The sequence below is a fragment of the Mus caroli genome, unplaced genomic scaffold (assembly GCF_978045245.1).
Source record: "Mus caroli unplaced genomic scaffold, Mus_caroli_1 scaffold_1, whole genome shotgun sequence".
Taxonomy (NCBI): Eukaryota; Metazoa; Chordata; class Mammalia; order Rodentia; family Muridae; genus Mus; species Mus caroli.
In genome coordinates this window covers 128,711,108-128,854,368 of record NW_028227256.1, presented here as the reverse complement: position 1 = coordinate 128,854,368, position 143,261 = coordinate 128,711,108, and the positions used below count along the sequence as shown (strand labels likewise).

The window sequence follows — 143,261 nt, the reverse complement described above, 5'->3', positions numbered from 1 at the left end:
GCAGGGCCCAGAGGACTTGGCTGGGTGCCTCCCAAATGATGGTATCACCATTGCTCTGTAGTCACATGTAACTGATACCAGCTTGATCTGTTTCTCCCAATACACTGCAGATTGAGAATCTGTTCATCTATGAAACCAGCACAAACAGCCGGCATTAAACATCTTCCAGCCTAACCGTTGATCCCATTTGGCTTTATGGAGCACAGGCATGGTCATTACTGACTATCTATTTAACCTTAGAGAATTAACCTTCCTGGGCTTCATGCTGCTGCTTCTAAAATAAGAATGGAAGCAGCACTTGTCTCATTGGACATATTGAACGTCCAAAGGGATAAAGCACCAAATGGGAAACCTTAATTCTTTTTTTTTAAAGGATTTATTTATTTATTTATTTATTTATTTATTTATTTATTATATGTAAGTACACTGTAGCTGTCCTCAGACACTCCAGAAGAGGGAGTCAGATCTCGTTACAGATGGTTGTGAGCCACCATGTGGTTGCTGGGATTTGAACTCCAGACCTTCGGAAGAGCAGTCGGGTGCTCTTACCCACTGAGCCATCTTACCAGCCCCGGAAGCCTTAATTCTTAACTTACAGCATCATTTATTGAAGCTAGAGATGGGGTGTGGTCTATACTCATTATTCTCAGTGTCCCCAGAGGTGTCTAGGCCTTACTTTTTTTTTTCTTAAAAAATAAATAAATAAATAAGGTCTCACTATGTTGGGTCTTACTATGTAGCTTGATCTCATACGCCTTCTGCTCTAGCAGAGGCAAGTTTTTGTTTTTGTTTTGCTTTGTTTTTTTCAAGGCAGAGTTTCTCTGCGTAGTCTTGGCTATCCTAGAACTTTGTAGTCCAGGCTAGCCTCTGAGATTCGCCTGCTTCTGCCTCCCACGTACTGGAATGAAAGGTATGCACCACTAAACTCTACTGCCAGGGAAGTCTTGGATTTGCCCCTCTCTGCCTCGGCCTCCAGAGTAGTTAGGATTGCAAGCCTTCAGCACCAGGCCTGGCTTTTCACCCTCTTGACAGGCCGGTCACGGAAACCCTACTGTCTACCCTGCCTGAGGGGGTTCTGGGCCCCAGCTTCTCCACAATCATGCTCAGAGCCCAAATTTTCTACCCTTTTCCTTCCTCCCCAGGGTCTAAGACTGTTCCAGGGGCAAACCAGATGCTTAAGGAAAGCTGTTTTCTGATCTGGCTGTGTGTTAGCCAGTCAGCAGCGGTATAATAGTAAGAGAGACAGGGACGGATGGGAAAGCGAAAGCTCACCCCACCAAGCCTACGGTGTGGAGGCAACTGTATATGAACTTGGGGTCTCTTAACTCCCATTCTCAGAAAACTTTGTGTGTTTAGCAAAACTGCAATGGGACCCCCTCGACATCACAGATTGTATTAGGCCCAAGAAGAGCGAAATGAAGGCTGTGAGAAAGCGAGAATTTTAAAACCACATGCAAGCAAGAGAACCTGGATAATAATGCAACATGAAACAACCTTTTGGAACATTCTGACCTCCACTCAGTAAGTCTGAAACTTAAGTCAGAAGTAAAGGAAGATCCTGGGATCGGGTCTCAAAGCCTCCTTGGGGGGCCTGGTAATGGTAGAAGGATGGGGTGAGCATCCTCAGGAACCTACATAGGTAGGTTTGGGGGAGGGGGCAGGCAGCCAAGGGCAAATGTGGTCATTCGGCTGAATGCCAGGGTCTGTAGAGTCATTGCAGATAACCCCGTGGCTCACACCTTGGCTCTCCCTCTGCAGTGGCCTGCCCAGCCTGCTGGAGCTGACTCCTGGCATCAGATGGAATTCCTAGACATTTCACCTGCTCAGTGTCCCTTTCCAATCTTTAATGTAAGGGCACTGGGTCTCTAGTTTTAGTTCTTAATGTAAGGCTCGAATGTTATGGGGAATGTGTATTGGCCACCCAAATCATGTTGCCTTACACCCGTGTCCCCCGAGACCCTTTACTTTCTTCCCTAATGCCCACCCTCAACCCTGGCCCCACTTGCCTTTGGCTGTGACAGAAATGCCCATGGCAGCCTCGCGCAGGACGCTTCTCTTCTTCCACTTGCCCTCATCGATGTTGTACATTTCCACGACCTTCACAGGCAGTTGATTGGTGCCCACACCCCCGATCACCATAATCCGCTTTCCTAGGGCAGTGATCGCTACCCCGGCCCGGGCTGTGGGCAAGGAGGGCAGGGAGGTCCACTGGTCGGCCTCGGGGGAGTAGACCTCGAAGCAGTCCATAGGGACGCCATTGTCATCACATCCCCCGATGGCATAGACCTGCCCCCCAGTCTCCAGCAGTGAGCAATAGACCCGGCGGCTAGGCAGTGGAGCAAGGCGCTTCCACTGAAAGTCCTTGACATTGGGCACTTCCATGGCAGCCCGGGGGAGGGCCCTGCTCGCGCGCCCCCACAGCGTCCGGGCAAGGTCCAGCCCCGGGGCCCGCGGGCTACACGGTGCCGGCCGGCGCGTCCCCTCTCTCAGCCTCCATCTCGCGCTGCACGGGCTCCCCGCCGACGCCCGCTGGCTTCTCCGGGTCCCCTGGGTGTCAGCGGGGCAGCGACGTCCACGCCTGGCTCCGCGGGAAGAACCGGGCGAATCTAGGGCAGCAGGGTGCCGGCGGTAGCTCACCCTGGGTCAACTTTGCAGGATGCGCCCCGCCCCGCCCGGTCCCCCGGAGCCCACCCCAACGCGCGTGGGCGCCGCGCTCGCCCAGCACTAGCTCCCGGGCGGCGCCCACAGCCGCGCGAGGCTTTCACGGTCCGCCTGGCAGCCGCGGAGCGGAGGACAGCGCTCCCTGCCCTTCCCAGCCCGCACGCCGCCGTCACCGGCGCAGGAGAGCGGTCGCCAGAAGCCGAGCTCCGGCCGGAGGACCCCGGCTCCCCGCACCGCCTCCCTGCAGCTTCCACACCTGGGCAGGAGCCCACGCGCCCCGAGGCGGAGGCTGTGGCCTGTGCGTCAGCCCGGGCGCCCAGGGCGAGCGAGAGCAGGGCCTGCGGTGTCTACAGGGTCGGAGACAGCCGGAGCAGGAGCCGGGTGCCCAGATGACAGGCAGATCCTGCCAGCGTGGGGGCGGGCGTTTGCGAGTGTTTGTTTTGGGTGAGGAGGCGGAGAGGCCAATTACCCGGTTTGTCTACAGTACACAGACCCAGTTCGTGACAGGCTGGCTTTGTTTGGGGGGGAGGTATGCTCACATGGTCTAACCTCAGAAGCCAGTTAGGAGGCATAGATGTGGCAGGGATCTGCCGATCTAACAATTCTCACTCGTGTGCATGTAATTCACACAGAATCTTCTTTCCCTCCTAAGTGGAGACGTCTACAAAGCTTCAAATAAAGTCATAGACAGGGAAACCACAACTGAACACACCAATAGACAAGCTGGGAGGACCTCACCTTCCAAACCCTTGTGCATCTATAGTGTGCAAACCTGATTAACAAATCCCGGCCCTTAGCAGCAACTGCAGGACTAGGTGGATGGTCTCTCAAACCACCCAGCAACAGACCCTTCAGAACTGTAGTATCCAGTAATTCAAGTGCCCATGATATACCGGACCACCTAGTGGTGTCTCCCCAAGCCCACGGGGTCCTCCTCTCTGGCTTCCTTCCATTCAGAAAGGCTCAAGCTCGGGAACCTGACAGACTGCTGTTCAAATGTTCGCTCTGGAAAACTTAGCTTCAGTTTCTACTCTGAGTCTGTGAGTGTGTGTGTGTGTGTGTGTGTGTGTGTGTGTGTGTGTTCGTGCGTGTGCTCACATGCACGTGCTTATATGTTGGTATGTATTTCCTCTCACTGTTGGGGATGGATCTCAGAGATGTGCACACGCTAGGCACTAAACTTTTATTTGTGATAAACTATAGATTCACATGTGGTTGTAAGAAAGGAGTATTTTTTATCCGGTTTCTCCCAGTATTAAAATCCTACCAAGCTATAGTACAATGTCATAAACAGAGTACATGTTCATTACAGGGCTCCCACGTCACCTTTTGATATCTGGTAGGAGGACTCTATAATTCCTCCTTGCTCTTCCCTTCCCAGCCCCTGACAGCCCATGTCTGAAGCCTTGTCATTTCAGCCGCGTTGTACAAGGGGCTAGGAATGGAGCTCACTCCTGGAGTATCATTGTTGAAAGAATCAATAGTTCTCTCTCTCTCTCTCTCCCTCCCTCCCTCCCTCTTCCTCTCTTCCTTCACCCCCTCTTTGTTTTTCTCAGTATGCCTGGAACTCACAACCTCCCTGCTATAGCTTCCAATTCTCCTCCCCACCCCCACCCCCCAGCTTCCCATTTATTGAGAAAGGGTCTTTCACAGAAATCCACCTGCCTTTGCCTCCTAAACGCTGGGATTAAAAGTGTATGACTCTTCATCAGATTTTTTTCCCTTTATTTCTTTGTAGTGTTCCGTGGTTTGGCCGTATCTTTGTAAGGTTTGTGAAGGTTGAGTGAGGTAATGTAGGGACTGTTTATCAAGTGTGATGCTTATCACCTTACCTTCTAACACAGAACCAGGGCCTGGGACAGTCTTCCCAACACTCACACGGAGACTGTGAATTCTGGGAGAAATAGAAGCCCTAGCTTAAAACAGACCGATCTTAATATCTTGAGCTCTTGACCTAACAATTCTCCTTATTTTTAAAGCTTAGATTCTTGTATTTGCAAAATCAGCACCTAGATCATCCACAGAAGGCTGTGTTCTCTTCTCCCTGTTCAATAAGAACTCACACATTCTCTTAGAATGTGTAGTCTAAACTAATGAAGTTTCACAGACAATACCTACCATTCCTGTTCTTGTAATAGGCCCCAGACCTTAGCACAACTGAGGCCATGATAGAAGTTCCATTGAGGCCTTGGAACCCAGCAGGAAGACAGCACCCTGCCAAAACAAGAACAAAGACCTAATCCATCAAAGTCCACAGTTCTGGGGAAGTCTCTAAATGTACTAACCTTGGATTTTACCTTCTGTACTTCTGCTTCCAGCTCTTGCTATATGAGGCACGACAACTCAGGATATGTTTTTTGTGCTTATAAGTTCACCCTGACAAAGGCTCAGGCCTATGCTCAGGTCCTGAACACCCAATGTACTTGCCCGCTGGCTAGTGACGACTTTCTATGAGCTCAAAGCCATGTCTAAGTAGTCTTCTTAGGGAGCTATCTTTCCCGAAGAAATATGGGATGGACCCTGACCTGGGGCTGACTCAGTTTCTCAGCTCCAGCTTGTGGTGACCAGGATGAATGGAAGCCACAGTCTTCTCAAATGGGTTTGTTGGGATCTATGTCTTCAGCCTCACTTGCTAGGAGCCAAGTGAGTAACATCCCCCACCCTCCCAGCGGGTGGGCAGAGTTCCCAGAGCCCAGCCCTTGCAACTCCAGTCTCTCATAATCTTCCACTGTGGGGACACTGCCAGGCATCTGTGAGCATCTGTGTCTCACGGAGGAGTCTGACACTCGGAGAGTGCTTCACTTAGAGCTGGCAACTCATTCCAAGGACTCGGGGTTGAAGATTCCCAATGACAAATGAACAAATTATGTACTAGTAAGGAGGCTAAGATGTTTCTGTTCTCCTGAGGCCTCTGGTCTTTTTGTCCAACTACAGCAAGGGAAGGCACCCAGAGCCCAAAGGGATCCCAGTAATTGCTGAGTGTCTCACCTAGGGAGATGCCAGCGTTCAGCCTTGGACAGGCCCTGTTCCAGCTCAGGGCTTGCATCCATAGGCTTTACTCTGTGCAGACCACAGGGGTGGAGAGACTCAGCCTTGGAAAAGTAGAAAAAAGTCAGTTTGCTTCCGGGCTATGCCCAGTCGCTAATTCTGGAAGTTTGGCTTATTTTTTTTCCTCTCTCCTTCCCCCACCGCTCTCTCCTCGAAGCCAGGTAACTTCCTTTAGTCTTTACATTGAGGCGCATTAAAGCAGCTTGTAACCTAGCAACCACCACTTAAGATTCCCTGAGTCACCTGCAGTTCTCATGCCTGGGCTGACTGCATCAGGTCTGGGCCTTGAGCAGTGCCAGGCCCGGAAGGGAGTCCGGTGTGTCCTTTGATTCCTCTTTGCCCTGTTCTAGTGTGGAGTCACTCTCCCATTCAGAAGTTCTTCCTCATGTCAGACCCAAGTCATTATTGCTCTAAGATCTTCCATAGCACCCGGCATGGTTTCCTGTTCTCTCTTTAAGAGTATTTATGGGGGCTGGGATATGAGATGGCTCAGTGAGTAAAGGCACTTACTTACCTGATAACTTGAGTTCAACCTCAGAAACCCACACAATGGAAGGAGAGAACCAACTCTCACAGGTTTTCTACATGCATACTATGCCATACACACACACACACCATACACACCACACATACAGCATACAAACACACACAAGCACATCACACACACACACACACACACACACACACACACACACACACACCACATACACCATACACATGTGGGGCAATGGGCTATGCACAGACAGCCTGATTACCAGTCGAGCTTAGGTCTTGAACCCTGTGGGACCGAACCCAGTGGGTAGTAATTTCCACCTACATGGGACCCCTGGCTCCTGTCGAAGTTACTGCCCCCCACAACCCCCACAGGAGAGGTCTGTGGCTATCAGTCACACACAGACAATGTCCCAAGCTTCTGGCATTCTGGTTAGACTCCACCCCCACAGTTACCTGACTATAGCCAGGTATGCTCCGCCCCACAGTTACCTGGCAACAGCAAGATAGCCGAGCCTACTATAAGAGGGGCTGCTTGGCTCCACCTCTCTCTGTCTTTAGGCTTTTACCTTTCTTACTCTCTAATGCTCCATCTCTCTCTCTCTCTCTCTCTCTCTCTCTCTCTCTCTCTCTCTCTCTCTCTCTTCCCCGATCTCTCCATGTGGCCATGGCCGGCCTCTCCCTCTCTCTTTCTACCTTCTCTCCTTTCTCCCTGCCTTTCTACAATAAAGCTCTAAACCCATAGACTGTCTCTGACCATCAAGGTCCGCCGTGCTTGAACAATGGTATAGGCTTTCTCCTAACGAGCCGTGCCTAACCTCCTGCCAGAAGGCCTTCCTATGCTGCAGCCACAAACTGGACTAAGGACTCTTGATTGCATGGGAACCATCCAGCTCCCCCTTTCCCCCTGCCCTCTTCTCCTTTCATCACAGGGGCTGAGTGCCACTCCAGGGCCCCTATTCTGTTCTCAACTCCTCTGCTGTATCCAGCATGGGATGCTGGAGGCTGAGAACCTGGTACCTGGGGCTGCCCCTTGTCCACCACCCGCCATGTGGGGTCAGTGGCTTAACACAACCAGATGCCCACCCAGGGCCAAGTGGAAATCGTGCACAGTCCTCCTATGTCTGCCTGCCCAGAGCACCGTAACTCTGGCGGGATGCAGGTTCTCTCATACTCCCCTCTTTTCCCCACACTCACAGCCCTGCATATACACACACAAACACATCACACACACACATTACACACACACCACACATATACCATACACACACACCACATATACACCATACATATACATACCACATATACACCATACATATACACAAACACATCACACATACACCACACACACAATACACATACACCATATATACACACACAATTATATCACACACATACCACACAAACACTCAAAAACCACAGAAACACATCACACCACATAAAAACACATACCATACCACACATAATCACATACTACATGCACACACACATCACACACTACACCCACAGACGTGCACATACCACATACACACACAAACACCACACAATACACAGACACACTGCACACACCACATACACATATACCACACACCTTACATACACCATACATACATTGCACACATCACATACACACATATACACATATATACCACACCATACCACACACACACACACCACACCACACACCACACACATTGCACACACCACATAAGTAGTGTGGTTTATCGGGATACTGAAGTCTTAGTCAAGCTCGGTGCTCAGCCCCAGATAGTCAGGCGGTCGGTCACCTTGTGAGAAAGTTCTACCTTGTGTTTGTCATGGTCAGCCAGGATACAATAAGCAGCAGGTGCAGCTGGCTGAGCACCTACCAATCGCCTGCTCAGTGTCCTGTGGAGCCCAGCCTTCCTGAACCCAGGTCTGTTCAGAGGAAGCTGCAGATGGAGAGACGGTTTAGAATATCAAGCAGTTTTTCAGAGCAGTGGCCCACTTGATATGCGTTTTGTGGTGAGACTGATGGATTCCAAGAGTAGGTTACATTTTGAAGAGACACCCTAACCTCCTTCTCCAGCAATACACATTACCATCCTGCTGGGGCGAAGTTGCTGGGCACGTTGCAGGCACTGCGCAGAGAAGAAAGAAATGTTCCTTTTATCTCTGGCTTCCTATGTTCGGACCAGTAGACCCAGTTCCTGGGCTCAGCTCCACAGGGTTGGGTGCCTCTCCAGCCTCAAGCCCTGTCAGTCTTGCCCAATGTAGGATCAGGGTCAATTCCTGGATTCCCACTTTCCTGCATCCCATCATGTTGGGGTTAGTTTACAGGAGATGGCCTTTTCAGCTAACTGAGGTTGCCCCAGTGAGGCTAAAGCTACAGCCAGTCTGGAGGAGAGGTCTCGCCGGGTGATCGCCAGGTGGCGTTCTGGGTCAGAAACGGTGACTGTGACTCTCTAATCACCAGCAAGACAAGCTCTGTGAGCCCCCAGGCCCCACCCTGTCCTGTCGGTCTGGAAGCCAGCCCAATGAAGGATTAGGGCTCAGTCAAACTGGATGGGAGTCTGCAGGGCAGAGGCGGCAATCTGAGCCATGACCTGTATCTTGTGGCCCCACCACCTGAGGGAGAATGTTGGAGTGCTCCAATTTCTTCTCTGCCCCCTGCCTCAGTGCATTAGAATGATTCCGGAACCTAGGGATTTGATGAGTTACCAGTTAAGGAATGTCTTTGCCCACAGGGTGGGGACAGGAACATCTTGGTTTTCAGACTCCTTGAAATTGAGACGCAGGGGTGGGAGTCTCGCATTCCTCTCTAGTTGAGTGGAAGCAATGAGAGTGACAGCTCAAAGGCTCTAAAAGACCTGAGCTAGTTTCCTGTGTTGATTGCGGGCATTGAAGAGGAAATGGGCCTTGTAATAAAGCCTGAGCGTTAGTTATAAACACGGGAGGAATTTCCTGAGAACAGCAGCTTGGAGTGGGGTGAGAGGCCGTGTCGCTGCAGCTTCCACGGCTGCCTCTGGGAGACACGAGGAGCAGGAAGGACACAGGACACACATCTGTCACACCTACCTAGGCTGTACTGTGCAAACATGGGCATAGCGCGCCCTCTCTGTGGCAGCTGTCCTTCTAGAAGGACAACGGCGCTGAGAGCAGCTGGAGGGGTCTCCCAGCTTTAGCGTTCTTCATTTCTAGGGACATTGCCTACGGCTCTAGAAAAATAATAATCATGTGGTCATGGTGAGAATGAGGCAGATTCTCGAGTGGCCATTTCATGTTCTTCTGGTAGCTACATACACATAGAGCTCTAGTCCCCTTGATTCATCTTCATGGTGTCAGTTCTCCGAAGGGAGCCTCGCTCTGGCCTGTCTGTGGCTGCTTCTGCCCATCTGGTTAATGATAGTCTGCTCTTTGTGGTGTTTGAGCACCTGTCTGGAAGTCTAATCATGCTTCCCGCTGTGCTCTGACCTTTCCGGGTGCCTTTTGTGTCCCACAGCTAACTGGCAGGACCCAAGGGTTCAACTCACACTGCAATCTGGCCCTTTCTTCAGAGAGGAAACTGTACCAGTTACTTCCAGCTCACTAGATTGGGCTGCATTAGCTCTGGAGCTAAGAAGGGTTCTCTCCTGTCCACCTCCAATGCAGAGCTCCTCTCCCCCACCCCAGACCCCACCCAGCTTTCCCTAGGTTCTAGTCTGCTCTACAGAGCATCGGAGGCTGTGCAGGAGCAGATAGCACAGGCTACTCAGACACATTAAAGACTCATTAGTAAGTTAATGCCACTTCCAGAGCCAGCAGCAGCCTCCGTTCTTCTTAATTAAAAAGAGCTCCATGTCCTGGCAGAGCCGAGAGGGTCTCTGAGTGATTTACACACCAGCTCCACTGCTGCCAGCCAGGAAATCAGCAAGGAAGATTGATTGACAGATGGACCCCCCACCACCACCCGCCTGTCTAGCTAGTGAGTGCTCACGTGTGAAAGTGTGCGTATGTGCTCATGCCACAGATCCATCCCACAGCCCCAGAGAGCTCAGCTTGGGAAGGCCAGAGGAGAAGCTGCCGGAAGTTGGGCCTCAGGCAAAGCCGGCCCAGTTCCCACTAGGGCTTCCTCATTCTAGCAGAACCATCTTATCCAAACGACAAAGGTTGAGGCCTGAAGGCTGTTGTCTCCAGGCAGAAGAGAAAGGCCTCTATCTGGAGGTCCTGCCCATCCCCAGGATGCCATTCCCACAGACATTTTTTTTTTAAACTGTAAGAGGAGGTTCCTGGGACTGTGCCTCAGCTCATACAGTGCTTGTCTAATTTGCATGAAGCCTTGAGTTCCATCCCCAGCAACTGCTTAAAACCAGTGTGATTTCACTGTGCTGTCATTCCAGCACTGAGCAGGTGGAGGCAGGAGAATCAGAAGTTCAAAGGTATTCTCAGCTACTGGGTGAGTTTGAGGCTGCTCTGAGCTCAAGAGAGCCTGTCTCAAAAAGAGAAAGGAATGGAAGAGAGAGGGAGAGAGGGAGGGAGGGAGAGGGGGAAGGAAAGAGAGGAGGGGGCGCTTCCTGACTTAATTACCTTTTACCCACTTTGATAGGCTAGGAATCGAATGACAAAGACCACAGTTTGAACTCATGTCAGATGACATTAGGCCCCCAGGCCCAGGCCACTAAAGAGCCAGAATGAAAGTGGTCACTCTCTGAGGTACCCATACCTCTCCATGCCAGGGGCCTTGAGGGGACTTATTCCCTACTGTGTGCCTCTGCTGCCCTCCAAGAGCCTGCCATCCTTCATGTTACCAGCAAGACAGGAGCAGCAAGCAAGGACTATTCAGGGTGGGCCTGTGCAGAGGGCCTTTTGCTTTACTCTTACCTCCACCCTTCATAAGATACACACACATGCACACATACATGCATGCACACATAGTCCCAAACATGTACATGCATATATGCATGCATACTCATGCATGCACACACACATGAATGCACACACATTCATATACACATAGTCACATACTTTCACGCACATACACACATGCACATGCACACAGGCATGCACACACACGTGCACACACACACATTCTTCATGCTCCTTCCCGTTCCCAGAAGGGGAAAAAAAAAGACAGCAAAGAAGCACAGCTGGAGGGGTGGGGGTGACGCTGGGCTGAGAGCAGGAGGGGTGGGGCTGGAGAGCAGGCCTCATCCAACACCCCGCTTTAACCCAAGCCCATGGGAAACAGACAATCTGCTGCCACGGCAAGGCTGCCATCTGGTACACTGACCCATGTCTCCTTCATGCAACACACAGAGGAGGGGGAGGAGGGCAATGCATCCTGGGCAGGCTGTCCGTGGGCTGTGTGGGCCTAAAAATAGATGGGCATCCAGAAAGGTGAGCAGCAGGCTGGGGTGTGGGTGGATCAAAAGGTCTGCCTCTCTTCATTAGCGGGCACTCCCATGCCAGGCAGGTATGCACCTCGGGGACTTGAGGAACCCCAAGGGAACTGCATTGCTTCTCAGATGAAGAAAAAAACAAGGCCCAGAGCCTGTCACTAGAAGAATGGGGTTTCCTGATCAGAGTCTGAGAACCCTCAGTCCTTATCCTGGGTGTCATTAAGTAAGGGTCTGAGTGACCCCTATCCGTGGCTGTGGCTGGTGTTCTAGAAGCTACCATCACAGGTCCTGTGTGCCCTCTGTTCCTCTAAAGTTCTGGTTCCCACCATTTCTTTCCTTGGGTGACATTCCTCCCCCATGGTCCAACCTCAGCCGAGAGCCCAACATCCTTGGAGGCTCCTTAGTACAATTTTCCATGACCATGGGGGCCACGGTGCCTTGGTAGTCAGAGAACAAGGGCTTGGTGTGTGCTGGCCTGTGGCCTCACAGCAGACTTTATAGTTTTTAATTACTAAGGAGAAAGAAAGAAAAGAAACTGTGATCCAGGATATGTGAGGATGAGATGACATTCACATTTCTCATGTTGTCTGGCACAGTCTTCTGGCTACAACAGTGTGACGTAGTCTAGGTGGCATGAGGGCCCACAGGCATAAAACAATCCCCCTTCTGGCCCTTTATAAACCACCTCACTCTCGGCTATCTTAGGGGGACAAGAAAGACACTACCTTTTTCTGACAGCCCTGATGACAGGATTCCTGTCCCTAGGACCCACACTGTGGACATAGAGAACTGGACAACTCCTGAAAGTTACCTTATGATCTCCATATATATGTAAAGATTAGTGTGTGTGTGTGTGTGTGTGTGTGTGTGTGTGCGTGTGTGTGCATGCCACACGTGAGTGCGTATTGAAGCGGGAGACAGAGAATCCTAAATTCCAAGCCGGGCAGACTTGACTCTATTGCCTATGTCTTCTCTAGGCCACTAATCTAAGATGGCCTCCTACAGGTAGGTCATCCTGAACAGATAAGGGAATAGGAGTTTGGGTGTTGGGGACAAGGACTTAGGTCTTGCCTCAAATTCCCTCAGCCTCAGAGCCTGGTTTTGAGGTGAGAGAAGTGTGGGTGTCAGGCAGCAAAGTCAGTAGCAGGGACAAAAGTGACAGCTCTGATCAGCACCCCTGGCCTCCTGCCTGCTTCTCTACCCTTTGAGGTTTCCTTCACTTATCAACTTTCCTCGGGGAAGATTAATTTGCATTTAAATAGGTAAGGTCAGGAAGGGCCAGGCTCCAGTGTTTGGGTGCTAATTAGAAAATTCATTCCTCTTTAAATATTAAGGCACTTCCGTTCATCTTGTGGGGTCAGGGAAGGTTCCAGGGATGCTTGGGATGTCTGAGCGAAGCCTTTGGATGGAGCTGCTGATGGCAGAGCCCGTCAGCAGAGGGCAGAGGGGTGGGTGTTTGCGTATGCTGGGATGAGGTCTTGGTAGCCTGGCTCAATTCAGAATGAATCGTAACAATCCTGGAGAAAAACTGGAAGGTGGCCAGTGGAGCAGAAGCCTTCAGGTTGCCAATTTTTCAAATTGCTTAAAGATAACTCAGCGCAGGGTCTCCATCCATCTCTTTCACCACTTGCCCAATATGGAGCCCCAAGCCTGGCATTTAGAGGGCACAGAAGGAATATTTGCTGCATGAATGAATAGAGTGAATTAATAAGTTATGAGGGCGGTTACTGGCCCACTTCTGCTAGGAGTCAGGCGCTCTTCCCAGGGCTTTATCCGAGTCTTCCTTTCAAATGCCCTTTGCCTCTGTGTTTCCCCCAGAGCTTTTTGAGAGGCCACACTAACCCTTCTTGGTCTTGAAGAACAGTACTTTGCATTTTAGTCCGTGTGCTGCGTTTGATAATTACAGCACAGGTGGGAGGTGAGTGGGCTCTTATTACTCCCCATTCGAAAGGAAGAACGGGAAGACAGAGGGGGGGGGAGATGAACCTTGTGACACCTAGTTCTATGTAACACTCAGCCAGGAGCCAACTCTGGTCTTGGGCTCCCATTCTGGCTCTCTCTTGATTGTCACACTCCCCCTTGTCCCTGGGGGCTGAAACTGGCTGGCCCTGACCTTCAAGAGCAGGGCTCCCAAATGACATAGGGAGCCCAAAGGCAGCTGAGCTCCCTGCCAGCCTTACTGCTGATAGCTAAGACCTTTCCATTTCATAGCTGTGCGCTGGGCCTTACATGCACATCCCTGCTTGTTAAAACCTCTTGGACCCTTTAGTGCTCAGCCTGAATACCACCGGCTCCAGGCTGGTGTGACCCCTACAGGCAAGAGTAATCTTTCCCGTGCTTCCATGGGATGTGCCCTGTGACTGGTAAACATGTATGATAACAGCCTCTCACGGTAATAACTACCACCAACATTCAGGGCACCAAGAGAAAATTTTAAATATAATTTCCATATAATTTCACACTCGTAAGAACCCTAGATTATGGTGATAGTTAATAAGTATATACTACTTATCGTATGGAAAGAACTGACTCCCAGTCCTGTGAGTAATTTAGCCTGTAACATCCTCACTGTAGTTACTACCATTCTACAGATGGAAAAACTGAGGCTTCCAGAGGGCAAACAACTTGCTCCAGGGTCACAGCTAGAATGGTGTGTGAAATCCAGTTTGTCTGGCCCCAGAGTCAGTGTACTCGTCTATCTGGATGACCAGCTGTGACACGCTTGTGGCAGGAACCATGTGGCATGTCTGTCATTCTTATTAAGCACCCTCCTTTCAAGCTTAGGCTGGCTCTCATACAGGGTAAGTTATTCAAAAGCCAAGCTGAATTGGACCAGAAGCCAGACTGAATGTTGGCTGTATGGTGGTGAGTCAGAACAGCGATCTTTGTATACAGTTAGCTGGGTTAAAGCCAGACTGGGGGGAACAGTCCACTTCAAAGCTAGAGGGGACACACAGTGGAGCAGAAATGACAATTGTACAGGATCCCAAAAGGTTCTTACTCCTCCTGCCCCGTGCCAGGTGCCTGGCCTGGGTTCTCCTCCGCTCACGAACACCATCACCCATCTTTGCCAGCAGCAGGCTTTCAGCATGCCAGGGTATGCCTGTGCACAAATGGACGAAGAGGAAACAACCTGACCAAGGGACAAAGGACATCCAGAGACCACTGTAGAAGACAAAGGAGTGGGGGCTACAGAAGGTCTCCTGTGTGGGCTGGCTGAGTCTTGTTCCTACTGTAGTGAAGGCAGGGTCTCCAGGGTTTTCTCCACCAACAAATAATCTATTACCTCAGCTTCCATTTGCTGACCTGAGAAGGAGCCATGTATGCCCCACACCTGCACCTCAGGACAAGAGGGAAGTCCTCTGGCTCAGCCCTATTCCTTTCCTAGGCCAAAAGGGAGACTTTGTCAACCTTCTTCCCATTCCCCTACTCCCCCCACCCCACCCCCACCCCGTAACTACCTGCCTAGTTGTGCATGGAAGGCCAGCTGATTCTGTTTTGTTTTGTTTTGTTTTCCTTTTTAATTTGAATCTTGTTAACAATTCACTTTATCATCAGTAGAAAACAAAACAAACAAAACAAAGCAGCCATTTTAGACAATAACGTGCTAAATGCCCAATACCAGGGAAAACAGGTCCCCTCACTGGACTCTACTGGCAAACCCAGGTATGTCCTGAACTCTACAGTCACCATCTTGGATGGATGATGAAGCATTCAAGTAAACGGTGAGGAGTTCCAGGTGTGAGTTTCTGAGAGATACTGCCTCAGAGGAGACTCCGGAGCAGCCACGGCCCTCCAGTTCATCCAGTATCGCGTGGCCTTGGGCTTAACCAGCCATTTTCTTCTGAGAAGCTCTGATGATGTGTCAGCCTCAGGACTTAGTGGTTATAAAACATCTTCCATATTAACAAACACTTGAGCCACATGAACAAGATTCTCATCACTTCTCCAACTTCTTGTACTTGGCTTCCAGTTCTTTTGACTAAGCATCTTGCTTATAGGCTGCCTGCTCGAGAGCTGCCACCTGCTCCTCAATCACGTTGATCTGGTCAAGATACGGCTGTAGTTCAGCATATTTCTGGTTTAAGTCCTTCAGGTTTCTGCTGATGCTGATAGCAATATCTTTCATTTCAAGGTACTTCAAGCTTGTTAACTTATTCATATTTTCCAGGAGTTTGTAGTCTTCACTGGTGGCTGTCAGTTCCCCAGTCAAGTATGTGGCCATTTTGGAGAACATGTCCCGGCAGAGCTCATTGATGTCAGCTTCGGCAGGCTCCTTTGCTTCCTCGGCTGTCTCCACCGCAGCATTATCTGAAAGGCCAACTCCGTTCCCATGCTCAGGATCTAGGCTTTCGTTCCAGTGCCCTGACTGCGGCAGACAGGTCCACCAGCTCCTGCATTCAGACTTAGCCTCCCCACCACCAGCCACCGCATCTCCATCCTCGAGGCCAGGCCAGCTGATTCTTACAAGGCCCCCTCTGTGGGGGCTCCCAAGTGAAAGCCTGAGCTGTCCGGTCTCCTGTTCCCTTGTCTGTTTTTCCTTCTTGCTGACCTTTCTATGAGGACTCTTAGTTCTGTGTCAGGAGAGTTTTCTCTCTGGGGTGAATCTCTGAGAAAGAAAACAGGGTTAGGGGGAGAAAAAGCCTGCACACCAGAAGTCCCCCTCCAACTGAGTGCTGGGACAGTGGGAAGTCTTCCTCTATGGGAGGGGCTGGTAGGCGTGGCCGAGGAGTAAATGAAGCGTTATTACAGGTTTCCAGCCTTTGCCCTCTCTATGGTTGTCTCTTAACCCTCCGGTCCCTCAATTTCAGTAGCTATAAACTGAGCAGATTTCCCAAGGTGACTGAATTCTAGGCTTCATTAAGCAATTATACTTGATGAAGTAGTGGTCCCAGAGTATATATGCTTGTCAAAACCATCTAATATTTATTTGTGCATTTATTATATGGCCCAGTATATTTTTACAGGGCTGCAGATGGAACGCAGAACCCCGCGAATGCTAGGCAAGCACTCCACCACCAAAAGCGACCCAGCCTCTACATCCTGATTTTTAAAAATGTGAGTTTATGTAACCAAGTAAATCAGCCTTGCCACGTAGGGAGCACTCTTCGTCCCTGGTTTTCTGCCCAGGAAAAGAGAGAAGAGAATGGAATTCTAGAAGCAGAGAGGACTGCACGGGGAGGACATGCTGTCACAAGCTGTGTTGATTTCACAAGCAATGGACCTCCTACGTAGACTCAGTTATCCTCAGTGTTTCTTGGGGCTTGAACACTGGCCTGTCAGCTGCAGGGGAAATGGCTCTGTAATTGAATTGCCTGTATTAGCTTAGCTCTAACATCATAAGAACGGAGTACAAGACCGTGACCTGCAGGCTAGTTGCCCCTTGTCCCACAAGACTCTCCATCACCCCTGTATCCACAACCACTATCCCTTTGTCTTCCAGCCTTCCTGCTGAGCTATGCTCTGGTCCCTGAGCGGAGTGGCATGGTGACTATTGGATGCAGGCTGTCACTCTTAATGAAGCGTTGGTCCACAGAGGCAATCGTCTATCACAGCAGTCCCAGGATGATCCGTGAGCTGCATGTTAGAAATGCCTGACAAAGATGGGCTACAGCTCAATTAAAGAGAAACGTGTGTGTGCATGTGTGAGGGATGTACATGCGCACTCACACACCGGAGGCTAGAGAGTAGAGAGTACGAATCAAGTAAATCAAGTAAAAATGCTCCCAGAGGACGGGCCAGGAGCTAACAGCTTGCCTGAAAGACCATTGAGGTTAGACTATTTCTACCAAGTGGCTCCCAAACCTGGGGAAGCTTATAGGTTACTGTTTTCTCATTCTATGGAGTGATGGATGTAAATTTAATAAGCCATGTATGAGGATAATTTTAAACTCAATTTGGGACTATCCAGTCTAAGAAAATAGTTCAGGGTGCCAGCTCTTTTGCTTTACTTGGAGTTATAAGATTTCATGAGAGGGGTGGGGGATGGAGGTCAGGGGCAGAGCCCTCAATTGTCACACACAAGGCCCTACGCTGGGCCTTTAGGAAACCCAGAGGAAAAAAGGAGGGCAATAAGAAGGTGATGGTGTTTCCAGTGTGGCATTCCCTTCAAGACTCCAACAGGGAAGAGAAGGAGATGAGCCGAAGTTGTGACATCCAACCCCTAAGACAACTGTCGCTTGGCACTGAAGAGATGGTGGGCAGGTAAACTCCAGCTCCAAGGGATCTGGGACTCCCTTGTGTCCTCTTCAAGCATCTGCACAGATCTGGCACACACACAGTATACACATGTCACAAAAGAGATGCGTGTGCACATAGACACACACACATACATATGGTACACACACATAACACACACAGCACTCACACACCACATACATAGGGTGCACACACACACACACTCCACAGTGGGCCAACACTGACTAGTTCAGTGCAGGGTTCCATGTACTCAGGTCCTCTCTCCCCACCCAAATCACAAGAGGCCTGAGCAGACATAAAGGCAAGGGCTGGAGCTGACATCTCCCCTAATTTAAACTCTACTCACAAAGAGGCCAGAGAACAGAGGGAGGAGGGGTAGAAATCAAGTAAGTAAACGCCAGCCCTTCCAGTTGGTCAGAAGCCATTAGTCTGGCAGAGGATCCAATTAGAAACCGTTGAATTAGCATCGTAAAAGAGGAATGGAACAGGACGGGGCACAGCAGGGGAGGGACAGAAAAAGTGAGACAGGAGGCAGAGATCAATAGAGGATTACCATAAGATGTGCAAATGACAGGAGATCAGCAGAGAGATGCCTTCCACACAACAGGGCACCCAAGCCAGACACCCGTCATAAAATGTCCACACAGTTCCATGGTCTTCTCAGATCCCGTCTCAGGGCTGGACTATTTTGGAAGAGATTTCTCCCTTTTTGCTTGAAACTATAGACAAATGGGCAGCTTTCAGGCATTCGGGGGAGGGGGAGTGTTGGAAATTAATTGAAAAACACAAAAGGAGTGACCCTCTGCAGACAGTGCTGGGAGGTGCATTCTGTTTCCCGTGTGAAGCTACTTGAACAGATTGGAAATGCATTGGATTGCCACGTTGAGTCACACAGGCAGTAATAATTATTTAATGATGTGTACAGTGCTTGCCAATGCTAAGCCTTTCTTTCACTTTCTCATTTTAACAAACTTTCTCACTTTTTAAAGAAATTTAAAAATTTCTTATTTTCTTGTCCAGAGAGAGATTATGGTTCCCTCCCTTTCTCCTAAACTAGAAGATTTCAGGTCAATACTCTTAAAAGCCGAATCATTTGCCTGTGATTGCCACGAGCTTCTGACCCCCAGGGGTGGGGGGATAATATAGTGAAGAAGAAAATGGAAGTTGCCCTAAGTCAGGACAGCCAGGGCTCAGGGGCACACAAGGCACGAGACATCCATCTTCAGAGAGTAGAGGCTACTTGAGGCAGAGACAGTAGGCTCCCATTTATAGACCGGTGTGCAACGAGGATTGCCAGGTAAAATACAGGAAACCCAGGTAAGTTGGAATAGTTAGGGTCAACTAAAAATGATTTCTTGACTAGCCAGGCGTGGTGGCGGACTGAAATTCAGATTGAAGTGGGTGCTTCATATTGCTCTTTACTAACTGGTTGGAGATATGTACATATATATGTATATATAAAGAAATAACTAATCCATCAAGTCTCAGCCTCAGCACTCTATCAAGGGCTTGAACGTGGCTTGACATAAGTAATGTCTGCAAACATCTCCGTCAAGTGAGCAGAGGCAAACCTGCTTCACAGTTGAGGAAGCTGGGGGTTTAAGGGTTTAAGTAAATGACTCAGAGTCAAACTTGGAAGAAAGCCACGGGATGAGATCTACCCTAGGTCCAATCAACTTCCAGATGCCTACTTGTAGCCTCCTACAAGCCTGAAGCAGGCTGAGCCAAACCTTGACTTTGCTATACCACTAAGATCACCTAGGGTGGAGCCTGCCTCCCTGGATCACTCTATTGTTCAGCCATTGCCGCTGCTGCTCCCTGCTGGGAGTCTGCCTAGCTGTTCCAGAGTCTACATCTGATCCTACACGTGGTCACCTACAGCTTGGCGGGAATGGGCCTCCCCTCTCCCTTATAAAGTGTGTCCCCCATTAAAAATTTGAACCTTGAGCAGACTAGTTGTCTTGGTTCCATTATTTCTCTATCCGCCTAGATTCCCTCTTCTCTTCCAGTTCCAAGATGCCTCCCAGGCTTGAACCCGGACATGAGAGCCACAGGCCAGCCCCAACACCTATTGAAAAGCCAGGTGAAGGAGACTGAGAGCTGAAGTCCTTGCTTGAATGTCAGGTTAGGACAGACTCAGGTCTCAAGTCAAAAAGATGTCTCACTGAGGTAAGTTTTTCTTGTTCTTCCAAAGGACCCTGTTCAGTTCCCAGAAACCATGTTCTGTTGCTCACAACTATCAGGAATAATTAAAAATAATTAAAGCACCGGGCAGTGGTGGCGCACGGTTTTAATCCCAGCACTTGGGAGGCAGAGGCAGGCAGATCTCTGTGTGTTCAAGGCCAGCCTAGTCTATATAGCAAGCTCAAGACCAGCCAATGCTATACAATGAGACCCTGACTCAGCATAAATAAGTAAATAAATAAAGTTTTTGTTTTGTTTTTTAAAGAATGAAAAATTTAGCATTAGCTAGATGGAGGTCCACATCCTCACTTGATCACAAACCAACCTTCTGAGTCTAACTTCCTTCCATATAAAATCAGCATTATATAATGCCTACTTCACAAAATTACTGAGAGAAGTGAATGAAATAATTCATGCACGGTACTTAGCATAACTCAGGTATACTGCAGGCTCTTAATCAAGGTTGCTTATGCTACTGAGGTTGGACAAGCTCCGGCTTTTGCATATAATCACAGATCATCCTTACTTCCTGTACCTTCAGTTACACAGGATAGCCTCTGGAGATGTATGTGCACAGGTACGTAGCGTTTCTAAGAAATACATCTGTCAGATGGACAAACACACACTTCAAAGTCACAAGCCCCAGCCAGGAGGTAGCCAGACTTTAACATGGGTCGAGCTTTGTGGCACACTCAGGTGGGGAATATGTACAAAGAGTCTATCTATATTTCTGATAAAGTTCTGTGAAGCTGCTTAGGAGTGTGTAGTCTAGACCAGAGCTGCCAGGAGATACCAGGGTTTCCATAGCTTCTACCTTGATAATTTTTCTATTTAAATGTGACCACGGAAGCTCAATATTTAATATTAACATTTACAGGTCAGGATGAGAAAGCACAGCTCCTTCTGAACCTGTGAAAAGACTTGCTAACTTGCTTGGATTGGATATTAATGTGAAAAGCTAACAGCAGAAGAGGGAACTGTAAGTAACAGCTTTCACGGTTTCCATTTTTCTGCTAGCTCCATCTTTTATTGACTGATTGACGTGGCCTCAGGAGAGTCCACAAGCCACTCACATCATCATGTCCCACCTCTCAAGGCAGGAAAGCCTGAGGACATACATCATCACCAAGGCATCAGACAGCAGCATAGACCTCATAGGTCCACATGGATCTCAGGTTTTATCAGGGCCTGGGGCAGCAGCATGGACCACAGACACCAACATGGCCTCTGGTGGCATCACAGACCACAATGGTCCTTCGAGGAGGTCCAATCCAGAAAGTGAACCCTTCTTCATCTCAAGTCTCTGTGGTTGCCCAGAACCAGGACAGTCCTGCAGCTGGGCAGCATAGTCAGGGTCTGAGTCAGCGTCTACATAAGCTCCAGGCTAGTGCACACCATCTTGCTGACCCTCCTGGGCAATGACAGCATCTCCACCTCAGCTCTCTCTCACACTCGGCACTGCCATCCTGTCTCCAGTTCTACCTCTTTCCATAGTGCATGAACCCCTCCATTTTTTCTCTTTCCCTCTCCTCCATCACACATTTGTTCACCACACCACTGCCCATCACCCGGAACCGACTGGTGGGGTGTCTTCTGCCTCTCAGCCAGCTTTTATTTTTTTTTTGAGATGGGGTGTTACTATGTCCTCAACTTGTGATTTTGTTGCCTCAGTCATTCAAGTGCTAGGGTGATGGGCACATGCCTACACAACCAGCCCTCTGGATCCATTTACCAGTTTAAATGAGGAAAGACACATACAGAGAAGACAAACACACAAAGGTGTCTGTGACAGTTCGTATATGCTTGGCCCAGGGAGTGGCACTATTAGAAAGTGTGGCCTTGTTGGAGTGGGTGTGTCGCTGTGGGCGTGGGTTAAGACCCTCATCCTAGCTGCCTGGAAGTCAGTCTTCCCCTAGTTGCCTTAAGGTGAAGATGGAGAACTCTCAGCTCCTCCTGCATCATGCCTGCCTGGATGCTGCCCTGCTCCCACCTAGATGATGATGGACTGAACCTCTGAACCCGTAAGCCAGCCCCGATTAAATGTCATCCTTTATAAGACTTGCCTTAGTCGCAGGGCAGTGGTGGCGCATGCCTTTAATCCCAGCACTTGGAAGGCAGAGGCAGGTGGATTTCTGAGTTCGAGGCCAGCCTGGTCTACAAAGTGAGTTCCAGGACAGCCAGGACTATACAGAGGAACCCTGTCTCGAAACCCCCCCCCCAAAAAAAAAAGACTTGCCTTAGTCATGGTAGCTGGTATAGCAGTAAAACCCTAACTACGAGTCTGAATCTCAAAGAAAGGGAGGTACCTGTGTTCAGAGGAATTGCAGGGAACTGGGAGGCAGAGGCAGGCATAGCTTGCAAGTTGCATTCCAGGATAGCCAGAGCTACATAGCAGGGCTGGAGAGGTGGAGAGCTGTTTATAGTCCTGGCTGCTCTTCCAGAGGACATGTGTTCAATTCCCCCCAGCACCCATAATATGGTAGCTCACAGCTATCTGTAACTCCAGTCCTGGGGTATTTGACACCCTTTTCTGGCCTCTGTGGGCACTGCATTAATGTAGTACACAGACTTGCATTCAGACAAACACCCATACATATAATAATAATAATAATAATAATAATAATAATAATAATAATAAATTTTAAAATTTAAAGCATAGTTTAATATTATGAATAATGTCAGCATTTGAATACCCACTGTAGACATATCTTCTGTGAGCAAAACCCAGGGCAGGGAGATGCTTTAATCCCTACTGTATAGATGAGAAAGTGGAAGCCCACAGCAACTTTCCCAAAATCACGGAGGTAAAAAATGACAGCACCAGTCTGGAGCTGAAATCAGATAGAAGGCTTCCTCATCTCAGGGCCACGGTTATTTTTGGACTGGTCTGCTAAGGAAAAGAACCTTGAGGTCACGGTCTCTCCTGTCATTTGAAATCCGCTAATCCTCACTAAAGTGGAATTCATTGCCGACCTTGGCGGCACGCTGAGGTCTGTGTCCTTCCCCTATGCTGATGCAATCAGTCTGGGGTCCAGCCTAGGCATCAGAGAGCACATCAAAGGACTGCAAATGACCCTGGAAGGCAGCAAGGCTGTGATGCACTGGAATAAGGACAGTGTGGCAGTGCACTGGTGACATCCGCTCAAAGGAGCGCCAGGAAAGACTGTTAGGAGAGACTACCCCCGGTGGTCAGATGAGATTTTCTCAGGAGCTGGACCTTGAGATCATAGCAGGGAAGACTCCCATAGAAGGCCCGGGGTAGCCCAACCGAGCTCTGACATGCTAGGCTCTGCGCTAGGAGAAGGTGGACAAACCTGGATTCCAAGCCATATAGCCCAGGGCCACACAGCTGTTTGGCCAGTTTGTTTGTGACCAAAATGTACCAGTGTATCAGTTTCTAGAATTTAAACTCAGAGGGATTAAAGCCCATCCTCTCACCCCTGCCTGGTGGCCTGAACACTGGGCTGCTGATTAAGCATTGTAGCGCCCTCATCAGGCTTCTGTTTGGCCTTCAAGATCAAAGGGCAACTGAGACCTTAGAGCAAAAGAGAAAAATATCACAGGGCAGTGACAGATAAGAACTACAAAGACAGCCGGGCGTGGTGGCGCACGCCTTTAATCCCAGCACTCGGGAGGCAGAGGCAGGCGGATTTCTGAGTTCGAGGCCAGCCTGGTCTACAGAGTGAGTTCCAGGACAGCCAGGACTACACAGAGAAACCCTGTCTCGAAAAACAAAAAAACAAAAAAACAAACAAACAAAAAAGAACTACAAAGACAAACATCGATGTGGCTTTTCCTTGAGGTGTTCTGTTTCTTTTGTCCTTAAACATCATATTATTAAACTACCTTTACAATTAGATTATGTAGAAAGAAAGCAGAATTTTAAAAGTATTATTTTATGTGTATGTGTGATTTGCCTGCATGTATGTCTGTGTACTAGGTGTGTAGCTGGTGCTCATCAAAGGCCAAAGGCCAAAAGAGGGTAATTGGATCTCCTAGAACTGGTTACAGTTTGAGCCACATATGGGTGCTGGAAATCTAACCCAGATCCTCTAGAAGAACAGCCACTGAGCCATCTCCACAGATATAAGAGAGCAGAATTTTAATATTCTGTTTTAGTCCCCATATTAATAAAATTCAAAATTAAACTCTAATTTCCTCTCAACTTTGACAGTATGTTTTGCTTTGAGACAGGGTTTTACGGTATGCCCAAGGTTGGAGTGAAACTTTCTGTAAGCATAGACTGCACACAAACACTCAATCCTCCTGCCTCTATTTCCTAAATGCTAGGATTACGAGAATGAACCACCATGCCTAGCAATGATCATATATAGGAATTTGGTTTTTTTTTTTTTTTAGATAGTGTTTCACTCTGTAGCCCAGCCTGGCCATGCCCCCACAGTAGACTGGACCCGTTGCATGCTGGGATTACAAACGCTAAGCATTCAAGGAAAGTGAGGAAGACATTTGTACTGGCTATTTTTGTGTCAACTTGACACAGCTGGAGTTATCACAGAGAAAGGAGCTTCAGTTGAGGAAATGCCTCCATGAGATCCAACTGTAATTGGATTCTCAATTAGTGATCAAGGGGGAAAGGCCCCTTGTGGGTGAGATCATCCCTGGGCTGGTAGTCTTGGGTTCTATAAGAGAGTAGGCTGAGCAAGCCAAGGGAGGCAAGCCAGTAAAGAACATCCCTCCATGGCCTCTGCATCGGCTCCTGCTTTCTGACCTGCTTGAGTTCCAGTCCTGACTTCCTTTGGTGATGAACAGCAGTATGGAAGTGTAAGCCGAATAAACCCTTTCCTCCCCAACTTGCTTCTTGGTCATGATGTTTGTGCAGGAATAGAAACCCTGACTAAGACAACACTCTTTACCTGCCACTCAGCTGACAGCTCCACACCTCCAATCTACCATGTGCTAAGTCTGGCTAGATAAAAAAAAGAATGAATAACTCAGTCACAATAATGCTACATGACTAGGTTTTCTGAGAGGGCTTCTCAGGCTGGAGAGATGGCTCAGTGGTTAAGAGTACCAATTGCTCTTCCAGAGGTCCTGAGTTCAATTCCCAGCAACCACATGGTGGCTCACAACCATCTGTGATGGAATCCAATGCCTTCTTCTGGTGTGTCTGAAGACAGCTACATTGTGCTCATGTACATAAAGTAAATAAATAATTCTTAAATAACAATGACAAAGACAACGGTCCTACTAACCCTGGTTGCCTCAGATCTACATCTAGATGATGGAAAACACTGCTCAGCCCAGAAAGAAAGGAATCGAGTAAGGCCATTGACTCAGAAGGCACAGTGGTTCTGGAGTCCACTGCAAGAGTCCACTGCGGGAGTCCACTTCTGTCTTAGGTCTCTGCAGCCTGTGACAGGCATCCTTATTCTAATATGATAAGAAAACAAGCATTCATAACAGTGGGGACTCTGGAGAGCTTTGGGGGCAGCTTGTAGGAATTTGGCAAGAAATTGACACTGGCTGGGACAAGGAGGTAGGCTCCAGATGAATACAACTGGGGAGTGTGTTCTTTGTATTTTGATGGGTCTGGTTAAGACCCCAATACAGTAATCACGGGACCTTTATTTATGCTTTGTTTGTTCCTTAACTACTCTGTTTATGCCTTAGGACTGATCCTATTCTTTGAATGTACCTAGAATGGTATAAAATCAGACTGGAAAAAATAAACCCACTTCAGCTTCAGCCCTGGCTGTTATGCTATGTGTCCTGTTATAATGTTGTCTGATTGTCTTTTCTTTCTTTAGTCCTCACTCCCTCCCTGAGACCCTGTTGACTGACTGAGCTGGCTTGGTCAGGGGATACAGGCCCCCAAGAGGTGCTTTGCTCAACACATTGAATCCTTACTTGGTTCCACACGGTAAGTCAAAACAGGATGAAGCCCTGGCATCTGTGACGTTGTCTGGCATCTGGCTCCTTTACTTTGGGTCAGACTCTTGCTTGGTTCAGCAAAGGCAAAATCACTCAGAGTGCCTGTCTACCCAGCCAATCACATTCCCCTCTGCATCCTAGGAACAAGTCCTGGAGGCTAAGATAGACCACCTCTACATGGAAATGATTATCTCTGACAAAGAGGATGCAGCCAGAAGCAGATCCCCTCCTGTGATGGCACCGGCAGGTAAATAATTTATTGGACCACCGTATGGGACCAGAGCGGAGACTGTGTTGTGTGGGTCCACACCTTGACCAAGACTGGTTGCTTGTGCATGCCCTTGCCTTTTGCTCCAGATTTTTGCATTTAAGCGTCTAGCACCTATCGTTTCCCCCAGGGAGTCCCGGGATTCCTTTATTTGTTCTGCTTCTCACCCATGGATTAGACCTCCTTTCTCCACTTTTCACCTTTCCTCATCTCTAGTTTGTGTGTTGGGACATTGGCAGAGCTGAAACTGTTGGGCTGTCAGAACCAGGATTTTTGTCCTAAAACTCTAACTATCGTAGCAACTACTACAATGGTGGGTACTTCATGTGATGTACCAGGCTGGGTACTCTATGTGCTGCTCCATCCAGGCTGGGTACTTTATGTGATACTCCAGGCTGGACATTTTACATGATGTTCCAGACAAGCAGTCTTCCTGTACAGTCCCAGCACAAGCATTCAGACACAGTCAGGGGCTGCTTTTACTGTATAGCATCAACTCTTTAGTTCCACAAAGGAACTAAAGGCGGGGGAAAGCCTGCCATCTTTACCTTTATATAAGTTTTTCTCCTTTACTCTGTGTGTGTGTGTGTGTTAATCTGTTTGTATGTGAATAGTGTCTGTGTTTGTGTGTATGTGAATGTGTGTGTATGTGAATGTGTTTGTGGGTGTGTTTGTATATGAATGTATGAATGTGTTTATGTGTATGTATGAATGTGTTTGTATGTGTATATGAAAGTATGTATATAAATGTGTGTGCATGAGTGTGTGTGCATGAGTGTGTGTATGTGTGTTTGTGTGTGTGTGTTGATGCTAGATTATGGATATCAGAGGACAAATTCTAGAAATTGGTTCTTTTCTTCCACCACAGAGGTTCCAGGGTTTGAATTCAGGTCAAAATGTGTGGTACCCTTTACTCACCAAGACATCTTGCTGGCCCATAGCTTACTGTTTTAATGTTCTTGTTAGAGAGTCTTTAGGAAGACGAATGCTGCCTCTGGAGACAGTTCTGATTTTATCCACCTCCCAGCCAGGTTTCTATACTTTCTGTGTCTTCTCAATTTCTCTCCTCTTTTAACTAAAAATTGTATTTGAGATTCTTTTTTTTTCTGCTTAAAGAGACAAAGAAGAGGGTTGGAGAGGTGGCTCTCACTGTGGAGTATGCATGAGCATGCATGTGCACACACACACACACACACACACACAATGAAAATAAGAAGGCAAAGAAATGGTAAAACTGTAAGATGAGTTTGACCCAATATTGCCCTGTAACATTGCCATAGGGTGAGTTGCCTCAACTGGGCTGAGCATGCTCTTCAGAAAGGCTTTCAGGGTCTACAACAGGGCAAGAAAGGAGCCTGGGAGAGCTGTGACTTCAGGTGCACTCTAGGCCTGGTCTCATGGCAGTGTGGGTACACTGGCTTCTCTAATGCAGAATGGCCCACCTTTCATCTTGATGCTGGCCTGGTGGGCTGTTGTTGTTGTTGTTGGTTTGGTTTCGTTTGGTTGTTGGTTTGGTTTGGTTTTTTCCAGTGTCAAATTGTGAGCTGGGCAGGGGTGAGTACAACCAAAGAGAAGCAGCAGCTCCAGCAACTGATGATCACCACAGGGGAGGAATGTCCCCACAGCAGGGACAGGGATATTGGCTCTGGATAGGGATCCAGGCAGATCACCAAAAGCACACATTCAGACACTCTAGTAATCAACATTTGTTATGCTTTGGATGCAAAATGTACTCCCCCCCACCCCCATTCCCCCCACACACACACATTCGTGCACGCGCACAGACACCTGTGTTCGTCCTCAGCTGGTGGTGTTCATCTGGGAAGTTATAACAGCTCTAGGAACTGGAGCCTCTTCAGAGGAAGTTATCCGTAGGCAGAGTGGACCTTCAAGCTTATAGCTTAGACTCACTCCTGTGCTTTGTCCCACTCCGCTTCCTGCTTCCCTGAGATGTGACAAGGAGAGGAGCCCTGCCACATGTTCCTGCTACCCTGTTGGACCGTATCTCCCCAACCAGGCATGAATCAAAGCAGATCCTGCCTCTTGTAAACTAGTTCGTCATGTATTTGGTCACAATGGCCAATACAAATGTGTACATCTGTTCACCCCACCACGTCCTGAGCCCCTGGATGAAGCAATGGCTGGTCATTGTACCCCACCTCCTAGGAGTGAGCCTGGTACAGCAAGTCCTCCATTAGGATGGAATACAGTTGAGGAAAATTGCAACCGCATCTGAAGCAACAAACTGTAGCTCCGGAAAAAGACATTGCTCACTGTATGAGGTACCAACGGGTAAATGGTTAGAATGAGTGAAAGCAGACCACAAACTTTGCATCACTGCAGAGGTGTGGTGGTTTAAATGAAAGTGGCCCCCATAGACTCATAGGGAGTGGCACTATTAGGAGGCGTGGCCTTGTCAGAGTAGATGTGGTCTTGTCAGAAGTGTGTCACATTCTCTTCCTGCTGCTTGTGGATCAAGATGTAGAACTCTAGGCTCCTTCTCCAGCACCATGCCTGCCTGTACACTGCCACACTTCCTGCCGTGCTGATAATGGACTGAACCTCTGAATTGTAAACCAGCCCCAATTAAGTGTTTTCCTTTATAAGTGTTGCTGTGGGTCATGGTGTCTCTTCACAGCAATAGAACACTAAGACAAGGGGTTACCAAAAAGGCAGATCTGTTCACCTGAGTAACTCATCGCCCCTTTGGGAGTGCATGAGGTATTTAAAAGGAACCTTCTGATGGCTTCTTATGTGCAGGAATCACTGATGTCATACTGATGTCACTGGTGGTTAAGCCATAGGAGGCCTCGGCTGGGGAGGGAACAGGTTTCTTCTTTCTGATCTCAGGTTTGGGAAAGCCTGCTGCTGACTGATAGATGACATGCTCCCGACACGGTCCCACGTGGCCTGCTTTCTCGAGTAATGTCCCTTTTCAAGGAAGCTGCTGCAGAGTGCTGCCCGTGGCCTTTTGCCCAGAAGCAGTGTCAGGCCTATGAGAGAAATGCAGCACAGGCAACCCCTGGAACCCGCACAGCTGCCACCACTCAAATAAAGGGAAATCTCGGCCCCTGGGAGCCCACCCACTGAGATGTATTCATCACACTCCTCAAAAATCAAGAAAGGGGAGCCGGGCGTGGTGGTGCACATCTTTAATCCCAGCACTCAGGAGGCAGAGACAGGAGGATCTCTCTGAGTTCAAGGCCTGAAAGAACCTAGTGGGGAAACCCCCACTCAACTCCCGATTCGGCGTGCACCCAAGAATCACGAACAGAACAGAACGCCTTGATGTAAAAACACGAGGTAGTTTAATGGCGGAGCTCCAGGTCGAAACTTATCTCACGCAGGAGACAGTAGATTCAACCACAAGGCTTGGAAGCTAGGGGGTTTTATAGAAAAGGAGTGGGGCTGGGGGAGGAATTGGTGCGGTTTCACCTGATTGGTTCATTTAAACATCAGCAGGGAAGAATTGGCGCATTGGCACGTTTCACGTGATTGGTCCATTTAAACATCAGCAGACTGTATATGCAGATAACATTTAACTTAGGTCAGAAGGGCGGGACATAGGGAGGCACCAGGCCAGTTCGGCATGTCATTCTCTTTATCTCTCTTTATCTTTATGGCCAAGCAGCCTCAGGAATGTCTTAATGACGGGCCTACCGGGGCATGTCCTGGCCTGTTCTGCTATGTTCTCAGCCCCAGGTTTCAAAGCTCACAAACAACTCTTTGGGCTATTTGACATAAATTACATGAATCACTGGTCTCAAGTTCTATTTTCTTTCAGGCCAGGCTTATCTACAGAAAGAGTTCTAGAACAGCCAGGGCTACACAGAGAGACCCTGTCCCTCCCCCTCCCCCCAAAAAATATCAAGAAAGGGATCCTGTCTGATTTCTGAATTTGGTAGTGAAGACAAGCAGGGGATACAGTGAAGAAAGCCAGCAATTGAGGCATCGACAAGCAGCCAAAGGATTTCAATGGGTCTCCATGAAAATCCCAGAAAAGAATACTGTCAGTAGAATTCTTAATGAGTTTGGGGCTAGAAAATGCACAGAAGCAACCCAGGGCTCTGATGGGTTCTACTAGAACAAGAAGTGCTCAGGTCCCAGTGCCAGGTAAGTCACTGACCACTCTGGGACATTCTGGTTAGATGCTATAGAAAATGGAGCGAGGGATTTATCTAGGTGCAGTTTGGCTTGGCTACATGTTTTTAAGGAGAAGTATGTAGTGATGTACTGGCGTAGAAGGGGGAAATCTGGTTTGCTAACTATTCAGAGATAGAAAACTAGGTCCTACAAATACACTCTAAGCTGCAAACATATCTTGTTTACCAGTTTTATTTATTCATTTGGTTGGTCGGTCAGTTAGTTAGGTGCTACATCCACTCCAGTAGTGACAAGCGCGACAGACCCCGAAAACCTGGGCGCTGTCCCGAGGCAAAAAGTTCATGGAAACTTAGTCTCCTGGAACCGTGGCATCCTGTATAAAGAATGCTCCAATGTCCTTGCTTTAGTTGGTAAAGGATCTGTGTGCTTTCCCTTAATATTGCTTTATTACAAGTGCTCCTAAGGATTGATATTTTGACTTATAGCTAAGTTAGATTCTAGGCAGTCCTTGATCCGACCTTGGGCATGGATAGCTAAGTCACTGCCCTACACAGAAATTTACCATTATCTAGGAAGAAGGAAGTTTGTGACCTAGAGAGGAACCAGAGTAGATACTTAGGAACTATAGGTAGCTGAGTTACACCCATACACAAACAAGTATTTACAATGGCCTAGGGGGAAGGTGGACTATACAATAGACTAGAGTAGGAACTATGGCAAGGGCACAAAGCCCTTGCCCCTGGCTTCTAAGATTAAGTGGACCTTAGGTGGAGCTGGGTTTTTTTTTTTTTTTTTTTTGGTTTTTCGAGACAGGGTTTCTCTGTATAGCCCTGGCTGTCCTGGAACTTTGTAGACCAGGCTGGCCTCGAACTCAGAAATCCGCCTGCCTCTGACTCCTAAATGCTGGGATTAAAGGCCTGCGCCACCACGCCCAGCAGGTGGAGCTGTTTTTGATCCCAGTTGTTAACATTGAGTTTTACCACAGTTGGTTCCTGCCAGTTCTTCCGTGTTTGCATTCCTCTGTTTTGTGTAAGAATCCAGTAACCTCTTTGTACCTTTCTGGTGTGTCACCCAACTTCCCTATTTTCTTCTGTATAAAAAGTTTGATGCTCGATTTGACAAATGACATTCAGATCCACACTCCCTTGTGTCGAGTCTGTCAATTCCCACTGACGCCTTGCCCACCTGCTCCAGAGACTCATTCCACGCAGATAAGGGACGCAGAGGGTCTGCGGTAGTTAGGGCTGCCCTCATGCTTGCTATGTAGCTGGAGTCCCCTCAAAAAAATTTTTTTAAGATTTATTTATTTTATGTATATGAGTACCTTGTCGCTGTCTTCAGACACACCAGAAGAGGGCATCAGATCCCATTACAGATGGTTGTGAACCACCATGTGGTTACTGGGAATTGAACTCAGGATCTATAGAAGAGCAGTCAGCACTCTCAACTGTGAGCCACCTCTCCAGCCCCTCTCACCCCTGTCAAACTTTGACCCTTCTGCTTCTACCTCGAAGGTAAAGAGATCACAGGTATACAACTACGTGTTTTTGTTTTTTAAATTATTTTAGGGGTTTCGAGAGATGGCTCAGGAGAGATGCCCAACAGTAATTCTCTAACCCAGGACACCACACACACCCACACCCACCTTTTCTATGAATTTGACTCAGGTTAGGTCTCATGCTGATGGACTCACGCAGTGTGGATCCTTTTGTGACTGGCACATTTCAATCATCATGACATCTCCTCAGTTCATCACGAGCTCAGTGTCACCTCAGAGAACATGGTGCTTGTCCTACACATGAAGAAGCCCTTCATCCCCACAAGGATTGGGTGCAGTAAAGATTTTAATCTGGATGCATTGATTCCCTGTCCATTGCAGGCTGCCCGCCGTGCCCTCCTCCTACCCTTAGCTCTTTGCCTTTCAGCACTGAGGGTAGAAGCAGTGTGCTCCTCCCAGCAACACGACCACCCTAGCTCACAAATGTACCCCATGTTCTTCTCTCTGTGTCCTCATTTGAAGGGGCTGCCCAACATCCCTCTTGTGAAAGGGAAAAGAGCTACTCTTTAGTCAGAACAGTAACGGTTGGTTATGAATAAGCCGTTCCAAAACCACATTCGTCCTGTCCCCTCCCTGCAGCACTAGGTAACCCTTAACTCCATAGAGAATTTTAAGAGCCGCTCTCTAGGAACTGAAGCTGTCACACTAACCCTGTTGCCAGGCAATGGAGAGCAATGTCCTCAATCTATGCCTGCAGAGTGCCTAAAATACTTCCCCGTGGCTCTCCAGACATTAATGTATTAGCCTGGGCTGCACGTAGATGACCGGTGCACAGGAACAATCTTGGGAGCTGTCTTTGTGTCTTTCTCTGAGGGGGAGCAGCCCTGCCCCAGCCTCTCCACTTCCTACTCATGCCCAGAGGACCAAGAAGGAAATAACCCTGTGCTGTACCCAGCAGCAAGGAAGCCCCACATGACCCTCCTCACAGGTGCTTCTCTTACTTGGGCAGTGTTGCTTCACACAAACTGATGGGTTTTCTTTCATCTGGGTATCTGTGGGGATCCTCCCAGCTAATCACCAAGTCAGCTAGGGGCTTTCTTGGTGTGTGTGGAATACACACTTCTGTGTAAGTGCACATGTGTGTGGTACACAGAGTGTGTGGGGTATACACTCCTGAGTGCGTACATGTGTGTGTATATTCTTGTGTATGTGTGCAAATATGCAAGAAGATGCCAGAGGTTGGCCTTGGATATATTTCTGTATCATGTCTCAATTTTATGTTTTTGAGGCAGGCTCTCTCACTGAACCTGGAGTTGTTTGGCCCAATTAGCTAAACAGTGAGCCATTGGGATCCTCCTGTATCCTCATGTCCCCAGTCCTGGAGTTACAGGTGTGCCTGGCCCCACCCAGCTTTCTGTGTGGATGCTGGGAGTTGGAATTCGGGCCCCCCAGGCTTGCACAAGAAGCACTTTACCCCACCCCAGCACTTGCCTATTTTAGTCTTGGGGAAAGTTCTGGCTTCAGAAAAGGATAAAGTTTAATTTTACTTCAGTTCCTCGAATCAACAAGGCTTTCCTTTTTTAGTTGTATTTTCTTTTCTTATAGTTGCAGGGATGGAAGCTGGGGCCTTGCACATGCTCTGCAACACTCTGTTGCCACCGAACCTCATCCCCAGCCGCTCCACAAGAATTCCCCTCAGGGGGCTGTGGGGGTGGCAGGGTTGGAAGAAGAGGAAGATTAAAATAAAACAGCACTGCAAACACAAATAACCCTTCTTGATTTCGAGGCTCACCAGCAACCTCTATAGATCTGGACAATGTGGTCTGGCACCTCTCTATTTATGACTGGCAACAAAAATAACGCGGTCCTTAACCAATTATTTTAAAAAGTTGGTAGCACAGCATTTCTGTGAATGTCAAAAGAAAACAACAAAAATAGAGCCTTTAAGAATTTCTTCCATCTGGCATCCTGCATGCACACTGGCTGAATAAAGATGTAAACAGTACAGCCCGCTGTAGAACAGGCCTCCTGCTCTATATAGAGAACACAGCCCAGGGTTCCCGTGTGACGTGCAATGAACTGGATTCTGCCACTTCAGCCAGTATACCCTGCACCTGTTACCAATCCTGGAAATCACTGAGTGGCAGTTATGGCCCTGAGGTAGGCAGAAGCAGTGACCTTTACAGCCATGAACACAACCAAGGCCCTGGGGATGACAGCCTGTCCCAAGCTAAGGCTGCAGGATGGAGGCCACCAGAAAGTCTTGCAAGCCTTTTGTTCATTTTAGGGACTTCTCTTCAAAGGAACAAATAAGAGGCAAGATCTGGGTCATAATCTTGAGGCTTCAAATGTCTGTTTGTGTTGGGACGTGCTCAGAAGGAAACAGGTGCTTTCCAGAGTGAATGCAGAGCCAGGCTTGAAAAGAGATGAGTAACTATTGAGAGTTTTCCACCCAAGGAGCCAGGTTTGCAAGGACACAGTGGGGCAAAAGCCGGGCGTGGTGGCGCACCCCTTTAATCCCAGCACTCAGGAGGCAGAGGCAGGAGGATTTCTGAGTTCGAGGCCAGCCTGGTCTACAGAGTAGCCCAGGACGGCCAGGGCTACACAGAGAAACCCTGTCTCGAAAAAACAAAAAACAAAAAAAACAAAAAAAAAAATCAAAACTGGAAAAATAAAAATAAAAGCCCTTCATACTTAGGAGTTTGCTGAGTAAGGAGAGAAGAAACCAGCGTGCTAATTTCTCCCTATTACTGAGAACATTGTAGCTGTCTTTTGCTACTTGGTAGGTTCTTGTTTCTTCCACCCTTCACCACTTTCCACCTTTCAGTCCCTTGACACTGGATAGGAGAGAAACAAGGACAGAGGAGAAAGGGGGCAATGTTACCGTATGACTACTTCCTGCTATCGGGATATCTAATTTCTTCTTGTTGTTTCTTCCTGCTATCGGGATATCTAATTTCTTCTTGTTGTTTCTTCCTGCTATCTCGATATCTAATTTCTTCTTGGTGTTTCTTCCTGCTATCGGGATATCTAATTTCTTTTGTTGTTTCTTCTTTTTGCATGACTACTTAACAAAACAGGACCAACCAGCAACCACTGACCAAAAACCACCAATCACCAACCCCACCCCCGGAGGGCAGAGGGTGGGGGCGGGGGAGGGCTAGCACTTATATACCCTCTGAAAAGTTCCCAGAATTCCAAACATCACACAATTGCAGAAACTATCTGCAGCTGGCAAAAATCACAAGGCAAGTCTTAGTCAGCTGCTCTGAGCAGTCCCCGCACCTGGGATTAAAATGAAAGCACATTCCGTTTGTTTGTTTGTTTTTTGCTTTGTTTTGTTTTTTAAGAAAACAGACTTCTCCATACGGAACAGCCAGGGAGAAGCCTTGCCTTGGTATTTTATTTGGCCAAAGTTCAAGATCTCAATGACGAGGCTTCTTCAGGGTCATTGCGTAGCTGAAAGGTGAGAAGGCAGGGTTGGTGGCTCTCTGGAATCGAGAGGCACTGAAGTCCTGTTTGTTGTGCAACTGGACTCCAGGCGTGCAGCGGGCTGGGGAACATAGTTAGAAACACACACTGCCCAGCTGAGAAGCAGGAGGAAGCTCTGTGTGCTGTGTTGTTTGAGATGAGGCAAATGCCTCTTTCTTATAGGGCTGCACCAGGAGTCTGAGACACTGTCTCAGAAGGGCGTGACTTTAAAGAGTCACTCAGAAAGAAGTGTCCTCCAGAAGATCCCCCATGACAGGAAAGTGAGGCTGGTGGCAGCTATGCATCTGGGAGGGGACCCTTTTGACCGAGGTTAGACATTTCCTCTCTCTGCCTAGAATTCTGGGCATGACCTATTTAGCATCTAGTGTATGGTTCTCCCCCACCCCACCTCCCTATTTGAACTTTCTCTTCCTTTCAAAAGATCAAACAAGTGAATAACTTCCACAAGTGTAGCTGGTATTGTTATAGCATGGAGACAGGACAGCAGTGGAGAAAGTGGCCTTCTCTACATTAGCAGAGCTGGGTGGCAGCTGGGATGAAGAACTAGATTCTAGGGTATCAGGATGCTCTATACCTGCATATTTTGTCCAATCAATAGGGAAAACAGAGTGTCTTAGGGTTTGACTGTTGTGAACTGACAACATGACCAAGGCAACTCTTATAAAGGAAATATTTAATTGGGGCTGGCTTACAGGTTCGGAAGTTCAGTCCATTATCATGGACTGATAGGTGGGAACATGGCAGTGTCCAGGCAGACATGGGGCTGGACAAGCTGAGAGTTCCACCTCTTGTTCTAAAGGCAGCTAGGAGAAGACTTGCTTCCAAGGAGCTAGGACAAGGGTCTTTTTTTTTTTTTTTTTTTTTTTTTTTTGGTTTTTCGAGACAGGGTTTCTCTGTGTAGCCCTGGCTGTCCTGGAACTCACTTTGTAGACCAGGCTGGCCTCGAACTCAGAAATCCGCCTGCCTCTGCCTCCCGAGTGCTGGGATTAAAGGCGTGCGCCACCACGCCCGGCTAGGACAAGGGTCTTAAAGCCCATGTCCAATGTGACACACCTACTCCAACAAGGTCACACCTACTCCAACAAGGCCACACCTACTCCACAAGGCCACACCTCCTAATAGTGTTGCTCCCTGGGCCAAGCATATGCAAACCATCACACAGAGCCTGAAAAGGAGGGCTGTAAAAGACATGGGCACCTTGTAAATATCCAAGACAGAGCCATTCTTAGCATTCCCTCTGCTGAGGAGTTACAGGGATGCACTCTCCACCTCCCTGTACATACTACTCAGTTGCCACAGTGCTGCTGCTGGCTCTGGGATCCCCCGGATCTGACTACTGCCTGTTCAGCAGGTGTCACAGCCACTGGGTAGGATCCCTTGCGGCCTCTCTGCATACAGCAGCCAGAAGTGATGCCTCTCACACGAAGTGCTGCCTCTCACACACGCTGAATGAGCAGCTCCTGGATCCTGGCAACTGTCAGAGCCCCACACTCTGAGAACTGACTCGTGCTCCCCAAATCTCTCAGACTTTCAGCTACAGCTCCTGGGGTTGCCCCTTTTTAGAAGCCTCCTCTCTCAAGCTATCTCATAGGTGGCAGTAGAAACTAACAGGAAGACAACCAGAGAGAGACAGGCACCGTAACCCCAGGTGTCCTTGGGTTCACTGCAATCCTCCTGCCTCTGCTCTTGGGTTCTCAGAGCCTAGCTGAGTGTTACCTGGTGCAGTTGATTCTAGAAAGTTTTTTTTAATGCCTTGGCAAGTTCCAATTTACCCTGATGTAGACCACAATGACCTTTAAGACTCCTAGAGCAGAATCTTTCCTGGTAGCCATATTGCTTAGGACTCTGTCACTCTACCCTCTGATCCTTCAGTCGCCATTGTGTCACTGGTAGGGCTATAGCAATGCTGCACCAGGCTGAGTTCTCTTATAACCTCACCCACGGTCTCCCCATTCTTACTCATCCTTTGCCTTAACCATGACGTCATTTTCAAGAAGTTCCCACGCCCAGTCTCTGTGGTAACTATCTCCAGGTCAGACAGCCTGTGCCATCTTCAAAGGACATGACTCAGCATCTGTAACTGACTCTTGACCTCTCCATCCCAGCACCCGGCTGTGGGCTGTGTTCCTTAAGAGCAGGAGCTGTAAACCGAGCGTGGTGGCGCATGCCTTTAATCCCAGCACTCGGGAGGCAGAGGCAGGCGGATTTCTGAGTTCGAGGCCAGCCTGGTCTACAGAGTGAGTTCCAGGACAGCCAGGGCTATACAGAGAAACCCTGTCTAGGAAAAAAAAAAGGGGGGGGGGAGGAAAGAGCAGGAGCTGTGTCTGCTGTTGGTATTGCTTGCCACTTTATCACAAGAGCACAGGATTGCAAATTAGTTGTTGAATTTGTATCTCTTAGGTGTCCTGCACAGACAGGTTCTCTCCCTGGGAAGCAGTCTCACCATACTCCCGCTCCTGAGAAACTTATCCCCCACCTCCCTCTAGCCCGAGTCCTCTCAGCATCTATTGAAGATGGGAAAACCCAAGGTGTCTTTTTCTACTGTCACAAACCGTGCCTCTTCTGACCCCTGATAAATGAGTTTCCTCCTCACATACCGAGCAATTCTGATGCCACACTCCCCAGCAGACACCAGCTGATTGTCCCCTAGTTCAGTTCTGACACTGCCTCCTGAAGAGAGGGAAAGACCCCGCAGGTGAGGGCTCCATCCAAGTATGACCTCTCCTGAGCTCTGGAGATACATCCTGTGCTCTGACCAATCTGGCTCAGAAGCAGGGATTTGCAGGCCGTTTTCGCCGACTCCTCGCTTGGGCCTGCTGTTGACCTATTGGAAAGGAACGGTATCCCTGTCGCCATTTTGCAGCTGTCTTCTTTGCTCTGGGTATTTCTGTTCTGCAGTCACCTCCAGGAACAACAGGGCTGAGAAACATCTGTGACTGGAATGGAATCTACCACTTTCTTCTTTCACCAAGGCCCACTTGACTAACTCTGATAATAAATAATCAGCTAGACCCCACTCTGAGGCCTTTTGTCCTGGGTCTGTCTCATCCCTCAATGTGATTCAAATCCCTTCACCAATTCTTCTCATTTGTCTTTTTATTATTATTATTATTATTATTATTATCATTATTATTATTCAAATAAGGGTCTCCCTCTGGAGCCATGACTGGCTTGCAACTTGCTATTGAGATGCCAAAGCTTTTAAATTCAGACTCCATTTTAGAGAACCTGACCTAAGTTTGAACTCAGGTAGACTAACAGGCTGGTATCTAGCACTAGTTTCCAAGTTGCTCCCCAACAAAACCTGAGCCTAGCTCTCTAGGCTAATCCCCAACAAGACCAGTGTCTCTTGGTTATCCCCTCAACAAACCTGCACCCCAGGTTACAAGCCCACCCCTTGCCTAATGACCACCAATGCAGAGGGGAGCAGAAGTTAAGTTTATGTTAGGACTCCCAGCACCAGCCAATCATGTTAAAGGCCACAGGAGCTTTCCAATGAGATGCATGCACAAGTATTCCCTGCTTGCTGCTTACTATAAAGCCTTGCCCCATAGACATTCTGGGCTCTCCCACCACCAAAACCATCCTGTGTGATGGTGGTGCATTGGGGGTTGGGGGAGCAAGGTAGCTCGAATAGAATAAAGACCCTGCTGTGAGTTGCATCAGATTGGCTTACTAATATTTCCCTGGCACAATACTATGTGTACTAATTATTTTGCATTTAGGCAAATGACTGAACCTGATTTTTTTTTTTGAACCCTCAGGATAGCTGGCCATCAGTGTGTGGTATTGTAGGACCCCCGAAGGGAGACCCTCACTTAAGTCTCAGGGATAGAGAGCCCAAAAAGGCACAACAGTCAAGCTTGCTGCAAACACACGAGGTTTTAATGGCACACAAACCAGCATGCTGAGGTCGAGACCCATACACCACGCAGGGGTAGAGGAGTCTGACCCCAACCCTATTTTCCAGCAGGCTTATAAAGGCAAAACCCAGAACCTAGGGGGAGGATCGGAGAGGAAATAGGGGAAGTCTAGGGGCGGATATTTACTTCAAGGTACCTGGGACATTGAAACATTTTGTGGTTGTTTTTCCCAAAAGTTCCGGGGAATTAGGCCATCTGGCCGGGGGCCGGGGCCCATGTTCTCAGGGCAGTCATTATTTTATTTTTTTACTCTTCAGTATTATCTCAAAACAACAGTGAGCAGGTTGAGCTGAGCTAAGCTGAGCTGAGCTGGTGCTGGTCATCGACACAGCCCATTGACACAGTGACAGGTCATGAAACTAAGTTGGGTGCACTTCCCTTCAACTGATTTCAGGATTCTGACCTTTAAGTACCAGTTGTGCACACACACATGCACACACACACACACACACACACACACAGCTTTTTAGGGGTGTTTCCTTCACTGAGTATGCATAGGTGTTATGTGGATTCTTTTTATTTCTTGTCCAGTGTTCTTCTCCCTTGTTGGTGTAATATAGAGGCTGTTAAAGCCAAAAGCTCTTTCCCCAATCTCCCTTGATGCTCAAGATTAAATATACAACACAGAGCCAGGGGCAGCAGGGAACCCTTGTTGTCCTGCCTTAATTACATGCTGGTCTCGTAGCCTGAGCAGAACTTGTTGCAGCAGTAGTAAGGTATCAGGACAATGTGAGTCAGCCTTTCTCCTCTTCTTCTTCCACCTCTCTTCTTCCTCCTCCTCCTCCTGTCCCTCCTTTTCCTCCTCCTTCTCTTCTTCTTCTTTGTCCAAGACAGGGTCTCTCTGTAACCCTGGCTGTCGTGGAACTCACTCTGTAGACCAAACTGGCTTCAAACTTAGAGATCCTCCTACCTCTGACTTTCTAGTGCTGGGATTAAAGGTGTGCTCCACCATGCCTGGCTTACTCTTCTTTTTAAATGTTTTTTATTGGGTATAGTGTTTTGCCTGCATGTATATTTGTGTACCATATGCATGTGGTGCCCACGGAGACCAGAGAAACTCGTCCTATCTGAAACTGGAGTTGCAGCCAATTGTGAGCCACCGTGTGGGTGCTGGAAGTCAACTCCGAGTCCTCTGGAAGAGTAGCTGGTTTGCTCTTGACACTGAGGCTTCTTTCAGAGTCTCCCTTCATGGTCAACAATAGTGGCTGCAGCTCAGTGAGATCCAACGTCTCTCAAAATTTCCAATAATGTAGGTATTTTCAAGTGATTCTTTTGAGATTTACTCACGTGTGCTGTTTGCATGAATGTCTATATTCCATGTATGTGCAGTACCCACAGGGCAATAAGATGATATTGGATCTCCTTAGGACTGGAGTTACATAGCCACCATGTTGGGTGTGGGGGATTGAACCCTGAATCTCTGGAAGAGCCGTTAAGTTCTCTTAACCACTGAGCTATCTCTCCAGACCCTCAGATTTTCTTAGTCACAAAGAGATATGTCTCTAGGGCACTGGATGGGTATAAAGGATTGCTGGAAATTTGTTAAAATTACTGTTCTCATTAATGATAAGTTCTATAGCTTTATATTATGTTTATTTTCATGTTGGGGGTGTAACCATTGGACTTACTAATTAGCAGCTGAACTTTCTCTTAGTGCCAAGCTGCCTTGAGCAATAGATCTGTCCATCTGACAGCTACCCACATGAACACTCCATAGATGTCTCAAGACAATTCTGCAAAGGACAGCAGCTGAGAGGGGGCACCTCAGTCACAGTTTGGATGGTTGTGTCAGGTGTGTGCAATCACAAGCCTGCAAGGGCCATTCCTAACTTGGCCACAGGGAGGCATATTTATCCAGCAGAGGGACTGATATGACTCATGATTGGTTCCAAAACAAAGCTGTAAAGACTGGTTGGTGCTGCAGGACTAGCTATGTACGAAGGCTGCCATGACTGGTCTAAGCAAGCCATCTCTGGATATGTAAGCAGGTTACATAAGCTCACCTAGCACACTGACTGGGAGACATTTTCCTATGTTGCCTCTCCTTGTATAGCAGTTTCCTAGAAATAAAACATCGTCCTGGAGGGAGGCTCCTTAAGATTCAGGAAGTCCTAAGTTGAAAGCTCCCTTTGGGAAGGAGCCAGGAGATTCATATGAGACTCAGGAGTATATAAACTTCATTGTCTGAGAAAACTATAACTCACAAGGTTCAAGACATAGAAGCAGTAAGATGAGTCAGGCAGTGGTTACACATGCCTTTAATCCCAGCACTCAGGAGGCAGAGGAAGGAGGATTTCTGAGTTCAAGGCCAGCCTGATCTGTAGAGTGAGTGTCAGGACAGCCAAGGCTATACAGAGAAACCCTGCCTTGAAAAAACCAAAGAGGAGGAGGGGGCAGAACAAGAGGAGGAGGAGGGAGGAGGAGCAGCAAGAAGAGGAGGACCATCATAGGTAGAAAGAGGAGGAGGAGGAGCTGGCTGGAAGATCATGACCTATCAAGCTGTGATGTCCTTTAGATGCCGGAGTTGTTCAGGAGCTGTCTCTCATAGTGGGGTGAGCTTGTCAATGGTGCAGCTGTCTTTGAGTCACCCTGTTCCTGTAGATAACCCCAACAAACATAATGTTTAACCAAGTTGGGTTTTGTCATCGCTAACAACGGTCTGTCATCAGTCCCCCGAGTAAGTCTTACATCACACCTGGTGTTGCAGTAGAGATGAAACAGAGACTAATCCCAAGTAAGGCCTTTCCCTGCCTCCTTTCAGAAGTGCAGGCCACACTGGACGTGACGCAGCAGCAGGGCACAGTAGCAGTGAGGATCCAATGTGACACTAAGAAGCACCAGCCACTCCCACCCTGGGACAGTGGCTTGATCCCAAAGCATTCGCCAGCCTGATCTCCTGGACATCATAAACACCATTCAGTGGCTTAGAAGTGGAAGGTCCAGCAGGGGTCTGGTGCTGTGTGAGTCGATGTCACCTAGCACTGCCCTGAGTTCCAGACTTCCAGGTACAGCTGCTGGACAGCTTGACAAAGTCTGGCTGCCTTAAAGCAGCCATGGTAGCTAGCAGCTGTTTCTGATACTGACCAGTAGGCTTGGAAACAACCTGCTTACTATGAGATCCTGGTTCTGGAGCTCTGGGCACTGGCTTCAGAGCCAGAAATGTCCACTTAACTGTGGAAGAAGGGAAGGCCTTGACAGGACCACTTGACAGCTAAAAAGGTGCTTGCCTGCAGAAGCCTAGGATCCATCTGGCAGTGCTAGCATGGCCATGTGACCCATGATGTCCTGCTGATCCATTCAGAGAGCCCATCATCTCAAAGTCATCCTACCTCTGGGAGGACCCGATGTCTATGTCTGAGTGATCCTAGCTACACCCGAAGCCCAGTTGCTAAGGACCACCCTCTAGGTATCTGGTTCCCAAATGCTGTCCTGACAAAGGCAAGTACCCTCAGTTTTCCATCCTGCTGGCAGCCATGGGCAACTAAAGAAGCAGCCGAAGGCTCAACAGTGGCCAAGAAAAGAAAGGAGGGAGTGGAAGAGAGGTGGCAAAAAATGTAGAAGAGATAACACTAGCTGTGGCCCAGAACCAAGGGACCTGATACTTGAGGCTGGCACACCAGTTGCTGCTGGAGAAGACACAGCTTCTAGGGGCCAACATGTGAGCAGCTTTCTTCCCGTCTACCCAAGATCTCTCTCTCTAAGCAGAGCAAAGGGGAAGAGAACAACAGTATTTTCTACAGTTGGTTCACCTGAATACAATTCTGTTTTACTTGTTTTAGATAATATAACACATTTTTGTGGGAAGCCACATGTGCAGTTGCAGAGTGGCAGTTGGCTACTGCTGGCCACCACGCATACATAGGTGTAAAGTTCTTTTGCCAAGATGAGGTTTTTAGAATTAACCAAAATTAACCTATCAGATGAGAGACAAGTTAACCAATCAGATGACAGACAAGTTAACCAATCAGATGAGAGACAAGTTAACCAATCAGATGAGAGACAAGTTAACCAATCAGATGTAGGCATGCAAATGAGGTCATAAGCATAACCCAAGCACAACCAATCTGGGTGTGAGACACGCCTCTCCTAGGCCTATATAAGCAGCACCAGTTCTGGGCTTGGGGTCTCTTCGCCTCTGCAATCAAGCTCTCCCAATAAATGTGTGCAGAAGGATCCTGTTGCAGTGTCGTTCTTGCTGGTGAGCCAGGGTGCACGCAAGACATTTTAAGCTCTCGACTTTTCATGATTAAGAACAAAACTATTTGTGTAGGAAAGCCTTAGTAGAAGTGTGTGTCCCTTGAAATATACACAGTATGTAAAATGATAATTTTTTTTGTGGGGTGTGTGCTGGTTAGTTTTTTGTCAACTTGACACAAACTAGAATCCCCTGTGAAGCAGGGAACCTCTGTTGAGGAACTGCCTCCATCAGATTGGCCTATGGGACATTTTCTTGGTTAATGACTGATGTGGAAGGGCTCAGAACAGTGTGGGCAGAGCCACCCCTACATAGATGGCCCTAGGTTAAATAAAGCAGACTGGGCAAGCCACGGCAAGCAAGCCAACAAGCAGCACTCCTCCATGGTCTGTTTCAGTTCCTGCCCTGACTTCCCTCAGTAATGGATCTTGATAGGAAATGTGTGTGCCAAATTAACCCTTTCTTCCCTGAGATAATTTTGTTTAGTGTTTCATCACAGCAAGTAGAAAGTAAACTAAGACAGGGGTAGCATTTCACTATGTAGTCCAAGCTAGCCTAGAACTCCTGAGCTCCTGAGATCTCCTGCTTCAGTTTCCCAAGTACCATCCCCTACACACACACACACACACACACACACACACACACACACACAGAGTATAGCTTTTAAGTTATATTTTTCTCATTAGCAAATTAATACATAGTGTTTGTAGAAATCTTTAAAATCATGCTGTGTTTTTCCTCTCCTATAGTGACATTATGATAATATAGCACACGTCTGCCCTTTTTGATTACCATTAAAAAAAAAAAAAAGTATGTTGGGGCTGGAGAGATGGCTTAGGAGTTAAGAGTGCTTGTTGCTCTTGTAAAGGACCCAGGCTTGGTTCCCAGGAGACACATGGTGGCTCACAATCATCTGTGACACCAGTGTAGGAAATCTGATGCCCTCTTCTGACTCCCACTGGCACCTAGGCATCACACGGTACACATGTATGCATTCAAGCAGACACTGTTATGTATAAAGTAAGTTTAAAGAAAACTCCAGCTAAGTGCTTTCTATGATAATCTGGGTGTTAATGTTTTAGTTACGCCTTCATCTCTAAGAGGCAATGTTCCTGTTTAGACTAGCCCCCAGTATTGTACCTTTGTATAGGGCTTGTTTTATCTGCCATAAAAATTGCTATAGGACCTCTTCCTCTTCTGAGCCTGACTGGAATCCAGACCTCACACTTGCTTGGTAGGGCTCAAGCCATTAACCAGCCTCTAATGGTTAAGCCTTTCCCATGGTGACTCCATGGTGGCTCCACCCCAACAGTGCCTAAGTGTGATCTCTGTCTGGTCCTCATTCTCCAGCATCACGTGACTCACCTCTGTCCTTTGCAGTGTTCTTGTAAATTTTGAGGGTCAAATGATTCCTGGTCAAGAAAACATGGTATAGCTACCTCTGTCTCCAGATTGAAACATTCCCTCCTTTAGAGATGGGAGGAAGGCTCATAAAACCCATAAGACATTCTCAATAAGTCACAGGAGTCATACAAGGCCCGTGAGGCCCCTCTCTGAGCTCATAGAACTGTAAACGACTTCCAGAGAGAAGAGACTCTCTGGAGGAGCTGCCGGCACGCTCTTGGGGAACTCTGAAAGCCAGTTTTCACCACGAGTTCTTACCCGAGCTGGGGGAAAGGACTCCTAACTTGGGCTCCTGTAAATAATCACAACGAGCCAGATTCACTAACCTGGACTGGATTCTTAGTTTTTGTTTTCAAGGTCTGTCCCCTGTGTCCTGTCTGGGGGAGACATTTGTGTACATGTTCTCAGGAAAAGTCACCAGCTGCCACCAGGAAACAGAAAGCTCAGAGGCAGAGATAAAGTTAGGTTCAATGACTGGAGAAGGACCCATCTGAGTCTGAGGGATTGCTGCCGCGGAGGCAGATTTACGCTGGATCAAAGCCACTGTTGTCAGTGTGCCAAACTGCAAATGTCACCACTACCTGGACACTTAGACATATTTTATTAAGAACATAATTTTCTCCTTGTTTCTATGCTCTGTAGTATGCAAGTAGTCTCAGTCGTAAGAATGTGAAGCCTTTTTGGCTGGGGGAGAAAGCGGACAGGAGGAAACCGGAGGGCGGAGGGTGGGAGGCTCAGGCAGTTTCCCTTACAGAAGAGTGTGCTGATGTATTTGCATCTTTAATGATGGCTTACTTGGCTTACAGACCACCATGCACCACCATGCTGCCTGGTTCTGCCCTTGCTCCTCCACCTGGCTGAACCCAGAAGCAGCCAGGAGAGCCAGTATAGGGCGGGGAGAGGTTGCCTGGTTGTAGCCACGGACCTTCTGCACAGCTCTATGGTTCCTGTTAAAGGTCGGGATACTGCAGACGCTGCTTTGCTCCTGAAGGGTTTAACCCAAGAGTGGCTTCTTTTCCACAATTATGTAGACAAACAACACAATGAAGAAAATCCCAAGGACGGCCAGCTTCAAGCTCCATGGGACGTTGTTCTCAGAGCTCTCCCATAGAAAGCTGTCCTCTGGGTTCTGGCATGGGAGGTAGTTCCTGGGGTTCTGGTATGGGGAGCTGCTCTTGGATCTCTTGTTGCATGGAGAGTAGTCTTCTTCAGAGACACATCTCCGCTTAATCCTTGGACTTGGTCTTGCAGCAAATCTGTGGAAACATGCCAGAGGCTCTTAGAATTGTAGTCAGCTGTTTCCTGATCATCTCTGAGGGTAAATGTATGGAACGCAGAGGCCTCCACTGAAAACATGTTAGTGTCCTTAGCTATGCACTCATATCAGGGCGTGGGAGGGGTCTCAGTGCTGCGGAGTATTTCTGTCCACTGTTACCTGCCTTTGAAACACTCAGTGCTGGCAAAGTCTGGCTCCAGAAACTTAAGGTCTCTGGGTCCCCAGTGGAAAGTTGTACAAGGGATAGGGAGGATTCATAACGGATCCTGTCTTTCTGTCTGCACAGGCTCAGCACTGCCTTCCTGGGTGGTCGGGGAAGTGCTTTTCCATTCTCCTTAAAACTGACATTTAAAAGACTAGGAGGGGATTAGCGCTCGCTTGCTCACTCACTGGGTATCTGCTGAATCGTCCCTGTGACCTTTGACCTTATGCTCCCACTTCCCTAATCCTGCAGGACCAGCTGAAGTTTCTTCAGAAGTTAGAGAACCTTAGCCAGGGAAGGCAGCAGGATCAGAAGTTCAAAGGCATCCTTAGCTAAAGAGCAAGTTTCAAGGCACCCTGGGTTACATGTCACCCCATTTTAAACAACCCCCCCAAAAACAGGAGTTATGGAACTTTCTAGGACATTGGGGTTGTTGTTTGGTTGAGTCACAGGTTGGTATTTGGAGATTGAACCTAGGTCCTCATGCTCTACCCGTGGCTGACACCTTAGACCCCACGTGTGAGTAATGAAGTCACCTGTCATCTAGCTTTTATCAGATCTATGGCCCTTTTAAAATACGAACTCTTATCCAGCCTCCAAAACACAAACAGCAGCAACTCTTTCCAGATGACTCCAAATGAGGACTTGGGGTCTGGTCTGCGTCCCCGGAGACTTTTTATATCTCCTCAACACCCTCCCCTTTGCAACCCCTGTTTTCTTATCTCCAACTATGGACAATAGAAGATATAGACTTTGGCTTTGACGTTATTTGGTATTACAAGCCTGTCTTCTTTCTAGCAGGTTCTCCCCAGGTTCAAGGTCTTCACAGACATCTGAATAATGAATTTTACCCCTAATAAATACCTATGTCTTTTTATGCCACATAAGATTTTACTTGAGGCTGGGAATGGGCTTCAGGGCAGAGCTCTTAGCTAGCATGTCCAAGGCCCTAGGACACAGAAATATCAGCCTTTACCTGACTTTCTTTGTGGGCTTCTGGCTCAGGTAGATGTCTAAGATTCTTCTTTTATTAGTAGAGGCCTCAAGTCTCTGACATAAGCAGAAAGAAATGCCAACAAGAATTTATTTGCAATGTCTTGTAATTTAGTTGTTACACTAGAAAAAAAAAAAAAAAAAAAAAACCCAATCTGAAAGCCAGCCTAAGTCTCAGGCATACCAGGTAGTGGGAAACTCGGTGAAGTTGTCTTTCCTCGGTGGTCAGAAGCAGCACTGAAGTATACTTTACTTCAGTGACTCACAGGAGGACAGTAGACAGCAGGGTGTCCAAGGTCCCATGGCAAAACAGCTACTGTTACTAAGCATTAAGGCCATGTTCTGTCTCTTTTTACTACTTTGTTTTCTTTTTCTTTTTTTTTTGTTTTCTTTTTCTTTGTTCCACTTTTAAAACGTGTGATGTCAAAAATATAAATAAATGAATAAACAAACAAATAAATAAATACAATTTAAAAGCATGTCATTTTCATATAGTTAATAAAGTTATTGAAAAAAGTTGTGAATAAGTACTGAAAGCAACGTAAGAAAAGAGCTATTGAGCTATCTTTCTTTAAGAGAATGAACTGGGACAACTGTGTTTTCCTTTTCAAAGATTTATCTTATTTCTATTTGTGTGTGAGTGTGCGTGCACGTATGCGTGCGCGTGTGTGCATGTGTGTGTGTGTATGTATGAGAGAGAGAGAGAGAGAGAGAGAGGTGTGCAGGTACCCAAGGAGGCCAAAAGAGGGTGCCAGAGGCCCTGGAGCTAGCTGTACACTTCTGTGAACTTTAAGAGTTCTTGGAACTGTCCTCAGGTCCCTGAGAGCAGGTTACATTCTTAAATGACAAGTCATCTGTCCAACCTCTGCCTTTCCCTGCCCCCCCCCTTATTTTATTTTCTTTCCTAACTAAAAGAAAAATCTTCATGGGAACTAGAGATAAAAGAAAAATCTTTGTGGGGACTAGAGATAAAAGAAAAATCTTTGTGGGGACTAGAGAGCTGGCTCAACAATGAAGAACACTTACTGTTCTTACAGAGGACCTGGGTTAGGTTTCTAGCACCTACAACAGGTGCATATAAACTCACACAGATACACACAGACACACACACACACACACACACACACACACACTTTAAAAAAGTAAATCTTTTTAAAATTAAAGATATACCCTTTATGGCACTATATTTTTTTGTGTAGATGTGTGCATGGTGTAAATTCACGTATTGATACACTTGGATGCATGGGTTGGGTGCCTGTGCAAACTGTACTAACAGTTGGTGCCACCAGAGGCTGACACCCTCCGCCTTCCTCACTTGCTCTCCACCCCGACCCCCACCCCCATCCCCACTCCATGTGTGTTGAGGCACAGTCTCCTGTGAACCCACAGCTCTGAATTCAGCCAGTCTGGCTAGCCAGTTTGCTCCAGGGGTCACCTGTCTCTGCTCCCCAAGTGCGGGGGTTTCAGGTATGTGCCATCATAGACTCCCAGCATTTACTATCTATGTGGGTGCCTGACCTCTGACCTCTGACCCCTGACCCACACTTGCATGGCAAGTACTTTACCCACTAAGCCATCTTTCCAGCCCATATTTTCCAATAAAATGAAAAGCAGTAGCCTCTTGTTCCTTGTTTATGAGACAGGTCTGTCAAGATTCAGGCATTACATACACAGGCGACTAAAACAGATCCTGGTGTGGAATAAATATTCAATAAATATTGATAGTAACAACTGTGTTCGTTGTTAATTCTGAAGCAGAAATACACGGAGGTCCTTGGAGCAACAGAGACATTCTCACCACAGCTTTGTATAACTCAAGGGCTGGAATTTCTAGTTTGCTGGTCACTAAAGTCCCCCTACTGAGGCAGGCTCCAGGGCCTTGTCTAGAAAATTGGAAGAGTGAAATTCGGGACAATGAAGGGTGAATTTCTAAAAAACTCTTTATTATACAGAAAGCTTAGAGAATAGCATAATTCCTTACCACATCCTAAATCTTATCTTTATACCCACAGATAAGTGTGGCTGCCACCCCTCATCAAGCAAGAGATCGTCACAACAAATAGAGACCATCACCGAAAGCCACAGCTGGACACAGTGCAGAGATGAACAGATTGTGGGAGCCCGGCTCCAACAAATAAATCTACATCACGACTCCTTCGTCCATTGCTGAGGGACATCTCAGAAGAGAGGGATGAAAAGCTAATAAGAGTCAGGTTACCAGGAAGTCTGCTGTGAAAGTCTCTCACAGAAATGGCTGCACAAACAACACGTAAGCCATGGCGACATAATAGACTAACACACAAAAAAGGGGACATCCCACAGGGTCACACCCCTGGACAAGGAGCTACAGACAACAGAGAGGACTGCAGGGAGAGGAGGAGTTACTAGCCTATGGGCGAGCCCCCTAATTGGTAATCCAATACAAAGCGAGCCTCCAAGCCATACATGCACAAACGACAAAACCAGCTCAGCAGGTTGTAGTCATTCATTTTTACACACATATACATGGCTACTCATGTAACAGTAATTATCAGGGAAGACGAGGCTATCGATTTGAGAGTGGTGGAGAGACAGACATGGAAGGAGCTGGGCAGAAAAGACTGGAGAGGGGGTGGAGGAAGGGAAGGGAAAGAGAAAGTGCTATAATTAGATTTTAATTTAAAAAGTAAAAGAGCTTTAATCCCAGCACTTGGGAGGGAGAGGCAGGCGATTTCTGAGTTCAAGGCCAGCCTGGTCTACAGAGTGACTTCCAGGACAACCAGGGCTACACAGAGAAACCCTGTCTCGAAAAAAAAAAAAAAGTAAAAGAGCAAAATTTTAAAAGAATTTATTGCAGAAAGAGGCCTTCAAAAGAGGGTGCCTGGAAGGTCAGATTAGCATCCTGTGGGAGGAGCCTCTGAAGGGTAGGGGTGGGGGTGGGGGTTCCTTCTGTCCCTGAATGTGGGGGTGAGGGTTCCTTCTGTGCCCTGCTCCCTCACCCAACCAGCAAGGTTGGGCCGCTCACTCACTGCTCACCAAGTTAGGAGAGTGGCGGTGCTTTGAAGTCCCTGCTCGGTAGGTGTGGACCTTGGTTGGCCTGCCAACTGCAGCTGAGATGTAGCTGCAGCTCTTGGTAAGCTCATATTTGGCTCCTTGTCTAGGGATCCAGGGTGGCCTCCTTTTGAGAATAGGTGGAAGCTTTCCACTAGCTGGTTTTTGCCTGCAATTTAGAGTATGTAGAAAAGGCAACAGATACCTACATGTGTTTCCTCTTGGTCATCATGGTTGCTGGTGGCCTGCAGATACAGGCTTTGGACAGAGCTCTGGCCTTCTGTCTCCTGGTCACCTAGGTTACCTCACACCTGGCTGCAAGCCTTCTTTATTTCTCATCCCTTGTGTTTCCAAACTGACTTTTAAAACGATAACACCAGTTTTTACTGTATTAACTTCAAGTTACTGGTTTTTTTTTTCTTCCTCCATATTGTGGGGCTTGGGATCAAGTCTTCCCTCTCGTCCATAGTTATAATTCAGTCCTCAAAGGATGCCTGGGTATAGTGGCTATTCCTGGTTGTCAACTTGACTATATTTGGAATGAACTACAATCCAGAATTGGAAGGCTCACCAGTGACCTTTATCTGGAGACTGGGAGATAGAAGTTTCTGACCTGGATCTTGGTATGGAGATCTTGAGGCATAGTGGCTATGGATTCCAGAAGATTAAGACAGGGAGATCTCCGAGTTCAAGTTCATCTGGGATTAAAGGTGTGGTGGGACACACCTTTAATCTGGGTTACACCTTCTGCTGGAGACCATATAAGGACCTTGGAAGAAGGGAGTCTCGCTCTCACTCCTTTGCCTGCTTGCCGTGTGGGACTGAGTAACTGCTAGATCCTTGGACTTCCATTCACAGCTACTACTGAACCATTGTTGGGAATTGGACTGCAGACTGTAAGTCATCAATAAATTCCTTTACTATATAGAGACTATACATAAGTTCTGTGACTCCAGAGGACCCTAACTAATACACTGAGTCTATTATTTGGGACTTTTAAAAGATTTATTTATTATATATACAGTATTCTGCCTGCATGTATGCCTGCAGGTCAGAAGAGGGCACCGGATCTCATTACAGATGGTTGTGAGCCACCATGTGGTTGCTGGGAACACCTAGGATCTCTGGAAGAATAGTCAGTGTTCTTAACCACTGAGCCATCTCTCCAGCCTTTGTTCTTGTTTTGTTTTAAGACAGAGTTTCTCTGTGTAGCCCTGGCTGTGCTGGAACTCGATCTGTAGACCAGGTTGGGCTCAAACTCAGGGATTCATTTGCCTCTGCCCCCTAAGTGCTGGGATCAGAGGCCTGTACCACCACCACCTGCTTGTTAACTCCCATCCACCCAGCACAGGTCCTGTGCACCCCAGACTCACAGAGATCTGTCTGATGGATATGCTCCCCTTTTCTGATGAAGCTGTTAGTCCATTTTGGAGATGAACTGAGACACAGAAAGGTTAGGAACCCTGGTTGGAGTCATATGGGGTCATCAGTGGAGAATCCTGTACTCGGACATAGAAGCAGCCTCCTCTGGACTGCTCAGCTACTAAGACCAATTTCTGTAGGAATCCTTATCACTCTTGTCCATGCATGCTGCTCCTCTCTGTGTGTTCTGAGGCCTTACCTAAGAGTGTTAGAGCATGCTTAAGGGGCACTTTTATTTGCCTACTTAGAAAACATGTGTGTGTTTTAAAAAGATTTTTTTACTTATTCACTTAGTGTGTGTCTGTGTGTCTGTGTGTGTGTGTGTGTGTGTGTACACCATGTTTGTGCCTTACCTAAAGAGACCAGAAGATGTTAGATCCCCTGGAACTAGAGACAGTTGTGAGCCACTGTGTGGGTGCTGGGAGACAAACCCAGGCCCCTTGGAAGAAAAGCAAGTGTTCTTAATCACTGAGCCATCTCTTCAAATTAATTTATTGTGTTTCGCTGACATGCCAGGGTCTGCAGATGCTGAGACGACCACACTCTCCAAACCACAGACAGCTAAGCAGGGAAAGACACTGTGTAAGCACTCCATTCATTGGACCTTGGTCAGTTGGCTTTTATAGCAGCACTATGTCCTGTTTCACTTGTCCCCTGGAATCCTGGGACTTGAACAAGAGTAGGCCTTGCACCACTATTGTGCTGTCTGAGGCCCGGAGCAAGCAGCCAGTCACTGATTGAAGAAGGAGACTGGCTACCTCAACAGAACAATCACTTAAGGCCAACCAAGTAGACATCCAACCACAAGACCAAGAGGCTGGAGCTGGGTGTGTGTGAACTCCACCTAGTTCTGACCACAGCCATGGGAAGGCTGCAGTCTGTCTGTCACTTCTTCTCTGTCCTTTCCAGAGGAGAGCCCTTACCAGTAGCACAGATGCCCAAACAGAGCCTACAGCTGTGTCCCTCTCTCCTCCTGGGCCTGCTGGCTCAGCCACCTCCCAAACAAAGCTTCCCAGGGACAGTGCTCCTCCAAGGTCCCCTCAGCTATGCATTTTCAGAAAGAGGTATTCCGTGCTGTTCCCAAGGGTGCTGGAAAATCTCTTTATTGAGAAAATTCCAGTTTTAAAAGTCTTTGGTTTAGAGAAGAAATTTACATACACAAAAGTAAGCAATGGTGTAAAGTAGCCTCCACAAGTTTATCGCACAACACGTTTTCTCTTGAGGTTAGAAATAGGAATATTTAATAAAGCACTTACAGTAAAAGTCTATTACAAAATAAAATTATAGGATTTCACAGCTCTTAGGCCATCAAATCCTCCCTCCTTCTCTTCCTGCCCTAAGTGGTTTTAGCTCTTTTGTTCCTTTCCTTCCCTTTGTGTTAAGATGACATTTGCAGTGTTGCCCAGGATGGCCTGAATCCTGGGACTCAAGCATCCCTGAGCCTTAACATCTCCTAACAAACTGGGCTACAGGTGTGGGACACTATGCTTGCCTATCCTATTTTTTGTTTGTTTTAAGACAGGGTCTCCCTATCTAGCCTGGGTTGTCCTGGAAAATTCCATGTATACTTGTCATGTAGACTAGGTTGGCCTTGAATTCATGTAAATCCTCCTGTCTCTGCCTCCCAAGTGCTGGTCTACCCTATTTTAAAATAAATTGTAAGCCGGGCGTGGTGGCGCACGCCTTTAATCCCAGCACTCTGGGAGGCAGATGCAGACGGATTTCTGAGTTCGAGGCCAACCTGGGCTACAGAGTGAGTTCCAGGACAGCCACGACTACACAGAGAAACCCTGTCTCGAAAAACAAAACAAAACAAACAAACAAAAAAATTGTATATATGTACACACACATACATACACACACACAAACATATATATGTATACATACACATACATACATACATATATAGAATTCTTCTATAGTATGTAAAGGGTGAACATTTTTTCAATATAAGGTAGTTATCACCTGTCCATGTGACTGTGTAGCGTTCAGAACTACTACTAATCTACTAATAAAGTTATAAAGTTGTATCTTAGGAAAAGGGTCACCCATATGTCAACTGGCGAACAGTAGAAAAATCTAATACAAACAGCATGTCAGCTGTCCATACACTGGATCGCCACACAAATAAATCTAGATGGAAATAACAAAACCAAAACCAAACCAGGTTTTGCAACAATTGCTGTCTACACTACTAGCTGATCTCTCTCTCTCTCTCTCTCTCTCTCTCTCTCTCTCTCTCTCTCTCTCTCTCTCTCTCTCTCTCTCTTTCTTTTCTTTGAGACAGGATTTAGCCCTGGCTGTCTGGAACTCATTCTGTAGACAAGGCTGTCCTGGAGCAAAGAAATCTGCCTGCCTCTGCCTCTCAAGTGCTGAGATTAAGGACATCACTACCCCTCTCACAATTTTGTATTTCATCTTTTTTAAAAAGTATTACTCATTTATTTTATGTATGTGAGTACACTGTAGTTGTCTTCAGACACACCAGAAAAAGGCACCAGATCCCATTTCAGATGGTTGTGAGCCACCATGTGGTTGCTGGGAATTGAACTCAGGACCTCTGGAAGATTAGTCAGTTCTCTTAACTACCAAGCCATCCCTCCAGCCCTATATTTCATCTTTTAAAAAATCCCTTTTAATGTTATATGTGGATCTCCACCATAAACACCATTTACAATGTAACAAAAATATACCGAAGTTCATTATAATAATGACTGAGCCAGGGTAGAGACCCTGGGGAGATAGAATGTTTTTGCTTCCTTTTCAATTTTTATTTTTATTTGAGATGAGGCCCCACTACATATCTGCAGCTGACCTAGAACACATTAGGTAGAGTCAGCTGGCCTTGAAATCATAGACTGCTGCAATTAAAGGCATGCACCACTCTACCCAGCATACTCTTAGAAGCCAGGTGTCTTAGTCAGGGTTTCTACTCCTGCACAAACATCATGACTAAGAAGCAAGTTGGGGAGGAAAGGGTTTATTCAGCTTACACTTCCACATTGCTGTTCATCACCAAGGAAGTCAGGACTGGAACTCAAGCAGGTCAGGAAGCAGGAGCTGATGCAGAGGCCATGGAGGGATGTTCCTTACTGGCTTGCTTAGCCTGCTCTATTATAGAACCAAGATTACCAGCCCAGAGATGGTCCCACCCACAAGGGGGCCTTTCCCCCTTGATCACTAATTGAGAAAATGCCTTACAGTTGTATCTCATGGAGGCATTTCCTCAACTGAAGCTCCTTTTTCTGTGATAACTCCAGCTGTGTCAAGTTGACACAAAACTAGCCAGTACACCAGGTGTGAGGTCTTTACAGCCCCGGAGCAAGGGCTTTCATGCCCAAGCAATAGTTCGAATTAGGGAGTTCCACTCTAGCTAACCTTCTCATGAATAATGCAATACTCTAGTTTCTCCTTCACCCACAGCCAGATCGACTTCCTAAACCACTGTAAATTCCTGTATATAGGAGTGACTTGGCTTTTATTCTAAGTGATGGGGGGGGGACTTTCTACTAATAAGTAATGTAGCCTGCCATACATAACTATAATAAGAATTCTAAACTTAGAGGTTGCTAAGCTTGCCCTGAGATTTCTAACTCTATGTAGTAGATAGTAATACCTGATTTCTTTCACTATCTCTCTTACGATACTAGAGGCAATTCTGAATGTTACTGAATAGGCAACATTCTTACTGAATTCCAAGCCCAGGGTCTGCTCAAGGACTACCTAGGGCATTGATGAAGGCCAGGAAGCAAAGTTCAATTTTGCTTAGGTATTGGCAAGTCATTGCTTGGAGGCACCTATAATAAAACAATACTGAAAGAAAGCACACAGATCCATTCACCAACTAAAGCAAGGACAAGTTTGGAACATTTGTTATACGGGATGCCACGGTTCCAGGAGACTTAAGTTTCTGTGAACTTTTTGCCTCAGGACTGCATCCAAGTTTTTAGGCCTGTCAAGAGAGTCACTACAGGAGTGGGTGTGGCAATAAAACAATCAAAGTCCAGAGAAGCCCTGGGCAGAGTGAAGCATACTTGGAATGGAAGAATGGCAGTACATGAGAGGCTGGGGCAAGAGCATCCCTTTAAGGTAAAGGCCATGCCAGACTGTATATGGAGAACTTTTTTTTTTTTTTTTTTTTTTTTAAGTCAGGATCTCTTTATGTAGCCCTGGCTGCCCTAGAACTTGTTCTATGAGGCTGATCTTGAACTTACAGATATCCACCTGCCACTGCCTCTATACCGGGATGAAAATTGTGAGCTACCACCTTGCTGGAGAACAAACAAAAAGAGAGGTGCAGAGTAGGGGGAAATGTGTGGTCTCCCCTGCTTCTCTGCTCTCTGCACTACACCCCCTGCATGCAAGGCAAGAGAATCCTGCTTATCAGGAGCCCAGTGCTGACCACAGCTGTCATGATAAATACAAGAAGTCAGAGCATTGCTGGTACAATAAGCCACGTGCTGTCTGTGTAATACTAGCTACGGAAATAAACACAGTCTCGAGACTAGGCTATGAGGAGGGGCATCTATTAAGCTTGCCCACAGAGAAGGAAGCAGAAACACAGAGCATGTCAGCAGCTTGTTCTGGTGACCTAGCTGGTGAGGGGACGGTGCCAGGAGGCAGCCCAGGCTGTGCAGCTGAGTCCTTGCTAGGCCTCACTGTACCAGGCAATGTGACAGCGCAGCTCCATCAGGCAGTTAGACACAGTATGTTCCCAACATCTATTATCCTGGGTATGCAGTGTGCCTCAATCCCCTTAGTCCTTCTAGGGTCCCAGGAACTAATTATGGACACTATTTTGTAGATGAAGAAATAGAAACTCAAGACATTAAATGATCTGCACTAACACGGCCAAAAGAGGGCTAGGCAGATTGTGAGGTCTGGTTTTGTTCTCTCCTTCTTGCTTGCTTTTGTTGTTGTTGTTGTTGTGGCTCTAAGCATAGAAGTCATAGCCTCAAACAGGCTGGGAAAACATTTCTGACTGAGCTCAGCAGCCAAGGTCTGACACTTCCATCTTTTTTTTTTTTTTTTTTTTTTTAAAGATTTATTTATTTATTATATGTAAGTACACTGTAGCTGTCTTCAGACACTCCAGAAGAGGGCGCTAGATCTCGTTACGGATGGTTGTGAGCCACCATGTGGTTGCTGGGATTTGAACTCTGGACCTTCGGAAGAGCAGTCGGGTGCTCTTACCCACTGAGCCATCTCACCAGCCCCTGACACTTCCATCTTAAACCCAGATATTATGGCTTCGAATCTTTAAAGTTTTTTTTTTTCCTATTAGAAAAATCTGTCATTGAAAACACGTCAAAACATTTAAAACTTTCCATTAATTAATAAATTATCAAACAATTATTTTCCTGTGGAAGCACTATATGCAGCCATTAGTTCTGTTCCTGGGCATTTCTGGAATTTCTGAGAAATAGCCTTTTTCTTAAGATTTTTCCAGGTGGACTATTTTGTACTAATTCTGCACACTTAAATATATCATATTGACTCTGAAAGTAGATTGTTTATAAGATACTGAGTCACACTGTGTTATATTCTCATTAACTACAAAACATTGGGCCAGCATCTAGGGCCAGAATGAACAATAATAATCAGCCTGCGGTCTCATTAAAGTCGTTTTGCACTAAGAGTTACATTTGTGGCTGAGAGTAGAAATTGAGAGGCCACCAGTTGCCACTGTCAAAAGGCACAGGCAGGGAGGGCGTCACTACGGTGAACAAGTGAGTGGTTAAGAGATAAGAGAGAAAGAGGAGCATGCACCATGAAGAGAGGCAGAACTGGAAACGTGAAGGCAGTGAGGAACAACGTGCTGTGAGTAGCCTGCTGTGAGTAGCCTGCGCTGCCACCGGAAGGCATGGTGATGTCCCAGCCTGGGCAGCTACCAAGGGCCATATTGGGTCTATGGCCCTGCAGCAGCAGGGGTTTGTGTTGATGTCATGGCCCATGTTACCACCAACATGGTCATTCAGACATCCTTGGTCTGGGCCATGTTGATGTCCAAAGGCTTGCCCCACCACTTGCCAGGGCAGTGGGGGAGAGCTGGCACTGGTAGTGTGAGTACGGGAGAGCTGGCCCCAGTGGCTCCAACATAGGAGAGTCAGCCCTACCCCTCACCAGCTGCAACAGGCAGGAGAGCTGGCCCACCCCTCACCTGGGCAGAGTGGGAGAACTGGCCCTGGTGGTGTGGAGCAGGAAAGCTGGCGGGTTGATCACCACAGCTACCACCCAACCCCAGATCCAGGGTCTTGAGTTGGCTCACCCCAACATCGAAGCCATCTATGAACTGCTCTAGCGTGTTAAGGGGCCAGCCCTGCAGAACCAAAGCTGCAGGATCTCCATGACACAGGGCAACAACCAGATATCCAAGAGGAGTCTCGGTGAGGTTCCAGTGTTGATAGTGTAGCAGAAGCCAGAGGCCTCGAACCAGACCAACGACTCATTGCAGTGAACATTTGCAGGTAAGCCTGTTTGGGCAAAGGTGTATACACTCTGCAACTTCCATGTGAGAATTTGTTGTTGTTTTGTTTTGTTGGGAAGTTATAAGTGGGGAGAACAGATATGGGAGGGATGGGGAGATGGGTGGGATTAGGGTATATGATAAGAAATTCACAAAGAATCAATAAAAAAGCTTTTATTGATTCTCTACCAGAGGGTGTTTGATTACCAGCACCTGTGTCACAAACTATTGTTCACTCTGGACTCCATAGAATCCACACACAACCCCACCCCCACCCCCATCATCTCTTTTTAAAGAATTGCACTTGATTTTGTTTTTTTCTTGATACGGGGTCTCTCTATATGATGTTGGCTCTCCTGGCACTTGCTATGTAGACCAGGCGGGCCTCAAAGTCATCTGCCTACCTCTGCCTCCCAAGTGCCGGGATCAAAGACGTGGGCCATCAGCTCTAGATTACACTTGATTTTTAAAAAAATGGTCTAACTTGACTAAAGCCACCACTGACTGTCTATAGAGAAGCACAAGACTGCATTTTCAAATGCTTGTTATACCTTGGACACAGAGCCAGCCACATTGTGCAGGCTGGCACCTCCAGTTAGAGATGTGAAGAAAGGAGCTGGACAAATTCTTGCCCTCTCTGGTGCCTGTTTTTCTTGCTCTTGGGAGAACCAGAATGCTCTAGGACTTGGACACAGCAGTCTCTCCAACTGAAACATCACATGGATCCTGCCCCCCACCCCTTCACTAATGCTGTACATGTATATGACTTATATGTAGAATCGGACACTTTCATAGATGATGTAGCACACCTGAAGTTCTGACCAGCTCTTAGGGAGAACAACAACAAAATGCCCTTCTAATTTAGAGCTCTTTAAAATCTGTGGACTTCTTTACCTTGGATATCGAGGAGAGCATGATGGGGAGGTAGGGGAAGGTCAGTCTCTGTGAATTTGAGCCAACCTGGTCTACGTGGTGAGTTGCGGGGTAGCCAGAGCTACATAGTGAGACCCTGTCTCAAAAACAAAACAAATGAATAAAAAAAATGGGTTCACCCCAAATCCCTGATTTACTAACATGATTAGAGCGAAAGTTCCCATAATCACGCCACACCTTTACTTCACTGGGTTTACCTGAACCTTCTTAAAAGCAAGCTCCACTTAGAAGATAAATCCACGCTTGTAATGGCAGCATGGGGAGGGTAGAAGCGAAAGGATGAGCTCAAAGCCAAGGCGGGCTACATAGCAAGGCTGATGCCTGCCAGGGAAAGAGTTTGGATCCCAGAATCCACATAATAAGAAGCCTGGCTTGGTCCCACACATGAGCGTAACTGAGGCAAGTGAGACAGGAGGATTGCTGGGGCTTACTGCCATACAGCCAGCCAAAAGAACTCAAGCCCCAGCTTCAGGGGGAGAGCTTGTCTCAAGGAAACACAACAGAAAGTAATAGAGGAGGGCATCTGGCACCTCCCCTCCGTGTGCGACCTGTGCGCACACTGCACCCCCACCCACCCAAATATAAATAAATCAATAAATAAGAGTAATGTAAAAGCCGGGCGTGGTGGCGCACGCCTTTAATCCCAGCACTCGGGAGGCAGAGGCAGGCGGATTTCTGAGTTCGAGGCCAGCCTGGTCTACAGAGTGAGTTCCAGGACAGCCACGACTACACAGAGAAACCCTGTCTCGAAAAACCAAAAAAAAAAAAAAGAGTAATGTAAAAATAACTATGTAGCAACCAACCAGATGCGGTAGCACAAGCTTGTAGTTCTAGTACTTGGGAGATGTAGCAGGAGGGTCAGCAGTTCAAGGCCAGCCTTGTGTGTATACCAAGTTCAAAGCTATCCTGGGCTGGTAAGACCCTGTGTCCTCAAAACCAAACACTTACATAGCAGGGCTCCATGCAGGGCTTATGGTGCATGCCTGCAATCCCAGAATTCGATGTAGAAACAGGATAACATCAATAAAGTCAGTTTAGTCTACATGTTCAGATCTCATCTTAGAAAACCAAAAGCCAGCTTTCTAACTGGGACTTGGACCAATGACTCATGAAGGGAAAAGCCATTCTGCCATCGATGTGATGGTGATGTGAGAATGTCCGTGGAGTGAGCTTCCAGAAGTGTGACACCCCCCTCCCCCCCAAGCACTGAAGAAATCCAGTCATCTTCCATGAAAGATACAGAGTTTCCGAATGGGGTATCCATACCAGGCTCGGCAAAAGCTGTCTGGGACAAAGAAATAATGTCCCATGTCATACCATACCTGCGAACAACTATCATGAGGATGGGGGTTCACCAAACAAGCGCTACACTGTGGTGACCTGCTACCATGGTCAAAAATCTATCGTCAGTGTGGTTGAGAATTAATACTGAGTATCCAAGTTATAAACCTGCCAAGGCAATCAGACTAACAAGAGTATCTATGGAAAACTGAAATGTGTCAGGTGCAATACTAAAGATGGAAAAGGATGGAATTTTCCATGGTGGAATGGATGGATGTCTTGGGCAGGAACAAGCCTCATCTCCAGGTATTATTCGTGAAGCAGGCATACAAATGTTCCTATGGAGAAAAGGTGTAAGGAGGTAGACAGCAGGAGCAGAGCGCTGGCAATCTGTGTCTTTACCTCGGATATCCAGGTGGGCATGCATGATGGGAAAATTGTCTTGTTAGAGACAGCAACCAATGCAGGTCACCCAAAATTGCCCTCAGAAAAGCCATGAAGAAAGAGACAGGCTAGTAAGACAGGAAACGTTCTGATAGTAATTGCCACATCCCAGCCAATGAGACTATTAGTCACAGTGAACAGAGCCTGGCATTGCATGTCTGTGTGTGGGACCTTCTATACATACCCACATGCACCCTCACACATGTACACATGCACACGCAATGGCTCTCCTGAGGGTTGAATCTGAACTTTTATCCATACCTGGCAGACCAGCCACCTCAAGGAGTCAGAGAGCTCTGCCAAGACAGAAGGTTTGTATGGGTCTGAGAGTCAAGCAGGTAGGTGCTCAGCAGGAGAACTGAGAGCTCCTGGCGTGAGCTTCAAAACCCCATAAACACTGACTAAGTAGCCATCAGCAGCAGGATAGTACCAACACCGCAATTATCTCACCAGGGGTTTGAAGCAGCCATCATAATAACATGCTTCACTGAACATGTCCGAGCCAAACAGAAAGACTCCACACAGAAACACAATCTATGGGAAGCAGCCAGGTGTGGATTCTAGAAATTAATTAAAAGAAAAGAAAAAAAGCCCCACTAGATGAATCAACGAATTCTAAGACAGAGTAAAAGAAATCGCCCAGCAACAGAGAGAACAGACCAAGAGACATTAGCTGGATCCCAGAGTCCCAGGTAGCCTTAAGCAAATATCTTACACCCATCCATCCCATCAGAATCCCTGAAAGAGAAGGATGGAGTGAGCCCAAAAGGAGTATTTGAAGAACTAATGGCTGAAAATAACCCAAACTTGATAAAAAGACATCTTGATTTAAGAAGCTGAGGGAGTCACAGAGGGGAGGTACCTGGATAAATCCAGGCATGGATCATCACATGATTTCTGCACCAAAGGGCATCATGGAGATCGTGAGGTGGCAGGTTTTAGAATGAGAAAGAACACTCAAGTCATATTCTGAAAAAGACTCACAATATATAAAGAGTTTGACATTCCAACAACATAAAAAATAAAATCCCCTTTTCAAAATAAGCAAAGGATTTAGAAAAACTGTCTTCCTTTGGAAGAAAGAAAATATTCAGTATTTGGGAGATACTGAAACAGACAAAAAGCCCATGAAGATACATTCAATACCACTAATCATAAGGGAAATCCAAATCAAATGGCCTCATCATTTGGAGTACTTATCCTGCATACACAGAGTTGGGCTCAATTCAAAACTAGGCATGGAGGCACATATCTGTAATTCCAGTACTCAGGGATGGAGATGGACTTCCTCACCTATATAGCCAGTAACAGGTCAGTCTTAGCCACTTGAGACTCTGTATTTAAAAACAAGCAAGCAAGCAAGCAAGCAAACAAACAAACAGATAACAACACAAGAAATGAAGATGGATTAGGTGTGGTAGCTAGAGGCTGAGGCAGGAAGATTTCACGAGTTTGAGGACAGCCTGGACTACAGTATGAGACCCTGTCTCTGAAAACAAAACAAACCAACCAGAAACCATAAGGACATTAGAAGGAAAAGAAGAGAGAAGGTAGAAAGAAGGGAGACAGATATTATCAACATGCACTGTACACGTGTATGGAAATACCACAATAGAACCCAGGGAATCGGACAATTAATATTCATGGGCGATTATAAGTTAATTATAATATGAACAATAGAGAGGAAAACAACAACAGGTGTTGGCAAAGAAGTGGGGTCATCGGTAGCTTACATGTTACTGGTGGGAACGTGACCTACGGCAGCAGCTCGAGAAAGGAGCTTGGTGACTTCCCTGAGAGTTAAACACACAGCTACCATGTGGCCTAGCGAGTCCTCTGCCAGGTTCCAGTGCACTGCAGTCATGCACTCAAACGCTTGAGCAAGAACGTTCATAGCACCACAATTCGCAATACCCCAAACATCAAGACACCCAAATGTCCCTGAAGGGGTGTTCAACAATAAAGTGTGGCTTATACGTGTAACAGAATATTCCAAGCAAGGTGGTACTGAGAGAAATGTATGTAACTGTGTGGATGAAGCTCAGAAACCCTGTATAAGGTTAAAAAGCATCACACACTGAAGGGTTTAATGTATTTGAAATATCCAGAAGAGAGAACACCACAGGAACACAAGGCAGGTGTGTGGCTGCAGCAGAGGCAGGGAGGAGACTGGGGAGTTCAGGTTGCTCTGAATGCCAGCCTTGGGTGTTTTAAGTCTGAAGTTTGTTTTTTCTACTGTAACCATAGGACTGCATGGGGATGGGGCGGGGGGTATTTTAGATCAAGGCATTGGTTTTTACACATTCTGAGGGCATTAATCGCCTCTGAACTGTGTGCTGTGAAGCCTGGCTTTGTGTTGAGTTTCATCACAATAAAATATTCCAGTTTGGGGGCTGCGGAGATGCTCCGTGAGTGTCTTGGTTACTTTTCTATTGCTGTGATGAGATGCCGTGACCAGAGCAGCTTATAGAAGCATTTATTTGGGTCTTATGGTTTAAAAGGTTAGAATTCATAACCATCATGGTAGGAAACATGACAGCAAGCAGGCAGACAGGCAGAGAGAGGCAGGCAGGCAGGCAGGCAGGCAGGCAGGCAGGCGGGCAGGTGGGCAGGCGGGCAGGCAGACAGAGAGGCAGGCGGGCAGGCAGGTGGGTGGGCAGGCAGGCAGGCAAGGCGCTGGAGCAGTTAGCTGAGAGCTACATCTCATTCACAAGGATAAGGTAGAGAAAGACTGGAAATGGCAGGAGCTTTTGAAACCTCAAAGCCTGTCACCAGTGGCACACTATCCCCAACAAGGCCACATCTCTGGAGCCTTTCCAAACAGTTTCATCAACTGGGGACATGTATTCAATCATAGGCATAGGAACCTATGGGGAGACCCATTCAAACCACCACACTGGGCAAAGCGTCAGCCATGCACGCACAATGTCTGAATTCAGATCCCTAGCATCCATGTAAAAGCCAGGTGCGATGGCTGTCTGTAAGCTTAGCATGGAGGGGGCAGAGAGACAGGCAGATTCATGGGCTCCTGGGCAGCTACTGTAGTCAGATGGTGAGCTCCAGGCTCAAAGGGACCCTGCCTCAAAAAACAAAACCCAGAGCAACTGAGAAAAACACCCAACATCACCCAACATCAACGGGCTGGTCTGCTTCTCTTCTCTTCTCTTCTCTTCTCTTCTCTTCTCTTCTCTTCTCTTCTCTTCTCTTCTCTTCTCTTCTCTTCTCTTCTCTTCTCTTCTCTTCTCTTCTCTCTCTCTCTCTCTCTCTCTCTCTCTCTCTCTCTCTCTCTCTCATGCACACACACACACACAGACATCCCATTACATCACAAATAAACAAAACTATAAGTCTGGATAAGGTCCATATAGGCATTCTTTTAGGGAGCTGTCTATAAATTAAAGTAATTTAAAAATGAAACATTTTTGAAATGCAAGAGAAGAGTGAAAAGACAAACTAAGGCAACTAAAAGGTATTGTTACATCCATCGATAAGAAAGGACTGATAGCCACAGTATCTAAGTCACACCCATAAACCAATAAGGTAAACAGTCTACTACAAAGGGCAAAAGACATGAACAGGCGTTTCATAAATGCCAAAATACAAATGAAAAATTAATATGAGAAAAGATGCTCAATCTTATCGGAAATTAACAAGAGAAATTCCATTTACAGTTGTGAATAACACATCCACAGACCACCACCACATGGATAAAAACTAAATCTAGCTCTGTGTGTGACTGTGTGTGTGTGAGAGAGAGAGAGAGAGAGCATGCGCACACACATTTTTAATCCCAGAACTCTTGAGATCAAGAACTCAAGTTCAAGACCAGCCTGGTCAACAGAGCTAATTCCAGGACAGCCAGGGCTACACAGAGAAACCCTATCCCGAAAAACTAGAAGTTAAATTAAATCTAGCAATGTTAAATTTCGTTTTTGGCTTGTTTGAGACAAGGTCTCACTATGTAGGTAGCTCTGGCTGTCTTCGAACAAGCTTTATAGACCAGGTCATCTTTGCCTCCCAAGAGCTGGATTGAAGGCGTGTGCCACCACACCCAGCTTAGTGGAACTCAACTTTTTTACTCTTCGGTTAGGCAAATTCCATCCATTCATTTGCATATTTAGATATATTGACCCGTGTTCCGTAGCCTTGGTGTGTAATTGGAAAAAAAATCCACCAATCCACCAAAGAAAGAGGTCTTTGCTGCCCTGGCCCAAATCCTCCTGCAGTGCCTAAAACAGACAGCAGGGGGAGCAATTTCATCACTAAGGCCACCTTTCCTCCCCTTCAGTCATTTAATAGAACTGGATGAAGATTGGAAATAGAAATTCTATTCCAGTTTTTCTTCGGGCTTTCTCTGTGTTCGTGGGCCCATCATCTCCTTCCTGTACATTTCCTCATCTATAAGGAGAGCCAAGAAGCTTTTCCAGGGAAGAAATCCCACGATCAATAATCATCTCCAATAAATCATGCCTAGGCTCATGAGTTATGATGAATGGTGTCTACTGCCCATGACGCTGTCCCATGAATGCCCTATGGAAAGGAGAGCAGGAAATTCCCTGTGATAAAATGACGATAGATGTATGTTCTCAGGAAGGAAGTGATAGGAAAGTCAATCGCTAATTAAGAAAATGCCCCACAGCCCAATCTTATTGGATTCCAGTTCCCAAGTGAGGTTCCCTCTTCTCAGATGACTTTAGCACGTGTCAAGCTGACATAAAACTACCCAGGAACTCTTCCTGAGATCTGTGAATCATTCTCACAGATTATCAGGTCTATGAGAGGGGGTCATAGAAACTGAGATAGCTGGTCCATCAGAAGCACAGCAGAGCCAAGGACTGGGATTGTCACCTACAATGACGCGGTTTAGGAGCCTAAGCTCTCAACCTGTGGGATCTGATGCCAACTGCAGGCAGCTATCGAAATTGAATTGAATTGTCCATTTCTTTCTGAAAATTTGGAATATAGGTCTCTCTCACATGCACATGCACACGTGCATGCACACACACACGCACACATACATACATTTGATATCGAGAATAGTTTGTAATTGAAGAAGAGCATATTAACCCAACAGAATGGAAGCACCGATCTCTAAAACTGACCAGGGCATGAGTTATCGGAAGAAACTGAGGCACCGCTCTGCCAGGATGTAGGACACTGAAGAGATCAGAGATCTAGACAAGACAGGTGTTTCTGGATTGGTGGCTGACCAGGAAGCAAAAGGACACTTGAAACAGTAGTTGAAGCCTGGTGGGGTCTGTGCTTTGGAGGTGCAATTGGCTCTAGGTGGAGCTCTGGAGCAGGACAGTCTGAGGGCTGGGGGCTTCTTGTGCAGTTTGCTCTCAAGAGGGCTCAGAGACACAACCCAGGGAACAGCAAAACTGATACGCAGTAACAACCACGTCTGGTAAAAGAGCAAGAATTCTCTATACTACTCTTGCCACTATGTACCTGTGAAATTCGTGCAAAGTAACTTAGTTTTTAAAATGTTCAAGGAAGGGGGCTGGAGAGATGGCTCAGGGATTAAGAGCACTGATTGCTCTTCCAGAGGTCCTGAGTTCAATTCCCAGCAACCACATGGTTGGCTCATAACCATCTTTAATGGGATCTGATGCCCTCTTCTGGTGTGTCTGAAAAGAGCTACAGTGTTTTCATATACATTAAATAAATACATCTTTTAAAAAAATGTTTAAGCAAACAGAAAAGGATGTAGATATAAAGTTTCCTCAAATCCAGGGGGCACATAAGCTTTTCTGGTTGTTATTTTATTTTATTTTTCTGAGCCAGAGTTCTCCTTATGTAGCTCAGGCTAGCCTGGAACTTGGAGTGCTTCTGCCATAATGTCTTAGGTGCTAGGATTACAGGTATGTGCCACCATGCCTTGCTTATTATACACATGGGGCTTTAAAAGTTCTGCCTGCTTGGTTACATGCAGAAAGCAGCCTTTAATTATGCCTGAATATTTACTTATATAAATATACCTCTGGGCAGTCTGGTAAGTCTGATATTCTGCATCATTCAGAGCCCAGTACTGAAGATCTTATTTCCATTTCCTTATTTTTTTTCACTCACTATGTTGTTGTGCATTGCAGATAATTAAATAGTGTACTTTTTATAGAACAATCCTGCTAACGAAAACAGTCGCTTTTACTTGTAGCTAAGAACCTTTTATTAGATGTCGTCAGTACTCTGTTCCAAGCTACATCCCCCATCTGATTTATAAGCTGGAACCCAAGCTCCGAGACTCAATACAAGGCAGAGGCCATCGTTATTAACCCACTTTCGGGTGGTAAGCTCAGACACAGCAAGGGTGGGGACTTATCAAAGCGAGTGGCGGAGCTGAGATTGAGCCCAGGGCGTCTGTCTCTAGCCCCCATATTTTTGAAGCGCCTTTTTGTGTTTAGAGCACATTTTAAAGGTTTGTTTTGTTTTGTTTTGTTTTGTTTTCATAGCTGGGTATGGTGGGTTACACCTTGCAATCCCAGAATTCAGGAGGCAGAGGCAAGTGCATCTCTGTGAGTTCAAGGCCAGCCTAATCCACATGGCTAATTCCAGACTAACCAGGGCTATATAGAAAAACACTGTCTTAAAACCAAAAAAAGTTTCTTCGGGGTAGAGACTATGCCTCTCTCTGCACCCACATTCGTCCTCAAGCAGGTTTAAGATCATGTACTCAGAAGTGACACTTAGCTGATAGTCTGAGCCTGGCCAGCAGGTTTGTCTGATCGTATTCTGAACTGTTGTCCACCTACTGTGACGTAAGCACTGTCTCTCTCCAGGTTGTAATGTCTAAGAGGCAAAGCATCTGGTGAGGAATAGGAAATCAGAGAAAGAGACCATTTTCCTCCGTGTAGGACCAAGGCTCCTTCCGAAGAAGGGACCAGGATGCCCCTCTGCCTATGCCTAAGGATGAATTGAACTCAGAGCACAGATTGTACGTTCAACATTTCACAACCTAGAGAGAAAGCTCGTGGGCTTTCTGGAAAAGCAGATCCCTAGGCACAGGACACATGTGAGAAGCCGGGAGTAAAATGCTTAGGAAGGGTGGCAAATGAGCAGGTCCTCCTCCCAACAGGGGGTATCAAGGCTCTGGCCACAAACAGCAGCTTATCTCTGGGAGGCAACAAGGAAACCTCAGAGGGGTCAGCAGGGCTACATCTCCCTGTCTCTGTCTCTGACTCTCTCTCTCTCTCTCTCTCTCTCTCTCTCTCTCTCCCTCTCTCTCTCTCTCTCTCTCTCTCCCTTTCTCCCTCTCTCTCTCTCTCTCTCTCTCACACACACACACACACACACACAGAGAGAGACAGAGACAGAGAGAGACAGGGAGAGACAGACAGAAAGACACCCCCACCTCATGCCCACACCCAGGAGCTCCCTGGCTGTCCTCTGGCTTTTACCTACAGCCTCACTCTCAAAGTACTCCCTGACTAGTAACCCCCTTTTATTCTTCATCCTTGTTTGGGTGATAAATCACAAGGTACCGTACTCAAATCCCACTTTATACAAGCTGCCAGTGGAGGCTGTTGCCTCTCGGTCGACTGTAAATCCCTTTGAAAGAGGAGACAGGGAGCCTGAGTTATAACTACAAACCTAGCTCTCCCCTCAGCAGTAGAGAGATGAGCTGTTTCCAGTCCCTGTCAGAGGAACAGCACTGCTGACTTCTACACAGGGACCAGGCTCGCTTGTGCTCTTCACTAGGCATGTGCTAGCTACTGAGCTGCGCCCCAGCCCTGACCTGGCTTTTTTGAGTGGTCTTAATGGCGAAATCAGCAGGCTATGTAAGTGGGTTGACAAAACTACACGCTCACTATGCTAAGAAGGTGTGCAAAGTGTCACAGCCCGTGTCTCAGGATAGCTGTACTTCACCACAGACCCCTCTAAAGTGAAAGAATGGTTTGAACAAACACAACCCCTCCCCCTTCCTAGACATTGACAAGTTTATCTGGTGCCGACCACCATTCCGAATAGTGGTCCAAATACAAATATCTAAGTAAACATACTCGCTGCCATCTTTACGTGGCGACCCTGACGCTTACATACCTGCACCTCCAGATTTAAAGTGGAGCAGATGTCGTGGGGCCCTTTGAAGAATCCAAACGGCTTATATAAATTGTTCACATTAAAGGATTCTATGTCATCACCCACTTCCTATTTAATTCTATCACCAGTTGAAAATATCAATGCAGCTTTGTCTCCGGTTTATGTAAAAGCAAGGACTACAGGCCGCTTCTTCCAAAATGAGGTGTTTTAAGGATGCAGGCTGCTTTTCCTACTGTACCCATCTCTGTGAGATCTGAGGAACTGGGGTTTCGTGAATAGAAAGGGTTCCTTTAGTGAGCCATTTAGTAGACTTTTTTTTTTTTAATCCTTTTAGAAAATGCCGTGCTTGCTCAGAATCACTTCATCAAATTCGAGCTGTCTTTGAATGGGAGTCCGCTATCAGCGTGTTTACCTGGGGTTTCTTTTTGATTCCCTAAGTTCTTCGGGTAGTTTAAATGCTAGAATCCAATTGCAACTAACCTATTTGTTGATAAAACCGTGAGTGATAGGCTTAGCGGAGTACATTTTAGGCTCCTGTCAGACGTAGGACTCTGTGAGGGTTCAGCTATTGAAAGAGGTAAGGTATCATTTCAAAGGGATTCATATGAGTGGCCTTTGAAGCATTTCTTACAAAAATCGCAGGATTTTAACAGTGGGAGGAAAAGAAAGCCGGAAATGAGAAGAATGAAGAGAGCTCCAGGCCGGAGAAGCAGCTGCCATGGAGGCTGAGGAGACTTGGTAGGAACTACGAGGTGCATCCACTGGACGAGGAGGGAGGAAAGCCATGGGAAGTACGGAGCATCTCCGGAGGGTGGAGCAAGTGAGCGGGTGGATGTGGCTAAGCCTTTGCTGATAGGTCTACGCTAGGTAGGACTGGGAAGTCAGGGGCAAAAACCAATCTGAAAGATTTTGCCATTGTTAAAAACAAACAAACAAACAAACAAACAAACAAACAAACCGGGTTGGACTGGGATACCCGTGAGCGCAGAAGAGAGGTTTCTGTTGGGTGGAGGCTGGGGATGGGACCCAGGCTTTTAGCCTCTGGTGTTTGGTTGGTTTGGTAAGATAGGGTCTTGCTGTGAAGCCCAGGCTAATACAGACCTCACTATTCTCCTGCTTCAGTCTCCTGAGCACTGAGATTAAAGGTACAGACCACCTAACTCTGCCTGGAATAGGTTTAAGTCAGGATTCTAAACTTAAGAATATCTAAACCTCTATGTATACACTGCTCTGAGAAGTGGGTATTCCACAAGAGGTCTGGGGCTTTGAGCCTGGGCAGCGACGGTCATCTGTGTGGCCAGATGGGCATTGGGATGTGTTTGCTCCTAATGTCTATCCTGTACTCAGTAGCAGGGGACAGCCATGTAGCAAGGTGTAAACGCATCCCTCCAATCTCCAAAGTACTCATGCCCATGAGGGGGCCTTTTGTTGAGTGGATGCAGTGCAGAGGGAAGGTTGGAGACTATAAAGGAATAAATCAACTTGACACAGGCCTATGCCTGAGGAGGGTCTTGGAGGGGTTAGCACAGGAGGAGGTAACAAGAGGAAGAAGCCACATAAAAAAAATAAAAAAAAAAAAAACGAAGAAAAGATGGCTAAAGGTGGAGGTCTCGAGCATGAGGACATTTATTTAGCGAGCAAGACAGCAGTCAAGAAGCAACAACCCCTTGCTTGAAGTGGGGAAGCCGAGAAGCCAAAAATCAGAGGCACCAGGGAGATGCCTCAAAACATAGTAATGGACAGAGGTCAGAAAAAGAAGGCGGGAGAGAGAGTCTGGTGTGAGAATTCCTCAGTTACCAATGCCTCGCTGTGCTCAGTGCCAGAGAGCACAGGCCTGTCTTTGCTTGACAACAGGCAGAGCCTGTTAGATGCTGCTGCACACACTAACTGATTTCCCCAGAGCACTTGCACAAACAAGCAATGGATAGGGACCCTAACCCAACCAGGTCTCTTCCGAGGAAGACCCCTCACATGCCTGGCCTCCAGTCCCACTGTGGTCAGTCAGAGTGGAAGCCATGTCTCAATGTCTAGCTGGCAAAGGGACACGCTTAGAGACGCACACGTTTCTCCTATGTTCCTAAGTGGGCCAAGAACCGAGTTGGATATGTGAAGGCTGAGGAGGTGGCACAGGGTTGGGTGAAGCTGGTGGGCCCGTGGTAATCATTGTGGGGCAAAAGGGACAGTGATACTCTGGGTCCTAGCTAGAACACAAAAGCCATTTCAAAAGGTGGATTTTTTTTTTCATTAAAAGATCAAGTCTAGACTAGAATAGTCTAGGTCTAGCAGAATGTAGTATTTCTTTATATGTCTGAGAGTGCTCATTTTTATTTTTAACATACATGTAGAAGTATTCATGCATTTGAATTGTTCATACCTTCTTGCCTTCCTTGCCTTTGTTTTTTGAGAATTTGATATTTCCTTTCAAAATGATTTTTACGGCTGGAGCTGGGAAAACAAAAGGAGAACAGGCCAGGAGAGCAGATGAGGCAGCAGGAGAAAAAAAAACACCAAGTGCTTTCTCTCAGCCACAGGCACTTCCACTAGGGTAAGAAAATTCACAGTGCCCTTTACAGAGAAAAGCCCTTCCTCACAGAGAGACATGCTTAGGCCTCCTGTGGGGACGTGGCTGGCTGTCGTGTTTGCATGCCTCAGAGAGACATAAGCTAGCAGGCTTTCTGAGAGCTGCTGTTCTCAGTTTAGCATTGTCCCTGGAAGCCAGCTGTGAGCTCTGTGTGTCCCCAAATGCCAGAATAGGAAGGACTTTCTGCCTCCTATCTAGAACAGCACCCTGAAGAAGGGGAAGCCAGTGGCTTTCTGAGTGGCAGGACGGCCAGCAGCAGAAAGCAGCCCATAGTGACACTGGGATGTGGGGGAGGATTCAGTGCTGGGATGTGGGGGGGGACTCAGTGCTGGCATGTAGGGAGGCCTCAGTGCTGGGATATAGGGAGGACTCAGTGCTGAGATGTGGGGGGACTCAGTGCTGGGATCTAGGGAGGACTCTGCGCTGGGATGTAGGGGATGGGAAGAAACTCAGTGCTAGCATGTAGGGAGGCCTCTGTGCTGGGATGTGGGGGGACTCAGTGCTGGGATGTGGGGAGCATTGTGCTAGTGTGTATTCAGACTAGATGCTCATGGCGCCACTTTATTTTGCTTTTGATGTTTTGAAGCAGGGTTTCACTACATGTTCAGGCTCAACCTCCCAGCTGAGGCCCTCCTGTCTCAGGCCCCAGGGATGGGATTGTAGACACACCCCAGCACAGCAGGCTATCTGCCATCTGAGAAGTTTGAGAAGAGGTTGCTGAGCAGGTGTGGAGGCACACACCCGTAATTTCATCACCAGTGAGGTTAAGGCAGGAGGAGCACTACAAGTTCAAGACCACCCTGTTCTATGTAGTGAATTCCAGACCTGTTAGGGCTACACAGTATAAAAACCTATCTCCCACCCTCCCCTTCAATAAAACAAACGGGGTCAAACAATTAAACCAAAGCCTCCAGTGCCCAGAACAGTGACTGAAAGTGAGAAAATCAAATTCCTGATTGTTTGTGAGATTGAGGGGCTTTCTGTCCCTGCTCCCCTCTGGTCCCACCGCTCACCCCAGCAGGTGTTTTTGTAACCGGCTGGGTCCAGGCTGACTCTTCGTAGGATGATGCCAGGTTAAAGCCTCCATTCCACACCCTGGAGTGGAGAGAAATGGTCCAACCCTCCATTCCAATGCACTAAAATGCTAAGCCTCCACTCTGCCCCGGAAGTTGGCCTCCAGGAGACCCAGTGAAAACAGTCAAGATCAGCAATGGAAAACAACCTTCTTTAGCCTCAGCAGAAACACGCCTTTGTGGAGGTTGTGTCCTGAGAACCGAATGGGCAGTGAGGAGTGGACCTATGGCCAGAACCAGCTTGAGCTGGCTACAGTGTAGCTTCTGTAGCTTTGGCTTCCTTGGCAGCCCTGAACAGTTTCTATGTATGGACCAGTCCCCTAAGCCTCTTCCCCAGGCAGGAAATGGAGAAGTCTGAGACAGCCCAGCCACTTGTCCCAAGGTTACAGTGGAGTCTATCCCTAGATCCGGCTGTCTCTTCCAAATAAGCTCACTGTGACAATTAGGGAAATCTCTGTGTCCATTCAATATCAAGATTTTTTTTCCAGACCATTTGGGCTGTTTAGTTGAACTGTTAATACTTATGGGAAACTGTCTTTTTGTTTGTTTGTTTTGTTTTGTTGTTGTTGTTGGAGTTTTTTTGTTTGTTTGTTTTTCTTTTTTCTTTTTGGTTTTTCGAAACAGGGTTTCTCCATATAGCCCTGGCTGTCCTGGCACTCACTTTGCAGACCAGGCTGGCCTCGAACTCAGAAAACCACCTGCCTCTGCCTCCCGAGTGCTGGGATGAAAGGTGTGCCTCACCACTGCCCGGCCTGTCTTTTTGTATAGATCACACATGGTCCAAAATACAACATTCATCGAGTACAGGCTATGAGACAGTAAACACAAGCTTAAGAGGCAGTCAGTCCTGAGTTCAGGTCTTACTTTTGTCACTATTTGTGTGTGCATGTGGGTGTGTGCATGTGCCTGTGTGTCCAGATGGTCCTCAGGGCCTTGTGCACACTAGTCAAGTGCCTTTCATTGAACTACACCTCCAGCCCTGCCTGCTCTGTTCTTTACCCTCAAACATACACTGAGCTCCTGCTCTGTGATGCTGGACAGAGAGTGATGTTGAAGACGGGTGTTAGGCTCATCATGACACATCCCAATGTATGTTTATCTTCTAGAGCCACGCCCCAGTGATGTGATTTTGGGCTAGTCACTCTTGCTAAGTATTGTGAGGGTTAAAGGGCTTGGTTCACATTCTGTCCAGAAGACACGGGTGGCCCTCATTAGGTGCTGTTTCCCTGGGCTCCCAGGAGACTCCCAGGAGATATTCGTGGAATATATTATGGGGTTCTCCAAGGCCATCCTCAAAGAGCTCTGGGGACAGAGACAACTGCATGTGTATGGTTTATGCTGCTTTATGTAGTGTGCTTGCTGGGGCCATGGCCACTGTAAGCAAAGTCAAAGAATTTCAGGGGCCACCACTCCCCACCCACCCACTGGTCTCCAAAGGTGCTATCAGCAGTGTGTGTGTGAGAAGCTCAGAGAAGTACAAGCTGGTTCATCCGTTTTGCCTGGGCATGAAATCACCTAATCCAAAGAAAATCATAGTGAAATGTATCGGTTTGAGGCAAAGCAGAGCTCGAGACCTCACGGAAAGCCGGAACCTTGACTCTAGGAGCTAATTTTAAGGACTCCGAATACATGATCTGACTCTGGTTTAGGTAAAGGATGTGCACACTGGCCGGTCCTTCCCTCAGTATCCCACCCAGCCGTGTCTTTGGTGTGAAGACAGACTTCGCCGTACAGATGATCTTGCAGCCCAGGGGCTTCTTTGGTGGGCTCTGTGCACAGAGGGGCCGAGTGGCTGTTTCACAGGTCGGCGTGCACATCATTTACAGGGTGTAAGTCATGCTGGACAGGGTATTAATAAACGTGAAGCTGCCATCTGGCAGCACCGCCGACAACGGTACCTTCACTGTCATCGCTGTCCTCAGAGCCGTGCGGCCTTGTGGGTTTCTTCGTGACAGGCGGTTTCCAGGGAGGCGAGGCCAGAAGCTGCACTAGCTTCTTCTCATAGGTCTTTCTGGTGGAAGCTGAGGGACACAACAGGGAACTAAGCCGTTCTGGGTTGCATATACAGGATTCGAGCTGTTTTATAACCCAGCCCTCTCTTCTAGGACCTTACATGATTGGCTACGTATGGCTGGCTCTTAACAACGAGACGGCCCCCCACAGCCAGCCGCTCAGCTCATTCTTCCCATTATATAAACAGGTAATATCTGCAGAGTATCAATAACCAGGTACTGAGTCTCTCTGAGAGCAACTGGGACAAAGTTGTTTATGAGGGATAGAGATAATGGAAATAGAGGGCACATATAAAAACCCAAGAGGGCTAATATGATAAAAAAAAAATTGGACTTTTAGCACTAAGAAATAAAAAATAACAACAAGCCCTCCCCCTCCCTGGCCTTGTATCTCCTTCTGTAAGGGCCTAGACTGTCTGCTACCTCTTCCTGCCATATGGCTGTTTTCCTCTCTATTTTCAGTGGCTTTTACTGCATATGTTCCTTCTACTTCTCTGCTTTAAATTTTGGAATTAGCTCGTAAGCAGCAAATGAATACACACACACACACACACACACACCCTGCCCCCATCCCCAGTATTAACTGCAGACCTACGTAGTATTGGGCCAGGTGTGAATCCAAGCTTCATAAGATGTTTGTGCAGCTCATAGTCACTCAGACACTTCACATCCACCATGGTGATCAAAACGTGGCCTCTTCTCTGGCAGTGGAGTCCTTGAAACAGGAAAATATTAAATTCATTAAGGTCGTCGTTTCACAAATAAATACTACCGCTAGACTTACACCTGCATCCCCCCCGCTGGGCTGGCAGGGCTGGCAGGGCTAGGGGACCCATGGCCCCTTCTGTCTGCCAGAGGCTCCTATGGCACTGGTAGCCTTGGTGAACAACTCGACAGACTTCCACACTATTCCAGGTTCTTGAGGATCAGTGATTTCAAACTTTTCTGCTTAATGAAGGTAAGAAAACTTACCTGGATAAAATGATATTTCCACAACTGCTCTGGAACTCTGCTCAGGACTCAAGCGCCCCGAAGATAAGCCGTTAATTAAATGTGAATGAGGTGAGAGAGATTTGTTTTCTGTAAGCTAGAAGAGTTATTTATTGCTGCCCTCTTTTTTCCTGCGGCTACCCAGGGCTTAGAGCAGTCCAGGATTACAGGCTGAAGCAGGTTTCACTCGTGCACTGAGCACAATGAGATGCAGTTTTTTTTTTTAAAGGATTAAAAATTTTCCAATTATGAGTATTTTGTGCGTGTGTGCATATGCATACGTGTAGATGGGTGGGTATCAGAGTGCACGTGTAGAGGTCTGCGGACAACTTGTGGAATCAGTTTTCTTCTGACACTGTATGGATGGGCAGGCAAGGGCATTTACTGACTGAGCTATGTGGTTGTGGTGGCCTTCAATCAGGCCACTAGAAAACAGTGTGGTCAGTGAACTGGGCCAACACTTAATTCTTACCACAGATTGAGTCACATAGGTCTGTGAAGTCTTGGTCTGTCTAAATCTGTAGAGCCTCAGCTCAATTAGTTTTATCCCCTTTATCTCTTGATTCCTACCTCCAAAACCGACCCCTGTCACCCATTTAATAAAGTTGGGAGAGAGGGTGGATCACTCATTCGCAGAGCCTTTTTGAAGGCTCTGCCATACAGAACTGGTTTATTGCATCCCATTTCTAACAGGTTTCAAGGAATTTCAATATTGCAGTAAAAACAAGCTAAGTGCTCAGCACCACAGGAAGATCGGGCCCCGTTCCAATGACTTTTTATTGGTGCTCGATCAATGTCCTATTAGGAAGCTCGTCATAAACAAGCTGGAAGAAAACAGGAGTTGTGACCTAGGACAGAGTGCTCAGGAACATGCGCTTGGGCAATTTTGTGCTTCAAACTAGGCTTCTTTTCAAAAACGTAGTCCTGGTTAATGTTAACATCCTCCTCCTCCTCCCCTCCTCCTCCTCCTCCTCCTCCGTGTGCCTGGGAAGCTGGATGGACCTTTCCAGAATACAGAAGTCTAACCCTGGAAAGGTAAAAGGCTCAGCAGCTCAGATTTTTTTTTTTTTTTGTACTGGAGGCACACTTAGGCAGATCCGGCCGACATTTGTTCCAGAGAACAGCTGTCTGTTGTTTCCCTTGCTTCCCCAAAATAACCTTCCAAAGAGCTCTCATCAATTTCAAGTGACATTAGACAATTGCCTAGAGGGAACACACATATGGAAGACGGATATTCAAATGGAATCCAACTGGATGATGAACCCACTCACCCCTTCACATGGTTGTCTGAAGTCTATGCAATCAGTCTGGTTACTTTAGCTAGGTGAGACTCACCCGAGGGTTACCATGAACAACTGCCCCTTCTCCAACTGTTAGATATTATGATAATCATAATACTGACAGTGTGACATCAGCACCACACCTTCACCCCAGCAACACTGATGAGAAAACCAGATGATGGATTTAAGCTAAACTCAAACAGAAGGAGGCGCTGGCCAGCTCCGGAGGTGGAACACCAAGGAGAAAACATGAGGGTACAAGGTACCACTGAGCACAGGGAGCAAGGAGCTGCATGAGACTACGCAGTGCCAAGAAATGGAGAGGAGAAAAGAGACAGAAAGCAAATGGCAGCATCCAAGCCACCAACCAAGACCCACGGGGAAACAGGAAAGCGGAAGAGAGTTGTATCCACATCAAAAGTTTTTTTCCATTAAGAAAATAAGAATCACCAGGCAGTGGTGGTGCACACCTTTAATCTCAGCACTTGGGAGGCAGAGACAGGAGAATTTCTTTTTTTTTTTTTTTTTTTTAAAGATTTATTTATTATATGTAAGTACACTGTAGCTGTCTTCAGACACTCCAGAAGAGGGCGCCAGATCTCATTGCGGATGGTTGTGAGCCACCATGTGGCTGCTGGGATTTGAACTCTGGACCTTCGGAAGAGCAGTCGGGTGCTCTTACCCACTGAGCCATCTCACCAGCCCCGACAGGAGAATTTCTAAGTTCAAGTCCAGCCTGGCCCACAAAGTGAGTTCCAGGACAGCCAGGGCTATACAGAGAAACCCTGACTCAAAAAAACAAAAAAAGAAAGAAAGAAAGAAAGAAAGAAAGAAAGAAAGAAAGAAAGAAAGAAAGAAAGAAAGAAAGGAAGGAAGAAAGGAAGAAAGAAAAAAGAAAAAAGAAAAAAAAATCAGGCGGGGGTGGAGTGGGGTGGGGGCAGTATACTCCTTTAATCCCTGAGGCATCGGCAAGTGGATCTCTGTGAGTTCGAGGCCAGCCTGGTCTACAGAGCAAGTTCCAGGACAACTAAGGTTACAGACAGAAACCCTGTCTCAAAAAATAAAAATAAATAAAAATAAAAACAGGCTAGAGAGATGGCTCAGTGGTTAAGAGCACTGACTGCTCTTCCGAAGGTCCTAAGTTCAAATCCCAGCAACCACATGGTGGCTCACAACCATCCATAATGAGATCTGACGCCCTCTTCTGGTGCATTTGAAGACAGCTACAGTGTACTTAGATATAATAATAAATAATTTTAATTAATTATTATTTATTATTAATTATTATTATCTTAAGTACACTGTAGCTGTCTTCCAACACTGCAGAAGTGGGATCAGGATCAGGTCTCATTATGGATGGCTGTGAGCCACCATGTGGTTGCTGGGATTTGAACTCAGGACCTTCAGAAGAGCAGTTAGTGCTCTTAACTGCTGAGCCACCTCTCCAGCCCAATAAATAACTTTAAAAAATTTTTTTTTAGCTGTCTTCAGACACTCCAGAAGATAGAGTCAGATCTCGTTATGGATGGTTGTGAGCCAGCATGTGGTTGCTGGGATTTGAACTTAGGACCTTCGGAAGAGCAGTCAGGTGCTCTTACCTGCTGAGCCATCTCACCAGCCCATAAATAAATCTTTAAAAAAAAAAAAAAAAAAAAAAAAAAGCACTGGCTGCTCTTCCGGAGGTCCTGAGTTCAAATCCCAGCAACCACATGGTGACTCACAACTATCTGTAGCAGGATCTGATGCCCTCTTCAGTGTGTCTGAAGACAGCTACAGTGTACTCATATACATAAAATAAATAAATAATTTTTAAAAAACAAAGACAATGAAACAAAATGGAAAGAAAAGAAAAGAAGAATCAGGGGCTGGCAACATGACTCAGCAAGTAGTTCAGTGGGTAAAGACATTTGCCACTAAACTTGAAGACTTGAGTTCCATTCCTTAGGGCTCACATGGTAGAAAGAACCAATACTTGAAAGTTGTCGGGCTGGTGAGATGGCTCAGTGGGTAAGAGCACCCGACTGCTCTTCTGAAGGTCCAGAGTTCAAATCCCACCAACCACATGGTGGCTCACAACCATCTATAAAGAGATCTGGCGCCCTCTTCTGGAGTGTCTGAAGACAGCTACAGTGTACTTACATATAATAAATAAATAAATCTTTAAAAAAAAAAAAAAAGAAAGAAAGAAAGTTGTCAGTCCTCCAACCTCCACACCCATGCTGTGGCACACAAGTGTCCACACATACCACATATACATATACAATAGATAGATGTTTTTAGGTTTTGTTTTGTTTTGTTTTTAATTAAAAGAAGAATCAGGATGAAGGGCATGTCCCGACCATACAGAAGTCTCATGGTTTGGGCCTCTTTAAAACATGGTCACAACTCATTCCATTCTCTGGATATGCTCAAGACAGCTGAGACGTATATCACTACATTGCAAAACGTAGATCTTGTAGCTTTATTTTAAGGAAATATCTGTCATACTAGTAGCTGGAGTCTTTCAAGAAAAACTGCTGTGATTTTCAAAACAATTATGCAAGGCAAAATGTAACTGTGAGGAAACACAGTGTGTTCATTAAACAGCAGGGGAAGGGGGACCATCTGAAAGGGTTTAAAGGCAACAAGGGGGTCACCTGCCTGGAGTCCAAGCTCAGCTCCACCCCTTACCGGCTGCAGGTGACCAAGTCCCCCCAAGTCTGCAGTGGCAATGGCAGCAGGAACTGACCAGAGGCACGGAGAACCTGGTAAATCCTATACATTTCCATTAGTCTATTTATTCACCCTGGCCTCAGAGTTTCAACATCTCCTCCCCTGAGAAGCTGCATCCAGTTTAGACTTCCTCTGAAGCCCTCTAACTACAGCCTTTTCCAGGCCCTGGGAAAAGAGTTGGAACATCTTGTGGTGGATGGCTAGGGAGGCTGTCTGAGTGCTCCCAGACTTTGACTCCGAGAAGTTTTGAATAGAGCAGCAGTTTCCAAACATATGATGCGATCATTTATCAACATCCAAACACTGGATTCACCAGACAAAGGCTTGGAAAATTGACACATTTGTTTCAATCAAAGCAAAGAAATGATAGGCTTGCCTCATTAGGATGCGGAAGCATTTTGTTTACATGGTCCAGAATCGCTTGCAACAAAAATCAGACAGCAGGTGGAATGGCTTCCATTTTAAACAGGGAGGCTGTTAAAATAAGACAGGCATGGTGCTTGTTTGTTTGTTTGTTTGTTTGTTTTCCTTGATCAAACTCCTGGAATTTGGAACCAGTGGGGTTACAAAAAAAGATCAACGGCACGCCTTCCCCAGCATGTGTGGGCTGAGCTTCCTCCTCTGCCTTCAGACAGACAGTGGCATCTGAAGCTCTCCTCTCCTCTGAGCTCCCCTCATGCATATGCATGGAGCCATTGTCAGCATTGTTCCATGGGAGGATTCCTGGGTGAAATCCTGAATATTTGGCATCAGTGTGCACAGCCTTTCTGTCAGTCTTATCTGTGTGGTTCTGGGCTTTGGCTTGGTTTTGTTTCTATTCTCCCCATAGCCGAGAAGGCATTCCCACCCCATTCTTGAGGCAGGTTTAATTGCCAATCGACTAGGTATTCAATATGATAAGGTATCTAAATCCTGAGAGTTTCCTCCTTTCATTAAAATGTAGATCCAATTTCTCTTCCCTTAATGCCACATGCTGTTATTAAACCAAAATAATGGAAATAGTAAAAGCCAGATGTCACTTCAGTCTCAGATTTGATATGGGCACAATTTCCTCATCTCAAGTTTAATCTGCCAGTTATTTACTAACCCCATCCTTCGGAAGAATATACAATTTAAATGTAAATGCAATTTCCATAGGGGAGCAGATAGTAGATTTTGCAGTTTCAATTGCCAATAACCATTTACAAAGAGGAAAATCAGCCAAAGCAAAGACCAGCAGCTGTCAGCCTCAGGTTGAGCCATTCACCTTCTCTGCTCTGTCCCTCAAACCACCTGCTTCAGAGCCTCAGCTGCAAGGCAAAGTGGTTACAACAGCCACCTCAGGTATTCCAAGCTCAAATACACTCCTCCTCCAGGGAGGCTGGGTGAGCTTGGGTTTCAAAGAGCAAAGCCTGTTGCCATCACCTTTGAAAGCCAGAATTGAAGAATTCCTCTCAACAGTTATCGACCATCTCTTACAGTGGAGCTGGCATGATGCTTGTCTTAAATCAGGGCAAGGAGGAAAAAAAAAATGAAAAAGGCGAGAGTATCATTGAAAGAGTTCAGCATCTCTGTTAACAGGAGAAAAAAATACAGATCATTAAAAGAAAATAAGATAAGTGTCACAAGGAAAGCCCCAAGTGTCATTCAGGCTGAGACTTCCAGAAACAGTGCTTTGTAACAAGGGGCCATGGCAACAGGTTAGGAAGGCAGAGAATGAGAAAGCAGTCAGGTTGCCTAGGGCCAAACTCTGGAGGACCTTGTGGGTGACATTAAGGGGCTTTACCTTTCACCTTTAGGCATATTTTAGAAGTTTCAAAGCTGGATGTGGCTTTAACGTCCCATTAAGATATAACAGAGCTTGACAGTGTCTAAAAAGTCTAGAAGCTACTCAAGGGGCTATCAAAGCAGCCTTGGAAAGGATGATCCCAGACAGGACACCTGAGGGAAGTCTCTTCTGCTCTCTTGGATAGGCACCACCTGTTGCTGTCCCCTGTCTCAGAATGGAGCCTCCCCACTGTGATCTACAAAGCCTTACACTTCAGAAGCGAGTCTGCACAAGTCTACTCAATCTTGATTGAGCTCTCCTTGAAGGCACCAGAGACCGCTCCAGCGACACGGATAACCACGGTCTCTTCTGTTTGGCTCAGGGATTAATTACACCTTTTAGACAAATTTGCCTCCCTAATTAATCTTTCTTCGGCTAACATTAAAATTAACTAGTCCTCTCAGAGCACATGCCAACTGGGCTGGGATTAGGAGCAGAGGAAGGGAAGGAGCCGATGCTAGCGGCCATTCACCTTGGATCAACATAGCAGTGCTGGGGACTGTGTGTTGGCAGGGGCCTCTGTGGTTACAGACTCCCACCTCCAGGCAGAGGAAGCAACTGGAATCATGATATGGCTGAAGGTGAGATGGAAATAGGTGGAGTTTCTTCTTCCAGGGAGCTACCTGTACCAGGGAAACAGAATAAAAAATGATTGACCACGATGGTGAAGGCCAGGAGGGGGCTTCCCATTAACAGACATGGTGTGTGTGTGGGGGGGTGAGGTCCCAACAGAGATGTGTAAACCAATGAGAAAGTGATACAATGGCCATTGTATAAACACCACAGCAGTATACTTGTGACAAAGACACTGCTGGGGCTACAGAGAAGGCTCACTGGTGATTAACATTGTTGCTCTTGCAGAGGACAGACTGCCTTTGCCTCCCAGCACCAAAGCAGAGGAGACTCACAAACATCTGTAACTGAGGTCCCAGGGGAGCCAATGCTCAATTCTGACCTCTGAGGGCACCAGGAAAAACAAAGAGAAATAAAATAAAAAAATATTTTTTTAAAAACCACACTTTTTTTTTCTTTCAGTAAATCAAATTAGTAAATTCTTCTAACATGAAACTAGATATGAACTTCCCTAGTAATTTTCTTTAATCTCTCTCTCTATTCTTCTTCCTCCTCCTCCCCTTCCCCTCTGCCTCCTCCTCCTCTTCTTCTTCTTCTTCTTGATTTTGATAATATTCACCCTAAATTCCTCCTAGATCCTCTGCTCCCACTCCACTCCTTCATATACATATATATATATATTTTTAACCTACTGAGTCTAACATGTGCTACCTATATGTTCACAGGGGTGGGGACCATATAAACAGAGAGGATGGTTGACCTCATGGGCCACACTCTTAAAGAAAACAGACTCTTTCCCCAGAAAGTCATCTACTGTCAGTAACTCCCCAACTGGGGGGTAGGAGCTTGTGAACCTCTCCCGTCTATATTGGGATGCTGATCAGTGGAGTCCTTTGCAGGCAACCATGGCTGCTGTGTGTACAATGGTCCCACCCTGTCTAGAACACACTTTGTTTCCAGTCCTCCCCAGTCTCTGGCTTTGACCTGTCTTCCACAATGGACCCTGAGCTTTGGGGGAAGGAAGGATGCTATAGATGTCCCACTCGGGGCTGAGCACTCCACTGACAATGTGGTGGTTTGAAATTGCTTGGCCCATAGGGAGAGGAACTGGTAGGAGGTGTGGCCTTCTTGGAAGTGTGTCCCTGTGAGGGTGGGCCTTGAGGTCTCATATATAAGCTCAAGTCCAGCCACAGTCAGTTTCTCCTGGCTGCAGTTGGATCAAGATGCAGAATTCTCAGCCCCTTCTACAGCACCGTGTCCGCCATGATGTTAATGGACTGAATCTCTGAACCAATAAGCCAGCCCCGATTAAATGTTGTCCTTTATGAGACTTGCCTCCCTCATGGTGTCTCTTCACAGCAATGGAAACCCTAACTAAGACAGACACTCTCTACACTCTGATCGGTTGTGAGTGCACAAAGAGAGTTCTCTGATGATGTCAGAGTTGTACTAATCTATAGGTATAGCGACACGAGGTTAGAGGGCAGCTGGATGCTTTGTGCATTTAGTAAAATAATAGCAGTAGGTTCACCTGAGACCAATATGCTCCTTGGTCATGAATCCTTGGCCAAATTTACAGTGCCAGGCATGGGTTTCCTCCTGTGGAGTGGCCTCTGAAATCCAACCAGAAGGCAGCTAGCTACTCCCATACCATTCATACCACTACCGCACTCCTGGCCTGTTGCTATTGTAGCTCACAGGATTCACCATTGAATAAAACTGATGATTACCAACCATGAACCCCACACCTGCAATCTGCATAACACCTTTCGGTACTAGGAACACTCTCCAAAAGGGCGAAAACTTCCTGGTCGAAGCCGGGCAGTGGTGGCGCACGCCTTTAATCCCAGCACTCGGGAGGCAGAGGCAGGCGGATTTCTTAGTTCGAGGCCAGCCTGGTCTACAAAGTGAGTTCCAGGACAGCCAGGGCTACACAGAGAAACCCTGTCTCGAAAAAACCAAAAACCAAAACAAAACAAAACAAAACTTCCTGGTCAATACCAAATGGATTTCTCCTGTGACCAAAGTACGAGGTGTCTTCAATAATAGGGTCTTTCCATCAAGCATGGTGGGCAGCCAAGAGCAATAGCAATAGGCTCCATTACTTGGGGAGTTTCTGGGAACCCACTGAAATAATAGATTCAAAGGAGAGATTTCAATGCCACAGAGAGCTAGGATGCTACCCATATGCTACGCTTCCCAAGCTGCTGCTTGGTTCCAGCCTCCAGGCCTGTCCTGAAGACAAGGCTCTGATGCTGACAAGTGACTATCTTGGGGGCTCACGGCCCACAGCCAGAGGCTTCTGGCACAAATCCACATGCAGGAAGTTTTAGATAAACTGTGCAATAGAAAGGCATTTAAGGGGACTGGAGAACAGTGGTTGGGGTGCTGGCGGATCTTTCAGGGGACTCGGGTTCAATCTCCAGGGCCTACATGGCAGCTCAAAGCTGTCTGTGACTCCTGTTCCAGGGGATCTGATATCCTCACACATTAAAAAAGAAAAATTAAAAATTAAGAAAAAAAAGAAGGAAGGGCAGGAGGGAAGGAGAGAGGGAGGGAGGGTGGGAAGGAAGGAAAGAGGTATCTAAGATGGGGCTCTAGAGCTGAGAGGGATTACACTCTAAAACACATTTTTTTTAAGTTCAAAATAAATAAGGGGAAATATAACTGAAAGGTCAAAGTTCTGGGCCTGGGGCTTGAGCACTGGCATCCACTCTGAGGTCCTGAGTCCTCCAGTGCATGCTCACACGCACTAAGAAGCAGAGCCTGATCAGCACTGATTAAGAATAACTTTCTACAGGAGGTCAGGAAAGCATCAATCAGAGACGAGCATTCTAGCTAAGGGCACATTGTGAATGCAGGCTTGGCCCTTGAAATGGGGACAGGATCTGACTGGCTTTAGAGAAGCTAATAGATACTGTTGAGATAGTTGGCAGAACTCTCAACGATTTCCAGGAAAGGTGGCAGCCCCAAGGCCTCTTCTGTTTCTATGGTCTTTCTATTATGGGGCCTGCTACTGCTGAGGGGAGGCACCTGGAGATGAGCAATGACTTCACTCAACAGGACAGAACAGACAGAAAACAGAGGGGGATATTTGTGGTCCCCCTCCACCCACCCTGCCACCGTCATCTCTCTCTTCTCTCGTTACTCCATGAACAGTAGTGGAGGAATTGCAAGAGGTCACTGGACTGCCAGGGTCTCCTCTGGGGATTGGCAAGGGGCACTGGAAGATCCTAGGATAGACCAATTGAGAGGTTAGGGACTTAGGCTTGGGCAACACTGCCTTATTCAAACCCGGACCTTTTGTAGCGATGCCTCTGTTTGTATCACACACCTACCTTGTCTCTCAGGGTCAGGCTCAGTCCACACAGAGATAATGCATTTGGGTGCTTGCCACACTATTCTGCAAGTGCTCACAGCGGGAGGTGGGAGGAAGGCATCTCACTACACCATGGCACCAGAGTCCTGTGTCCTGAAGATTAGTGAGAGAGGACACCACTCCCCTCTCCTCTACATAGGACATTCAAAGTAGCTCCTCCTCATTATGAAAGCCAGCCTAGCCAGGGAGATGCTTTCTCTCAGTGACATTTGAGTGAGAACACGCCAGAGGAATGGGCTTATACCAGACGCACCACCCCCAGAAACACTTGGGAAAGACAACACCTATTGATAAGAAACAAACCAAGATGTTATACTGAGTGCATTACGGGACATCTACTCCTGTCCTTGCGACTGCAAAGGGCACTTACAGTGAGGATTGTCACAGCCATGGTCAGACAATAATAGTGGAAGCAAAAGAAACCAGAAAATAGCAAGCGCAGGAAGGAATGAGGTCTGTGCACCTGTAGGAGCTTGAAGGGGGATCTCCAGCCAGGCTCTGTTCTCTAGAAGTGCAGGACTGTGCTCATCCACTCTGTACTCACCAAGGGGAACAGAAACCTCGGTTCCAGGGAGCCATAGCTGCCCTACGACTATGAGGTGGGGATGTCTCCTGAGCATTGTGAGGGTTGGAGGCAGCTGGACAGCCAGAAAGGCTGACTGGCAGGGGCCAGTCTGCAGAAGGCCTCAGAAGCCCACTGAAGAGCTTTGTTCTGAGACGGTGGGAGTGAAAGCTTTTGTTTGTTTCTGTATTTTTAAAAACAAGTTAAGCACATTCAGGGATGTAAAACGACACCCACATATAATGAAACCAACGAGGAGCATTTGCCGGGCTCCCGGCAATAGGTGTCAACATCTCACCAATCTTGCCACCAAAGGGCTTAGGGGAGTACGTGACAAGAGAGCTACATCTGAGAAGGACCCTCAAGTTCCTCTGGAGAGGCTGATAAGGATGCTGCAGAGCAGGGTGCATGGATGCATTAGGTTGCAGCAGGCCACTCATTCATTTGTTCATTCATTCATTTGTCCAACAAGTGCTTCCTGAGTCTTAGTACGCGCCCTGCCCCCGTTCTTGTTGCTATGGTTTCAGGTGTAAAGTGTCTGTGGTTCCTGTTCTCTGGACCAGTTGGCATAGGAGGAGAAGGCAGACCAGCAAGCAAATGGAATGAACTAGGACGCTTCATAGAGCAATATGGAGACAGGATATGGGACGGGGAGGAGTGGGTTGGGAGGACCATGGTTCACAGTCGATGGAGAGTGGGGGTAATTAGAGCAGCATAGAGTGAGGGGCAGGGGGGCCTGCAGAGGCCCAGCAGGAAAGGATCCTTAGTCTCGGGCAGTAGCCGATGGACGCAGTCCACGTAATGGGATTTAGAAGGAAGAGACAGAAGGAAGTGGTGGTGGATCCAAGGCAGGGTGTGGAGATGTGTGGACTCAGGTGTGTGGCTTGAATATCGCCGTAGACGAAGGCGCCTTTCCTCACGCCAGGAAAAGAAGTTATGGGAGACTCATACTATCAGCAGCTATGTCTCTTTACATTATTTAAAAAATGCATTTATGTTTATTTTGTGTGTATGGATGTTTTGTCTACATGTACGGAAGTGTACTGCATGTGTGTCCCATGGAGGCCGATAGGACTAAAATTTGGGGTGGATGTTTGTCGCCATGAGGTACTTGCAAGCCAAATCCAGGTCCTCTGTGAGAGCGTAAAGTACTCTAAACCGCTGAGCCAGCTCTTCACTTTGCTGTTGGTGGCAGGGTTTCTCTGTGTAGGCCTGGCTGTCCTGGAACTCAATCTGTAGATCAGGCTGGTCTCGAATTCACTTTAGTTTTTGAAACAGTCTCTCATCACACCAATTCAGCCAGAAGCCAGACTGGATGGCCAATGGGGTCCAAGGATCCTCATGGCTATGCCACCCCAGTGCTGGGACAAAGGAGACATGCAGCTTTTACACGGTGCCAGGGATCCAAACTCATGTTCTTCCTCTTCCTCTTCCTCTTCCTCCTCCTCCTCTTCTTCTTCTTCCTCTTCCTCCTCCTCTTCTTCCTCTCCCTCTCCCTCTCCTTCTCCTTTTTGTTTATGAATGTGAGTACACAGTTGCTGTCTTCAGACACACCAGAAGAGGGCATCAGATCCCATTACAGATGGTTGTGAGCCACCATATGGTTGCTGGGAATTGAACCCAGGACTTCTGGAAGAGCAGTCAGTGCCCTTAACAGCTGAGTCATCTCTCCAGTCCCCAGACCTGGACTTCTTGATTCTCTTGCTCATCCTCCTGGGTGCTGCGATTGTCTTCAGGTCCCGTCATGCTAGACTTTTAGTTTTGTTTTTTCAAGACAGAGTTTCTCTGTGTAGTCCTGGTTCACCTGGAACTCTCTCTCTCTGTAAACCAGGCTGGCTTTGAACTCAAAGATCCACCTGCCTCTGCCTCCCAAGTGCTGAGATTAAAGGCGTGTGCCCCCACTGCCTGGCTATGCTGGCCTTTTTTTAAGGACAGATTTTACAGGGATAGGGGTCCTGTGAAGCCATGTCAATATCTCCAGCCATTCTATGGCTCTGCTCATGTGGCTGCCCCATTATGTCAGGAGGGCAAGAAGGTAAAGTATTAAAGGGAACAGGGGTTTACTGGGAGACTACGTGCAGGCCTGGGATGGACAGAAATCTAGAGTCAGAACATCAGTTCTAATCTCATTCTGTGACTTGCATAGCAAACAAACAGATTTATTAGAAGAGGAAAAAACAAAAAACAAAAAACGCAGCCTGTGAAGACAGTTGGGATGCTAAAGAGGCAGAGACCCCATAACCCACCCCAAAGGGCGATCAGAGGCAAGGAAAGGCGCTTGTCCCAGGAACTTGCTCCTCTGTTCCTTTAGCCTGCTTTCTAGCTATTAACTGTCCTTGCTGCGCCTTGCTCCAGAAGGACATTCTTCTCTTTTTCTCAGCTGTATATTTTGGTGTTTGTTGGGGGGAGGGGGCATTTGGGGTCATTGTCTGCGAATGAATCCTGGACAGCAGGAGCCTGCTGCTCTCGCTTCTCTGCCTGTCATCTGTCACAGAGCCAGAGCAGCCTGCAGCTAGGCTGTGGACTGCCTAATGAAGACAGAGAGGTGGTTCTGGCTGTGCACAGGTGTCGCTTCCCCATTAATGGAGGTGACATTCCGAAACACTACTCATTACAGAGCAGACATTGGACAGGGCTGGGACACATATTGATGGCAGCAGGGCCAGCCAGCGTCTGTCTCAAATCCCATTGCCCCTGAGCAGGGAGCAAGAGGGACAGAAGCATCCGGAGAGTGTCAAACCCACGGGCCCCTCTCTTTCCAGAGAAAAATGAATTCTCTACAGGCCTGACATTGGGGAGCAAGTCATTTTTTCTGCTGCTTTCTGACCCAAGGATTAGGCCCACCCCAGTGCTGACCAACCCACATAGAATTCCTCAGCTTGTGTCCTCCTCAGAAGGGCTAATGGGGCCAATGAATGTGGGGCATGCCAACTTCAGGCTTCCACATGGAGGCTCTGATGGCTCTCTTGGCGGTGGAAATTGACCCACCTTGTAACTAGGAGGGTATAGGTGCAGAAAACTTACAGGTTGGGGGCTGTCAGGGTCCCAGGAAACATGGACACGGACAGAGGAAATGAAAACTGGACAGTTTTCCTCTTGTCCTTACAGACATTTGATTGATTCCTGTAGGACAGGAACGGCCGACCCATCCTCTTGGAGACACAGCTCCCAGAGCCAAGAGTAAAGTGACCAAAAGAAGAGCTGCTTCATGCAAGCACACACCCCTCCAAATCCCTGACGCCACCTTCCCTGGTCCCAGGCTTCGCGCACGCGCATTAGGCCGCCCCCGCGCAGCTTGGTTTTAAACTCGTGGCAGACGGAACTCGACTTAAAAATAACTATTTTGACAGTTGCGATGTAAATATGTGAGTGACGCGTGGGGCTGTTTTTCCTTCGAGCTTCTCCCATTCCCCGGGCCAATCCTACACCCCACCCCACCCCGGCTCCGCTGAGGCTGAGATGACTAGAGCGCCTCCTGCAGGATACTCAGCACACTGCAGTGGAAGAATTCCCTTCCAACACACCACACCGCACCATTCCTGTTATTTGCGGTTTTGAGATGAACCTTGCTATTTATCACAGACTGCCCTTCAATTCACAATCCTGTGCCTCGGCCTTTCTAGTGCTGGGATTAACAGGCGTGCACAGCCCTCCTCACAACCCCATACCTACCCGTCTTCAGTTCAGTTTGACCTGTATTTACTAAGTCTCTCCTCTACACCCAGCACTGCACTAGCTACAGTGGAACATGTGAGAGATACGAAAGGCAGACTGGCCATTTGTAACGCTTCCAACCGAGCGTCTCAGTTACCGTATCTTGAACACCTACCTGCCCAGGGCCAGATACTAAGCCAGGAGAACGCCTGAGCAAAGTTACCTTACTCACCGCGCACGGTCGCGGAAGAATTCCCTTTCAACTTACCACACCCACACCGCAGGCGGCACAGAAACTCAAGGGGCGTTTTACTCTCTGCATTTTACAAGTGGCTAAGAGACCTGTGGGACATGAAGCAACTTCAGTAGGCAAGCACAATTAGAACATGGAGCTGAGCTGGGCGTGGTGGCGCACGCTTTTAATCCCAGCACTGGGGAGGCAGAGGCAGGCGGATTTCTGAGTTCGAGGCCACCCTGGTTCCAGGACAACCAGGGCTATAGAGAAACCCTGTCTTGAAAAACCAAAACCAACCAAACAAAAAAGAACATGGAGCTGGGTACCTCAGTCTCTTCCTGTCCCCATAACCCATCTTGTGATGGGAAGGGCAGCAGACATCCTCTCTATAGGTAGGGAATGAGGTCTATCTGGACACCCGCGAGTCATCTAAGATAAAGCCAGGACCATCAAGGACACTTTGAGTGTCCGTGCCAGCCTGCTCTTTCTGTCTTTCTAGTCAGACAACAGAAGGAAGGGACAGAGTGTACGATCTCCTTGAGATTTCCAAACTATCTCTTACAAAATGTGAAAGAATGAGAGGAAGGAAGGCTGGAGTGTAAACAAGTGTATGCTCCAGTATTTATACCCAGCATGCTCTGAGACAGAGCAGATAGGGCAGGCATCCAAGCTGACTTTTGAACTAAAGGCATTGGATGTGGGTCTGTCCCAGGTTAAGCCTTTATGAATACCTTGTCAGAGTCCATGCTGAGCATGGTCTGTCCTTCACTGTCCAGACAGTGTCCTGTGCCCTTGGCTAGGTGTCCACTGATGCTCTCAGGTACTTTACATTTTATTTTCATGTGTGGGTTTTTGTCTATGCCTGCTTGTCCCTGTGAGCACCATGTGCATGCAGGAACCTGAGGAGGCCAGAAGAGGGCGCTGGATCCTCTGAAACTGGAGTTACAAGCAGTTTGTAAACTGCTCCATATAAGAGTTGGGAACTGAATCCCGGTCCTCTGCTAGAGCAGTGCTCTCAACCACTGTGCCATCTCCCCAGCCCTGCTCTCGGGTTTGTTTCTCCCCCTTCCTGTCCCAGGAGAACCTCTGAGGCAGCCGCTGGTGCTGGGAAATGTCACACAGCATTCCTCCCTCCTGAATTCTAACCCTGTAGGATCAAAGGTTTGTGTCAAAGCACTAATGCAATGCCAGGAGTCAGACTTTGGGGGCTGAGAGGAACTTGGGAACAAGTGGACTCACTTGTGACAGAAGAGGCTCCCACAACATGGCAATACCATGCTGGCTTTCACCTGTGCATACAGCCAGGCTCAGCTCTGAACCCATCTCCTCTGAGAAGCTTTTCCTGGCTCTCAAGCCCCGAAGCACTTTGCTTGAGCTCTGCCTAGAGGATCCTGTGTTCCTTGAGTCTTGTCATGTTGCTTTCTGTCATGTTGCGAGTTCCTAAGGAGTATGGGCACCACTGACATCCTGTTTCTCCTCAGTGGCGCCCACAGTTTCCTGCTCAGGGTCAGGATTCAATACTGACTTTATGAATTCAGTGAACAATAGCACTCATTTCTTCAGGGTGAAAACAGATGCAGATAGCAGCGGGCAAGCATCCAAGCTGACAGTTGAATCAAAAGCATAGGATGTAGGTCTGTCCTGGTTAAGCCTTCATGAATACCTTGTGCCAGGCATTGAGGAAGCTCAGCTGGGAGAAGAGAGCCATCCTGACCATGAGCAGTCAGTCCACTGCTGTCTACAAAAACTGCGCATCATCTGTAATCCGCAGCCTTCAGGAAGCTCAAGGAGGAGGATCAGATGTCCGAGGCCAGCCCAGGTAACAGAGTAAGTACCTAGGCTAGCCTGGGCAATAGAGAAAGATCCTGTCTAGAGACCATAGTTAATCAATTCATGTACAGCTGTTATGTGACTTGCCTTAAACCAGCCCTTCCTTATAGAAGGCTGGCTTTGAGGCTAGGGCTGATGGCTTAGGCTCTCTGTCCTTTCTTTGGGGCCCCATTTCCTCACAGTAAGTAGAATCTCTGCCCTACCCCCTCCATCCTTTTTATTTCTTTTTTTTTTATTTTTTATTTTTTTTTTTTTTGGTTTTTCAAGACAGGGTTTCTCTGTGTAGTCCTGGCTGTCCTGGCACTCACTTTGTAGACCAGGCTGGCCTCGAACTCAGAAATCCGCCTGCCTCTGCCTCCTGAGTGCTGGGATTAAAGGCGTGCGCCACCACGCCCGGCTTTTTTTTTTTATTTCTTTGCCTCCATCCTTTTTAGAGCTCTATTGATATATAATTCATAACACCTGGTAATCTTTGTTCTGAATGCAGCTCAGACTTTCTTTCCTTGCAAGACCGACAATCACGCATTCTGTCAATAGTTCTGAGAAGCCCAAGTAAAGATCTTTATTTTTATATTAAAGTAGCTGTAAGCCGTGAGACCATAGGGCAGTTCTAAACCATTACCGCTCTCCAGCTCGAGACCCACTAGTTTCCTGAGATGCTAGGAGGCAGGAGGCTGGCTTTTCTCAGTTTATAGACAGTATAAATGAGGCTCATAGTACCAGGGCCTTCGGTGTCCCCCAGGTCTCCTCACCTGTGCACACACTCCTGACTTTCCTACACAGCTTCATTCTCCCTCTTCTCAGATCAGTACGAACGAGTTTGGCTTCTGCTATGCATTATAGTGTGAAATCAACACAGATAACCCACATGCCTTGACAACATAATTCACTTGCTGCAAAGGGACGTAATAAAGTGTGTTTATTACAGCAATTATCGGAGCAGAATCTGCCAGCATGCTTTTCAGTGGCGACCAGAAAATGCTTACTCCAGATGCATAGATTTCGGAAACTGTGCAGCTAGAGCCAAAATAAAACCAACGAGGCTTAGTAAATGGGTCTCAGCCACCCTAGGAAAACAACCATTCAGGAGCCAACTCAACCGAAGCAAAGGTTAACAAGATGTAGATTGGTGCTTTGCTGGGTTAAGACCCGGACCTGCTTCCTGGGTAGAGGTGTTGGGGATATACATAGAATGTACCCCATAGCCCAGCCACCCCACATGCTGAGTTCACACCCCACAGATCAACAAAGGAGAGTATAGATGGAGACCATTAGCACCAGTGATTCTCAGGGATTCCCTGCCAGTGTAGTGGAAGTTGGGACACAAGAAGACAGGTAAAGGCTGGGCAATGGAAGGGTGGCAGAAAGAACAGCTAAAGAATGCCTTTCACTAAATGCAGCCTTCAAAAGCAGTGTGCTCCAGGCTAGAGATGGAACTCAGTGGGAGAGCATTTGCCTAGTGGTTCTGTGGCCCTGGGCTTCATCCCTAGCCCCTTGCAGGGGTATGGAGGTGGGACCTCGTCGGAATATGGCTAAACTGGAGGGAGTCTGCTTTCTAGCCTGGGGATGATATGCTGCCTTGCTTTGGGTAGAATAATTGGACAAAGATGCAAGTGTATATGTCCTGGCTCCTTGGTAGAGGGATAGAGGAGAAGTAGCTTAAATTCCACAGCAACATCAAGTTATCTGACTGCTAACTGGCCAAGCAGAGTACTTTATGTATTGCTTATGCCAACAGGACATTCCTCAGAACCTCAGGTGTTCCCAAAAGAGGCAGCAGTGCATGTCAGGGCTCACTGGGAAGGCACCCCAGCAGTGGCCCTTCCTACTTGATCATAGTTCAGACCTCTCAGAAAACCCAAAACTGGTTATTTAAGCCAGCAAACCAAATAGGTCCCTCTAGAGAAGGAAGACTTAAATGTGTCCCCCCTTTCTTCCTTACCCCTTTGCCTCTTCGAGAAGGTGCTATGCTGAGGGATGGGGGCAGAAGGCAGCTGGGCTCTCTGGAACAGAGAAAGTCAGAGCTTTGAGCATCATGAACAACAGGATAAAAATAGCAGCGTTGCCATGGCAAGGGAGGCTGGGAGAGTCCTGAGGATGTGTCTAGGTCCTGCCATCTCCCCTGCTGGCATTCCTCCCGCCCCTCGGAGGGAATGCAGGAATGAACTAAGGGAGGAGACTGCTCCTGCAGGGAAGGGAACTGACCAGAAGCCCACTAGGAAACCCCTTGGGTTTCAGACCCTGGCTCCTTCTGCCAGGGCTCGAGTTACAGGGTCCCTGGCTTCTGAAATGTTTTCTTTGGTGTAAATGCTTTGAGCAGCTCCTGGCTCACTCCACTTGTGGATGGTCTTCTCTCCTGCCTTCCCTTTCTGCTTGTTGAGGAGCCAATGGTTTCACACAAGAATCTAGAGAAGGGGCCTGTGCAGTAACCCTAGCATTCATGGTGGGTACCTACTAAATCTAACTGGTCTGGGGGTACCAGTGGTTATGGGGGACTTGTTCTGACAAGCCAGGCATCCTGGTGTTAGACTGGCTAGCAGCACATATTGCACACTGAAGGCTCACATCAGGACCAGGCGACGGAGGTGGTAGCTATGACTGGTCTTCCTTGTGTACTGAAGATGCAGCAGTTCTTCCCTAGAAAAGGAACCTCTGGTTTCTGAGGTGCAGTCAGCCCAATGACTTGCCAGGCACAGCAGCAACCGTCAGGGTGAATGGTGGACCTCCTGGAGCAGCAGCTACGAGACTATTGGATGCAGCAGTCCAGACTCCCTTTCCGGGTGAAAGCCTGCCTTTTTGGTTGGGAAAAAGGGTCCAAGGGTCCATCTCTAAGCTTCGGCCATGTCTGGCTTCATCCAACACAAGGCGCCTTTCACGTGGGGTAGGGAGGGCAGGTGTAGGACCCATCCTTGGGAAAGAGGAAGCAGTTTCTTTGGTCAATCGTAGTCAGTGCCCAGGGAGTGACAGGGGAAGAGGAAATCTGTACTGTCCCATGCAGACAGCATCACCTCCCATCCAGTCACTGCTGTACAAATCCCATTGGAGGAGTGGGGGAGAATGGTTCCATCATCTTAGCGATGGCCCGCTGTACAAAGTGAACCCAAGCAGGAGTCAGGCTCTTCTGAATCTCTTCAGCAACTGAGCCATAGTAGAATCCAAAGACAGCAACTGTCAGGGCCTGAAGTCAGTGCCAGCTACAGACTACCCCCTTGAGTCTATCCAGGAGGGAGGAAAGATGTCCCAGCCCTCCCTGGAGGAACATTGTAGAAGCTCTGATCTAGGCTTTCCCGCACATTCCACCACTTCAGATCTGCCCGTTACTCAGAACACATCCTCTGGGGCATAGGATGCCTGACATTCCACAAAGAACTGGCCTCAGTGGAGACCAGCGCAATCCCCTTTATAGCTGAAGAAACCAGTCCCAGAAATGAGGCCTGACTCATCCAATGTCACAGTATCACTGGCACTCAAGCAGAGCCCGAACCCAGGAGACCTGCTCTTGGCTCAGGGTTCCTTACATTGCATGTCTACTTCAGTTAAATTATTGCTTTTTAAAATTCTCTTCTTAAAAAAAAATAGCAATTTCTCTATTGATTTCTATGGATCCATACATTCAAAATGCCTGCCTCCCTTAGGAGCAGAGACAGGAAATGACATTCTGATTAACTATCTTTCACCTGAGACAAGAAGCCCTTGGGCATCCTGGACCAGCGTCTTAGAAGACACTCAAGTCCCAGTGACCCCACAAGCCATCTATACACCGCTCTCACTGACTAGTTCTGTAGCCCAAGAGGTGGAATCCCTGTTTAAGTTGGAACAGGGTCTCCACCCTCTAAGGATGAGTGTCAAGCTGTAAGAATGGAAGGTATGCACACCTGCCTCACCCTAAGAGTACAGGGCCACTGAAGTAGATCCTAAAAGGATCCATGGGCTGGGCTTCCCTCAGGCAGAGTGGAGGGGACTTTAAACAGATAATACAAAATCGACTGAACCCACCAGATGCAGAACTGGAAACGGGTTTCCAGCTGCTTCCTAGATGCTGAGAACAGAATCCCCATCTCCAACAGTCAAAACAACGCGTGTGTTTGCAAGTTGCTGTTCCTCCCTCCTGCTCAGGCCAGGCCTGCTACAGCGTGGCTACACAGCTTACCCTGGATGAAGAGAGCAAGGACATTGGGTCTGCGAGCAGTGGTGGGGCCTACACTTAAAAAACCTTGAATCTCCCATGTTCCTATAGCAAGGGCTCAAGATATCTAGTGTCTCTACCATACCAAGGGCATGTGGGGGAAGCAGCTCCCTGCGCCAGCTTCCTGCCAACCCCTGGGGCTGCCTCCCTGCCAAAGCCTGGGAAGTAAGCACAGGCCTGCTGCCCTTTGCTGTCTCCTCCCAGACCTTAGTTCTCTGTTATCTGACTGTCCTCTGGGTGAGCCTATGTGGTTGGGACATAACACCCAACGCTTCTTAGTGACAGGGATATGATTTCACCCTCCAGTTCCAGAGAGACTTCTCTGATTGCAGCCTTGAAGGCAGCCTGCAGCTAGCAACACTGGAGGGGGGCGGGGGGGGGGAATCTCTGGTTTCTGTAGCAAAGTTAGCCCCCTGAAGCTTTTCTGCCATTTCTGCCTCACCCAAGGCCTCTGTCATCTCAGAGGACAAAGAATCTGGAAAGTTTGCTTTATTCTTTGTGACCTCCACTGGCCTTTACTGCAGAAGCTTGCTATTTCCCTGAGGGAAGGATTTGTTTATAAATCTTTGAATATAAAGGCAAATAACAGACAGTAGGTGGTTCAGGTGGGAAGGCAGAGGCGAAAAAGCCAGTGGAGAATAGCAGAGAAGAAGCTAGCAGCTCAGGCTCCACCAAGACAACCTTGATCCCAGCAAATCTGCAGAAAGCCCAAGAAACACCCTTCCCTGTTTACTCAGAGTCTCTCGCTGAGTCCAGACCTTCCTCCATCTTTGACCCTGACGGTGGTGGGAATGTGACATCTCCCTTGTATGCAGAACTGCTTGTCCCAGTGAGGAGGGCGGCAGGCTAGCAGACCAGAAGCTGCTCCCTGCTGCTAAGAGTTGGTTCGTAATCCCCACCTCTTCCTCTAGCACCCAAGAGACACAAGCACAATGACAAAGCCAGGGAAGGAAGGAGAGAGGGAGGAAGGGAAAGGAAGGAAATGCTTTTGCTTCTGAGCTCCTAAAAATGGCCACGAGCTCCTGAAGAAGGAGGTGACACGGGACTGGGAAGATGAGGGGGAAAGTCTAGGACAGTCCTAGAATTCCCTGTGCTCAGAAGGTGCGCTGTGCCAACATAATAGCCACTCCAGCTTCCCAAGGACAGAAGGGAACGAGGCAGGGTGTGAGTAAACAAAATGGGATCAGTGGTGTGGCCGAGCTCTAGGGACAGTCCCTGAGGGGCTTAGTGCCTGAGGAAAGGTCTCCCCACATCTGTGTGCTGACAAAGAACTGAGGGCTTCATGAAACTGGTAGGTCAGGGCCAGACACACAGAAGAGCCTTCTACTGCCTGACCCTTCAAATGTCTAGTTCGGTCCTCCATCTCAGTCCTGGCCCACCTGGCCCAAGAGGATGCAAAGAAAGGGCTAAGACCCTGGGGCCCCAGCATAGACTCCATCTTGTGTTTGATGGTGGTGTCGCATACATCAAACCCTCCAAGGTCTGCAAAAACAGTTACTTTGCTGTTTAGCAACTGCTCTCCTCTCCCAAGGCCGCATAAGCTTCATGGGAGGGGTCCCCTGAGAAGAGCCCCAAAGTTTCATTCCTTGATCCTAGGGAGGCTGTCCAGTCTCCAGAAGGCAAGTGGCAGATCCTGGGAAAACCCTTGTGTAACTGAGGCCTCTCCAGGAGCACAAAAGATTGGTAGCTAACAGGGGTGGGCACAAGAAGGCTGATGTCCTCAGGTTGGTCAGGTACCAGTTAAATAAAGATGGAAGACACACGCTCTGAGCACCACAGCAGCCTTAGGCTCAGATCCACTGGAAACTGACAAGGGAGACCCTGGTTCTCCTCACACCACTGTCTCCCTCTCTCTGTGAACTTCGTCCTTCTTCCTCTTCATCTTGCAGAAGCCGTGAAGACCACAGAAACAGGCGAAAGTGAACTGGGGCATGCCCTGGGCCGGGCAGGGGAATGCTCACCAGATGTCTGTAGGGAAAGACAGGGTAGAAGAATGGGAGAGATTCAGAGAGAGAGAGAAGTAAGCTGGGGTTATCATTCCCAGAAGCCTCTGGGCTCCCTGAGGCTGCTGCCTGTCCTACCATTGGTTCCATCACCAAACCTCAGCTCCTCCTTTCCTGAAACCTGTGTTGTTCCAAGCCTTCTGCCTCACCTCAGACAGACCCACACAGCAGCGGCTCAGGAATGGGAAACAAGCTTACAACACTCCCTGGACGTGTCATTTCATGCAGGTTCCAGGATCCGGTGCTGGTGAGCGGAGTGTCCGCTTGATTCTTGAGGCGGCGCAGTCAACAATCCAGATGCAGGACTTAACAGAAAGAGGGAGCCTCTGCTTAGACCTCTAGAATGGAGTCTCAGACCCCGTCCTTCCTCAACACTCCCACGTTGTGTGGCACTCTTAGAGAACTCTGTAAGGGACAAAAACAAGGTAGCAAACAGTCCCTCTAAAGCCAGCCTGGTTATGTAAGAAACCAGGTAGTGAAGAGAGGGTCTTCAGCCAACGGGCTTTGTATTTAGCTCCTGTACTGCATAAAAGGCAGGGAGAATGGAACACCTTTTCACCCTGGGGAGAAGGTAGAGGCTGAGGTCAGCCTGAGGTGGAACACGGGAGTCTGGGAAGCATGCCTCTTAGACACTCGTCCCCATTCTCCTTGTGGTTTTCATCTACATGGCCACCGCTTGCATGTCTCTGTCCTTGCTGTCCCTAAGCAATCCTACTGTAAGAAAAACAGAGATGCCTTCTGGTCATCTCAGGCAGGGCAGCTTGGAACAGGAAGGCAGGCACCCTACCCAGAGGTCAGACCAACACACTAGCAATAGTGTGAATGACTCCTCTGTCTAGGAAAAACATGGGGGGAAAAGTGGGTGAGCTAGGGCAGAGGGTTTGGAATAGTGAAGAACAAGGCACCCCCATCTCCAGCAGAAAGGGCCCAGTTAGTGCCATGCCTCAGTCAAGGCACACCTGTGAAGTGGCTACCCCATTTCTTGAGGAACCCGGCATGATCCATGTGGTGAGTATCTGTCCTGAGGAACTCCTTCGGGGCACACGACCAATGTGCTTTTCCTACACAGCTGAATGTCTGCTATAGAGCTGGTCCAGCCGGGATCTACCCCCAGTCCCTGGGTAATAAATCCAATCACTGTAATTAATAGGGAGACTGCATTTCCAGTGACCAGCTGGATGGGCAAGAGGCCCAGCTTGAGTCAGCATGGGTAGGAAGGCAGGCTGCTATTTAATAACCTGCTTTCCAGCACCACTTACACACCCACTCTGGTGGAGTATATATAGTGAACAGAGAGAAGTCTCTAGGATATATATAGATAGAACCGAGACACAACTACTATATTTCTAGATCTATCTACCACGGCAATCTCTGGATCCCTCTCATGACAAACCCGAGGTAGGGTGGTGTCCATGCCAAGGCCTATTATTGACTCTGAGGTGGGCACACTGTTATCCTGGGAAGTAGCTATATCTCTCTGGACCTTCAGTTCTTATTTTCTGTATACCAGAAGGCTAGTGAAGGCTTGACATTTAGAGACCAAACGTAAGGGAATACTTGGGCACTGGGAGCCTTAGCTAGATCTGGAGGAGAGGGAGAGCTGGCAGGGATCCCTTGTCATCAGTATCTGTAATGCACATACTCCATGCTGGGGTGTATATAAAGGGTATGATCCAGAAAGTGCTCTCAAATCGTCAGAAATCAAAACCAGCAATGGACACATACAACAAAGGGCACAGGCTGCCTAGGGAAGAGACCTGCTCTTGCAACATTTTCCACCATTCCGGCCCCAAATCAAGTCCAGTCTCCCAGGCTCTTAGACACAGGGCACCAAGATCCTCTTCACACTCCTTCCCCTTTGATGCCTGCTCCTGCCCAGAGTCCTTAGAGGGTGATGAAAACACTAAGTGTTTGCCCATTTTCCCCCTTGGAGTACGTTAGAGCAGGTGGAAGAAGAGCAAGGGTTTATCTGGCACAGGAAGGATGCTTTAGAAGAAGTCTCTCCGGAGCTGGGTTGCTGTGTGGCTGCTTAGAGGGATTCCTAAGCCCTTTGCTCCCAAAGGCAGCAAGAACAAGGCAGAGAGAGAGCCACCCGTTCTTGGCTCTTAAGTCCTGTGGCTTCTCCTTGTCACCCTGCTAGGGGTCTCATATTGGGGGGTACAACTCCCAGCCCTAGATGTCTGGGCACAAAGGTCACTAGACTCAGTCCCCAAAGTGGGGAAAAGGCACGGGGCAAATAATTCCATGTCAGTGTACATAAGTACTGTGGCCTCATTTCTTCTCTCCAGAGGCCCCCACAGCAGGGACCTGAGGGCCCTGCTACCAAATGTCTGCCCTACCCTATCACATTCTCCACATTTGGCAGAAATCTTTACTTCCATCACAGGCTGGAGGGCCTCCCGGAGAAGTAAGATCTCACGACCCCTCCACTGGGTCAGATAGAGCCTGGAGTAGTCCTTCTCATCTGTGCTCCAGTGGGAGCCCCCTCCCCCCGACTCTTCTCACTCAAGCCACAGTCCAAGAGTGGGTAGGGAACGGACAAAGAGCTCTGGGAAGCTGCAAAGTGAAGGAGGGGGCTGATGCTGGCCAATGCTCCTAGTACCCCCCCCCCCCCCGCTGGCTCGTTCCAGCTCACTTCAGGATGGTCTGGGGTCTATAGGCCAGGATGTCCCTCTGCCAAGTCCCAGAGCATTCACCCTCCCGAGCTACTTATAGGTCCCCAGCCTCACTACTCACCCCAGCCTGCTCTTGGCCTTCACCCCACATTTCTCTTAGCTATTCTTTCCTACCACCCTTCCAACTCAAGGAAAAGTGAGGGAGTCCGGAGAGGCTGAATGAGTGGAGGAACCCAGGGACAAGAAAGCACTTCTCCAGGGAAGAGGAGGCAGGGGCTGCAAGCTGGCAGATGTAAAATTCCCCAATGTCTGTAGAATTTTGGTAATGTCCCCCATCGAAGTGGGGGATAGGGGATGTATGATATTCAGATGTTGGGACAAGCCAGGAATCTTTAACAATTGTTTCTCCCACCCTGACCCCCCCCCCCCCACACACACACACATACACACACACCTCCAAGGGCAGGAGCTGAAGTACTTCCAACAAGACCCACCCCAGGTAACCAGCCGAAGTGAGTCAGTTAGGAGGGGTGTCTCGGCCCGGGCAAACAATGCAGAACCCTCTACCCCCTCCCCTGTGCCCTCCACACCCGAGCCTAGGTAATTAAAATATGAATTCACCTTCCCTCCCAGAGCCATTCATCCCTGCAAAGGGAAGCAGCTGCAGTTTAGGAGACCGGATTTGGGGATTAGCTCGGGCGGTGCAGCAGACACACCAGGAGAAAGAATTCAAAAGGAAGGGGGTGAATTGGGTTTTCCCCCACCTCCTCCCTCCCCTCTCCCCAGCCAGCTCTGTGTTTCACACCCACCCCTTCCCCCAAAGCCTGGCCTCCAGGTTTCTGGGAACTGTAGTCTGCAAGGCAGTGTTGATAAACAGGCAGACCCAGGGTGGGTGATGGCACAAACTACAGATCCCAGGACCTCTTCCCAAGGCTGCCATCTGCCAAGCTGGGCACAGGGCACTCCTCTGGAGAAGCCCGTGTTCTCCTTGGAAGTTAACCCTTTCTTAGATTGTGAGAGGAGCACCATGAATCTGGGATCCAAGGCCTCTCTGCCTCCCTTGGCCTGTAGAGGCCGCAGTACCTGGTCTGCCTTCCCTCCTCCTAATAGCTTGCTTGTCTACTTATTGAAAAAAAAAAAAGCCCCCTCCTCAAGACTACAAGGACAGCCAAGTGGTCCCTACAAGGACAGAGAGCTGTTCTGAGGGACTAAGAGGGCATGGTAGCTGGGAGTAAGGATCAGGATAACAATAATGTCATTGCACCCCGAGTCAGGGGTCAGCAGAGCTTACCGCTGACTCCTGGCTGGAGAGGAGGAGTCAGGAACCTGACGTAGAAGGTCTTATCCCCTAAAAAGAGGGAACCAGCCAGCAATCTTTCCAATCTTCTTTGCATTTAGAAATGAAGCTTAGCCATCAAATTCCATTTCCACTAGAAACGGACAAATACCACTAGAAACGGACAAATACCAAAGAAAATCGCCCGGTTCTCAGTGTCCTTAAACATGGACCCGTCTCCCTAGGGGAGCCTCAGGCTGAGTCGAGCAGATACTGTAGGAGACTAGATTGCTCAGTTATGATATTTTTGGTTTCAGCTGTCTGCAGGCAGGAACAGGACAGACGCAGGGCTGCTCTGTGAATCCTCAGGGAAAGAGGGCATGAGGCCAGCTTGCCTATTCCGAGGATCTCAACAATTATGGGAGATGCGCCATTGCGGATCTTCTCCAAGCCAGCCCCACCCATAATGGCAAGGTGCAGAGACTGCAGAGGAGCCTGCTAGCCCAGCCCAGCGCCCACCCCCTAGCCCCAGGCTAGAAGGGGGCTATCTCTCACCTTTTCCCCCCAGGTCACCATTTCTTCCCATAAGATTTATTGTACAGTCCTACTAAGTGCCTTCACACAAGGTAGAATCTTCCTTTGAAGCCGTTCCCGTTCATGTTCACTTGTCCCCCTACTCGATGCTGAGGCTTTCCTGGACAAACTGAAACAGGATTCCTGAGGCAGGCCCAGAGGCAGAGGGCAGGGGAGGTGAGTCTTCTGCCCTGGCGTTCCAATTAGGAAACTGGCAGCAGGCAGAGAGAAGTGAAAACAATAGGTTCCTAGAGCAGAATAAAAACAAGAAACAAAACAAAAACAAAAAATACCAAACCATGGCCAACTCCAGAGAGGGGGCTGGGTCATGGGCTAGGCACCCCTGACTCTTTCCAAACCTAGCCATGTGGGTAAGTAGCCTGACTCAGCCACAGTGAAACTCCAGCTGGTGTGGGCATATGCTTTCCTTCTGTTGTTCTGACTTACCCGTCTGCCCACCTTGGATAAAGAAAAACAGGCATATCTAACGAGCGGTGGAACTGGGTAAAATTCAAGGTAACGCATCCACCCACGGGCCTCTGCGGAAGAAGCCCTCACGCACACAGCACAGCCCAGACCCAGGGCATTCCTGACACACTGCTTTGATTCCCGAGAGCACGGCATAAGACCACCGGGTGGGTTCCGGCACGGAGAATCTGGGTTCGATTCCCAGCTCCGCATCTTATTAGCCATATGTGCCGGGGCAGTTTCCCAGCTGACCTTGTGTTTTAGATTTCCCATAAATAAAATGGGCTAACAATAAATAGGGCTGTCTTGGTGACCAAACGGCAATTTAGGCAAGTAGGCTAGAGTTGTGGTATGTGGTAGGCACTTGGTAAATGCTAATTGGGGATAGGAAAACCCAACCTAAATAAGACAAGGAAGTAAGCTGCCTCCAGATGCTGAAGAACATACACGGCGTGCCATGCTCCCTCAGTGGTCTATGTCAGGCAAGCTGGAGCTGGAATGGGGGAGCCCAGTGTAGGTGGGGTGATTCCCTTGCCATTCCAGCCAAACTGCGTGTTTTATCTCCATTTGTGAAGTTTTTCAGGATTGAAGGGACGAACGGAGTCATGCCGGTTTCAGAGTGGGGATAGAACCAGGTTGGTGGAAGAAGCAAGGAAGGCTGAGGTCCCAGCCCGAGGGAACAGGAAAGGCACAGGTCCTCAGGGTAAGGGCCGGAAGCTGGGACTCAGGGCTCCAGCATGGTGCCCAGGTGAGCCATGGACTTCCTAGATTTATTCTGGAACACACTGCTGCTACCGCACCACCAGCGTAGCTGGCCTGAATTCTCATTTCGGTCTCGAAAGAGCCCTGGTGGACCAGAGCAAGTAGGATCTGGAGCTGCACAGAGGGAGGAGGAAGACCAAGACCAAGAAGTAGATTGTGGCTGGACAGAAGAGAGATCCAAGACACCGAGGCTGTACCAGCCCCACATCTCCACTAAGCCAGGCCTCAAAAACTTGGGAAGAGGAAAAAGCCCTAAATAAGACCTTACTTCTGTCTCACCCAGTAGGCTCATCAGCCTAACCCTTCAGTACGAAGGGGCCTGACAGATAAGTGACATGTGACTAAGATCACACAGACTAGCCCCAAACCAGGAGTTCCTAGCAATGGCGGCCCCTCCCTCTGGTACCCTCTGTGGCTGGTCCTTAGGGATGAGAAGCTGTGCAGGAGCTTGCCCCTCACTGTAGCCCATGGCTTTTAGCCCTACATGAGTTCGGAACAGCAATCACATAGGAATGAAAAGCCATAGGCCACAGCAGAGCGGAGGGGTCCAGTGGCAGCAATCTTTAAAAAAGCAGGAAACTGGGGAATCTCACACCTCCCTCCTCCCGACCTGGCCTCCCCCCACAGAGCGCATTCTCTCACCATCTCCCACCACCTGGTGGGCCCCAAGAACACTAAAGCTACAGCAGTAATGAGTTTCCAGTCCAGTCCTTCAAAGGCCTCACACAATGGCCCTCGTGGTGGGTATGGGGAGGTGCGGCTTCCTGGCCATAAAGGACCTCCTCAGATTCCTCTAATTAGCATCCAGCCCCCTCCCAGGTCCCTAACTGCCCTCTCCTCTAGCAAATAAGGGCAATCCTTTCAAGACGCCCAGGCCCCATAGTGGGCTCCTTGGGGAGGGGAGGGCGTAAAAGGCGTAATTAACCCTTTCATTGCCGCAGTGTGCTTTGCTTAGAGGAGGACCCAGTGTTGAGCTCCCCCCCATACCCCGCCCATTTTTGGGTGTCCCAAGCTTCCCAAATTGGTGCAGAGAGTTTTCTACACCATTTTCTAAAACAGTGGTCCTCAAACTTCCTAAAGCTGAAACCCCTTAATACAGTTCCCCCTGTTGCGGTGACCCCCAACCATAAAATTATTTTTCACTGCTACTTTGTAACTGCAATTTTGCTACTAGTAAGATAGGCGACCTACAACTCACAGGTTGGGAAACGCTGCTCTAGACTTAGTAGTTTGAGAAAGGGCCTGCCAAGGCTGAAATCCCCACCAGCTAAGGGCAGCCACCTTTGAGCAATCCATCTGGTGAGCTGGGGGAGAGGACTTATCAAGGTCTCAGGACCCTAAGGAAAGTATATTCTAAATACAGGTGAGTTTCCTGTCCCCTCTCCTACTGTGGGTCGGCTATAAGCATCTGCCCCCAAAGCATGTAAAACCAGGGAAGCCTCAGGGGAACTCAGACCTCCAGACTCAACCTGGATGGCTCTCTCCCAGGGACCTTCAATGGGCGGGGTCCGGCTCAGAACATTTCCCTTTCAAGAAGTAGCTAGCACCCACTTTAGTCCTAGCCCCAACCTGTGCCAGGTATGCCAGAGGCTCTCTGAAACAGCATGGTGAGGCCACCACCCTCCTAATTGAACTCCCACTGGACACCAACAGTACAACACACACACACACACACACACACACACACACACACACACCCCAGACTCATCCTACCTGAATGTCAAACAGGAGGGCACCCACCAGTTCCACACTTGAACTCTTGGCTCACCAATCCTTACTTCCATAGCCTGTCCTTTTCTCTGACCCCAGAATCCCAGACCTACAGAAAGCTGTGTGCTTGAGGCCAAATGTCCAGTCCCCCTGCAAGAAACCAGGGGCCTGGGATGGCAGGTTCACCAGGTGAAGCTCCCCCCCCACACACACACACACACACAGTTCCCTTTATAATGCCACAAGAGCCACTTCCTGCCTCCCTGGCAGAGGCTCACTCCTCAGCTCCCTCCAAACCCAGGCCTCCTCCCTCCTCCACCCAAGCTTGGCTAGGCCTAGCTGTGCCCAACTTGCCTTGACTCTCTGATGACCTGCCTCTCCTCCTACCAGGCTGGTGGGGGCGGGTGGGTAGTCAGGTATTCCTTCAATTCTGACTTGGGCCTGGGTTAACAAAGGTCTCATTGAGCCTCTGGCTGTCTGGTCGGTGAAGCACAAACCTCTTGTATCTACTAGCTTTTGATCTCACTCCCTCTGAAGCAGAGGGATATTACTCACATCCCCTGCCGGGGTATTGGTGTGGAGGGGGTGTTTGGTCCCCTCCCTCCCTCTCCCATCTCCTTTTTCTCCTTCCTTCCCCTGCCGCTCCCCTCCATTTTTTTTTAATGGTTTAATTTTTGGCAGGAGACCCAAGGCAGCTCCCTGCAGGCCCTTTCCCTTCTCACTCCCCCCACCACACACACACACACACACACACACACACACCCTGTTCCTGCCATTCCCCTGTCCCAGAACCACAGGTCAGCACTGCTCAATCCTGTCCCTTCTTCAGACAACTCAAGTGTGGCTTCTAATTTCTGGAATATGTCCTGACTGCCAGACCCAGCACACACCTGACAAGCCCCAAGAAAGCCCTGGAATGGGGTGGGGGTCCCTGAAGCTGTTTCTGGGACCAAAGACCTGGTGGGGTGGAGATGGTAGTAACTGCCTTTTGGCAAGGCGTCTGGTTTGGGCCTGGCTGAGGGAGGGAAGGCAGGTCAAATGGGCCCCACCTACTTTAGCCGGAAAAACCCTGCCTCCTGGGGCCTGCTTCCTCTGTCTCTAAGGCAGTACAAGGACACAGTTCAGCGAGAGTGCAAGGCTTCAACCTTTCTCACAGGTGCCACTTCCGCTGTCTCTTCCCTCTGAGTTCACCCTTAAGCCTCCAGCTCTGCTAGGAATGGAGCCTGAGCCCAGGTGGCCCAAGATGCATTCTGTGTACACGCAGGCTACTGTATAGACTCCTTGTCCAGGCCTCAACACATCCTCAGGTCCGGCTCTCATCTCTCCCAAATTCTAAGAATTCCCAGGGTAAATGACTCATGAGGCCACACCAGAGGCAGTGAGAAGGCTCAGTAGTTAAAGCTGTTTGCTACCACGCCCGATGCCTGACTTTGGTCCCCAGATTGTCCTCTAGCCTCCACGTGTGCATTATGGATCATATGCCCACAAGCATACATGCTCACAAAATAAATGTAGGTTTGTAAAAAGCTCTGGCTGCCTGTCTCGGGCGCCTACCTTAAGCGGGAGTGAGTACACTCTGCTTAACCCTCAGGTGTTGCATTCAGCTAAGGCCAGGATTTGGGAAAGTTCTCATCTGACAGAGGCCCCATTCTTCCTGTGGCTGACTCTCATTGTCCCTCATGACTCCACACATTCTTGGGCCTCTAATGAGAAGCTGAGACTGCCATCAGCCCTGCCCTGCCCTGCCCTTGTCAGGGTAACGCTGTGGTCCGTGGCAGGCGCTGGGGGAGAGTATGCGGGGGCCAAAAAAGAGAGGGAAGAAAAAGGAGGTGGGGGGACAAATGCAGGGGCAGGATGGTAGGTCAAGGCAGAACAGAGATGCCCAGAGGAACTGAATGAAGGAGATGCAGACGAGGGGACATGGAAATGTTAAAACATCTCTCATAGGTAAAAGGAGCTTATCTTTTCTGAGTGGAAACTCTTGTGTATGTACCCGGCGTCTATTAATTATATCCAGTAATGTCAACACATAGTTACAGCTAAGGAAACTGAGACTTTCTTGGGGCTTTCCCACCCCCTGTACTAGAGGGAAGTGTGATAGGGGAAGAGAATAAAGGGAGTGGAGTGGGGGTGGGTGGAGGCGGAACACATAAAAGCACAAGAATGTGCTGAGAACCCAGGGCTGAAGTAGCACTTGTGGGTGCCAGGGAAGCAGAGGAGGAAGGGAGGGAGGGAGGGAGGGAGGGAGAGGGTCCAGGATAGAGATCTACAGTGTCCCTGACCTTCAGCCCTTCCCAGAGGGGCCCTCTGCCCATTGGGAAAGCCGACACTGAGGGCAAGTGAGGCACTCTTTCTTTAACTCTGCACAAACTGGAAAACCCAGGTTGAACTAGAATCGAAGCCATGTCACCGGGAAAATACAAGTTTTTTAGGGATTCCCTCTTTTTTTTTTTTTTTTTTTTTTGGTTTTTACGAGACAGGGTTTCTCTGTATAGCCCTGGCTGTCCTGGAGCTCACTTTGTAGACCAGGCTGGCCTCGAACTCAGAAATCCGCCTGCCTCTGCCTCCCAAGTGCTGGGATTAAAGGCGTGCGCCACCACGCCCGGCGGGATTCCCTCTTATAACACCTCCTCAAAGAGCTTCGGGATGCTTCTGGGTCTTGGGATTGACAATGGTTCAAGCTAAAGACAAGAAAAGGAGAGTCAGAGAAAGGTCGGGATAGACTCGGCTTGGCCCAACCATAGAATACACAGGGGCCAGGGGCTCAGGGTTCCCAGAGACAGCCACATGTACACAACCATTCTCCAGATCTACATGGGACACCCAGTGGGCCCATAATAAATAGGAGGTTTGTGTGGAGGTCTTTCAAAATTCAACTAACCAACCCCATGGTTCCGTCAAGATTCATGGGTCCACAATAGAAGTAATTTTCAGAGGTTCTTCTAGACCTATGTGTCTTCTGGGGGTACTTCGAGACCAGCAGACCTGTCTGAGCCCATGGTGGCAGAGTAATGGGGCATTAGGGAGATGCTAAGGTATTTGCTCTCACCAGCCTGCGTGCTTGTAGGACCAAGGCTGTGAGATGAGGTGAAGAGCAGGACGGCAATCTGACTCCGCCCACCAAGGTGGGAGGTGCTGCTGCAGGATGGCAATCTGACTCCGCCCACCAAGGTGGGAGGTGCTGCTGAAGGTTCAAAGGAACCTCAAGAGATTCAATCTGTTGCTTCTGCTCCAAATAGACCCTCCCAATATGGAAATGTGTTTGGGATTGATCTGTGAGCACATCCTTGTACATCCTGGCTAAGTAACTGACCCAGACAGCTAGGTCCTGAAGGATGTTCAGCCTCCCATACATTGTCTTCCAGACTGGAACGAAATCAACAGTGGGCTTGCCACAGAAGACAGGCTGGACTCCCTCTCTCTAAACCACTAGGTAGCATTCTCCGTGGTCTGAGTCTACCCTGTACACCCTCCATTTCTAACCCCCAAAGCATGAACAAACAGCTTGAGATCCCCCTGGAGGAGACAGATGCTGCTCCATTGAGCAGGAAACCACAAAGAAGTCAGGCATGCATTTTCTTTTGCCCAGGGGCTTTCTCTAGTTGCCCTTTTCTGAACATTTCCAGGCAAAGAGAGGCAGCTTCTAGCCTGGCAGGTCCTTGGGCTCTTAGAGAAGAGTGAAGAGGAGGAAGAGGAGGAGGAGGAAGAAGAGAAAGAGGAGGAGGAAGAGGAAGAGGAGGAGGAGGAAGAAGAGAAAGAGGAGGAGGAAGAGGAAGAGGAGGAGGAAAAGGAGGAGGAAGAGGAAAAGGAGGAGGAGGAGGCTACAGCAGACTGATAACAGCCTTAGGCAAATCAAAGTAGAGAAGCCCCGAGGAGACAGCAGGGTGGAAGCCAGAGGGACAGGTCTCTCGGGCCTTAGTGCCATCAGCTCTCTAAACCCTACTGAGCCTGTTGGCTGGTTGATAGGAGAAAGAGTTCAAGGAGCTTACATCACCAGAGTTCAGGCTTCCTGAGCACAGAACCCAGGCTACAGTTCTGGTTCTCAGTCAACCATGTGGCTAAAGAAAAATAGGATAATGGGCCACTGGCAAATTTGCATGCAGTTTGCCCGAGAATATCATGAGTAAAATCAAAAGGTTCTCATGTCTGCCCAGGCCTAGTCCTGCCCTTTCGGCCATGTCCCCTAACCCTCAAAAGATGGTGAGGACAGGGACAGCTGCCCCTTCAGTGAGTTTGCATTAAGCTCTACGTACAATGGTCAGACACTGTGCAAGACCCTGGGATAGGACTCACGCTGGCAGTCCAGTGGGGGACAAGCCACTGTAAGCCAGAACTGCCGGAGGGCTCCATCCATAAGTCTTATGACATGACTCCAAGGGACAGGGTTAGACACAGCCATGTCTACTCTCAGGCCTCTGTGTCCTCATCACGTCTTTAGAATGACCTGGCTTCTGAAGTCTGCCTCCTGGGTAATCATACCTGGGTATGTATGGCAAGAGAGCGGAAGCAGGAGAATGTACCCAGTAACCCCACAGAGGAAGCCGTGTCTAGAGTCTGAGGAGGGTGTGGAGAAGAACCAGTATCTGTCTGTCACAGCTTTGATGGAACTGGACCTTTTGAAAAGCAAAAACTGTTTCCAGCCTTAGGCCTGCCTCCGCTGGGGCACCCTTACAGGTCAATAAACTGGCACCCTGAGGACTTCTTGGAGGGACAGTCCCTTTTCTCTCAATAGAGAACCTAGGCACCAAGGAAGGAGCTGACTTCCGCTGCTAAGTTAGCCCTGAGCTAAGTTGCTCACTGGCAGAGGAAAGCATCTTTGAAAATTCACCAGGGAAGATTGAATCAGACCAGGGGAGAAGAGTCAGCTAATGAAGACTGAAGGCTGAACACCCGTGCTTCCAAAGGGAGGTTGTGGAATGTTGGTTGGGAAGAAGGGCTCTCCCTCTAGCCCCCAGGCGCCCTCTCCTGATCAGCTCTGGGGAGGCAGGGGCCTTCCTTTAAGGGTACTCTATCCATGTTCAGGGACCCTTTCTCAAGAGGGGGAGTATCTATTTTCGCCAAGGCTCCCTTGCTGGGCCTCTATCCTCGCCAGGGTTCCTCCTCCTGGGTGGCCTCTCTGCGGACCTTGTTAGGTATGCAAGGGCCCCTGAGTGGGAAGAGGGGTGAGAGAAAGCTCAAAGCCCAGAGGTCCTATCAAACCCCGAAGCCACAGTGACTGGAAAGGATTGGAGGGAGAATGAAAAAGCTGGTCTACCCCTCCTCCCGGGTATATATTTGCGGGAGTTGGTGGTTTTGCACTGGTCATGGCTCCTCCCCGCCTCTTGCACAAGGGCTTCCAGGACCTCTCTGTGTTCCTGGGGTACCAGACACCGCTGTTTCTCCCTTCTATGGGCCGAATGCACAGGTGTCACAAAGTCCTGGTCCCTGCCTCAGTTAGAGCCCCTTCTTCATCTCATTCCACCAGGCGGCGAAGGAAAGAGGGAAGCACTCAGAGTGGCTAAGCCAGGGGAGGTAGACCCGAGCTTTTAAAGAGCTAGCTCCCTCACATTCCCTCCTGAAGCGCACTGGCTGTGAAATCCTTTAGAAGGAACAAAGGCAATGGAGCCTGGATGGGGGGCTTCATTTTTGCCTAGCCAGGACAGTGGTTGGCGCAGGCAGCAGCGGGGCAGATCTGGCTTTCAGGTGAGCCTGCCGGAGCTGGAGGAGCCCTGCCCAGCCCAAAGCAGAGACGCCAGTTCTTGGCGGTTCCCGGCCCCCCAACCCGGCCCGCAGAGGGGTCGACGACTCCCAGCACTTTCTGCCTGTTTTCCGCTCTGTACTCACAGTTCGGATGCTGAGCCGGCTCCTCTCTTGCACTCACTTCCTTTGTCTCCCTCTTTCCCTCTCCCTCTCCAACCTCTCTCTTCCCTCCCGGTCTGATTCTCGACTGTAGCTTCCAGCGGAGAAAAATAATTATTCTTCTCAATGGGTTCGCACGGGGCGCGCGCGCGTACACACACACACACACACACACACACACTGCCTGGGTACCCAATCAATGCACAAATCTTCGGGGTCCCTTTAACCTCTGCGGATGACTCCAGGAGTTAATTATGAAGCCTATTTTGGCATGGCATAAATATGCATTAAGGGATGAAATGACAACCGACGCGCTGAACTTCAGGGAACTGGCATTTAGACAGACTTCGCCTCGCCCCCGCCCCTCTCCCGCTTGCTCCCTGGCCGCACAAACCACCTCCAAAGCCTCGCGCCCTCCGGGGCTCGCAGGGGCCATCGCCGGCTCCTCCGGGAACTCCCCGCACCTCCGGCTCCCCCTGCGGTGGGGCAGACCCCCGCGGGCCGCCTCCCTCCAGCCCTCGTCCCGCAGCCCGCCTGATCCCGGCCCGGGCCGGGTTTCCATCTGAGAGCAGCGGCTAGCTGCGTCTGGGGAGGAGCCGGAGGCGGCCGGCTACCTGCCCGAGTTCTGCGCGGGCGAGAAAGACCGCGAAGCGGGTCCCGCTCTCTGCCCCGCGCTGCCACCTCGCGCCTTCGGGTCCCGACCCGCATCCACACACGCGCCCTTACACACGCGCGCGCACACACGCACACTCACACGCACCGCCCGGCGCGCATCGGCACTCCCGCGCGCGCTCACGCCCGCTCACACTCAGGCTGTAACAAAGGAAGGGGCCAGCGCTGCCTTACTTTTCTTCCGCTTCTCTTTTGCAGCCCCCCAGCCCGGGCCCGGCGCCCGGCCCACCCGCCCTCCACGCCCCCCGACGGCGGCGGGCGGCCGGCAGCCGGAGCGGCGCGGCGCGGCGCGGCGGCAACTTTGCGCCCGGCGGGCGGGAGACAAAAGCGGCGGCGCTGCCGGAGGCCGCGCGGCCAAGGTGTGCTCGCTAATTGTCAGGAAATGTGTGTGTGCGCGGCCCGAGCCCGCGGGCGGGGGAGGGGTGGCCGCGGGAACGAGAGAGAGGACGAGGGGACCACCCCACCCCCCAGCCCACACCACTCGCCCGCGCTCGGCACCCGAACCGGGATTAGAGAATAAATTATCTGCTGTCTTCTCATTGGGCCGCGGTTGAGGACGCCGTCGGCGGCGCCGGGCTGGGAGCTCGCCCAGCTCTTTGCATTCACTGCACAGCTCCGGCTCGCCTCTCTTCGCGGGGGCTGAGAGCCCGGGGCTGGACTCCAGACACCAGAGAACACCAGTCGTCTGGCCACGCCGCCCCTTCTCCGACCTAGCCTGACCCCTACTCCCTTCCCAGTGTGTCTAGTGACAAGAGATTGGGGAGCTGGGCTAGGGGTCTCGGGGAGCAAGAGCTCGTTAAGCTCTCCTCCTTTCCTTCACATCCCCTCCTCCGAAGGAGGACAGTGCTGGATAACTGAGGACCAACACCTGGGCCTCAGCCATCACAACCAGAGGACTTAGAGGGCCCTACTAGGGGATTGCTTCAGTGACCCGGAACCTGGCCTCCATTCCTACGGGACAACAATGAGAAAGACAGAAAGGGTTCCTCTATCTGTCCTCTAGCCTGTTCAATCCCAACCCAGGCTCGCTCTGCATACTTCCTGGACCTGCCTTTGACCCTCCAGGGAAGAGAACTTAAAACTACTTGCATAGGAAATGCCCTCTGGGAGCTCCTTGCCAAGAACCCATTCATTTATTTAGCAAGCAACACTTAGACCATCCTGCGCGGTGGCATCGACTTAAGGAGGCATCAGGAGTACCAAGCAAAGTAGCAAGACTGAGAGCAGGCAAAGCCCAGCTTGGGAGGTGGTGCGCCTCTACTGTTGGGAAAGATCTGAACCCCAAAGCAGGAAATGATTCGTTTCCCTTCAGTCATTTATGCGATAAATGATTTAGCATGTCTTTCACACCAAGTTCTGGGGTGAGCATTGAGGACATACCCAGTCCCCTGGGGCACACAGGCAAGATGGACACTAGTGTGATAGGAACTAATTAGGAAGTGTGTATCTGTGTATGTGTGTATCTGTGTGTGTGTGTGTGTGTGTGTGTGAGAGAGAGAGAGAGAGAGAGAGAGAGAGAGAGAGAGAGAGAGATGAGGAGCCCAGAAAGGTTTCTCTGAAAAAAAGAAGAGCTAAAGGATGAAAGATGGGATGTGGAGGGAAGAGAGAGTTCTAAACAGAGGGATTTGTAGGTCCATGGGCTGCTAGAAACTGCTTATTTGTAAGCAACCGCATGTCCAAATAATAGACAGGGTGCACAGAGGGAGGAGGCCTGGGGAAATTAGGAGTGGTCCTTAGAGTTACTCTTCAGGTTCTGCAAAGTAACACCCAGAGGATCACTCCTGTATTGCCATCTTTTAAAGTAGCCCATATCTATCCTGCCGCTGTCTGCTGCAACTGAGCCAAATGGATGTTTGCTAATCCAGACATCCTAGTGGAGAGACTCCACTTCATCTGTAACACTGGGCCATCGTGTGGGAGAACCTACCGTGCACTGGCCTGGACCCCTTTCCATGAGCTGGGAAAATTAGCTTGCCCAGCACTTCTGCCTTTGTCAAGTATGGGTTCTCACAACAGTCCTGTGACTAAGTTTCCGTCCTGAGGATAAACGAGAAACTGAGTCAACAAGAGAGAGCGGGCTGCCTGGTGCCACATACAGATTCAATGCTCGAGCAGAGTTTGTGGCTTTCTGCCTTCTCTACTAGCATACAGCATCCCTCCCTGCTGCTGTCAGTGATCCTGAGGAGGACAAGGGCTAAGGGGTCCTCTGGCTCAGCCAGAACCTTCAGCACCTGGGACAGGGCTCTGCACGCCTTTTCTCACCCCAACCAGTTTCCCCAAGAGAAGGAATAATTGAAGAATAAAATTAGGAGCAAGTCGCTGGGGACACTGGATGAACCTTGAACTTTGGATTTGCTTACTGCCTTTCTGAGCCATGGTTCATTCCTTCATCCCCCAAATGGTACTCACAACGATGGGAAGTTCTCATGAAGACTAAAGTTGTAATGTGTGGAGCATCTGTGGAAAAGCACAAGCCATTGATCGGAAACAGTAGTTACCGCTGGGAAGGACTGGGGAGGGGGACAGTGCCTACATAGAAAATGTATTGTTTAGTAGTTGCAAGGCTCAGCCTGTATTATCTGTGCAAAATAAATAATGCCGCATTTTTTTTTCTTTTGGTTTTTCGAGACAGGGTTTCTCTGTATAGTCCTGGCTGTCTTGGAACTCACTCTGTAGACCAGGCTGGCCTCAAACTCAGAAATTCACCTGCCTCTGCCTCCCAAGTGCTGGGATTAAAGGCGTGCACCACCACGCCCGGCATAATGCCGCATTTTTATGAGATAGTAAAACAATACAACACTTGATGCACCTTTGTTGAACTGGGTGGGGTTTTGTAGTCTAAAACACCAAGGTGAGCTGTAAGGAAGAGCACTGTCTCTTTTAGAGAGTGAATGCCACCGGGGTATTTGCACACAACCCCGGCACAGGTAGAGATGGTTAACCAGCTCTCATGTTTTCTAGCCTAGAAGCTTTGCAGTTCAAACCCTGGGCCACAGAGGAAAAGAGTATCTGCGGAGCATGCTGCTGTTACTGAGAGACCCAAACCCCTGTAGAGGACAGAAAGGTCAGGGTGCAACAGACAGAGGTCTGAGCCATTTCCCCTGTCCCCATCCCAGTGGGCCCTTATGTCCAGAGAAGACAGATGGGAAACATTTGGGTCTGGAAACTTGCATTGTGTTTCTTAAGCTGAGCAATCCAGTTTCCTGCCTGGCAGCCTGTGGCTTGCAGAAAAGCTGAGAGCAGCAGGTGCAAACCTAAGAAGAGAGGGCACCTTCTCCTGTTACCTGCACGTACTGCGTCCTGAGCCAGGACAGGGCAGCTATTCATCGGGCAACACAAAGAGACAGTCTCTCAGCTACATGATGACCAGGCCAGGTCACCTCAGACACTGGCAGAACATCAGTGGGAATCTTAGAGGCCTCTCGGAGGAAAGCTTTGGACTGATAACTGGTGGTGCTGGGGGAGGGGTTGGGAGAGAAAGGAAGCACCCTAGAGAAGGAAAAGCCTGCTGTGTCCCAAGGAGAAGGGCAGATATGATGGGAGAGACTAGAAAGGTAGAAATTAAAATAAGTTCAGGGGAGCTGGAAAGATGGTTCATAGGGTAAGAGCACTTGCTAAACACTCTTAAGGACCCGAGTTCAAGTCCCATAACCCATGTAAAAATCCAGGTGTGGAAAGGGACACCTGTAACCCCACTACTGTGTGAAGTGGAAATGTCTGGTTTCTTTGGAAACTCTGGAAGCTGTCTTATGAGAGGTCCTGGGATGTTTTTCTGGATGCTGTCTTGAGAGGGGACGTTTTCCTGAGACAGACACGTGAGAGGGTGTTTTGCTGGAGCAGGAGCTTAAGAGGGCACATGATATTTGCAAAGAGTATAAGTAGGACCCCCCCAAACAGAGAGAGGATGCTCCTGCCTTGCTACTCTTTGCAACGACTCACTGACCTTCACTTCATAGAGAGGAATGTGCCGAAGAGACTTCTTGTGATATTCTGGCTGATTTTTGTCTTTTCAGCTGGTGTGTGCAGATTCAGCCAAGTCTTGCAGTCTCTGCTGGATCAAGCCACTGCTACTGATTCGTGTCTGATGTGTGCTATTGGACTGGACTGCTGGTATCCTGACAACATAAAGCTGAATCACCTCAAAGAACTACTACTAAACAGATCCACGGCCCCTTTTCATATTAATCTTCTTCCTCCCCTACCTCTGAGAGTCGGCTAGAAGGGAGGTTGAAGCATCTAAGACACTAAATAAAGTAGGTTTAGAGAAAAATCGGAGCCTACAACTGTGTGTGGGTGGAGACAATATGGTTACTGGGCTCATTGGCTGCCAGCCTATCTCCAGGTTCAATGAGAGGCTCCATCTAATAAGGTAGTGAGTGATAAGGCAGGGTACCCAGGCATCCCCTCTGGTCTCATTACGCACATGGGTATCCACGCCTGCACACACACACACACACACACACACAGGTACACAGGAAAAAAAGTATAGGAGGCTAAGGAAATGGCTTGGTGGGTAACTCCTGAGCACCTGAATTCAGACCCTAGCTACCCACATTTTAGAAAGAACTGTCTCCTAGTCCTGGGAGACAGAGACAGTATGGTCCTGGGGACTTGCAGTCTGGCCAGTCTGTTACTTCAGTGAGTTTAGAGAGCTTCAGGTTTGGTAAGAAATCTTGTTTGAAAAACTAAAGCTATAGAGGAAGACATTTGACGTTAACCCTTGACCTCCATACATGTGTACACTGTAAACACACACACACACACACACACACACACACCAAGTAGAATAATCCTTCCATAGAAATGAGAAGTGCCAAGTATGGTGGTACAGCACACCATTTGAGAGGTGGAAGCAGAGAGATCATGAGTTCTAGGCCTGGGCTACACAATGAGACCCTATCTTTTTAAAATAATTAATTAATTAATTTTGTGTATATGAGTACACTGTCACTGTCTTTAGACACACCAGAAGAGACCATTAGATCGTATTATAATATGGTTGTGAGCCACCATGTGCTTGCTGGGAATTGAACTCAGGACCTCTGAAAGAACAATCAGTGCTCTTAACTCTGAGCCTTCTCTCCAGGCCCTCTCTCTGTTTTTTGTTTGTTTGTTTGTTTGTTTGTTTTGTTTTGTTTTAGGGAGAGGGTTGAAATGTGGCGGTATATTATTTTAATTCCAGCATTCAGAGGGCTAAAGGCAGGCAGATCTCTGTGAATCTGAGGCCAGACTGGTTTACATAGAAAATTACAGGTCAGGCAGGGACCACACAGTGAGACCCTGTCTCAAACAAACAAACAAGCAAACAAACAAACAAACAAACAAAAATCACAGGCCTAGGGAAGTCTCAAATGAATACATAAATTAACAGCTCAATCAATAAACAAACAAACAAGTAAATGTGTGAGCAGCCTGGGGCTGGAATGGCTGTTTTCCAGAGTGAAGAAAACATCTTCTGGGCTGGAGTGATGGCTCGGTGGTTATGAGCACTGACTGCTCTTCCAGAGGTCATGAGTTCAATTCCCAGCAACCACTTGGCAGCTCACAACCATCTGCAATGGGATCTGATACCCTCTTCTGTTATGGCTGAAGACAGCATAAGTGTACTCACGTATATAAAATTAATAAATCTGAAAGAAAGAAAGAAAGAAAGAAAGAAAGAAAGAAAGAAAGAAAGAAAGAAAGGAAGAAAGAGAGAGAGAAGGAAAGAGAGAAAGAAAGAAAGAATCTTCTATCTCAGCAATTTCCCAGAAAAATGCCTGTGTTGAGGGGCTGGGTTGTTTTAGTGTGGGCCAGGGTTTGGTCAGAAGACCGGGAGGTGCTGAAATTTCAACACTGCATTTCCTTATTTGTTTGTTTCTTCCTGCCCACCTTGTCCTAATTAAGGCAAAATCTAACTAGAGCCCAGCCTTCAGTCTTGAAAACATTTGTGACTTTCATGGAAGGGACAAAGTACAATTCTTTTTTTTTTTTTTTTTGGTTTTTCGAGACAGGGTTTCTCTGTATAGCCCTGGCTGTCCTGGAACTCACGTTGTAGACCAGGCTGGCTTCGAACTCAGAAATCCGCCTGCCTCTGCCTCCCAAGTGCTGGGATTAAAGGCGTGCGCCACCACGCCCAGCTCAAAGTACAATTCTTTTCCATGCTAGGCTGTCAGAGGTACTTAGAGATTATCATCACCCACGGAATTCTGTGAAGTCACTGTGTTCTCCACCTGGGGCTAGGGCCTGATCCAACAGCAATACTGAGGCCTGGCCCTGGTTCTTCTACTGAGAACATAACTCTCTATATGCAGCCATCGCTTAGGGAACAGTGCGTGGCATAGTTCTTCACACGGGTATGGAAATCAGTTTCATTAACTTTCTGACCAGGCTTCATTCATAGCGGCCAACTAACTTCGGACTGTGCTTTAGCTTTTATGCAGAGGATTAAACCCAGCCCTGTATGTGGCTTTAACTAATGAACCACCTTGCTCAGCAACAGTGTCAGGAGAAGACCCACCACTTCTCTTGTCACATGTCCTATCCTCTCCCGTGTCCTCCACAATCATGCTCTAGAAGCCACACACCTCTCTGTAAGAGCTGCTGATCAAACCCCACGCCCCGCTTCTCATTGCCTTCTCAACCCTTCCTAACTTGTCCTCTGGAAGGATCCTCAAACTCTGGCCTTAGCATGCCCTTTTCTGTCCTGCCATGCTGACCCCTGCCTGACCACAGAAGACTGTAAACAGACTTTTGGCTATTTTTATGGGATCCTTTTTTGGTCTCCCCTTCTCCACCCCAATCCCTTCCAACCTCCCCCCCCCCACCGCGCCCCTGCTAGAGCATGAGGCAAGGCATAGTCTGCTGCTGTGGACAATTTAAACCAGTCCCATTTCCCACCCCCAGGATTAATACAAAACCATATGCCTATCACATTCCTGTATATAAAGAAACCAAAATTCTTATGACAGAAGACGCTCCTTCCATAGACAGGGCTGAAGTGCAGAGAACAGTGAGGTAGGCGGGTCTGAGCTATTTGCTGACCTCCTGCAGAAATGCCGGCACCCCCCATAGGAGTGCATTAGACCCCTGCTTTGCTGCCATCGTGGCCATTCGTTGTGTAACCAGAAGCGTGTTGATATCTAGGAACACCATTCTCTACATCCTCAATGCCATCCTTGCCAGGCATCTGTCACTGATTCTCCTGCCTTTCCTCTAACACCTTTCTTGAATATGTTCCTTCCAACTCACAGGGATCTAATTCATGGATAAAGCTCGCTGTTTGCCACGCCCACATGAGCCCCTCCCTGCATCAGCTCAGCCTCCTGTGAGTCCCATACTTCTTCCCTTACCGACTCCCTGCCCTTTTCATGCATCCTCTCCTCCATTGATTTTGCTGGACAAAACATCCACTTTTGGTTAAATCCAGACAGCTTCTCAGCCTTCACCTGTACTGAAGGAAGTCTCACCATCTCTCTGAGTGACTGGTTGATGGACTAGCCTAACTCCATCTTAAGATTAAAAGCCATCTTGTAACAAGGTCAAAAACTAAGTGCATTCCTGTTTTCTGTAAAACTTGGATTTTACTAGGTCTTAGCCCATTTTCTGGAATTTGACCCTATACCCTAACTTCTACTCTGATAAGATAAAATGTTCTGCCAAATACTTTTGAAATGTTCAGCCAAGTTCCCACATAACCATATTTCCTCTAGAAATACCTCAACCCCTGAAACCCCCTGATCTTATAGTTTGGAGGGTTGTGTAAACCCCACTTTAGGGACAAAGTCCCATCCAACAGAGAATAAACCTTGCTTAGTCTCCTCCTGTGACTTCTGGTCCTGGTTCTGTTGGGATCCTGTCTGGGGTATAGAGAGATCCCTGAAAATCCTGTCCAGGGCACTAGCAAGATGTTGCCCTGTCCAGCTGCAGCTGCTGGTGGTGGCCATCTGTTTCTTATTTGTGTGTTTGTCTTTGTTTATTTTGTTTTGCTTTTGTCTTGCACCTGGTTCTTGGTCCCATGTTTTGTTCTGTGTTGTGTTTGTCTCCTGCCCAGGGCACTGGTGTAAAGGTATGCTGCCTGCCTGGGTCTTGGATACTGAGAACCAAGGTGGCCAAGTGCGGCTAAATGTATGAATGAAAGTGGCTACATGGGTCTCTTTGACTCTGTGCATGTTCTGCATTCTATGTTTGCTGGCTGCATCTTTGCTGACTCTCTGTCCCTTGAATGTTTTGTGTTTACAGCTTCCTTCCTTCCTTCCTTCCTTCCTTCCTTCCTTCCTTCCTTCCTTCCTTCCTTCCTTCCTTTCTCCCTCCCTCCCTCCCTCCCTCCCTCCCTCCCTCCCTCCCTCCCTCCCTTCCTTCCTTCCTTCCTTCCTTCCTTTTTTCCCCCTGTATCTGTTTCTTTAAACCTGCTATGGAGGGTCACTGCCCTGCCTCTGCTGACTGAAAACTTTTGTGTTGCTTTGCATTCCTCTCCTGGGTCTGCTGCTGGATGTGCCTGGGATTAAATGCCATACTGTGGCAGGCAGAAGGGTGAGCAGCAGAAAGCACTCAAGGGCTGCCAGAAATCAGAGAAAAAAACAAAACAAAACAAAACAAAACTGAAGCCCAAAGATGGGGGAGGAGGAACTGACCTGGTCGGAGAAGACCAACCACCAACAAGCTCGGAGGATGGAGGTGGCTTTGGCTGCTTGCCATGGCTGCTTTAATAACTAGGACTTGAAATTTCTATCCCCAAGCCTTCTCTGTTCTCAGGTTGCTCTCCATGATCCCTGAATTCAGTTTTTTAGATATGGATAATATTGAAATAGTGTTTTACACAGTTCTGCTTTATTGAAAAACTCTGGAGTTGGGCTCGGGCTCCTTCTTGAGACTCAGGCGTGCTTACTTAAAAGTTTCCTGTCTGTCCTATGAAAGGTGAGACACCTGATTTTGTGACAAATAAAAAGAGAGTAAAACAAAACAAATCACAACAAAAATAGATTATGGCTTCATTTCACTTTCTGAGACTTTTGCTAAAACATGTTTATCTCAAGATTTATAAATTTTCTGGTTGTGATTATTAGGTATTAATAAAGTCAATACAAAAAGTTAACTCAAAACTTAGAACAAGCCAGGCGTGGTGGAGCACGCCTTTAATCCCAGCACTCGGGAGGCATCAGCAGGCAGATTTCTGAGTTCGAGGCCAGCCTGGTCTACAAAGTGAGTTCCAGAACAGCCAGGGCTATACAGAGAAACCCTGTCTCCAAAAACCAACCAACCAAACAAACAAACAAAATAAAACAAACAAACAAACAAACAAAAAAAAACAAAACCAAAAACCCCCAAAACAAAAAAATTATAATAAAAAGGGTTAATATTTAATCTATGCATGGGTAATTTTAATTTACTACAGCATACTGTATATATGACTTGGATTCAACTCTCATTTGAAAAAATTTGCAAAACAACACTAAAAGACTATAATAGTTAAAGATGTAACTAAAAGCCTTTAATAATATTTATTCCTCATTAAAAGTAACAAAAATGAAGTTTTGTTTACTATGGTCAATAACTATTAGCGCCTAAAAAGAAATTAAATAACAGGTCTTGTGGATGTCAACTTTACCTCAAATGTTACAGACTGAGCCAAAATGTTTATCCTCAAATGTCCTCAAACTCATTGAGTCTACATTTATCAAACCAGAGGGGGGAAAATTCCATTTAAAAAAAAGTCAAGACAAAATTGCTGCCAAAAGCAAAACCAGCTAAGAGAGTAGAGAAAAGAAACTGTCTCATGGGGAAAAAGCAGCCCGGCCACTTCCTGGCTTAGGGCTGCTTGCCTCTCTGTCCAGACTTTGATGCCAACCTGACAGTTACTACCAGGGACTGGCATCTTTAGTTGGGTCTTCCGATTAAATTATAACCTAGAAGAACCAGCAGAGGTTTAATGTCATGAGATAAGGATCTGGCCAGGGTTTTGGACAGAGGAAGATAGCAAAAATATATTTTATTCTAGATAAAAAATAAAAAGTTAAAGAGGGCCACAAATATACACACAAAAACTCAAGGTATGCCAGGCAGTGGTGGTGCACGCCTTTAATCCCGGCACTTTGGAGGCAGAGGCAGGCAGATTTCTGAGTTTGAGGCCAGCCTGGTCTACAGAGTGAGTTCCAGGACAGCTAGGGATACACAGAGAAATCCTGTCTCGAAAAACCAAAAAAGGGGCTGGAGAGATGGCTCAGTAGTTAAGAACACTGACTGCTCTTCTAGAGGTCTTGAGTTCAATTTCCAGCAAGCACATGGTGGCTCACCACCATCTGTAACAAGACCTGATTCCCTCTTTTGGTGTCTGAAGACAGCTATAGTGTACTTACATATAAAAAATAAAATAAATCTAAAAACAAACAAACAAACAAACAAAAAGAACAACAACAACAAAAAAAAACACCTCAGGATATTTTCGATATTTTGGTTTTGGTGAAGCAAATGGGCCCAACTGAAGTCTCACTGTTCCTAGCCAGCTTCTCCCTCTGCCTCATGGGTTAATTGCTCCTTGTTATTTTTACACACATATTAAAAAGGAGGTCTCTTGCCACCAGACATTGCCAGAACATTACATGAAATCACTTCTAGATAACGTTAGCTATCTACAAATGTTCATTCTATCTTCATCATTAGAAGAGCCAATGAATATCTTTTTTTTTAAAGATTTATTTATTATATGCAAGTACACTGTAGCTGTCTTCAGACACTCCAGAAGAGGGCGCCAGATCTCGTTGCGGATGGTTGTGAGCCACCATGTGGTTGCTGGGATTTGAACTCTGGACCTTTGGAAGAGCAGTCAGGTGCTCTTACCCACTGAGCCATCTCACCAGCCCCACCAATGAATATCTTAAAAGTCCCTCATAGCCGGGCGTGGTGGCGCACGCCTTTAATCCCAGCACTTGGGAGGCAGAGGCAGGCGGATTTCTGAGTTCGAGGCCAGCCTGGTCTACAAAGTGAGCTCCAGGACAGCCAGGGCTACACAGAGAAACCCTGTCTCGAAAAAGCCAAAAAAAAAAAAAAAGTCCCTCATAGAAGCAGGCTCCTGAACTAAGAATCTAGATGAAAATGGCTAAAAAAGTTCTCCAAAACAGTAGGAAGATGATGGATTTTAAAAATAAATAAATAAATAAAGCCGGGCAGTGGTGGCACATGCCTTTAATCCCAGCACTTGGGAGGCAGAGGCAGGGGGATTTCTGAGTTCAAGGCCATCCTGATTTACAAAGTGAGTTCCAGGACAGCCAGGTTACACAGAAAAATCGTCTTGAAAAATCAGGAAGGAAGGAAGGAAGGAAGGAAGGAAGGAAGAAGGAAAGAAAGAAGAAAGAAAGAAAGGAAGGAAGGAAGGAAGGAAGGAAGGAAGAAAGAAAGAAAGAAAGAAAGAAAGAAAGAAAGAAAGAAAGAAAGAAAGAAAGAAAGAAAAAGAATGGAAGGAAGAAACTGAGGTGGGAATGAGGAATTTAAAAATGCTGGCCCCACAGGGAGCTCTAGAGAGAAGACAACATCTTAAGGTTTGTTTTGCCTTGAAACAAAGATGGTGACTCTGGTGATGTGCACAAGCCTGTTGCTGGCTGCAGGACTATGTAATAGATGAGAGCCCAGATGCTTTGATGTGCAGGCACCATTATTGGTAGCAAACTGTCCAAAAGCTAAGGACTGGCTTTTGTTGCTGGGTATAAGGAGGGCATCCATAGCTACTATGTTTTCTTTTCTTTTTTTTTTTTTTTTTAAGATTTATTTATTCTATGTATATGAGTACACTATAGCTGTCTTCAGACACACCAGAAGAGGGCATCGGATCCCACTACAGATGGTTGTCAGACACCATGGGTGCTGGGAATTGAACTCAGGACCTCTGGAAGAGCAGTCAGTGGTCTTAACCACTGAGCCATCTATCCAGCCCACTACTATGTTTTCTATTAAATTCTACTGTGCTTAGAGCACCCAGTCTAAAACTCTCAGTGCAAGTTCAACCTTTCTCACAGCTAGTGTTAAATGAAAATGCTAATAAGTTTAAAATTGAGTTTGAATACTGTGATGGTTTGTACATCCTTGGACCAGGGAGTGGCACCATCTGAAGGTGTGGCCTGGTTGGAATGGGTGTGTCACTGTGGGTGTGGGTATAAGATCCTCACCCTAGTTGCCTGGAAGTCAGTCTTCCACTAACAGCCTTTGGATGAAGACGTGGGGCTCTCAGCTCCTCCTGCTCCATGTCTGCCTGGATGCTGCCATGCTCCCACCTTGATGATGATGGACTGAACCTCTGAACCTGTAAGCCAGCCCCAGTTGAATGTTGTTTTTTATAGGACTTGCCTTGGTCATGGTGTCTGTTCACAGCAGTAAAACCCTAACTAAGACAAATACTAATCTTATAAAAGCTACTAACTTGTTATAAGAAAATTAAGACATGCAAGTTAATAGTCATTTATAAGGGCTGGTGAGATGGCTCAGTGGTTGAGAGCACTGACTGCTCTCACCTAAGTCCTAAGTTCAAATCCCAGCAACCACATGGTGGCTTTCGACCACCCATCATGAGATCTGACGCCCTCTTCTGGTGTGTCTGAAGACAGCAACAGTGTACTTACATATAATAATAAATATATAAATCTTGAAGAAAAATTAGTCATTTATAAGTTAATCTTACAAATGATCAAATTTCTTAATGTACTCAAAATTATACTTATAGTCATGCTAATTGGAAATGTATTTCATTTATAGGGGTAAGGTTTATTGAAGCCTCTGTATCATGTTTCTAGATTAAACCTCAAGCCAGGAACTAAAACCAAGTAAAGTGTATTTAAAAATAAGGTATACTTAATAAATAGATGGCCTTTAAAACTCGAGAGAGCTGCTGAATGTGACTTTCAAATGTCTAATGATGCTGGTGTCTCTTTTAATCCCAGTGCTCTGGATGCAGGGGCAGGCGGATCTCTGTGAGTTGGAGGCCAACCTGGTCCACAGAACTGGTTCTAGAAAAGCCAGGGATACAAAGAAAAAACATGTCAAAATAAAAGTCTAATGGAGGGGCTGGTGAGATGGCTCAGTTGGTAAGAGCACCCGACTGCTCTTCCAAAGGTCCGAAGTTCAAATCCCAGCAACCACATGGTGGCTCACAACCACCCGAAATGAGATCTGGCGCCCTCTTCTGGTGCGTCTGAAGACAAAGACAGCTACAGTGTACTTACATATAATAAATAAATAAATCTTAAAAAAAAAAGTCTAATGGAAAAAGCTTTCTATAGTAGACAAAAATTCCAATGCCTAGAGGTGACCCTAAGGCCTCCAAAGATGACAGATGGGGCATAGACTTGGATTGTGGTGACACTAGTCACTATAAAACCTGCCCCATGCCTTGCTTGCTGCCAGGGCCCTACATAAACTGTGGACACTGTTAGATTGGTTGACTGCCCTACTCTCCATAAGTCAAAGTGGGCCAGTTTTCCCAAGTTCCTCCTCCACAGGAAAGTCTCTCAGACCTTCCATGTCTGTCAGCCTAAGGCCTATGCTGTCCAATGCAGCAACTAAAGATTCAATGCAGTCCTGTGTGAGAGCCATGACCTATGACCTATGATCCCCAGTGAACCCATTGAGACCATGGAAGCCTATTAGGGTAATCATCCAGGTAGCTGGTAAGCCTATGTCACTTTAATTGCTACATAGTCCAATTGGTTTATTCTTCCTATTATAATTTATTCCTTTCATATCTCTAATGACTTTGATGGCCAACTGTAGCTCTGTTCGTTTGTCAGTGGCAGGCAACTAGCTCCCTTCCCAAGCCTGTAGGTAGCTTTGTAGTTAATTTCATATATTAAAACCAACTTTTACTTTCATAGAGATATTAGGTCACCTGATGAAAAAGACAAACTCAGAGACAGGTTTGCCTTCCTAACGGGCTTCATATTAATGGACAGATTTCATGTGTAACTTTAACTATTTAAAGGAGCTTGCTTTGCAGTGACTGTGCTCAGTAATCAACCACCTGTGTCTTGTGGTAAATGGTTGGATTTTAAGAAGTGTTAAATTTATGTATGTTAAGTTATAAGGTTTCTAAGAAAATATTCTAGGGGCTGGAGAGAAGGCTCAGAGGTTAAGAGCACCGACTGCTCTTCCAGAGGTCCTAAGTTCAATTCCCCGCAACCACATGGTGGCTCACAACCATCTGTAATGAGATCTGACTCCCTTTTCTGGACTGTCTGAGGACAGCTACAGTGTACTTCGATATATAATAAATAAATCTTTAAAAGGGGGGGGGCTGTTAAGATGGCCCAGAGGGTAAGAGCACCTCCTGCTCTTCAGGAGGTCCTCAGTTCAAATCCCAGCAACCACATGGTGGCTCAGAACCATCTGTAATGGGATCCAATGCCCTCTTCTGTTGTCTAAAGACAGCTACAATGTACTTACATATAATAAATAAATGCTTTTAAAAAAAAAGAAAATGTTCTAAGGTAAATACAAGTTATGAAAGTCTGAGGATATAAAAGCTTAAATAAGTTATAAAGGTCTAAAAATATATAAATACAAGCTATTAAGGTCCAAGGAAATAATTTAATATATGTGTTGTGTTGTTTTTATTTAAAGATTTACTTATTTATTTTAGGTATATGAGTGCTGTATCTGCAAGTACCCCTGCATTGCCAGAAGAGGGCATCAGATTCCATTACAGATGGCTCTGAGCCACGATGTGGGTGCTGGGAATTGAACTCAGAACCTCTGGAAGAGCAGCCAGTGCTCTTCACTTCTGAGCCATCTCTCCAGCCCCCTTGAGATCTGTTTTGAAAAAATTAGAACTATTTCAGAAAATTTCTTTCCCTTCTATCCTATTGTTATATTAATTTTAAAAATTCAGAGCTTTAATTTAACATTGATCACTGAGGTTCTGAGAAGCTGGTAAAACAGTGACCGCCATTATCATTCACAAGCTGAAGATTTTCAAGTTCTCTCAGTTGTCTTCTAAATTCAGACGTGAAGATGCTTCTCATCATGCTAAGTACATCTCTGTTCCAATCTATATCCAGCCCTCTGGACAGAAAAGAAAAAACAATGTTCATGCTTTTTAACCCAAAGCCAGAGCTTTTGCTAAGACTCAAAGGCAGGAGTCTCCCCCAGCTGTTTTACAGACACCTGTTAGCTGTTTTTTCTGCAATGTAGATTTCAGTACAGATTAAAAACAATGTTATTGCAAATATCTAAAACTTTATCCTCGCCGGGCATGGTGGTGCATGCCTTTAATCCCAGCACTTGGGAGGCAGAGGTAGGCAAATTTCTGAGTTTGAGGCCAGCCTGGTCTACAGAGTAAGTTCCAGGATAGCCAGGACTACACAGAGAAACCCTGTCTCGAGAAACCAAACCAAACCAAACCAAACCAAAACAAACCAAAACAAACCAAAACAAAAACAAAAACCCAAACAAACAAACAAACAAAAATCTTCTTGGGCTGGAGAGATGGCTCAGTGGTTAAGAGCACTGACTGCTCTTCTGAAGGTCCTGAGTTCAAATCCCAGCAACCACATGGTGGCTCACAACCATCCATAATGAGATCTGACGCCCTCTTCCGGTGCATCTGAAGACAGCTACAGTGTACTTAGATATAGTAATAAATAAATCTTTAAAAGAAGGAAAGAAAGAAAGAAAGAAAGAAAGAAAGAAAGAAAGAAAGAAAGAAAGAAAGAAAAAGAAAAAAGAAAGAAATTTGACAAGAGCTAGATAGATAGAGAAAGTACCCAAGGAGCTGAAGGGGTCTGCAACCCTTTAGGAGGAACAACAATTAAAAAAACAAAAAAAATCTTCTTAGTAGGTCAAAAAGTAAGCTCATTTCTGTTTTCTTGGATTTGACCAGGTTTTGACCTGTTTTCAGGAATTTGAAGTGTCCCTATATCTTGACTTCCACCCTGATAAGATGTTCTGTCAAATCATTTTGAAATTATCAGTGAAGTTCCATTGTAACCAAAATTCCTTTAGAAATCCCCCAACCTTTAGAAACATCCTAGTCGGAGCTAAAGGGATCTGCAACCCTATAGGTGGAACAACATGATGAACTAACCAGTACCCCGGAGCTCTTGTCTCTAGCTGCATATATGTCGAAAGATGGCCTAGTTGGCCATCACTGGAAAGAGAGGCCCATTGGACTTGCAAACTTTATATGCCCCAATCCAGGGGAATGCCAGGGCCAAAAGAATGGGAATGGGTGGGTAAGGAAGGGGGGGTATGGGGGACTTTTGGGATAGCATTGGAAATGTAATTGAGGAAAATACGTAATAATAAAAAAAAAAGAAACATCCTAGTCTTGCAGTTTGGGGGGACTATATAAACTCCACTGTCTTCCGTGTTTGATACTAATTTCTCAAACTCCACTTTAGGGGGATAGGCCTATCTGACACAAAATAAAGTTTGTTTAATTTGACCAAAGTATTTGGGTAAAGGTCTTTACTCTCATTTGGTAGGATTAAGAGGTTTTCCTCTGAGCTCAGCATTTTAGATCTTAAAGAGCACGGAACCCTCCCTAGACGGCCCCTAGAGTGTTGTTCTTCCCTTCTCCACAGACGGAGTTCTCTCTGCTGTCACCCCTCCCTCTTAGAGTCTCCAGCATCCTCCACAAGAAAACTTCATACAAAAGGGGTTTCCTCAGCTTCCCACCACAAAATCTAGCCCCATCCAGAGAGATCTCCATTTGCAACATTCTTTCAGTCATGAACGTTGAAGTCTCTAGTCCTGAGACTGATCCCCACGTGTGCCCTTGGATCCTTCTGCTTCTGCTTCTTGTGTGATATCCCCTGTGCACCACAGGCATCAGCCTCTTCTTCACCCAAGGCCGTTGCCATGAATGGAAAATGATGCTGTCAAGTCTTCCCCCTTCTAAAAACTATCTTCTTCTGAGTGTTGGAGAGATGCCTTCACGGTGAAGAGAACTTACCAGTGTTGTAGAGGACCAAGTTTGGTTCCCAGCAACCATTCTGTGGCTAATAACTGTATGTAACTACGGTTGCAGAGGGCCCAACACTTTCTTCAGATCTCTGCAGACACCAGGCAGATTCATACATGCAGGCAAAACATTCATGCACATTTACTAAAATTAGACAAACCTGTTACAAAAAAGAAATAGAGACGGGCGTGGTGGCACACGCCTTTAATCCCAGCACTCGGGAGGCAGAGGCAGGCGGATTTCTGAGTTTGAGGCCAGCCTGGTCTACAGAGTGAGTTCCAGGATCAGCCAGGGCTACACAGAGAAACCCTGTCTCAAAAAACAAAACAAAACAAAAATAGAAAAAAAAAAAAAAAAAGAACTATCTTCCCTTGACTCCCTCATCTTTTCCCAGGTAAAGCCTCATTTTATGTCACACACACACACACACACACAGTGCACACATACACACATGCACACACACACACATATATACAAACACACACAAAAAAAAACACATAAACACATGCACACCAATACATATATAGATTTGGGGGAGGGGGGAGCTGGAGAGATGACTCAGAGGTTAAGAGCACTGACTGCTCTTCTACAGGTCCTGAGTTCAATTCCCAGCAACCACATGGTGGCTCACAACCGCCTGTAATGGGATCTGATGCCCTCTTCTGGTGTAAAACAAATAAATAAGCAAAATAAGTAAATAGATTTTTTTTTTAAGTAACTTTCTTTTCAGTGCCAAGGATGAAGCCCGAGACCATCCACATACTGGGCAAGACCTCTGCCACCGAGCCAAACTCTTCTTTGTAAGTTTTCAGCGATGCTCTAGTTCTCTAGAGTTACTCGGCATTTCCCTGCTGTGGTGTCTCTTCAGCTTACTCTAGTTTAACATCTGCCCTCAACACCATTGCAATCATTCTGTGTAATCACCCTCCATCTTGCCAAACTTGAAGGTGAAAGCAACCTGATTTGAACTACACACACTCTGTGTCACAAAGAACTGTCTTTTCCTGGAAATGTCCTCGTGCCCTGTCTCTCTGGCCAATCCTATGCCTTCCCCACCAGACCCTCTTCCCAGCTTTCCTAACTCAATCTTCTGATAGTTTTATCTAGTCCTCTGGGTGGCCTTAAACACCAACTGTTGGGACTGGAGAGCTGGCTCAGTGGTTAAGAGCACTGGCTGCTCTTTTAGAGGACTCGGTTTCTATTCCCAGCACCCACGTGGTAGCTCTCAACTGTCAGCAACTCCAGCTCCAAAGGATCTGACACCCTCACACAGATATCTGCAGCCAAAATGCCAAAACGCATACATAAAATAATTAGAAATCGGGGCTGGTGAGATGGCTCAGTGGGTAAGAGCACCCGACTGCTCTTCTGAAGGTCCAGAGTTCAAATCCCAGCAACCACATGGTGGCTCACAACCATCCGTAACGAGGTCTGGCGCCCTCTTCTGGAGTGTCTGAAGACAGCTACAGTGTACTTACATATAATAAATAAATAAATCTTTAAAAAAAGATAATTAGAAATCAAACAACAAAACAAGTGTCCTCTGAGCTCTAGGCTCAACTATCCCAGTGCTACTGAACCTCTGCTAGGATGCAGTGCTATTTTCTTGGTGCTTCTGTTATAGGACAGCACAGATGAAGCATCTTGGAACAACAGACATTTACTGGGTTGTCGAGATGGCTCAGTGGTTAAGAGCACCCACTGCTCTTCCAAAGGTCCTGAGTTCAAATTCCAGCAACCACATGGTGGCTCACAACCATCTGTAATGAGACAATCTCTTCTGGTGCGTCTGAAGACAGCTACAGTGTGTACTTAGATATAATAATAAATAAATATTTTAAAAATTTACTGTCTTATAGATATGGAAGTCAGAAATTCAGAAACAACATGCTGACAGACTGACTCCCCTGAACCTCTAGAGATGAATGCTTCCTTGTCTCTTCTAGCTTCGGGTGGCCCTAGTCTTCTCTTCCTCTGTGTGGTACCATTATGCCGATTCATCATCTCTATTTGGCATGGTGGTCATTCCCCGTGTCTGTATCTTCACATGCCATCCTCTGCGTGGGTGTCTGGGGCCAGATTCCTCTTCTTGTGAAGATGTTTATCACATTCTAGGTCACGACCACTCTAGGTCTTCCCACACTGACTTATATCCAACAAGGATCTTATTTTCTCTCTCCCTTCCTCCTTCTTTCCCTCCTCTAACCCAACCCTCTATTTCTGACAGGGTCTCTTGTAGCCCAGGCTGGCCTTGAACTCCTTGTGTATTCAAGGATGGCTTTGAACTTCTAGTCTTCTTGCTTCTAACTCTTACATAGTGAGACTAAAGGCATGTACCACTCTGCCTGGTTCATTCGGATGGAACTCAAGACTTCATGCATGGTAGACAGGACTCTTACCAACTGAGCTATATACATCTATAATTGCTGAGTAAAGTCTCTGTAATGGCTATTCCTGGTTGTCAACTTGACTATATCTGGAATAAACTACAACCCAGAATTGAAAGGCTCACCTGTGATCCAAATCTTGAGGCTGGGAGACACAAGTTTCTGGCTTGGATCTTGGCATGGAGATCTTGAGGCATAGTGGCTATGAATCCCAGGAGACTAAGGCAAAGAGATCTCTGAATTCAAGGTCAGCCTGGGACAAAACAAGTCCCAGATCCAGGTGTGGTGGTACACACCTTTAATAGGGGCCACACTTTCTGCTGGAGACCTACATAAGGACATTGGAAGAAGAAAGATTCACTCTTTGCCTGCTTGCATTTACTTGCCAGCACATCTGTTGGCATCTACTAGTCGTGTGCAACTACTAGATCCTTGGACTTCCCTTTCACAGCTGACCATTTCTGGGGAGTTGGACTACAGTCTGTAAGTCATCACAACAAATTCCCTTACTATATAAAGACATGAGTTCTGTGACTCTAGAGAACCCTGACTAATACAGTTGCATTCACTGTTATTGGGAATTAGGACTCCAACACATGCTCTTAGGGAACTCACGACCACAGTCTACTGTATATGTCTAACCTAGCATGTCTGTAATAGCATCCCTGGTTTCTACACCCCTTGCCTCCAGCCCACTCCTCTCCCTGTTTCCCCCATCACATTTCATAGTGCTATCAGCTCTGTTCAGAAAGCCAGAGAACATCCTGATCTCTCTCTTTCGTCCTTCAGAGGATCTATCGATAAGACCTGACCCCCAATCCAGCCCCTACCTCCCATACCCAGGAAGCCTAGAACCTTCTCTCATCTGAGCTTTTGCAGCCTCCCCCCTGTTCTCCCACCTCTATCCACCTCCCTGTGTGGTCCACTTTCCCCCTAGAGCCAGAATGAATGTTATGAGGCATAAATTAGATCACAGCCCTCCCACTGTTTAATGCCTTCCAAAGAGTTCTTACTGGAATTAGAATAAAACCCAAGCTTCTTAACTGGGTTTATGAGGTTTTACATGGCCTGACCCCTCTCCTCTCATTTCCTATACCCCACCCCCCTTCTCCTTCCCAGCTGCCCAGCCTTTCTTGGTTCCCTGGAATATTCCAGGTTGTTCCTGACCAAGGGAGTCCAGTTTTCTCTTTCTTCTGCCTGGAGCACCTTTGACCTCATTCCCCGTTCCAGTCTGCAGAGCTACTCCCAGGAAAAGCCCCCACCCCCATGTTCACCGTACTGGCTACCCATTACTCTGTCTCACTGCATACACAACCTGACCTGCAATCACTTCATTTGCTGCTTTCTGTTTACAATATGACTCTCCTAATAATGTATTAGACCTCTGCCTTTGTTCCTGCTGGATTCCAGCTTCTCTTTCGAAGCAGCTCTCTTATGTAGTAAGAGCTCTTTTTTTGTTGTTGTTGTTTTGTTTTGTTTCAAGACAGGGTTTCTCTGTGTAGCCCTAGCTGTCCTGGGACTCACTCTGTAGACCAGGCTGGCCTCAAACTCAGAAATCCCCCTGCCTCTGCCTCCCAAGTGCTGGGATTAAAGGCGTGCACACCACTGCCCGGGAGTAAGAACACTTTAATATTGAGTAAAATCAGTTTGCTACTGGGCCCCAGGCACTGTGCTAGGGATAAGCAAACAACAAAAATGAATGTATTTGCCTAAGCATGACAATGACCCTTCCTTGTCGCATGTGACAGAGAAACCGTCTGCTGAGCCACCTCTTAACCATGGTGTCTCTGAGGACATCTCCCTGTGCCAGAACTGCAGAAGCCCTTTCAGACCTGCACCACCAGTGCTATTTTCTTGGTGCTTCTGTTATAGGACAGCACAGATGAAGCATCTTGGAACAACAGACATTTACTGTCTTATAGATATGGAAGTCAGAAATTCAGAAACAACATGCTGACAGACTGACTCCCCCGAACCTCTAGAGATGAATGCTTCCTTGTCTCTTCTAGCTTCGGGTGGCCCTAGTCTTCTCTTCCTCTGTGTGGTACCATTATGTCCCCATGGCAGGACATAATCTTGCTTCCTGTTTCACAGAGACCAGGAATCAGACCCAGCCTCGCCGCCCCTCCTCTTTCCTCTTTTCGTTCTTCTTGTTGGCCCTTCTGTTAAGAGTGGGCTCATTTTTATTCACATCTGCTTTTCCTCTGACGCTCAGTTTCCTCGTCTATAAAGACAAGGAGCACAGTAAGGCCCCCTCAGTCACGGGGGTGGGTGGGTGGGTGGGGCTATCTTCTCATGGATGCTCAGTGACCAGTCTGCCAGCACAGCCTGATTGACAGATTGGCCTGAAGTCTAGTTCAACCTATCAGATCTGCCAGATGCCTTCCCTACGCAAGGGCAGACCCCAAAGAAACAAACCTCACATCTTGATCTCTAGTCCCAGGGATCCCTGCTGTAAAAGACTAACAGAAAGACAATCCAGTGTCATTTTAATGATGCTACATTAATTTGAGATTTTGCTTCCATCTAATGACCTGTCATTCTGTCTACATAGTGTCATATAACACACACACACACACACATTTTCCCTTATTTTAAAAGAATGCTAGCTACGCAAGATCCCTTCCTTTTACTGGAAAATGGACTTTGGTAACCTGGACAGGCTGTCCCTGACCTGGCTGTCCCTGACCTGGCTGTCCCTGACCTGGCTGTCCCTGACCTGGCTGGGCAGGGCTCAGGGTTCCCATAGTAGAGAGGCAAAGGTGGTGACTTGAATGGAGGTCAGAGATTCAGAGATGTTAAATCCTGCCTGATCTCCCTTGCAGTAGCTCAGCTGAACAGAGCTTCTTCGACTACCAGGACAGGCTTCCTCCTCCCGGACTGGCCAGAGGTGGTTTCTGCTTTTTTTCTTCTGAGTTGCTCCCAGCAAGCCCATGGGAGAAATTCTGGATTCGGATGAAGAAAGTGAAAATGTGGTCAGCATAGTGGCCTGGCTTTTTATCTACTTTTCTCCATGCAAGGGGCCCCAGGAGGGGACTGAGTAGCTAACCTTGGTGCTCTGAAGACTTCTTCCCCTGCCGTCTGGATCTCAGCTAAGGACCCAACAGGGAGCTATGGAGGCACAGACAGGCTGGAGGCTGGGCCCCTCCTGCTGTGGGAGCTGAGAAGGAAGATGGTAGAGTGTCAGGATGAATCCATGAGGGACAGCAGGAGGGACTGGGTTTTGTCATTTGTACAGTAAAGGGACTGGATTGTGCTTTCTTTTCTTTTCTTTTTTCTTTCTTTCTTTTTTTCCTTGTATTTTTTTTTTCAAGGTGGTTTCTCTGTACAATTCTGGCCACACTGGAGCTCACCCTGTACACCAGGCTGCCCTTAAACTCAGAGATCCATATGCCTCTGCCTCCTGAGTGCTGGATTTAAGAGTAGGTGCTACCATCACTTGGCCTGGGCCATTCTTTCTTCATAGAATCCCATGTTCTCTTTGCCACTAAGTTCAAACATGGTCAAGTGGGTGACAGAAGATGTCAGCGCAGGAAAACACAACTAGGAAACCAAGAGAAGCTAGAGGGGAAAGAGAGGAGGGCATATGGCAGTGTGTGTGTTGGGGAGGGGAGCGGTCACCTCACAGCAGCAGGAATCAGGAAGACAGAAAAGGGCCAGGGACAAGACACCCTTCAAACGATCCTCCACCAACCTGGCCACAATTCCTGCTTCCTCTCACCTCTCCATAAAGCCACCAGATTATGAATCCATCAATGATCAGTGAATTGATTAAGTTAGCCCTCATCAGCCAATCACCAACTTGGGACCAAGCTTGCAAGACATGATCCTTTGGAGGACACTTCATTTCCAGACCATAATAGGCCATCAGGGAAGAAAAGCACCCCAAGGTCCCCCAGCTCCGTGATCAACCTCTGCAGGACTCTTGATTCACTGAGCATAATTCCTGAGAAGCGTGGTAAACAGTGGAGCCTGCTCCTCCCTCTTAAACCAACGTATTCTTGGTGGATTCCTGGGGATTTTGCTTCTTGCCAAGGTAGGCAAAGTGGCAGGCTGTGTACGTGGCCTGGGAGACACTGAGAGCCATTCCGTTTTCTGACTTTTCCCCATACCTGTTCTGTGTACCTTTAAACACCTGTAGGTTACAAAAAGATGACTCCAGGAGCCCTGAGGACTAAGGTTTGACTGTTGGTCTGCCATAGCATCCAGACTCTAAATTTAGAGGCTCTCTGACCCCATGGAAGGCTCTGGAAGGAATGGAGGTTTGAGCAGGGCCAGGCCAGCCAGGCTCAGGTATTCTTCCCCCAAGCAGCTAAGATCAGCTTCTGAGTGAAGCCCAATTAGCCCTACTCATGAATTCTGCATGTGGTGCTGACTTTCAGCCACATCCCTTCCTCCCTTATGCAAAGCCCTTTGCTCCCTGGGAAGTAATTACAATATCTGGCCCATTTTAATGAAGGCAAAAAGTATTCCACGGTTGTATGTTGCTTCTCCGGGGTGGGAGAAGGCTGGGAGGGCGGGGCAGGAGGACAGGCTGGGAGGGCGGGGCAGGACGACGGGCTGGGAGGGCGGGGCAGGACGACGGGCTGGGAGGGCGGGGCAGGAGGATGGCTGCGGAAGAGGAATGAGTGAACAGCCATCCTGGCCTTTGCAGTTAGAGTCTCAGCTCACAAGTCTGCTCACACACATTTCTCACGGAATCACTGCTCTGCCGTGACAGCCAAGGCAGACGTAGGCTTTAGAAACACTGGTGCCTGAGAGCTGTGCCCACTTGGCTTTGAAAATGAGGTAGACATTCTGTCAGCTAGAGTGAGTCGGTATTTCCATCTCACGCAGCTCATTCAGCAGGGAGTTCACAGACCAGAAGACAGGCTGAAGGACTCGCTCCCACCTCGACCGGGGCGATGCTTTCTCAGGCTGTCAGCTTCTTCGGCTTGTGTTCCCTTGACCCGCGCCTAGCATATCACACTTACCTAGACCCGTGACTATAATAAGCACAATCAAACCACTGAGAAAGCAATGAGCATTCCCAAGCTGCGTGACAATTGTTTCAAAGATATTAAAGCTTGAAAATCAATGTGTGATAAAGCTGATCACATGAGGGGCTGAAGACGGCTCTGTGGCTAAGACCACTGGATACTCTTCCAGAGACCTGGGATCTGATTCCCACATGGTGGCTCACAACCATCTGTAACTCTAGGCCCAGAGGATCTGACCCTTCTGTCCTTCTTGGTAAACACACCCAGGCAAACACCCGTGCACATACGGGAATAACATTTTTCAGAACTGTTAAGGTGATCTAGGTGACAGCAAAGCAGTAGATATTGGCTCAGCCATCTTTGGCTTTCGAATCCTTTTTTGTATATTGATCCCAGATTCCATAGCAAATGAAAAGACGGTCTAGAGATGAACTTCCCAGTTGGTGAGCTTCAGTTTATTGTCTATTGTGCTCTAAAGAATACCAATGATTTAAACATGTATGTATGGTTCTATTGATGGCTGTCAAGACTGAGTCAGGCTTGTGATCCCAGAGACTTCAGGAACCAGAGGCAAGAAGAACATCCACTGGTCTGAGCGCAGCCTAGTGTCTAAACCAGGAGTGCTACACAGTGTGATTCTGTCTCCTCAACTGGTGTGTGTGTGTGTGTGTGTGTGTTTACTTCAAGACAGAGTTCACTGTGTAGTTCTGACTGTCCTGGAACATATCGTGTAGATCAGGCTGCCCTTGAACTCAAAGAGACCCACCTGCCTCTGCCTCCCGAGTGCTGGGATTAAAGGCGTGTCTCATTACGTTCTGCAATAAGAATGATTGTGTGATTCACATACTTGGTACATGGCTACTCACGGCCACATAAATACGGGAATCTCAGTGTTTGGGTTTATGTTTCAAAGTCCGAAAACAACCCAATTTCCCACCAATAGACTGATGGGTAGCGAAATAGAGCATAATCCTAGAAGTGAAATATTTTTCAGATAGACAAAAAGATAATGTATTGACATGTATTAAAACAAGGGTGAACTTTTAACATATCATATTAAATACAGGAAGCTAGACATGAACAGTTAGACAAACACACTGGTGATTGTGCACAGCAATGTCCTGCCAGTCAGATCTCCCTCTCTCACTACAACAAACCTCTGAGGGAACTTGTCTGTCTGACTTATTGCTTTGAGCCTGTGGAGAGTAACTAGCATGGTGGAAAGTCAGGGTAGGGATAGACACAAAACCAATCATTTCATAGGCAGAAATCAAGAGGAGGGAGAGGAGAAAGAGGAGGAGAGGGGGAGGAGGAGGAAGAAGAGGAGGAAAAAGAGAAAGAAAAGAAACACTTGGTGTGCCACACTCCCCTTTAAGGAAAAGTCCCATGCCTCAAAAACATCCCAGTAGGTCACACCATCTCCCACTGGCACCATCTGGGATTAAGTTTTCTTTTGAGGGGCTGAAAAAATGGCTCAGCGGTGGTTAAGAGCACTGACTGCTCTCCCAGAGGTCCTGAGTTCAATTCCCAGCAACCACATGGTGGCTCACAACCCTCTGTAATGGGATCCTATGCCCTCTTCTGGTGTGTCTGAAGACAGTGGACTCCTATACATAAAAAGAAGTTTTCTGTGGCCCGTGCTCCACCTCAATCAAGCTTTTGAGTCTTTCAGGATCACTCAGGATGCAAACCACCATAAATGTACATAGTACCTTTTATATTAGGAGGTATTTGTGACACAGTTAATAAAAGGAAAGGGGCTCAGCCATTGGGAGCATTTGCTGTACTTAGTGGGAGTTCTAAAGGGAACTTGGTGTTCCCAGCACCTACACGCTCATTAATCTCTAAAACTCTAAAGCCAGGGATTTTGCGCCCTCTTCTGGCCTCTTCAGGTACTGCATGCATGTGGTATGCATCCATATCCGCAAAGCACTCATACACATTAAAAAAAAAAAAAAAAATCTTAGCTGGGCGTGGTGGCTCACATCTTTAATCCCAGCACTCAGGAGGCAGAGCCAGGCAGATTTCTGAGTTCAAGGCCAGCCTGGTCTACAAAGTGAGTTCCAGGACAGCCAGGGCTATATAGAGAAACCCTGTCTCGAAAAACAAACAAACAAACAAACAAACAAACAGAAAAATCTTTAAAGTGAAAGACAGACAGACTAGGACGCTGTGGCATATTTGTAATGCCAGTACTTTGGGAGGCAGAGACAGGAGGATCGCTGCAAGATCATGGCTAGCATAATCTATGCTGCAAGATCCAAACCAGCACCATCTATAAAACAAAAACAAAACAAAAAAAAATTTTTTTTAAAGAAGAAAACAAGGAAAGGGCTGGGGATGTATCTTAGTTTGTAGAGTGCATGCCTAATGTGCACGAAACCCTGCATCCTATGCAATGTTTGGCCTACAATCCCAGTACTTAGGAACCGGAAACAGTGAGTTCAGAAATTCAACGTCATCCTAGACTTCAAGAAATTGCAGTCAAACCTGGCTACGAAGGAACTTGCCAAAAAAGAAGAGGAAAACACAAAACCACAAAGAGTAAATGGATAAGGGAACTAAATTCCAGGCTCTTTGCTCCTTGTTTATAGGCTGCGGGCAAGTGCCACCACCCAGGGACAATCAATACACAGCCGAGAGGTGTGAGAATTGGCTGCTCAGCAGAGAATCGGCAGCACTTAGGGTCCTTCAGAGAGAAAGCAGCAGGCTCTTCTGGAATTGTCTGGGGGCTGTGAGGTGAGGTAGAGAGTCTGCCTCATCCTGGGGGGTATGGGGGAGCTGTGGGGGTGGGGGAAGGAGAGGCAGGCTGGCTGAGGAAAGAGCAAGGTCACAGACTGAAGCTGGGCAGCTGGCGAGGAGCTGAGCTGCCAAAGGAGAGAACATGGCAGGCTCTTGGCAAGCCCACCCCACCCACCCTAACCTAAGTTGTGACTCTCCCCGCTACGCCACGGGGAGCTGGCAGGGCTGGCCCAGGATCATCTGTCTTCATTACACTACCCCGACCAGCTCTGTCACTTCTTGCCAGAAAGCTCATCAATATTCCCCTGTGGTTGTCAGCCCTAAGGCCCTTCCTTGCCTCTCACCTCTCCCCCTCCCCTCCGCCCTGTCTTCTCTTCGTCCCTTCCCTGGTTTCTTCCTTTTCCCTCCTCTTCGCTTCCATCTCCCTTTCCTGCCATTTCTCTTCCTCCTGTTCCTCCCCTTCCACCTTCTCTCTCTCTCTCTCTCTCTCTCTCTCTCTCTCTCTCTCTCTCTCTCTCTCTCTCTCTCTCCTCTCTTCCTCCTCCCTCCCTCTTTCCCCTCTTCATCCCTCCCTACCCTTTCCTCTCCTCCTTCTCCTCCCCCTTCCCCTGTCCCCGCTCACACACACAAACCCCTCACCCTTCAAGGCTGTGTGTCTGAATCAGCTCAGGAGCCCAACCTGTGCCTTCACTCTGAAGTGCCTGTCTCCTGCCACCTCTGGAGATTCCACTGTGACTTCCCCTCTGCTACAAAGGGAAGGGACACGTTCTCCGGAGAAGGGACAAAGGCTCCTCTGGACACTGCATGACAGCTTTCTAGGAGTGTGCTGGTATACAAGCTTGGTGTTGTTGTTGTTGTTTGTTTTTGCCTTGTCTTTTACCCTTCAGCCCCCTTCCTCTCCCCCTACATTGAGGGCCAGCTCCTGGCAACAGAGCTGAGTCCCGCAGGAGAGCAGGTTTTGCTATGGCCTGAGGGCCTAACTGGCTAACAGGGCCTGGAGTTCCCAAATTTCTGAAATCCAACAGCAGGAAACAAATATATAAACAAGATCAATCCTAGCCACCAGGTGGCTGGTTACCTTTAGAACAAAATCCAAACAATTGCTGGTCATGGTGGCAGGTGCCTGAAATGCAAGCCCTCAGGAGGCTGAGGCAGGAGAATAGCTGTGAATTTGCAGCCAACCAAGGCTCCATAGTGAGACATTGTCTCAAAGATAAAAACAACAAACAATTCAAGAAAAGGGTTCCCCAATCTAATCTTGTCCCCAACCCAGTTGAGCTCCTCCCATCCCACCCCCAGCCCTCTCTTCACCTTCAGGTCTGCTCGCTCCTCTGCACTCTGCCGCACTGGCTGGGACTCCACAGATCTGCCTTTCGCTCCTGCTGTTCCCCCTGCCTGGTTTCTAACAGGGTTTCCTGCAGTCTATTGCTCACTGGGATCTTTGCTGACATCTCTCTTCGGATATCAAAATGCAGGGATACCCACCATGAGCTCATGCGACCTCCCATTCTGCCTGCTGCACACTTACCTACTTGCATTTTTTTTTCTTTTTCTTTTGAAAATGGGTCTCAAGTAGCCCAAGTTGACTTGGAATTCACTATATAGTCAGGGCTAGCCTTGAACTCCTGACTCTCCTACCCTTGACTCCCGAGTGCTGGGGTTATAGACGTGCGCCACCGTTGCCCACACCTGTTTTCCCATGCTGCTTCCTGACCCATATGTTTGTAGCTCTCTCAGGAGAAGGTAAACCCCACATGAGAAAGAACTTGGGTTCTGTCACACTGTGGGTGCTGAAGGTGCCCACTCCCCTCTGCCTACGCACACTAATCAGGCTTGCACTTCCTCTGCACACAGTGCTGCCTCTTTGCCAGGCGGGTTTCTCCAGCAGAGCCTGCTTCCTTACCTATGCATCTAGCAAAAGAGAATTAGCAGAAATTAACACACACATTCAGACATCCCCAGCCAGGAGCTGGTGGAGTTCGGGGTACATTGTACCCATCTCCTGACTGCTTCTCAATGCTGAAATTCAAGTTCCCAAGGCTGGCTTCAGAGTCATGCAGTAGCCTGGCGTTTCTGCGACTCAATAACTGTTACTGGCTCTCCTCCCCTCTCCTTCCATACTCTTCTACTTGTTTTCTGGGATGGCTCCTTAAATAACATTCTACAAAGAAAACTTTACTTCGTCAAGGGCACATTGATGCACTCTGTAGTCCCAGTGCTAGGAAGATGAAGGCAGGGGATGGAGAGTTCCAGGGCAGCCTGGGAGATAGAGCAAGGTCTTTCTCAAAAACAAGACCTAAAATAAACCCCAAACAAACTGGTCAATTAAGAAAACCTTGGCCGGGCGTGGTGGCGCACGCCTTTAATCCCAGCACTCGGGAGGCAGAGGCAGGCGGATTTCTGAGTTCGAGGCCAGCCTGGTCTACAAAGTGAGTTCCAGGACAGCCAGGGCTATACAGAGAAACCCTGTCTCGAAAAACCAAAAAAAAAAAAAAAAAAAAAGAAAGGCGGGGGGCTGGTGAGATGGCTCAGCGGTTAAGAGCACTGACTGCTCTTCCGAAGGTCCTGAGTTCAAATCCCACCAACCACATGGTGACTCACAACCATCTGTAACAAGATCTGGCGCCCTCTTCTGGAGTGTCTGAAGACGGCTACAGTATACTTATAAAAAATAAGTGAATGTTAAAAAAGGAAGGAAGGAAGAAAAAGAAAAGAAAACCTTAGCCGGGCAGTGGTGGCGCACACTTTTAATCCCAGCACTTGGGAGACAGAGAGGCAGGCAGATTTCTGAGTTCGAGGCCAGCCTGGTCTACAGAGTAAGTTCCAGGACAGCCAGGACTACACAGAGAAAACCCTGTCTCAAAAACTCAAAATAGATAAATAGATACGTAGGTAGATGGATAGATGGATAGATAGTTAGATGGATAAAAGATGCATGGGTGGGTAGATATAGGTAGATAGATGATGGATAGATCTATAGATAGATAAGGAATGAACGCAGTTTGGCAATTTCTTTAAAATGTAAGACGTGGAGTTAGCCTATGACCCAGCACTTCCACTCCCATGGTCACTGGAGTAGAATGTGTAATAATCAAAATGTAGAAATGATGTCCATGAATTTATACATTAATATAGGGTAACAAAATGAACAAAAGGTGGATGCACATGCTCGAGCAAGCCGCTCCTGTGAGTCTCTGCCTCTTGGGGTTCTTTGGTCCAATCCACAGTTCCAGCTATTGTGGTTACTGCTGAGAGAAGAAAACAGAGGTTTAGCGTTAGCTGTTTTCTAAGCAGGTATGGGCAGGTATGAGCAGGAGAACAACTGCCCTCACCTGAAATCAAACACTCTGCATCTTTCTTAACCATTCACAAAGAAACCCCTCCGATCCTTCTTTACCCTGCTTTATCTTTTTTTTTTTTTTTTGGTTTTTGTTTTGTTTTGTTTTCTTTTCTTTTCTTTTTTAGGTTCTGGAGTTGACCTCAGGACTCAAGGCCTCACACATAACTAGACAAGAAGAAACCTAGTTCTCAACTTACTCAGAACACAGTCCCCATGGGACTGTGCTACTATCCTCTCAGGTGGTGCACCAGGAGCCCCTGCCCTACCTGAGCTTACCCAAGGATCTCTTGAGCTTCCAGACCCAAGAGCAGGCAGCCTCTTTGTGCTCCAGGAAGCCAAGAAGCACAGTGTGACTGGAGACTGAGCCCTGAGACAGCTGGGACACTGAAGGGCCTCTCCACTTCCCTGCCTCTCAGGGGGCCTGCTCTGCAGCCTCCATATTCTGCCCACAAGGCACAACCCTCCTCTTCTCTTTATTGTGGCAACTATCAGGTGTACCCTGTCTTTCCCGAAGCCTCAGAATTCCTAAGGTAGCCTTTTTTTGGTACTTAACTGGCAGGCTGCCCTCCTCTGAGAAGGGCCATGCAGATTGTCCCTTTTCTGTCCCAGGTCCAGAAGCTCAGTGGTGGGCCAGTCAATCCTCTAGGCTGGCTCCACTCTCCTTCCTGGAACACCTGCTTCAGAGGATACACCTACCCTGCCCTTCCCTGCCAGATGGCCTGGCATCGCCCCTGCCAGCTCCCCGTGACTTGCAGAGGACCCCTGCCCACTCCTGGGGAGCCAGGGTGCAATGACCTCAGCCAACACTTATACTGATCGTTTGAAGTCATTCAACAAGTATTTTGGGCCAGCCTGCTCTGAGCGAAGTTCCATGCCACTCCCTGGGGCATGAAGAAGATTGAAGACATCAAACTATATCCTAATGCTCTAGAGGCTTGAGACAGGAAGACAAGTCCCACAGCATGCAATGTAGCAAAAGCAAGTGCGGTCCCATTAAACCGAGCTAGTTACCCACAGGCAGGCTCTATTGGGCAATACCGCAGCTCAGAGTGGTTAGAAGGTTTGTCCACGGTCACATAGTTAGGAAAGGGTGGAAGTGGTATTAAAATCCAGTTGTCCAGCTTCAGGGCCAAGGTTTATAAAATGTTTGGTCTGTTCTAGGTGAACACAGGGGAGAGGCACAGAGGCAGAGGTTGCAGCTGCTTGGGGGCAACTGGGCAACGCTGGATCTTGGGCTTTGCTCTTCAGATACCTTGAGCAGCTTGATCCTGGCTCTGGACTCTTAGAGCCGGAGCAAC

The 143,261-nt window shown here is 47.8% G+C and overlaps 3 protein-coding genes and 1 pseudogene across 5 annotated transcripts in view; all 4 read right to left on the bottom strand.

Moving 5' to 3' along the window:
* The window catches only part of Klhdc8a (kelch domain containing 8A), a 7,246-nt gene extending 4,186 nt beyond the window's left edge, over positions 1-3,060 (bottom strand). The window contains exon 1 of the mRNA XM_021171208.3: positions 2,007-3,060. Within this exon, the coding sequence (XP_021026867.1) occupies positions 2,007-2,382 (376 nt within the window). The 5' untranslated portion in view covers positions 2,383-3,060. The remainder of the gene's footprint in view (positions 1-2,006) is intronic.
* Positions 3,061-15,315: 12,255 nt separating this feature from the next.
* LOC110303052 (biogenesis of lysosome-related organelles complex 1 subunit 2 pseudogene) lies at positions 15,316-15,865 on the bottom strand (annotated as a pseudogene).
* A 29,476-nt stretch (positions 15,866-45,341) lies between these two features.
* On the bottom strand, positions 45,342-76,785 carry Lemd1 (LEM domain containing 1). Of its 2 annotated transcripts, XM_021170943.3 has the most exons (6): positions 76,731-76,785; positions 75,065-75,184; positions 74,356-74,478; positions 71,178-71,248; positions 47,171-47,244; positions 45,342-45,972 (listed from the first exon to the last, which is right to left on the bottom strand). In XM_021170943.3, the coding sequence occupies exons 2-6, from the start codon at positions 75,144-75,146 to the stop codon at positions 45,711-45,713; spliced, it is 612 nt and encodes a 203-aa protein (XP_021026602.1). In that variant the 5' UTR covers positions 75,147-75,184; positions 76,731-76,785; the 3' UTR covers positions 45,342-45,710. The 2 variants fall into 2 exon arrangements, with proteins under 2 accessions (XP_021026602.1, XP_021026608.1); XM_021170949.3 differs by lacking the exons at positions 71,178-71,248; positions 75,065-75,184; positions 76,731-76,785 and having other exon boundaries at positions 74,356-74,435.
* Positions 76,786-92,434: 15,649 nt separating this feature from the next.
* Blacat1 (BLACAT1 overlapping LEMD1 locus) lies at positions 92,435-98,065 on the bottom strand. 2 transcript variants are annotated; one of them, XM_085840948.1, is made up of 2 exons: positions 97,830-98,065; positions 92,435-97,645 (listed from the first exon to the last, which is right to left on the bottom strand). In XM_085840948.1, exon 2 carries the CDS (start codon positions 97,608-97,610, stop codon positions 97,509-97,511), a length of 102 nt encoding a protein of 33 aa, XP_085697074.1. In that variant the 5' UTR covers positions 97,611-97,645; positions 97,830-98,065; the 3' UTR covers positions 92,435-97,508. The 2 variants fall into 2 exon arrangements, with proteins under 2 accessions (XP_085697074.1, XP_085697075.1); XM_085840949.1 differs by having other exon boundaries at positions 97,879-98,065.
* Positions 98,066-143,261: the final 45,196 nt, after the last annotated feature.

Excerpts from the sequence above, each read along its gene's own strand:
- Lemd1 (XM_021170943.3), bottom strand. The coding sequence starts at position 75,146 with ATGGTGGATGTGAAGTGTCTGAGTGACTATGAGCTGCACAAACATCTT. Across the intron at positions 74,479-75,064 it reads CACACCTGGCCCAATACTAC|CTTCCACCAGAAAGACCTAT; the intron begins GTAGGTCTGCAG and ends TGTGTCCCTCAG. Across the intron at positions 45,973-47,170 it reads AAGCCCACAAAGAAAGTCAG|ATTTGCTGCAAGACCAAGTC; the intron begins GTAAAGGCTGAT and ends ATGTTTCCACAG.
- Blacat1 (XM_085840948.1), bottom strand. The coding sequence starts at position 97,610 with ATGCCCCAGTTCACTTTCGCCTGTTTCTGTGGTCTTCACGGCTTCTGC.